Source organism: Eucyclogobius newberryi, unplaced genomic scaffold (assembly GCF_026437365.1).
Source record: "Eucyclogobius newberryi isolate DKJ021-1_F unplaced genomic scaffold, fEucNew1.0.hap1 SCAF_5, whole genome shotgun sequence".
NCBI lineage: Eukaryota > Metazoa > Chordata > Actinopteri > Gobiiformes > Gobiidae > Eucyclogobius > Eucyclogobius newberryi.
In genome coordinates, this window is record NW_027316167.1 from 37,708,842 (window position 1) to 37,851,665 (window position 142,824).

General features: G+C 42.1%; 2 protein-coding genes across 3 annotated transcripts in view; both read left to right on the forward strand.

Moving 5' to 3' along the window:
* The first annotated feature begins 33,643 nt into the window (after positions 1-33,643).
* On the forward strand, positions 33,644-120,777 carry map2k5 (mitogen-activated protein kinase kinase 5). 2 transcript variants are annotated; one of them, XM_072465880.1, is made up of 22 exons: positions 33,649-34,044; positions 34,957-35,005; positions 36,868-36,935; positions 51,704-51,773; positions 52,386-52,426; positions 56,043-56,110; positions 59,791-59,839; positions 61,265-61,329; positions 69,274-69,313; positions 69,406-69,474; positions 70,919-71,000; positions 71,346-71,407; positions 74,235-74,283; positions 74,401-74,474; positions 77,490-77,540; positions 77,612-77,683; positions 80,489-80,518; positions 86,205-86,231; positions 86,473-86,505; positions 92,879-92,940; positions 98,434-98,479; positions 117,803-120,777. In XM_072465880.1, exons 1-22 carry the CDS (start codon positions 33,949-33,951, stop codon positions 117,908-117,910), a joined length of 1,311 nt encoding a protein of 436 aa, XP_072321981.1. In that variant the 5' UTR covers positions 33,649-33,948; the 3' UTR covers positions 117,911-120,777. The 2 variants fall into 2 exon arrangements, with proteins under 2 accessions (XP_072321982.1, XP_072321981.1); XM_072465881.1 differs by lacking the exons at positions 34,957-35,005; positions 36,868-36,935 and having other exon boundaries at positions 33,644-34,044.
* Positions 120,778-139,677: 18,900 nt separating this feature from the next.
* The window catches only part of LOC140381594 (SKI family transcriptional corepressor 1 homolog-B-like), a 12,130-nt gene continuing 8,983 nt past the window's right edge, over positions 139,678-142,824 (forward strand). Inside the window, exons 1-2 of the mRNA XM_072465661.1 lie at positions 139,678-139,839; positions 141,288-142,819. Coding sequence (XP_072321762.1) covers positions 141,296-142,819 — 1,524 coding nt within the window. The 5' untranslated portion in view covers positions 139,678-139,839; positions 141,288-141,295. The remainder of the gene's footprint in view (positions 139,840-141,287; positions 142,820-142,824) is intronic.

Genomic DNA, 142,824 nt, shown 5'->3' on the forward strand with positions numbered 1-142,824 from the left:
TCTGCGCTGCTTGACTAATAAGACTAATTTCTCAATGAATATGATTCTGATTGTAATAAAACATGCAGCGTTTTGAAACTAAAAATGTAGAGAACACAACGTGTCCCCTGGACAGAAGATCTACAGTGTGTCAAACACTTGCGCTTCCTGCTTGATTGGCCCCAGTGGCCGTTTGTGGTGAATTTTATTTTCTGCGCGCCATAGATCTTATAGAGGGAACAGTGTCATATCTTGGGGAAATGTGGGCATTACAGGCGAAAGGTAAAGTGAACGGTCAGCCACAGTATCATGAGTTTGACTCAAACATTTGCTTAAATTATTATTTTTTTTTTTCAAATAATTTTTTATTATAACTTGGACAAGCTTGGCGGGCCGGATTGAAAGGCCCAGCGGGCCGGATGCGGCCCGCGGGTCGTAGTTTGGGGACCACTTAACGCTTCAACCGATTTCAACCTAGTTATACCTCATTATGATCGCTTTCACAGTAGTACGTGTGCTATTACTTTTGACATTTGAACAACGTGTACTTTTTGCAGAATTTTCAAAAATGTTCAAAAGTATTAGTACTCCATTTAGCCAGTTTCAACTCCTTAACGCCTTTAACCGATTTCAACAAGTTATACCTCATTACGATCGCTTTCGCAGTAGTAAGTGTGCTATTACTTTTGACATTTGAACAACTTTCACTTCTTGCAGAATTTTCAAAAAGTATTAGTACTTTTTCCCAGTGAAATAAATGGGGCATTAGTAATTCTTTAGGCTTTATTCTTTAGACTTTTGTGACGGAGCCAGTCGAGAGAGAGAGAGAGAGAGAGAGAGAGAGAGAGCAGGGAGAGAGGGGGGAGAGAGGGGGAGAGAGGGAGAGAGAGGGGGAGAGAGGGAGGAGGAGAGGGAGAGGGAGAGAGGGAGGGGGAATGGGGCATTATGAGTGTATGCGTAATTCTTTAGGCTTTATTCTTTAGACTTTTGTGACGGAGCCAGTCGAGAGAGAGAGAGAGAGAGAGAGAGAGAGGGAGAGGGGGAGACGCAGACACTCTAGCAATGGCTTCAGCCGTTGCAAATTATCTAGTTTTAATGTCGTAATTTTATGAGTAAAATCGAAGCCAAAAAAAGTCTTGTAAAATTACGAGAATAAAGTTGTAGTAGGGTCATATCTGCTTTCCAATGCCCGATCTTGTCAGCCCTCAGAGCCACAGTCGCAGGCCGGTGAAGGTGTCTTGGTGTGATTTTCCCCAATAATCTGGTCCTTCGACTTCAGGCCCGCTACCTTTCTAAACAATGTATTAAATCACCTTTCATAGCACTGTTTGTGGATAGGTTTTACAACATATCACTTGTTTACAGTCTTGTGGATTCACACACAGCCAGACTAGTAACAGCTCTTGTAAACACAATATGATTTTGATTAATTCAACATAGTTCAGCCATAGTGAGCAAAAACAGTCTGTCAGTGCCCCTTTGGCAGTTACATTGGTGTTAAAGCCTGCTGCGCTGACTGCAGACAGCTGTTTTGGTGTACTGTGTGAATAATAATTAAAAAATATAGAAACATACCTGGTGCATCCCCCCAAACTGAGTCATCAACCACCACTGTAGTCTATCTATGTGTTGTAGTATTAATGAATACCAACAGAGATGCCAAAAAGGCTAAAATTGGTGTGTAAAACTGAAGCTTCCCAGTGCACACGGCTCCACAAGATGAGGCGCTATGCCGTAAAAGTTATCCACAATAAGTACTTCAGTACTCACACAGTGATTGTGTGCAAAGTACACACATTTAGAATATAAGGGGCATTACTGTATAAAGGCAAATAGAATTGTTTTAGGTGAATATAGTACCATTCTAACCTATCACACTCTCCCCCACTTGTCCTGACATTTTACCAAAAAATATTTCCATGTTTACTCATTAGTCCATTACAGAAGAGAAAACCACTCTACTCACATCTGTGCACTTAAACCACTACTAAACCACAGTTAAGATCGGAAGACTTTATAGAATCCTTAAACAGACTAGACAGGAACAAACGTATTTTTGACGACAGTCTCTCGTACTAGGTCATCTATGGCAAAAAATGTCAACTCAAGTTTGTTGTAGTCCGTACATACCAAAGGGCTGCGTGTAGTATGGTACCATGGTTTCCAAAGGTCAGGCCCTTTTTGTCTGACTACTGTGTGAATAATGTCTTCTCTATACGCGTCTGAAGCAGCAGTTCTCAAACAACAACCCCACCTCTGTGTGGAGTGGGCTCCGGCTTCTCACAAACTATAAGCCCAGAGCCCCCCCCCCTCTGTTGACGACAGAAAACTGGCCCAACAACTCAACTCTTTCTACTGCAGATTTGACACCCCCTTCCCCACTGCGGCCACCTCTGCCAACCCAACCCTGGTCCCCCCCACCTCCCCCACCCCTCTCACAGTTCAGGAACAGGATGTATGCAGACTATTCCGCAAATCCAACACGGGAAAAGCTGCTGGACCAGACTGTGTCTCCCTGGCCACTTTAAGACACTGCGCAGGCGAGCTGGCCCCTGTCTTCACTGGCATTTTAAACACCTCCTGGAGTCATGCCATGTCCCAGGCTGCTTCAAGTCGTTCATCATTGTCCCTGTCCCCAAAAAGCCCCGGATCACTGGACTTAATGACTACAGACCCGTGCCGCTGACGTCTGTAGTCATGAAGTAATTTGATCGCCTGGTCCTCCCCCACCTCAAGTCCCTCACCTCCCCCCTGCTGGACCCCCTGCATTTTGCCTACAAAGCCAACAGGTCTGTGGACGACGTCATCAACCTGGCACTCCACATCACCCTTCAGCATCTGGACTCCCCGGGAACCTAAGCCAGGATCCTGTTTGTGGACTTCAACTCTGCATTCAACACCATCCTCCCTGCTCTGCTCCAGGACAAGCTCTCCCAGCTCATGTTGGCACAACTTCCTGATGAATCGGAGGCAGAGCGTGCGGCTGGGGAAAAATGTCTCGGGCACACAGACTATCAGCACAGGAGCTCCACAGGTCTGTGTACAAACTGCTGCACCTCCAGCCACGACGCCGTAAAACCAATTAAGTTTGCGGACGACACCACCCTCATCGGGCTCATCTCGGACGGAGATGAGTCTGTCTACAGGAGGGAGGTGAACCGGCTGGTGTCCTGGTGCAGCGGTAACAACCTGGAGTTCAACGCCCAGAAGACAGTGGAGATGATCGTGGACTTCAGGCAAGTCACAGCCCCCCAGCCCCCCCTCACCATCTCAGACTCCCCCATCTCCACTGTGGACTCCCTCCGCTTTCTTGGCATAACCATCACCCGGGACCTCAAATGGGGGCCCACCATCAGCTCTCTCACCGGGAAGGCCCAGCAGAGGATGTACTTCGTGCGGCAGCTGAGGAAAGCCAATTTGACAGCGGAGATGATGTTGCAGTTCTACACGGCCATCATTGAGTCCATCCTCACCTCCTCTATCACCGTGTGGTACGCTGGAGCCACGGAGCCACAGCCAGGGACAAATAGAGACTAAAGTGCATTGTGCGCTCCGCTGAGAAGGTGATCGGCCGCGACCTGCAGGACCTGTACGTTTCCAAGGCTCTGTGACGTGCAGGTTGGATCGCAGTCGACCCTTCTCACCCTGGACACGGACTATTTGAGCCACTCCCCTCAGGCAGGAGGCTATGGTCCATTCGGACCAAAACCTCCCGTCACAAAAACAGTTTCTTTCCCTCTGCCGTTGAACTCATGAACACTACCTAAGCACCTTGCACTCACTGCACTGTCACTTCCTATTGCACTACATAACTTTATACTCTAGATTTTATTATGTACATGATGCCGTTTAGTATTCAGTGTTCAATGTTTTGTTGTTTATGTTGCACCGAATCACCAGGACAAGTTCCTATGTCCGTGAATTTTGTTTACGGACAAGTGGCAATAAACCCTATTCTGATTCTAAATTTCCCTGAGCCTCCCCTTGCTGTCAGTTTTTTTCCCCAAAACCCTCTCGCCCGCTGTAATACAGAACTCCGCACTTGGTGTCATAATGTCTTTTGCTTTTATCAGCAGCTTTCTTTGCAGTTTCAATTGCTATGGAATATGCTTCTTCCATGCCTTTTCTAAATTTTTCAACATAGTCTCTGTAGTCACGAAGACTTGAATCTGAATACAGTCCAAAGAGCATATCTACTGATAATCCCGTCCAAACAGTATATAACCAGTTACTTCACAGCGTGTACAGTTATATGAGTACATCAACTTGTTGATTGATTCCTTCCAGTTGGACATTTGTGTTTCAGCATTTATAACGATGTCCTGTTCATACGCTCAACTTCACCATTCCCCATTGGGAGTGAATAACTGATTTTAAAATTCACCTCCTTGGTCATGGGGAATTAAGGGCACAGTCATTGAATACAAGGTTTGCTGCAATTTTCCCTGACTTTGAGGTAGAGGCATATGCTTGTGCAAAGCTTGAGAAGTGGTCACCTATCACTAAAATATATTCATAACCAAGATGTAACTAAGTCTATACACAAAGGTTCGAACGGCTGTGTCATTACAATATTGGATAAAGGTGCTCTCTCACAACTGGGCTTTTTGAGTTTGACACAGGAACAAATTATGGTCACATAATGCTCAATGTCTGACTGCATGTAAGTCCAAAAGAAGCAGTCACATACTAGGGACACTGTGCGGTCAATTACTTGATGACCCATGTTGTTGTTCTCTTTAAGCACTATTTTTAACTATTCTGAAAGGACTCTGTACAGGATGCCATCACTGTCTAGCGCTAGCTTGTCCCATTCTCTGAACAGACATTTGGTTTTTGGACTGAATGTTTTTAGCTCTTTGGTCAGGTACCATTTTCTTTACCTGGTTTGTACTTAATAGTGAAGTTAAAGTTAGCAAGCTCTGCAACCCATCTTGAAGTTGTTAAGTTTAGCAGTGGACAAAATGTATGTTAGCGGGCTGTTGTCATTAAACATAGTGAATGTTGGGGCATAGTATAAATAGTCTCTAAATTTGTCTGTGATAGCCCACTTCAAAGCTAAAAACTCTAGCTTGCCTGCATGAAAGTGGTAGTTCTTTTCAGCTGCTGTTAATGTGTGGGAGCCATAAGCTATTGCTTGCAGCTTCCCATTTTGTCTTTGGTACGACACTGCATCTGGTCCCTTGTGTGAGGTGTCTGTGTGTACAATAAACGGCTGTGTGAAATCCAGAAGCCGAGCACCGGTGGGTTGAGCTAACAGTCTATTAGTCCCTTGAGTGCACTTTGGTGTTGATCAGTCCACAATATCTGTTTTGTAGAGGGCACAACTAGACTTGTTTTCTTTTGTTTTGTCACTTTGTCACTTATGGGGTAGTCTGTGTCATTTTCAGCTTTCAACAGTTCTTACAGGCGGCTTGCTTTTCTGGAAAAGTCTTTTATGTACTGTCTATAGTATGATAGAAGGCCTAACATTTTTCTGAGCTGACCAAAATTTTGTGGTTTGATGTCTTTGAGTTCGATTACAGCTTCAGAATCTGCGGGATCAAATCTACTGCCCTCTGCTGTCTCTATTCTGCCTAAATAGTGTTCTTCAGCTTTAAAGATGTCACACTTACTAGGCTTCGATTTGATACCAACATTTGTCATTTGTCATTTATCAGTGTTGAAATGCTTCAGGAGTGTTCATTAGTCCAAAGGGGATGCGTATCCACTCATAGAGTCCCCAAAGGCAGTGAATGGGCGGCTTTCCGTTGGCATGAACACCTGGTGATACGCTTTTCCCAGATCCAACAGCGAAAACGTGAACAGTGAAAAAAGTCTATAATGTCCTGGACACGAGGGATTGGCTTGCGGTTGGGATGAGTTTTTCTATTCAAGTCCCTGTAATCCATGCACAGTCTTAAAGTTCCATCCTTTTTTCTAACGCACACAACTGACGAGGAATAGGATGAGTTTGACTTTTTGACCCAGCCTTGTGCTATTAGATCATGTAACTTTTCACCCCTTTATAGAGTGGGCATGGCACTGACAAATATATGCGTTTAACAGACTCATTGTCTTTGAGTAAAATAGTCATTTTTAATTTTTCAATGTAGCTTATGTCATTGTCCGTTTTAGAGAAAGACTCACATTCATCTCTGAGCATTAGTTGCACGAATACTCTGTTCTTCACTAAGATGGCTGAAATCTACAGGTGGGTCCCAACTTCCACTAGAGCAACATGGTGACTGTGTACTTGTGGGATTTACTGAAGCTACAGTAGCTTTTTCAAACACCTGAGCAGGTAAGACGGAGGTGATAGGCTGTAAAGTAGTAGGCACAGTGCAGACTAACAGGACAATATCATAATCAGTCGGATCAGCGACATCAACACTTATGATAGGTAAATTACCCTTTTGAACTTTAACGAAAGTGTCAAAGAACTCTAAATTATCTGGCCACTGAGGATTTAAATCTGGCTCAAACCGCATGGGACATGTCTTTTTTAATGGCTGTTTAGCTACACAGCACTCAACAGGGATGTGACTTAGTTTCGGTACAGTAATACAGTCTCTCTTGGTTTTAACTTTAAATTCATCTACTGTATCTGTGCTGACAGCCTGAATGAAAGCTTTCTCTCTGTACTGCATACTGTATGCCTTTTCAGTCTTATTCAGGAGGTATTCAATTACATTATAATCTATAATGGGGTTTGACAAGTAACCACCTTTCATTACCAGCATGGGAATGACTATTTTCTCAGGTGGTTCAGCCCTGGAAATGAGTTGAAAAGTCGTCTCGATCCACCCAAGGCACAGCATGCTGGTCCCACTGGTCAGTTGAGTTGAGTCCATGATCTCTGCAACATCTCTCAACTTGATTTGTGGCAAATAGTCCTCTTTCCATCTCTCATCGATGACTGACAACAGAGCCTTTAGTCTGGGGCCATCCAGGAGACACTCAACCTGACACTGTCTGCCCACAACAGAGACGTGATCTTGTGTTCATTCCAGTGTTGCTTCTGGAATGCTCTTGAACAATAAATTGTCTTTTAGCATGTCGAACATTGCTGCAGAGAATTGTTGTTTGCAGTTGGCAAATTGTTGGGACTTGGTGGGCAATGGTTAACACTTGTCCCTTGGTGGTAACCTTTGTTTGTTTAAATGTCTCACTTGTTTCTGTTTTTGTTGTTGTTGTCTCGTGCCTCTGTTTCTGCATCCAGCTTGAAAGTGTTCTCCACTTCCACAGAAGTAGCAGTGTGTGCTGCGCTCGCTGGTTCCGGTTTAATGGCAGGCATAGCATCTCCTCTTTCGACGAGTTGGGCAACTTTGGTAGTGCTGCGCTGGATACTGAGGGGGTGGAGGTCTTTGGCAGGGGTCCTGATAGCTGTAAAACTACATCTGCAGGTCTCTGTCATACTACATAAGTGGTGGAGGGGCATATGCCGGAGGACTAGACACTGGCTGCTGAGGTGTCTCTTTAATTTGTGCTATCTCTGAGACCTTTAAGGGAGACTACACCTGTATTAAGATCTGCTAGTTCAATAAACAGTTCAGAAGGAATTTTAGCTTTGACCTCTTCAACTGGATTCCTGACAGGTACTATGTCCTCTGGCTGAACTGCACTCACACTTGTAGCTGGCTGTGAGGCACCTTTTCTTGTTCTTTCTCTCGGTTTCCTTAGCACAAGCCACATGTAACCTTTCTAAAAAGAGCTCATCCAAGGTCTCAGGGTCTAACAAGAGTGGTTGCATGTCTAAAAGCCCTTAAGAATTGTGTGTAAGCACATGCGCTGAACAAGAGCTGTATCTTACTTAAGCTGACTCAAACTCTTGTGAAGCAAACAATACTGTCTGCTTTAAATCTAGGACTCTCATAAGGAATCTCTGTGCAGTCTCTTTAGTGTTATGTACCTCTGAAGCTAGTTTGTGGAGTTCAGTGGCATTGTTCTCTTGGAAATGTGAGCGGAAAATGCGGCATAGAGTGGGCAAGGTGAGCGGGACCTTTCCCTTCAGGTAGCTGCGTAATTGTAGGCCTGGCCGAATAGCTCTATTGACAGAATCTACAATGTCCAGCTCTGAGCAGCCTCTGCTCAGTCCGTTTTCAATCTGGTGAGCAAGACTGGAAAATGTCAGTTTATCCTGACCATGAATTTCCTGACGTTTGCACTTGGTGTTGCAGTTCAGTTAAAACAGAAGGTCATTAGGCCAAAACTCGCCTCCCCATGGTACAATGAAGAACTGCGTTCACATAAACAAAGAGTTAGAAAATTAGGAAGGCCTAAGGCCCAAACCAGATGTCAACAAAAATAACAGTAGATTTCTTTTCGGGAAGAACGGCTTCCCCAATCTGAACCCGAGCGGTGTTCAGTTATTGGACTTCTGTGCTAGCCACGGATTGTCCATAACGAACACCATGTTCAAGCTCAAGGGTGTCCATCAGTGCACGTGGCACCAGGACAACTTAGGCTGGAGATCAATGATCGACTTTGTGTTTGTCATCTGACCTCCGGCCGCGTGTCTTGGAAATTCGGGTGAAGAGAGGTGTCAACAGAGCTGTCAACCGATCACCACCTGGTGGTGAGTTGGATCCGCTGGCAGAGGAGGAAGCCGGACATACTTGTGAGGGTCTGTTGGGAATGTCTTGCGGAGCCCTCTGTCAGTAGGATCTTCAACTCACACCTCCGGAAGAGCTTCATCCAGATCCTGGGGGAGGCTGGGGACATTGAGTCCAAGTGGACCATGTTCTCGATCTCCATTGTCAATGTGTGTCGCAAGGTCTCCCGTGCCTGTTGCGGCGGCAAACCCCAAATCCGGTGGTGGACACTTGGAAGTAAAGGGTGTCATCAGGCCGTACGGCGCATCAGGAAGGGGAAGCAGTGCTTCACGAACACCGTTTACGGTGCGGGTGGGGACCAGTTGACCTTGACTGGGGATGTCGTCGGGCGGTGGAAGGAATACTTTGTCACGTCTTCCGAAGAGGAAGCAGAGACTGGGTACTCGGAGGCTGACTTGTCCATCACCCAAGCTGAAGTTACTGAGGTTGTTGGCAAATTCCTCAGTGGCAGGACTCTGGGGATGGATGAGAGCCGCCCTGAGTACCTGAAGTCTCTGGATGTTGTAGGACTGTCTTGGCTGACACGTCTCTGCAGGATCGCGTGGCGGTCGGGGACAGTGCCTCTGGACTGGCAGACCGGGGTGGTGGTCCCTCTGTTCAAGTAGGGGGACGGGAGGGTGTGTTCCAACTACTGAGGGATCACACTCCTCAACCTCCCCGGTAAGGTCTATTCCAGGGTACTGGAGAGGAGAATCCGACTGACAGTCGAACCTCGGATTCAGGAGGAGCAGAGTGGTTTTCGTCCTGGTCGTGGAACGCTGGACCAGCTCTATACTCTCCATCGGGTGCTCAAGGGTTCATGGGAGTTGGCCCAACCAGTCCACATGTGCTTTGTGGATCTGGGGAAGGCTTTCGACCGTGTCCCTCGGGGTGTCCTTTGGGGTGTCCTTTGGGCGGTGCTCCGGGAGTATGGGGTCCGGGGCCCTTTGCTCAGGGCTGTCCGGTCCCTGTGTGACCGGAGCAGGAGCTGTGTTTGCATTGCCGGCAGTAAGTCAGACCTGTTCCCAGTGCATGTTGGACTCCGCCAGGGCTGCCCTTTGTCACCGGTTCTGTTCATGGTTTTTATGGACAGAATTTCTAAGTGCAGTAAGGGGTTGGAGGGTGTCCGATTTGAAGACTACAGGATCTGCAAAATGAGATTGACAGGCGGATCGTAGGGAGTTGGAAGAAGTGTCTGGGGAGAAGAGAGTCTGGGAGTCCCTGATTAGACTGCTGCCCCCGCGACCCGGCCCCGGATAAGCGGAAGAAGGATATTTTTGAAGCTTCTGTAAATTAATATTGTACTGCCCTCGCCATACGTGCAATATATAACTAGACAGCCAGCTAAACTCCTTCTTGACATCAAGACTCTGAAGACAGTAGCTCTTTGTCCACAGGTTTAATGGTGCAAGATATGGTGAAACTGGAACATATACAAATATCAATCAGACACATTCATTTCAAACACATGAAATAAAATAATCATATACACATAAAGATGTTTAACTAACACATCCATACGTACCCACGATGCTAACAAAGGCATAAGATGCATGCAGATGTTGGTGGATGACTTGGATGAACAACAATGTGCTTCAGAGCCTCATTTCCTGACAAAACTTCCTGATAGTGTCACATGACCTAACTACCGCTCGCTTTCTTAAAGGGACAGAATACAGTAAGCGCCCAAGACATTAACTTACACAACAACAGCACCCTCTAGTGTACTGAAACAAAACAAAAACAGAACAAATATATATTGCAAACCTTTTAACTGTTTTTAATAATTGTCGTTTTAAGCATGAACTCCCGTTATGAATCACATCACTGTATAAAGGCAAATAGAGTTGTTTTAGGGGCATATAGTACCATTGTAACCTATCACAGAGCTAGGAGCAGCCGGGGAGCCTTTGGGGGCCCTTCATTAGGAATGGACTTCCCTCCACTTCCCTCTTCTTTTTCCCATGTTATCCTTTTATCTGTTTTGTATTGAACCCAATTAAACAATCAAAAAAGAAAGAATAGATATTATATATTTACATGAGACCCATTTGAACAGCACTGCACATCAAAACTAACAGAATTTTGTTATAAAAAATCATATTATTCAGCATACAGAGGCAAACATAAGAAAAGAGTTGCAATATTGATTTCAAACAAATAGCTTTTGAAGACAATATGAATGTAAATACAAGAAGGGCAGATATGTACTGGTTAAAGGAACCATTAATGGAAAGGTTTTTACTCTTTTGAATGTGTATGCTCCACCAGGGCATGATAACACCTTCTACACTGATTATAGACCACTCTGAGGGAACCCTAATCTGTGGAGGCAATTGGAATTTTTTCATCCAATTTACATTGGACATATCAAACTCAACAAGCACTGGAGGACCAATAAATAAGAAGTTCCATAAATTAATGGAATAATTATATAGGACTACATGGAATAATAGGACTGATTGACATCTGGAGGGAGATGAACCCTAGTGCACACCAGTATAAAAAAAAATTCTAATCCACATGCAATCTTTTCCAGACGTGACTATTGCTTTATATTCAGTAAAGACAGATCTAAAATCACAGATGAAGATATAAGCACAATAGACCTAAGTGATCATGCACCTATCTACATTACTGTAAACTTAGAGGAAATATGAAAAAAACACACTATGGAGGTTCAATGCCAGTCTGCTTAATGACCCTTTGTTTAAGAAAAAAATGTCAATCGACACTGAGACTTACCTGGAGGTAAATGATTCTGGGGAAACGTCCCCACCCATCTCTTGCATGCTAGCTCAGTGGTAATGGTGTGACCTGTGCTCTGCATGAGGCCAAAACCAGATACTATTCAAATCAAATAGAAGTCAACAAAAGTAACACTAGATTTCTTTTCAGCACTGTAGCTAGGCTAACAAACTCTCACAGCGCAGTAGAGCCCTCAATCCCAGCTTCTCTCAGCTCTGATGATTTCCTCCTATTTTTTAACAATAAAATAAAAACAATCAGAGATAAATTTGATGAAATTACTCCCACTATTAGCCCTGAACTAGCCCAAGCTGTAAAACTAATGTCCCATATAAATCCATCAGTAAATTTAGAAAGATTCACAGCTGTTGATCAAGCAGAGATCATTTCAGCCATTATGTCCTCTAAAAGCTCATCCTAGACCCGATTCCAAGCAGACTCCTCAAATACATTCTCCCCCTAATTATAGATTCTATTCTTAATATAATAAATACTTCCCTAGAAAGAGGCTATGTTCCACAGTCCTTCAAACATGCAGTCATTAAAGCCTACCCTCGATCCTGACCTATTGGTAAACTACAGACCTATTTCAAATCTTCCCTTTGTCTCTAAAATTCTTGAAAAAGTTGTAGTTAAACAGCTTTGTCGCCATCTACAGGACAATAACTTATTTGATGTTTTCCAGGATTCAGAGCCCACCACAGTGACAAGTGCCTTGACGGTAGAAAACCATTTTGAGAGGAGAAATTATAGCCTCGGAAAAAAAGAAGCAAATGACCTGCAAGAAATTGCTGTAGGTAAATCATGCCAAGAAGGGGAGTCCTAAAATACGACAAGAAATTAAAAAGATAAGAGGAGAAATTAATGATCTGACATCACAGGAAATAGTTAAGAAAATGCTCTTTACCAAACAAAGTAGAAAAAGATTCAGTTGTAGTTTTGTCTTTTTTTTTTAGGAAAGTGAGTCCAGATGACTAAAACTGAACCTTTGAATATTAAAGGAAACATATTGTGCAAAATGTGCTTTAAAAAAATCTTCTTGAAAAAAAATCTTATTATAATATCTTATCTTACATCTTTTACTCATCAAAAACATACCTGGAGTTGTTCAAAAAGTATTTAGGGGTTGCACATCAGAAAAAATTTGCTCACTCACAATTTTTTTTATATTTGGTTACAACAAACAAGTCAACATTACCGTGTTTCAGCGTGAAGCCTTCCTCAGACTGCTTGCCTTAACTGTATTTTAGTAATGAGTTATCCAACCTGTTTTATACACTTTAATCTGACATTTTTAGTGCATGCAGTTGGTTGAATAAAAAATAAAGAACCTTCATAATATCTTCATTAAAATATATACTGTGTGGCACAACACTATCTCAAAAGCACCTGACCACATGTTAAAGTCTGACGGACAGCATGCTGAGCTCACACTGGGATTATGATGCAGAATCTGACCAGCGCATTACCAAACATTTCCACTGACCCAACCTCAGATCAGGTTTGGGAATAGTCATAAACCATCAGAGGTGTTGTACTGAGTTACATTTACGTCTGACACTCGTTTTCAGACTTTTACTCATACTTGTGTAATATTTAGTTTGAATTAACAGTCTCTTACTTGAGTAAAAGTATTGGTTTCTCTTCCCACTGGGAGTAAAGTGACAAAATATTTATGTTAACAATATTACATTATTTAAACATGTGTTGCTTCAACTATGATTTAGTTTATCACATTTTTGTCCATCGTTTGAAAATATGATGATGATGTTTTGTACTTCCAATTACATTACTGAACCAACTTCAAATTATAATTCAGATACAAAATCAATTCAGTTAATCGTTTTTGGCTTCTTTGAGCTCTGTAAACTGAATATTAAACTCTTGTACCCTTACTTTCTGTCTGACTCTCAGTCAGGTGTTCCCTCATCAGGATTGGTGTTAGCACTTTGTCTACTGGCAGCAAAAGGAATTTCCATGGGGAAAAAACAAAGCTAGTTTATCCCAACATGCTAATGTAAGCATGCAGTTCTAATTAATGTGATTTGAGGCAGAAATGCTCAGAACAATCTTGAGATGATTTATGGACTTAAAAGCAGCACAGGAGACCTCTGGATCTCTACATTTGATCTCACAAATCTCGGCAATTTGGGTTTTTTGTGAGCTTCAGAGAAGGAGCAGAGAAGATTATCTTGTAAACATGAATGAATCCAAATACAACTCCAGGTATGTTTCAGATGAGGGGACAATGTTGTCGTTAAAGCTCGAAAAGTTTGCAGCACACAGTTCCAGGCATCAGTAACAGACAGGAGGACGGCCCACTCTCCCCTGCTTATTTACCTCCCTCCTGCTGAATAATTGATGGCTTGTTGTCGCTTGAAAAGACAGCCAGACTTTCCGTTGATGTGTTTGCTGAATATTTCAGCTGACAAACTGGCCACCTGACACTGTGTTACGGATCACTGTGTGATCCATGTGTGGTGAGGCAGGGGTCAGCCATAACGTGTATATACGGTTACATACTGTGAATATGGTAGAAAAAGCTTCAGTTGTAGTCATCTGGACTCAGTTTGCAAAAATAGACGTTTCGACTCTCATCCAAGAGTCATTGTCAATAACAGAATTTAGGTCGAGAACTCCGATATTAATACTGTTCTGTGGTAAGACCCGCCCATTGGGAGGAGCCTTCCTGAAGTAGAAAGAGTTGTTTGTTTCAACTAGTTGTTTGTATCATCTATCTAAGAGATCCGACCAGTGGCTACAAGAAGAAAGTGATAGACTGTTTACAAAGGCTGGAAAAAGAGGAAGCGATTGACCGGCCTCTGTATTACAGACTGTATCCTGGTGAAGCCATGCCTTGCATTTATGGCCTTCCAAAAATACACAAAAAGGAGGTTCCACTCAGACCCATAGTGTGCAGCACAGATTCCATCACTTACAATGTGGCCAAGCATTTAACAACTATATTGGCTCCGCTTGTGGGGAATTCGGAACATCATGTGGAAAACACGCACAACTTTGTGGATAAAGTGAAACATCTCCAACTGGACCCAGATGACCTCATGGTTTCATATGATGTGGTGTCCCTGTTCACCTGCATCCCGACCTCTGATGCAGTAGCAGCAGTGAGGATCAGACTGCAGGAAGACACCACCCTACAGGAAAGGACCAAACTGACACCTGAACACATATGTAAACTGTTGGACATCTGTCTGAACACCACTTACTTTCAATTCCAGGGACAATTTTACAGACAGATTCATGGCTGTGCCATGGGCTCGCCCGTCTCTCCCATAGTGGCCAACCTGTACATGGAGCACTTTGAGAAGAAGGCACTGTCCTCATTCTCAGGCATAGCCCCAAAACTGTGGCTCCGCTATGTCGATGATACTTTTGTAACAATCAAGAAACAAGAGCTGGAAACCTTCTCTGATCACATCAATGCTGTGGACACACATATTAGGTTTACAAGAGAAGACGCTAAGGAGAATCGCTTGGCCTTTCTTGATTGTTCCACGATCAGAGGAGAGGACGGGAAACTCCAAATAGAAGTATATAGGAAACCTACACACACGGACCAGTATCTGCTCTTTGGTTCCAACCACCCACTACAGCACAAGCTGGGGGTGATCAGAACCTTACAACACAGAGTTCAAGGTGTGCCCACCAGCTCAGAGGGCAAGAAGAAAGAGGAAAAACATGTCCGTAATGCCCTCTCAGCCTGTGGTTACCCCGCTTGGGCTCTCAACAGAGTGAAGAGAACCAAGAAGCAGGAGAAAAGGGAAACTGAACAGAGAAGGAAGGGTGTCTCTATCCCTTATGTGTCTGGCCTCTCGGAAAAACTGCAGAGAATTTTTAGACAACACGAAGTCCCTGTTTATTTTAAACCAGGAAACACTTTAAGACAAAAACTGGTTCACCCAAAGGACAAGTTGCCGACTCAAAAACAGAGCAATGTAGTTTATTCGATCCAATGCAGTGAAGAAAGTTGTAAAGAACGTTACATAGGTGAGACGAAACAGCCTCTACACAAGAGGCTTTATCAGCACAGAAGAAATACTAGTTCAGGACCACAGAGCGCCGTGCATCTCCACCTTGAAGCCTCTAATCACTCGTTTGAAGACGGTGATGTGAAGGTTTTAAGCAGGGAGAAAAGATGGTTTGAAAGAGGAGTTAAGGAAGCTATTTTTGTTAAAAAAGAAAGACCTTCTTTAAACAGAAATGGAGGGCTAAGGTTTAATCGTCCTGTTATTTATAATGGGATTCTGAACCCCTGGAAAGGTAGAGGACATTCAGATGCTAATCAGGTACTCAGGGTGGTTGAGCCAGGGTCTCACAAAGACAAAGAGGTTTCTAATAGCCCATTAAGATTCTGAATAGGCTAGCTCGGTAGATACAAGGGGGGAGTTTCTGTTGAAACAAACAACTCTTTCTACTTCAGGAAGGCTCCTCCCAATGGGCGGGTCTTACCACAGAACAGTATTAATATCGGAGTTCTCGACCTAAATTCTGTTATTGACAATGACTCTTGGATGAGAGTCGAAACGTCTATTTTTGCAAACTGAGTCCAGATGACTACAACTGAAGCTTTTTCTACTATGGAACACGCCTGGACGAATGAGGGATTACACCGACATACTGTGAATATGGTTACTGAGCGTGAATATGGTTACCGGCCGGTGCAGGCTGACGCTCTATAGTCACACTGTGTTTACATTTAACTACCTGTGTGTATAGAACCTTCATTCTGACTTGATATGTTTGCTAAAAGTGTTCCCATACACCTTGTTCAAAGAGTAAGACAGCAATCACACTTGTAATTGTTTGTTCCCAGTTTGAGATCAGTTTATTTCTGATGTAGACTTGTTTTGGTTTTGTTATAGGCATGGTTTAGCCCCAAAATTAGTTCAAGGTTTATTCCTAGTTTATTTTTATTTTTATGTGGTTTTGAACACACTAAAGCTCACTCAAGCTTACTGCTGCTACATTGGGGAACATATGTTTTTGTTTACACTGTGAGTTTCACCGGAAATCAGTGTTCTTTGTTTATCCTAACAGCCCTGTAATCGGCCATACCAATCCTATTGTCACCTGGCTGCAACTCCCTCAACACTGAGTACCTGACTAGCATCAGAATGGCCAAGGCTGATGCTGCCCCGCGGCTTCAAACTGCTGCTGTACACTGCCGAAAGATTAAACCTTAAACCTCCATTTCTGGTGGGATTCTCTTTTTTAACAAAAACATAAAACAGGACAGGCTATTATCAGGAAGTTCCACCTGGGCAGGACTTACTCGGAGTAGTATAGGTATCCAAGTTCTCAGACTAGATCCGCAGATTGAGAATGACTCTTGGATGAGAGTTGAAATGTAATTTTGACATTATCTGTGCGCATATGACATTTCCATGCCAGCATATTAGCTCATGCATATTGTTTACAGTACTGCTTGTGAATGTCCTCTTTGTCACAGAGGTCAGAGGTCACTTCTGATGATGTGGCCATATTTTTTTACCTTATCCACAACTGATAGGTCCTCCAGACAGGTAAAAAGCTGGAAACACAGTCATAAAATGCTCCTTTGTCATTCTGTGGACAAGCTCTTCTCTCGAACTTAAAACACTCTGTTCCCCCTTGTGATGTCATTAAGTGGAAATACAGGAAGTGCGCTGTAGTGAGACTCCATAATACACCTTCACGAGAAACATTGAACACTTGAATTGCCTAACTTTGAAGCTACAGCTATTGTTTTAGCCCCATGGAATCTTCTTTACTTCTTGGTGTGCTAGACCACATTAGACACTTTCTTTGGCAATCTTTAAAACTACCACTTAAAGGAAAAAAATTAAGCTAAATCAGTTGTAATGACCTTTATATATTTATATATATATTATATCTATATCTTATATCTATATTTGATAGATAGATAGATAGATAGATAGATGGATAGGGTGGTCCCCTTTTTCTAAGCTCAAGGCCTGGGAGTTTCTTGAGGGTTCTTTGCAGTATATTTGCTGTTCCTACCACTGTACTTTTCTGGACTGAGATGTCTGATGTTTTCCCAGGGATCTGCAGTAGCCACACCACCGGTTTGGGGGTCACTGCTCTGATTGCTCCGCTGACCACAGGCACCACTTTCGCCGTCCCCTTCCATGCCCTCTCCAGCTTCTCTCTGAGCCCTTGGTATTTCTCAATTTTCTCGTGTTCCTTTTTCCTGATGTTGCCATCACTTGGTATTGCAACGTCAACCACAACGACATTTCTCTGCTGTTTATCCACCATCACAATGTCTGGTTGGTTTGTCATTGCCATTCTGTCAGTCTGTATCTAGAAGTCCCGCAGGATCTATGCCAGCCACTTGGTTATGGCGTTTCATGTATGCTTTCCCTGACAGAATTTTACACCCTTACAGAGATACAGATCACAGATGTTAAGACATGAATACTCCTCAACATGCATGGAGGATTCCATGCCAAAACCAGCATCCTGAGATTGTACGCTAGACGTAAGGAAGGAAGGTGCTCATTGAATGTCTCATGCAATGGGGGACAGAGAAAGAGGTGATAGAGTGGGAGGATAAGCCCCTACATGGGTTGTTCCACCAGAACATAACTGAAGTGGCTGATATCAAGAAATCTTATGAATGGCTAGAGCTGGCCGGACTGAAGGACAGCACAGAGGCACTCATCATGTCTACACAGGAACAGGCCCTGAGCAACAGAACAATAGAGGCCCAGATCTACCATACCAGACAAGACCCACGGTGTAGGCTGTGCAAAGAGGCCCCTGAGACAATCCAACACATAATTGCAGGGTGTAAGATGCTGGCAGGGAAAGCATACATGTAGCGCCGTAAACAAGAGACTGGGACAGTGTACAGGGACATCTGTACGGAGTATGGACTGGAAACCCATGTCAAAAGTGTCAAAGTGGGAAACACCCCCAAAGGTGGTGGAGAATGACCGAGCCGAGATCCTGTGGGACTTCCAGATACAGACGGACAGTATGGTCAACCAACCATACATGGTGGTGGTGGATAAACAGCAGAAGAAAGCCATTGTGGTTGCATTTTGAGCTTTGGAGATGTAGAAAATCTAATATTGCAGGATTACTCAAACATGTGTGAATGACACACAACACACAATGTTTCAATGCTAAAAGCTCACAGCAATCAATTTAGCCTAATATAAGACCATGTACATACAATGGGCCCATAAGCTTTTGTCCATTATACATTCAGTAAAAAAAACTTGTCTTCCTACTACAATCTATGCAGTCCTGTGGGGCTACATTTGTGGGATTGATTGGATGTGTTCCATAAAGCTGCGTTTGCCCTTTATATTCACATATGAGCAGTCCTGTGTAAGAGAAACACTACACTGCCTTAAGGAGAGATCCCATTCACAGAGACAATGTTCTGGATCCAGGATCCAACTGGTCCTCATCTCACATGAGGAACTATTGTCCATCGTGTTTAAACCTATGATGAAAGATGATTATGATTTTATAATTATACAAAAAAAAATAACTTTTGAACTGAACAGTTTGCAACATTATTGTGATCCATGTTTGATCCCAGGTCATAATGCACGTTATGCCCTCTAGTGTAAGTGTTGAGATCTGTAGTGTAAGTGTAAGACATCGTCTCCTGCCTCTGTCTGAATGCAGCTGAAGGCCTGAGTATTGATCGGAGCAGAGCGCTGGCACAGCCCATAAACAACAGGCTACACTGCTTCAAGGCTGAGCACATGTGGCACTATTTCACACCATGCAGGACATAGGCTGTTTGTGAAGCTTGTTCAACGCAAAGAATCTGAAGGTCTGTGTCAGGCACTCACAAACTATGGCTGGTGATATCAAGCTTATTTCATTGTTTTTAATGAGTGTATTAGTGTCTGTAGAGCAATGTATCCTCTGCATTTCACCCACACTGGGGGGATGGGGTGCAGCGTTTGTCACCAAATCTACTATTATGAGCCAGGGTCTTGATTAGGATTACCTCATAGCTGAAGGAATTGCCAACTGATGCATTATAGGACAATATGGTAAACAAAGTACATGAGAAACAAACAAACAAACAAACTTATCAATGAGTCAGTTGGCTCTTTACATATTAAGGCAAGACACGACTACAGGCAAAATCCTTTTTTGTATATAGTATGTAGTATGAATGAACAAAAGCAAAAATATTTTTGTTGCAATAGCCTCAGAAAGTGGTGCCATTATTACATTTCTTATTTCGTTCAAGAAGAGTAAATGTCCCATAGAGTTAGCCTACATATGTCCTTGATACTAATTGAGAGATTCAAAATCAAATTATGAAGGCAAATTGAATGTGAGAGAATAAAAAAAAGGCAGCACGATTAGGTTTTTGAGGCACAAACCAAATTGTAACTGTTAAAAGTTAAAAAAGCATGATTTAGCAGAACACAGGAGCTTTAACTCTCGTTTGTAAGTAAATAAGACTTCAAACCACAAGCCTGTCTTTTTTTGAATAATTACCATTTAGAAGCAGAAAAGGCAACAAGCAGCAGTCAATATGGACTGGAGGAGTCGATGCTGAACTGGCAGACGGATGGTAATCTCAGAGCCCTAAATCAGCACTATAGTGAGGGTGAGGGAGCTGCTGACTGCTGCACGGTGGACAACCAGCAGTCGTACTCATGATAATAAATATTAAGCAATTAAAAACTTTCTTTTGGTTCAATTTGAACAGATTTCCTGTATGTGCTCTTTTTCACTGGCATGTGCATACGTAAAGTATAAAGATTAAAAATGCCTTAAACAAGGAAAAACTACTAATTATAAATATGGCGTAATAGACCTCTCATTTCAGTAACACCACCAAAATTGTTATTTAAGAGTTAGCTATTAAAAAAAAAAAGAAAAGTTAATTGTCTGTTTTCTTCTTGATTAGAAATGGTGAAATTACACTAAATCCCATAATAGTTACACTACTGTGTACAGCTGTACAGAAGAATCATTATTTAACAAACAGACTTTTCTAATTATACCTTCAAAGTTGAAATTTATTCCTTTTTGTCTACCATCTGATAAAAGAGAACAATAAAGCTGGTTAGACATGAAGCTATACCAGCAGGCTTAGTTTATTCTCCAATGACATAAATACAAAATAAAATTCACTCTTACATGCATTGTTCCTTTGTGCCTTGTGTTTACTTCATTACAAGTCCCTAAAACTCCTCTTTAGTGATATTGGCTTCAGCTCTGAAAAAGTTGTGGTCAAAGCCAACAAAGTCTAGTATCTGTCAGTCTATTCCTCTAACAGCAGCTTAACTCTTCCAAATATCATCCATCCATCTTCTTCTGGTTATCTGGGGCCCGGTCGCGGGAGCAGCAGGGACTCCCAGACTTCTCCCTCCCCAGACACTTCCTACAACTCCTTCGGGGATCCCGAGGCGTTCCCAGGCCAGCCGAGAGACATAGTTTCTCCAGCGTGTCCTGGGTCTTCCCCGGGCCCTCTTCCTAGTGGGACATGTCCAAAACACCTCTCCTGGGAGGCGCTCAACAAACATCCGTAACAGGTGCATGAGCCACCTCAACTGGCTTCTTTTGACGTGGAGGAGCAGCGGCTCTACTCCAAGCTCCTCCCGTGTGACTGAGCTCCTCACTCTATCTCTAAGGGAGCGCCCAGCCACCCTGCGGAGGAAACTCATTTTGACCTCTTGTATCCACAACCTTGTCCTTTCAGTCATTACCCAAACCTCATGACCGTAGGTGAGGGTAGGAACGTTGATTGACAGGTAAAACGAGAGCTTTGTCTTTCAACTCAGCTCCTTCCTCACCACAACAGTCCGATGCAGACGCTGCACCGATCTCAATTTCACGTTCCATCCTTCCCTCACTCAAGACCCCGAGATACTTGAACTCCTCCACTTGTGGCAAGGACTCCCACCCACCTGGAGAGGGCAAGCCACCTTTTTCCAGTTTACAACCATGGCATCGGATTTGGAGGTGCTGACTCTCATCCAAGCTGCTTCACACACGGCTGCAAACCATCCCAGTGCATTTTGCAGGTCCAGGTTTGATGGCGTATTCAGAACAAGATCAACTGCAAACAGCAGGGATGAACTCCTGTGGTCCCCAAACTGTCCATTAATCCTATGAACAGAACCTGTGACAAAGGGCAGCCCTGGTGGAGTCCAACACACACTGGGAACAGTTTGCCGGCAATGCGAACACAGCTCCTGCTCCGATCATACAGGGACCGGACAGCCCTGAGCAAAGAGCCCCAGACCCCATACTCCCGGAGCACCCCCCAAAGGACACCCCGAGGGACACGGTCGAAAGCCTTCTCCAGATCCACAAAGCACATGTGGACTGGTTGGGCAAACTCCTATGAACCCGGGGAGGCTGAGTATTGTGATCCCTATATAGTCAGAACACACCCTCAGGTCCTCCTTCTTGAACAGAGGAATCACCAACCCGGTCTGCCAGTCCTGAGGCACTGTCCCCAACCGCCACGCGATGTTGCAGAGACGTGTCAGCCAAGACAGTCCTGCAACATCCAGAGACTTTAGGTACTCAGGGTGGATCTCACTCACCCTTGGAGCCCTGACACTGAGGATACCGAGGAACAACCTCAGTGACTTCAACTTGGGTGATGGACGAGTCAGCCTCCGAGTCCTCAGTCTCTGCTTCCTCTTCAGAAGAGGGGACAGAGGGATTAAGGAGGTAAGTATTCCTTTCACCGTCCGACAACATTCCTAGTCGAGGTCAGCATAAACAGTGGTAGTGAAGCACTGCTTCCCCCATCCTGTGGCGCTTGGACGGCTTGGACCAGCGCCGAGTTTTTACCTGTGCGATAGCACAAGCTGCGGTACCCGCAGATACCCGCCGATACCGGCCAACTGCCTCATGAGTCCAACAAGCCAAAGACGTCAAGAACATGTGACTCAATGTCCCCAGCCTCCGCCGGAATCTGGGAGAAGCACTCCCGGAGGTGTGAGCACAGCTGTTCGGCACGTAAGCCGACACAACAGTGATAGACCTGTCCCCAACACCAAGGCGACCCTCTCTTTCAGTGGAAGGAACTCCAACATGTGGCGGCTAAGCTGTAGGGCAATAAGCAAGCCCACAGCAGCCCGCCACCCTCCCTGTGGGCCACACCAGAGAAGTGGAGCGTCCAGTCCGTCTCGAGGAGATTGGTTCCATAGACCAAACTGTGCGTGAAGGTGAGGCCGACTATATCTAGTTGGTACCGCTCAAGCCCGGGCTCTTTTCCCTCAGCGAGGTGACGTTCCATGTCCCCAGAGTCAGTTTCTGTGTCCGAAGATCGGGTCGTCCAGGCGCCTGCCATCCACTGCCACCCAGATCTCTCTGCACCGACCCCTTACGGATCCTTCTGCAGGTGGTGGGTCCGCAAGAAGATGGCCTCACGTTGCTCGTCCGGGCTATGCCCGGCCACCAGACGCACATTGTGACACGCAAGGTCCCCTGGACCTGTTAGCCTTGGTAGACCCTACTAGGGGCTTGAAGGCCCCGACAACATAGTTCCTGGGATCACTCGGGCACTCGAACCCCTCCAAGATGGCGGTTCAAGGAGTCTCCCAAAATGTTTACCAAGATTTTATTTGGTATTTTTATTAGGCAAGGCAAAGGCAAGTTTATTTGTAGATCAGTGTCAAAACTACCCCGTCTTAGCTTCACAGACATTGTTTATACTGCAAAGGCTTCAGGAACAGCTTCAGTTTGAAATTGGTAAATATTAGCCAGGAGAGTCAAAAGTGTCTTGAATCTCCCTAGATGTTTTACAACTCAGCTCTAGTTCCTGCACATTTTAACATTTCTTCACAAACCTTGACACAAGAAGAAATTAGAAAACCATAAAAATGTCTCTTATTTACTTTGATTTGCGCTGTTTCCACCTTTATGGAGAAAGTTAAATAAGTGTGCCGTGTATAATGAGTAAAACTGAGCTCACTTTGTGCTAAGCAGCCTGTCAATAGCACACAAAGATCCACCTGACGGCAGAGAAGGCCTGATAAAACACCTTTTAATTACCAGACAGTGAATGCTGGCCCCTGCATGCTCAGGCCTCCCAGCTAAGTCAGGACTTTGATTTCTGATAGTGTGGACTGCTGACGAGGCTGCATCCACTTGGCCCGCAAGCACCCGGCCTATAATGTCATGCCCTGGGAGAGAGTGTCTGACAAAAGCCATATAGATCCTTCTGGCTCCCATCAAGGTGGCTGTGCGAGCAGGCATTAATCACATTCTGAAAGGGCCACTGCTGTTATGCTTCGTTTGGCTCCTGTAACAATTAGGCCAGGTAATAATTTGGGACATTGCTTGGCGGTCAATAGTTCGTTAACCCGGCTGTACAAATGTAGATACTGTACATCACTGTTAGTCGATGGGGTGAACTTCTAACCTGTGAGAAGACAAGCTGAAGACGAGTAATTGCTGTTTAAAATAACTCATCAGGTATTTTCTGTAAAGGAGCTGACCTGAACCATGACATTTTGACTACCCAACAATTATAATCGTTACTTTCTAACATTCTTCATTTTATCCTGTTTTCATACAATACTACATTTATAGTATCCAGTAACACACATATAGAGAATAATATCAAAATTAATATAAATAGATATGAAATTGAATTGAGTCAATTATATTACATTTCTTAGAGTGATCATAGATTGCAAAATTACATGGAAAGCACATATACAAAATGTACAGAAGAAAGAAGAAAAAAATATTGCAATTCTATACAAATTACAGTATATTCTGAACAAAAATGCTTTATATTTACTTTATGATTCTCTCATAACACACCATACTTGACATATGGTATTGAAATTTGGGAAAACGCATACAAACTAGAACTAAACCAATTTTAATACTACAAAAAAAGGTTATTTGACTGATCAATTATGCACCTTATAATTTGCCTGGTAACCCATTGTACATACAATCAAAGCTTTTAAAGTTTTATGACATGATAGATTTGTATACTGCTAAGTTTATGTTTTTAGTCCAATATAATCACATCCCTAAATCATTGAAGACAAAGTTTACCCAGAAGAAAGTAAATGAGAAAGAAACAAATTGATTTGAATAAATGAAAGCAGGATAGTTGAAAGCACATTCTTCTAACAATATATTTTAAACTATAGGGATTCTGGAATCGTGTGCCTTCACACATAATTTTTTCAAAGTGTCATTTTCAGCTTGATGTTAAAGCAGTAGATATTCTAAATACAACATTTAAGTATTTTAACACTGTAAAGCAGGTAAATGATTTACCATTTACTGATGGTAAAATCACACTAGGACATGACTATTACCTGGCAATCATGGTGTGTATTGGGTTGAACTGATGATAAATTAGCAAATACAAATATATGACAATGTTTAAACTTTATGCATTAAATGGTCAGAAAAATGCTTTTGTTGTAAATTATTCCAACCTTTTGGATGAATAGACCCTATGCTCCTTCCGGTTGTAAATTCAAATTATCTTATGTTCACAACAACACACATTTCGTAAAATGATTTACAGGCCATGGGTAAAATGTTTTGTCTGCATAACTACATTGAACATTAAATTACATTTTTGGTTTGCAAAATTTCAAGACTAGAATTGTTTTTTGGTTAAAGACTTGCGAAATCTTAAAACTATCCTAAAACATAATACCGGTAGTTATTTTTTTCTAATGCTAGATATGACAAGGCAAGGCAAGGCAAGTTTATTTGTAGAGCACATTTCATTGCAAGGCAATTCAAAGTGCTTCACACAGCAGGAAAAATGAATTAAAATCACAAAGAAATTACAGATACAATAAAATTAACTAATTAAAAACAATTTTAAGTCATAAAAGAGAAGAGCGCAAAGAAAATCCTTTCAGTCATATGCACAGCTAAACAAAACTGTTTTTAGCTTAGATTTGAACATTGTCAGAGTAGAAGCCTGTCTCACATCTTCAGGAAGACTGTTCTAGATTTTAGCTGCATAAAACTGAAACGCAGATTCCCCATGTTTAGTCCTGACTCTGGGCACCTGCAGGAGGCCGGTCCCTGAGGTCCTCAGAGTCCGAGATGGTTCATATGGCACTAACATGCCCAAGATGTACTTTGGTGCTAGGCCATGGAGAGACTTGTAGACAAGCTGAGCTGCTTTAAAGTCTCTTCTCTGAGCCACTGGGAGCCAGTGCAGAGACTTGAGAACAGGACTAATGTGATCGTACTTCCTGGTTCTAGTCAGGACCCGAGCAGCAGCGTTCTGGATGCACTGCAGCTGTTTTACAGCTCGTTTGGAGAGGCCAGTGAGCAGGCTGTTACAGTCTAATCTACTGGAGACAAACGCACGGATAAGTCTCTCCAAATCTGGTTTAGAAACTATATTTTTGATTTTGGCAATGTTTTTAGATGGTAAAAAGCTGCTGATGTTATTGATTTGACGTGGCTGTTAAAATTCAAGTCTGAGTCCATTATTAACCCCAGATTTCTAACTTGGTTTGTAGGTTTTCGAGCGAGACTCTGGAGGTGACCGCTAACACTTTCTCTTTGTTTCTGTGGCCAAAAACGATTATTTCAGTCTTGTCTGAGTTCAGCTGGAGAAAGTTGTTTTGCATCCACACTCTGATTTGTTGGATGCAGTGACAGAGTGAATCTACTGGTCCATAGTCACCTGCCGACAGTGAAATATAGATCTGAGTGTCGTCTGCATAATTGTGATAGGACACATTTTCACTGCGTATCAACTGACCTAACGGCAGCATGTAGAGGTTGAACAGAAGGGGACCCAGGACTGACCCTTGGGGCACTCCACAGGTCAGGGGCATGTGGTCTGAGACACAGCTACCAATTTCAACAAAGGACTTCCTTCCTCCTGACTACCAGTTTAGGGCAGTGCCAGTGATGCCCACCCAGTCCTCAAGTCTCTGTAAGAGGATCCCATGATCGACACTGTCGAAAGCAGCACTCAGATCTAACAGAATTAAGTCTGAGGCTTTGCCCGTGTCAGTGTTTAGGCGGATGTCATTTATCACCATGACAACAGCCGTCTCAGTGCTGTGATGAGGTCTAAAACCTGACTGAAAAACATCAAATGAGTTGTTTATTAAGAGGAAATCTGTGAGCTGTTGGTAAACAACCTTTTCAAGGACTTTGCCCCATATTGGCAGATTAGAGATGGGCCGGTAATTACTCAGTACTGCGGCATCAAGACTGCTCTTCTTTAGGAGAGGCTTTATGACCGCAGTTTTCAAAGACATTGGGAATGTTCCAGATTGAAGCGACATGTTAACTATGTGAGTGAATGGTGCAAGTAAACTGTTCAGCACAAATAGAAATTAGAAATCTGGTGGGTAACGCATCGAGGCAACATGTAGATGAACTCACACTGGTGATGATCTCCTGGACAGTTTTGTCAGTTACAGGTGCAAAGTGCGTTAGCTGTAAGTGTCTAGGTGGTTTTAGGGTAATTTTTTGCATTGTGGGATTTATAGCATTTTTAATGCCCTGAACTTTGTCATTAAAGAATAATGCAAACTCATTACACTTGGATGTGGAAATGAGGTCTAACGGCAGCTGAGCTGGAGGGTTTGTTAATCTGTTTACTGTGTTGAACAGTACACGCGAGTTGTTACTGCAGCTTCCAATTATTTCAGAAAAATATCTTTCCCTAAAATGAGGTTGTACATGTTCAGCTTCTCTTTGTAAATCTCTTTTTGAACCTGGAGCTTTGACTTGCGCCATTTCCGTTCGACCCGGCGGCACTCCCTTTTCTGTGCCCTGACCGAATCATCATTTCTCCATGGCGCCTTCTTCTTATTTTTAACCATTTTAGCCTTCATAGGGGCGATGGTGTCCAGAACATTCAAAACACTAGATGTAACAGAGTTCAACAAATCATTCACATTAGAACATGAGACATTTTCAACGTTTATCATTTCCATAAACAGTGCACCTGTGCCATCATTTATGTGTCTCCTCTGAACAGATGCAGGACCAGCTGGTGGTTTGGGAAAAACAGACAGGTCAAAGAAGACACAGAAATGATCAGACAGAACAACATTGACCACATTGACATTTGAAATATTTACCCCTTTGTAATTATGAGATCTAGAGTGTGCCCTCTGCTGTGGGTGGGGCCACTCACATGCTGAGTAAGACTGAAGGTTTCAAGGACAGCATCAACTCTTTAGCGTCTCTGTCACAAATATTATCAACATGCACATTGAAATCACCTATAATGACCAAATCATCAAAGTCTGTGCATACGACCGAAAGCATCTCAGTAAAATCATCAATAAAACTTGGGCACTGCTGGGGGAGCTTGTATAAAACAATGAAGAGAATGGATGGAGACTGTTTTAGCTCCATTTTAAAGGATACATACTCAAATGATGAAAACACCCCAAAAGACAACCTGCGGGTAATCATTTCATCCCTAAAGATAGCAAAGACTCCACCCCCTTTTTTGTTTTCTCGTGTTTCAAGATCAGATAAGATAAGATATTCCTTTATTGTCCCACATGGGGAAATTTCATTGGTGCAACGCAGGTAGATACAGAGGTAGATACAGAAGAACAGATCACTTATAGGAAGTCTGAAAAACACTTTCAGTAGAAGATCTCCTATAAATAAATAAAAACTCCCATAGACAAATGAATAAATAAATACATAAATACCATTGCATGTGATCACGACAGTAATTGCACATGAATATGTGTCACGACAGCACATAGATTGCACATGAATTTCACAGTAATTGCACATGAATTGCACATGAATTCCAACAGTAATTGCACATATGACAGAATTGCACATGGTTAGGTCAGTATTGCGAGTGTTCAGTACTAACAGTTTTTGTTATAAAGTCTGACAGCAGCAGGAAGGAAAGACCTACGGAACCTTTCCCTCACACAGCGAGGGTGGATCAGTCTCTCACTGAAGCTGCTCTCCAGAGCGGAGAGAGTGTCCTGCAGGGGGTGACACTCATGGTCCAGCATAGATGTGAATCTAGCCAGGACCCTCCTGTCCCCCACCTCCTGCACCGAGTCCAGAGCACAGCCCAGGACGGAGCTGGACTTCTTGATGACTCTGTCCAGCTTCCTCCTCTCCCTCTCTGTGATGCTGCTGCTCCAGCAGGCCACACCATACAGGAGGGCTGATGCCACCACAGAGTCGTAGAAGGTCTTCAGGAGTGGCCCTGTCACTCCAAAAGACCTGAGTCTCCTCAGGAGGTAGAGCCGACTCTGGCTCTTCCTGTACAGTGCGTCTGTGTTATGAGTCCAGTCCAGTTTGTGGTTCAGATGAACACCCAGGTACTTGTATGAGTCCACTCTCTCAATGTCCCGTCCCTGGATGTTCACTGGTGAGGGGGCAGTGGGGTGGCGTCTGCGGAAATCCACCACCATCTCCTTGGTCTTCCCCGCGTTGATGAGGAGGTGGTTCCGCTGACACCAGTCCACAAAGTCCTGCGCCAGTCCTCTGTACTCCGCGTCATCGTCGTCCGTGATGAGTCCGATGATGGCAGAGTCGTCAGAGAACTTCTGCAGGACACAGCTGTCCGTGTCATGTCTGAAGTCTGCAGTGTAAAGGGTGAAGAGAAAGGGCGCGAGGACAGTGCCCTGGGGCGCCCCCACACTGCAGGTCCGAGTGTCAGACACACAGTTCCGGGCTCTCACAAACTGGGGTCGGTCTGTGAGGTAGTCCAGGATCCACTCTGCCAGGTCATACTCCACACCAGCCGTCTCCAGCTTGTCCCTCAGGAGCACCGGCTGGATGGTGTTGAAGGCGCTGGAAAGATCGAAGAACAGAATCCTCACAGAGCTGGCAGGCTTTTCCAGGTGAGAGAGAGAGCAGTGCAGCAGGGAGATGACGGCGTCCTCCACTCCGATGCCAGACCGATATGCAAACTGCAGCGGGTCCATGGCTGAGCTCACGGTGGAGCGGAGGTGGTCCAGGACTAGCCGCTCCAGTGTCTTCATCAGGTGGGACGTGAGAGCCACTGGCCTGAAGCTGTTGAGGTCTTTGGGGCGCGGTGTCTTAGGCACAGGTACCAGACAGGAGGTCTTCCAGACCTGTGGTACCACCCTCAGCTTCAGGCTCATGTTGAAGACATGCTCCATAACTCCACACAGTTCATCTGCGCAGGACTTAAGGAGCCTGGGGCTGATGCCATCAGGTCCTGCTGCCTTCCTCACTTTAATTCTCTTCAGCTCACTCCTCACCTGTGCTGCTGTGACAGTCAGTGGTTGGCAGGGGGACCGTGTGCTGGGGGGATGGGTGAGTCCAGGCGAAGTGGGGAGCTGATGGTCCGGGGCAGATAAGCAAAGAGGAACAGATGCAGGGCATTGTCCAGCTGTGGAAGAGGGAGCATGCAGCTGTGCAGGGGGAGGGGCGGGTGACCGATCAAACCTCAAGAAGTGAGCATTTAAATCATTCACCCACTGTAGATCCCCCTATGTCTGGGCAGGGGGGATTTTGAAGCCCGAGATGTTTTCAGGCTCCTCCACACTCCCTGAATGTTCTTTTGCTGCAGCTGCTCCTCCATCCTCCTCTTGTAGCCGGCCTCAGCCTGCCTGATCTTCCTCCTCAGCTCCTTCTGCACAGTCCTCAGCTCCTCCTTGTTCCCTGACCTGAAGGCTCTCTTCTTCTCCTTCAGCAGAGCCTTCAGTTCACGGTTAATCCATGGCTTGTTGTTTGGAAAACACCGCACCGTCCGGGAGGGAACAATGTTCTCAAAACAGAAGTTGATGTAGTCCGTGATGCACTCTGTGATGGTGTTGATGTCCTCCCCATGTGGGTCATAAAGCTCAGTCCAGACAGTGGTGCTGAAGCAGTCCCTCAGAGCCTCCTCGCTCTCAGCAGACCACATCCTCACCTCACGGGACACCACAGGCTACCCTAACCCTAACCCAAAAACACATTGTAATTTGACGTTGTGAAGTTTGATAATAATTTATATACTACTTCTGATTTTTTTTTTAAATCTAATATAGAAACTACTTCTTCATCATGTGTTGATTTGTTGTTGCATTCCCTTCACCACTCACATGCTGTCAGTTTTATCCCCACATCCTCGACTCTATAGTCATATAAAATCACAAAATAATACATTCATGTTAATGAATATTTTTGAAACATTTATGAATTTACAGGAACTCACTGCAGAGACCACTGAGACTTCTCTGATATGTCAGTGGAATGGTCATACCTGCTTGCCAATGCCCAATCTCATCAGGACAGGGCCTGGTTAGCACTTGGATGGGAGACCGCTGGAACACCAGGTGTCACAGTGGGGCAGCTAGAGGAAGTGTGTTTAGGCAAGCCACTTCATCCACATTGCCTATAAAGCACTTTGAGTGCCTTGAAGGTCTAGGTTGCCCTTTGCCGTAGAAATGTGTCTCTTCACATCTCGCTCCATTCATTCTCTATGGAAATTAGCCAAATCTTGTTCAAATAAATCTAAATAAAAAAGATCTGACAGCAGAGAGCAAGTTATAGATGGATAATAGTTGGCAGCGTGTGTGAATATGTCACCAGAGGAAACTTGTTTATAAAAGCAAGTGTTTTTGTCTCAAAAACTTAAATATAAAACATATAAACTGTATAAAAAGTACATGTAAAGCAAAGTTGAACAGGTTAGTTCAGTTTGTGGTGTTATTTTAACATTATTGATTGCATTTACTGTATGTTAGCGTTAGCTTAGAAACAAAACCACTTACTTTTATAAACATATAGATGTCTCCCAGGTATTTGCATGGTACATAAAGGTATTCACATGCTGCTTGGGCTACCCCAAATAAATTGTATGTTTGCTGTAACCCGACCCAACATTTTTCAAGTGATTCGGTCGGTAGGTAAATTCTTCTTTTTTTTGCCTCCAAATCGTCGCCATTTTTTGACTCGGAGTGACCGCCAGGGGTCAGGCTTCAACAGTCAATGACGTAAAACGTCTCTATCAACCCGATCGGGAGACTAAATCTCCCGATTTGAAGATATTTCATTCAACCTTTCACACGCCGTTATCCTTTATTTTGGCAGCAAAAGCGAGCGGGGGGAACATGCGGGGAACACGGGCGCCGCCATTTTTGTTACGATGACGCTGCTGGGCGTGTTTATGTCCCAGAATACAAAGCGCAGGTCAAATTAACATGAAGCCACACCATGACGTAGAACGGCATGAGCGGTGGTCAATTCAGTGGCGCTGACAGAAGCAACCTAACAGCAAAGAAGAAGAGTCAGCCGGTCGGACTCTGAAAAATTAAGTCAAAAGAATAAAGTCTGGCGGTAATGCAACACTTGGATGCCAACCGCCATAAAACAACAACGACAACAACAACAACAAGCAAACTAACAGGTAGAAGGCAACATGGGTTCTATCTTGCATGGTCTGTTTCATACTGACGCATATGGTGGACTGAATATGTAAGTCCCTCGGGATGAAAAATAAATTCACCAGCGCGATAAAATTATTCTACACGGCGCTTGGCGTCATTTTGACAAAATGCTAATATTTGTGTTTCAGTCTGCTAGTTTTATACCGGGTTGGTCAGGTTACGGCAAACAGACATGTCATTTTGCTCAGCCTTGTGATTATCCACCTGTAACTAACTCTCTACTTTAGGTCAATCAATAATTTATTTTGAAGAATGTAGCAGGAAGGAGTGCTCCACATTTTTAAGGCAACTGGAACTTGCCGGTCAGTTCCGTGAAAAGGGCCTTTACTGTAGTAAAGATGGAGCTGCTCGTCGTCTCCGTTCTCCTGGTACGGCATACCACCTCAGAACCGGACCATAACGGCAAACTTTCACCCCTGGTTCTGTCATTTTCTACGACGTAGTATAAGGGCCAACCCAAAAAATTTACGAGAAAAATCTTGTTAATTAACGAGAATAATCAAACTAATTAATGACTTTATTCTCGTTAAATACCGAGAATAATCTCATAATTTAAAGAGAATAAAGGCTGATACGCGTTTCAGTAGTTCAGTCCAGTAACAGGTGGTGATGCGGCAGCGCTCTGTTTTGTATGTACTGTGTATTAAGCTATGAAGCCGATCTGCCAAGTCAATACACTGAGTCAAATGCATCTGTCTGGAATCTTCATTATACACCCAAACATACCACCGCCAGGACGCAAATGATCTTTATAATGCAGGCCTTTTAAACATCACAAACAATCATTTCCCCCGGTGCAGTGTCCCCATGTCAGGTCCTGGACCTGTAAAATTACGTACTCCGGTGTTGGGTGCTCGCATGTGTTGGAGCTGCACTCATGCCATGTTGTATGGATGATGCCGTTTGCGTAAAACATATCGCTTTTTGGCTGTGCCAAACACGATCCAGGCGTCAGGAGGAACTGAGTGGACGCGCAGACTGCAAACAACTGTTTTGTGTTCTTTGTGTTTTACTGAGTTTGTCCAAGGGATCACAAAAAGGTTAGAATCGGTGCATAAAAGTACACACAATCAGCATGTACGAATAGTGATTGTGCGCAAAGTGCCCACGTAGAAAAACAACTTAGAGGAGCAGAACATGTGTGAATGTAACACCGAGGCTGCTCCTCCTGTCTGCGGGCGGCTGTGGCACGGAGCATGGCTGATGTTTGAGCCCATGGTGCACTACAGCTACGCCATAAAGAAAAAAGTAAAGCATTTATCCAACACTTTGTGAATGATGCGTAACAGGAAAGGTGCTGCTAAACTGCAGTGTCACGTCTTGTAATCAGTACACACGTAAGACATCGTTTTGAAGGCCAAGAAACACTTTAACATCTATTGCAGGCTGTTATGTAGTTCTAAACTGTCAACTCATCCAAGCTCTTTGCATCCTGGCCGTGGTGCTGAAAGTGAACTGCTCACGTCACTTTGAATCGGAACATTGATACCGGCCCCTAAACTACGACTTTATTCTCGTGAAATTCTGAGTTTATTCTCGTTAAATTACGACTTTATTCTCATTAAATTACTAGTTTATTCTCGTTAATTTACAACTTTATTCTGATTTCGACTTTTTTCTCATTAATTAAAGTCTTTTTTCTCATTATTTAATGACATTACAGTATTCTTGTTGTGCGGCGCATTTATTTATTTTTTTAGGCCCTTATAATCCGTCGTAATTTTCAACCGATTCACCAATCTTTTCTTGTGTAAAACTATTATATTTATAATGGCTATTATAGCACTAAACAACGAAAAAAAACTAGAAAATCATAAAAACCTGCCATACACACTTTAATACATGACATATTTGTTCAATTGCCTTGATTTTATTAAATTTAAGAAATACATTTTTCTTTAAAGAACAGCGCGCGGGCGGATGTTGTTGCGGAAGCGCTGGTCTGCTTCGAGGAAGCAGCTCCTGTTGTTAGCTTCGGTGTTAGCTCCGGTGCTAGTTCTCGCCACACTTCCCACTGACAGCCCTCTCTCACTGCACACTCATGCGCTGTGACAGCTCCACATCTCAGTTTGCACCGCTTCTCTATAAACACCGGAGTATTTTTTCACCCATGAAACGCTTTCGTATTCCACCATAATTCAGATGTATTGTGTTGAGTGAACATGATGCTAGCAGGTGGACCATCAACAACACAACAGGAAATTAGCACGTTAGCTTATGCTGTCACTTAAAACACTGCCATTCGATTGTTACTGTAGAAAGCCACTAAAGCTATGGACACGGGGATCGTGATACGGATAAAGACTCCTGCGGGAGACATGGACTCGCCTGTGGACTGTCCTTTCCTGCTGAATTTCAATGACCTGCTGGTTAGTCATGCTACATTGCTACTTAGCTCTTACTTTATCTTCTAACTTAATTCTACTTTTTGTGTGTCAAATGGATGGACAACATGAGCGTATTAAGACACTGTAGGTGAAATTTAAATATATCAATTTGAAACTTGGACTAAAGTTTACTTTATTAAGTAAACATATAATACAAGTTGCTCATCAAATAATGTTTTCATATAAATATAAGGCATTATAGCACATAATTTAATAATAACACAGGTCTTTGCAAAACAAAAGTAAATGAAAAGATTTTTTTTTATTTTGGATTATTTTTATTGCACTATTAAAGGTTGAATGGACTGGATTTTTTTGACCCAAATCTGAGTCTCATTTCCTCGTGGCGTGGACTGCCGATTAGTCCTGCCACGTATCAATCATAAAACGCACCGCTCACCTGCGAGCAGCACGTTTCTGCGTGTCTAAGCGCATTGCTCTATCATAATATAGTTCCCTCAGTGTACGGGACAAAATGAAGACGGAGAAAGTCAAGCTAACTCAGAAGAAGACGGAAATCTACGTAAGACAAGAGATGCGATGCGATCCATCGCGCTAATAAATCGCCGAAAAATCGTCCATTGCGCCTTTTATGTTGATTAGAAGAACGTTCGTCCTTCCTGTGACTGAGCTGCATAAATCAGACTCATACTTGACCTGGAGCAACAATATTCCATATAAATATGGATTCAATGAAACAATGAGACAATTGTTTCATTGAATCCATATTCTAGGTGAAAACTGTTGACAAAAAAACAAAACCATTTAGTTTTGCATGTGGTGCCTTAAATGCTTATTGTTTCCATAATATTTCACTGTTACCTTCAAGTCATGTGTTTGTGGTTGTTTTTCTTTTCTTGTCAAAGTAATCTAATATTGTGATGTAATCTGCAGGTTGCTATCAGAGATGTGATGCCTGAAGCCACTGTGACTGCCTTTGAGTGTAAGTCAGAGATTGGGAATACTTTATTATTGAAGCTTTTTTTGCTTTATAGGGTAGGGGTGGGTGATGTGGTGATACAAATCGCATTGTAATCTCATTCCTGTGATCAGTTTTTTTTCAAACTGTCATATTGTGATTAACATATTACCAAGTGAAATGAAGTGTGAACGTTTAAAGTCCTCAGATGACTTTAGTTACCTCCTTAAGGCAATATAAAGATACTACGTTTCATTAGCAAGGACCACACAACCACAAAGATAGTGTAGAATGCCTATCTTGGCTGCGGAGGTAGCGGCACCGATGCAAAAAATGTAAATGAATAGTGTCCTGATGATATGCCAGAGAAGGATCAGGTAAGTTAAGACCCTAACCCTTCTGGGTGCTACGGCCCGTTTCTGTTAGGAAGACGGAATTGTTTGCATTGAATTGAAGGCCTAAGTTTCCATTCCACTTAAGGTCTAAGTGGAATGAATAAAGGAAATTATCAGTTGCAGTCCATAGTGTGAATATGAGTGAGTGTGAGAAACAAGGGTCCTGTAACATGGGATGAATGGATGGGTCAAATTAGCTCAAAGGAGAGAATTCCAAACACTGGAGGGACCTGAAGAAGGCGAGCGAGAACATGGGCACAATTGTTAGGTTGAGCATAGGAGAGGAGGTTAGAGGTTAAAGGTTTCGGTCTTGCATAAAACCTTTCAGTAAAAATGATGCCTGTGCGTGACACGATGAAGGCACCTGTTGCCGGTTTAAAGTAGAAGTAGATTCCAGGGAATCCTCTGAATCACAGGACCCTAGAATCGCCAACGCCCGGAGGATACCGGTAAACAGGCTTTTAGATAGGATTTGAAAACACCCTGGGGGTACGGGGGCCGATTAGGCGAAATACGAGTAGCTTCAACATTCTCCGGACTAATAAAAAGTACTTAAAAAAGGTTAAGGAAAGCCAATATGCGTATCGCGGCGTATTTTCCGACGCTTTTACAAAATAAAGCGGCGCTTTTAACACTGGGCGCTCGGCATTCTCTTAATTATTACTCTCCCCCTTTCCCAAAGGATTGATTTAAAAAAAAAAAAAAAAGTTCAACTGGCTCATACAGGTTATAGGTCACATTAAAGGCATAATAGAAGATTTTTTGGCACATAATCTGAGTCTAATTTCCTCGTGGCGTGGACAGCCGAGTAGTTCATTCACATGTCAATCATAGGACGCACCTACTGTACAGCTGCAGCCTCGTTCTGCCTGTCAGTCCCTTTTTGAGGGACTGACAGTTGCTTGAGTTCTCAAATCGGCGAAAATCCTCTATTATTCCTTTAAAGATGTCAAAAGTTCTGAAATGACACTGCTTTGAACGGTGGCAAAGGCGCCCAAGAAGGAGATCCTGGGTTCGATTCCCGGTCCAGACCAACATCACATGATCTCTCTGGGTTGAGTCTGCATGTCCTCCCCGTGTTACCGTGGGTTCTCTCTGGGTTCTCCGGCTTCCTCCCACCGGCCAAAGATATGTTAGGCAAATTGGCAACTCTAAATTGACCCTAGCGAATTAATGTGAGAGTGAATGGTTGTCTGTAATGTCAATGTCTCTGTGTTGGCCCTGCGAAGAGTAGGCCACTGTCCAGAGTGTACCCTGCCTAAGGCCCAAAGTCACTGGGATAGGCTCCAGTCACCCGCGACCCCGAAAGGGAAAAAGCGGTTGAAAATGAATGAATGAACACTGCTTTGAAATCGAAATATTTCAAATGCTTCAGATATTACTATTATTGCTCAAATTACTATTTGATTATATTTTATGAGCTATTATTGACATACTTTTTCTTAATTTCTTAATTAGCAGTATATTTACGATTTGTTATGTTGATAACAGATGAAGATGAAGTTGGAGATAGGATCACTGTGAGAAGTGACGAAGAACTGAAAGCCATGCTGTCATATGTAAGTAATGAACTTAAGCCTCGTTTATATCCTTTCTTTTTATTTACTGTGATGTTTTATGGTTTGTGACTACAACATAATAAAACAAAGTAATAACATAATTGGAAATAAGGAAAATACATAAGTGGTAGTAAGTATGAGGAAGGCTTTCGCTCAATGAGTTTTCCACGGCCGTTCCAAAATATCTAGCTATTAAAAATTTCTGTACTTCTGAAAAAATCTGAAACAAAACTAAGACAATATTAAATTTGGGTAAAAATTCAACTTTTTATACTATGTACGTCTGCACTGGTTGGTACTTGACATGGAGTACATTTTTTTCACTTAAAATGACTCTAAATCATTGGTTCTCAAACTTGTCAAGTGAATGAGCGTTTTGATGCTGCTCCTCAGTGCAGCACAGGGAAGTACCCCTACTGCTAAAGTCCAGTTCCTTCACATGCACATAAAACACCTACTTATTCTCTTAATGCTGAAAGTCTTTTTTGAGTGATGAGAGGAGCCACAGCTCCAACTCCGGTGATGGTTTCCCACTGCTGATAAAAAAGCATTATCCGACTAATAATGTTGCAATGCGTTTACATTGCGTCCTTTCCACGAGCCTTTGTTAATATGGTATGTTTTTGGGGTTGGCAAAGTTAGTGACAGAATGAATGAAGTAAAACAAGAATGCTTTCTCCTGAGACTTTTCTGCAGAGTTTCTCATACAGCGTGAGCTTTTAATGCAGAGCTGTGATCAACAGACTGACCCGCAAACGGAGTGCACAGGTTGACCCGCTCTGTGGACAGCACACTGTAGCACTATGGACATGACCCACATGCAGAGCGCAGCGCTATGGACATGACCCGCACACAATGTGCAGCACTGTGAACTCAACACTCACACAGAGCATACCTCGGTGTACAAGACCCGCAGAGTGCACCGATGTGAATATGACCCGCATGCAGAGCGCAGCACAGTGGACTAGACCCGCAGAGCGCAACGCTGTGAACAGAACACGCACAGACGGCGCAGCACTGTGGACACGACCCCCACGGACAGCGCAGTGCTGTGGACACAACTTGCACGTACAGCGCAGCGCTGTCAACACGACACGACCCTTAGAGCGCTGCGCTGTGGCCACGACCCTGACTTTTGTCCGCCCTTCGTGTTATCTGTACTGCCTACATGCGACACTACGCAGATACAATGGACAAATGCAAAAGTCAAACACTTGCCTGTCATCAACAGCATAACAGTGGTTTAAATGAACACATAAAAGGCCTATAAGCTCAACATTCTATTTGTAGCCTTTACAAGCCCTTAGCGGAGGAGAGGGTGGGTGGTAGGCTATATTGCAAGAGATGAAAAACTAGAATAAGTGGGTCGCCAGAAAAAAGTTTGAGAACCACTTCTCTAAATTATATTTTACTTCTTCCAAAATTTAGCTGCACAAAAATGTATTTGATAAATTACTCTTAGTTTTAGAATAACTTTTGAAAAAAACACAAAAATGAATCTCTGTTTAAGACGTTAATAAAGATGTTCGCATAAAGTTATCATTATTGAATGCTGTCAAATCAAGTTCATTGAATGATGTAATCCACAGACGGTTACACAAAAACCAGAGGGAGCTCATCTGTCATTCACGCTCCAGGAGAAGCTCTGGGCTTCAGGGTTTAAGACACAAGTCAATCTTATCTGAAAAACTTAACATTTACCAGTTGTCTTTTGACAGCTGTATTTCTGTGTTTGACGAAAAATAAGTATAATTTCGAATGGGACAGTTGTTAAATTAACAATATGGACATATTAGGTCATTTGTGTTATTCTTTTTTTTTACATGGCAAATTGGTCACAAACATAAAGCAGTGTAGCACATATATGAAAATTAAAAGAGTTGCTTGTGATTCTTGTGAAAAGGCCTTCCTACACTAGTTGTAGAACTGATGTGTGAATATGTGTGTATTTTGCTACAAACTACACATCATGCCACAGAGAAAAAAGTTGGTACACCCACAAACATCACGTTCTTTTTTGGCTTCATGCTAAAGTAATAAGTCAAAGGTCATATCCAAAGGCTAAATAAGTAGTACAGAAGTGTTTTCCTGTAGTGTTGTTTTTCTTCATAATGTTTATGAAGAGGAAATTAGCAGTGATAGCTTTAAGCATGTGTGTTCAGCCAAAATAGAACCATTACTGTTTTTCCCAACAAAGACATAAACATCTAGTCATTCAGTTCTCTGATCCAACACAGTCAATTCTGCCATCCTCCATACTTACTGTTCATGCCACGGACAGTAAGAGTAATGATGTGTAATGGCTTCTCTATAAGGTACACTGAAAGCTAAATGAACTGTCAATTTTTATTATTTATTATTCAGTACTTAAAGTTTTGCCTCATTAAGGCGCAGGCCCCCTGGGCTGCAGTATTGTTCAAAATCTACTCTCATCTGTGGATGTCTTTTACCCCCCATCAGCTCACAACGACGCTGCTGCAGCCACAGGCAAAAATGCACACGATGTTGTGTTTCTGTCCGTTTTTCTCATGCATTCACTTGTGGATGCTTTTTAATCATTAAATAGCATGGAGGAGCGGGGTGATTAGGCGGGCACAGACATCTGTTGTGCTGATAGGCTCTGGGAAACATGCTGGAGAAGTGTTGACCTCAGCCACCGTCGGGATACAAACACGCAACTTGTGTTCTTTTTGCAAAATAGATTGAATTGAAATGTGTTACTTTTGCTTTCAAAGATGAGATAAGATAAGCCTTTATTTGTCCCACAATGGGGGAAATTCCATTGTTGCAACACAAAGTAGGTACAGAAGTAAACAACAAAGAACAGATAACTTATAAAAAACTTAAAAAAAAACACTCTTAATTGAAAAGCTCTTATAAAAACTCGTATGTTCTTAATAAAACGTAAAACACAAAAAAAAAAAAACAGTAACACTCTTATTTACAGCTGTTATATGGACAATATGATTGACATTGTGTCAAAGTATTGCACATGAATATAACTATTGCACATGGGTATGACAGTATACACGTGTTTGTTGTAAAGTCTGACAGCAGCAGGAAGGAAAGACCTGTGGAACCTCTCCTTCACACAGCGAGGGTGGATCAGTCTGTCACTGAAGCTGCTCTCCAGAGTGGACAGTGTCCTGCAGGGGGTGAGACTCATGGTCCAGCATAGACGTGAGTTTAGCCAGGACCCTTCTGCACCGAGTCCAGAGTACAGCCAAGGATGGAGCTGGACTTCTTGATGACCTTGTCCAGCTTTTTCCTCACCCTCTCTGTGATGCTGCTACTCCAGCAGACCACACCGTACATGAGGGCTGATGCCACCACAGAGTCGTAGAAGGTCTTCAAAAATGCATTCAGATCGTAAAACGGATAAAAACATAAAAGAGAGGAGTTCAAATAAAACCCCCTCAGTCACATCTACAGCTAAACAAACACTAACATTCTTTAGATGTTCTTTGGCGCTTGGCTATGGAGAGACTTGTACACAAGCTGAGCTGGTTTAAAGTCTATTCTCTGAGCCACTGGGAGCCTTTGCGGAGATCTTCCTGGTTCTAGTCAGGACCCGAGCAGCAGTGTTCTGGATGTATTCCAGTTTCGTTTGGACAGGCCAGTGAGCAGGCCGTTACAAAAGTCAAACCTACTGGAAACAAATGCATGGATTAAAGCCGCAAGCGGCATCCAACGGCCCTCGCGGGCCGCCGGCCTTCCGACTCTGCTCTCTGCATTTTACAGAGATGGCGCTAACGCAATTGTCTAAGAACTAAGACAGTGACACATTGGACATGTACAATGCTGTGCTTAACCAGTGCAAATGAACACAAATGTCGGTCAAATGTGCAGCTCCAGCGCACAGAGACCGTGACACTTGGAATAAAAATATGGATAACTTTTGATGCTCCGCTTGTGTAGATGATTCTCCCCAAATATGAACTTGATCGGATAATCGCCCTAGGAGGAGTTTGTTAAAGTGTGAAGTGTAAAAATGTGGTCATTTTAGAGATTTTGCGGTTTCCCCATAGGGATAACATGGGATGTTTCTGTCATCGCTACGGCTACGCTTTACCAAATATGACTTTGGCTCCCATACTTTTATTTTGGGGATGGCAAATGAGAATTGTGTGCAAAATGTCATGTCATTTGGAAAAACTCTTGTTTATAGGCCACTCTGAAGGCCAAATAGTCCAAATTCTGCGAAAAGTTTGCGGCTCAGCTGCACAGAGACCGTAAATGTTATCCATAAAATTTGAATAACTTTTGATGCCCCACTTGTATAGAGGACGTACACCGATTTTGAGATCGGTGGGCCAAACGCACTAGGAGGAGTTTGTTAAAGTGTGAAGCGTAAATGTGAACATTTCAAGGATTTGGCGTTTTTCCCATTTGTGACAGTATATTTGCAGCTCCACGGCACAGAGACCGTACCACTTAAAATCAAAATATGGATAACTTTTGATGCCCCGTTTGTGTAGATGATTTTCCCCAAATATGAGCTTGATCGGGCAATCGCCCTAGGAGGAGTTTGTAAAAGTGTGAAGCGTAAAAATGTGGTCATTTTAGAGATTTCGCTGTTTTCCCATTTCTGACATATATTTGCGGGTCCGCCACACAGAGACCGTAGCACTTAGAATCAAAATATGGATACGTTTTGATGCCCCGCTTGTGTAGATGATATTCTCCAAATATGAACTTGATCGGACAATCGCCCTAGGAGGAGTTTGTTAAAGTGTGAAGCGTAACAATGTGGTGATTTGAGCGATTCTACGATTTTCCCATAAGGATAACATGGGATGTTTCTGTCATCGCTACGGTTACGCCGTACAAAATATGACTTTGGCTCTCATACTTTCATGATCAGGATGGCAAATTAGAATTTTGTTCAAAATATCATGTCATTTGGAAAAACTCTATTGCTTATAGGCCACTCTGAAGGCCAAATAGTCAGAATTCTGGGAAACGTTTGCGGCTCCGTCGCACAGAGACCGTAAAAGCTATCCTTAAAATGTGGATAACTTTAGATGCCCCACTTGTCTAGAGGACGTACACCGATTTTGAGGTTGGTGGGCAAAACGCACTAGGAGGAGTTCGTTAAAGTGTGAAACAGAAAAATGTTGATATTCGAGAGATTTAGCGGTATTCCCATAGGGATAACATGGGAAGTTTATGTCATCGCTACGACTACATCGTAAAAATTAAGGCATTTGTCTGATTGGCTTTTTTGATCGGGACGCCAAAATAGAATTTTGGGTAAAGTTTAGAACATTTTGGTAAAACTAATTTTTGACCTTCAATGTTAATTTAAAGGTCACTCTGTAGGGGGCGCTATCGCGCCCATTTCAATTTTGTCATCATAAACTGGTCCAAACTAGAAAGTTGAACAACTGATTCAAATTTGGTCATAATCGGACTGGTTTTGATCAAATGGGAGCAATTTTTAGACCTGCAATATTCCAAAATAAGTTGTCCAACTTTGCAGCTGCGCCGCACACAGACCGTAAAAGGTATCTCAAAAAATTGGATAACTTTAGATGCCCCACTTGTCCAGAGGACGTACGCCAATTTTGAAGTTGGTGGGCAAAACGCCCTAGGAGGAGTTCGTCAAAGTTTGACGTGAACAAAATGGCTAACACAGCGTGTTTTCATTTTCAAAGGAAGATGGCGGCCATAGGGTAAGTCTGGGGGCGTGGTCACAATGATTTATTTTTTTTGTCCTCACGAGAGGAATGCGTGTCCCGAATTTCGTAGCTTTACGACAAAGTTGACCTCGGGGCGTCTCCCATAGGCGCAATGTATTTTGACTTTTGTCGGTGGCGCTGTCGCGCCATTTTTTGACGAAAAAAAAAATGGCCCAGAAAAAACAAAATTTTTCGCCGATTCTGAATTTTGGGCAAAGTTTGGTGAGTTTTTGAGCATGTTCAGGGGGTCAAATTAGAGATCAAAGCGCTGAAGAAGAACAAGAAAAAAAATAATAATATTTTTAGCAAAAACAATATAGCCGTTTCCACTATAACAACAAATTATACATCGTTTGAAAGCTCTAAGCCTTCCCCATGCCGCCATGGGGAGGAATCATCATTACGAGCGCTTACGCGCTCGTCACTCCCCATTCCGTCGGGATGCCCCGCCCACTCCCCATAGACTTCCATTGATTTGAGCAGATACAAGCATGGCCCATGCCTGCGGCATGGATTCTCGCGTACAGGACAATGCCAGGAGGGTTTTTGGAGGAATGCAGCGCTTCGCGCTGCTGTTGTCAACAATTTGTGAATGGGCTACGCCCATTCACAAATTGTTGACTATTTCTGTCATAGCAGGAGTAAGTATGCATGATCCATGCCTTCGGCATGGGCTAGTTCACTGTACTTGCCAGGGGCGACGGGGTACCAAACATGCGGGCTGCGCCCGCATGTTTGGTCAGACAGCGGGAGCAATAGGCCCTCCGCCCTGCTGGGGCTCGGGCCTAATAAATCTCTCCAAGTCTGTAGGTATAGACAGTATATCTTTGATTTGTAGGCTTTTGAGCGAGAGACTGGAGGTGACTGTTAACACTTTGTTTCTGTGGGCCAAAGACGATGATTTCAGTCTTGTATGAGTTTAGCTTGAGAATGTTGTTTTGCGTCCACACACTGATCTGCTGCACAGACAGAGTGAATCCACGTGTCCAATTTCACCGGCCGTTTCATCTGCGTTATTGTGATAAGACATATTTTCCATGTGCATTAACTGACCTAAGGGCAAGCATGGGGCCCCCCACAGGTCAAGTGATACACAGTTACCAATTTCAACAAAGTACTTCCTGTCTTCCTGATAGGATTTTAACCAATTTAGAGCAGTGCCAGTGATGTCTACCCAGTCCTCTAGTCCTTGTAAGAGGATACCTTGATTGATAGTGTCAAAAGCAGCACTCAGATCTAACAGAATTGAGACGGAGGCTTGTCACCTTGACAAGAGCAGTCTCAGTGCCGTGATGAGGTCTAAAACCTGACTAGAAAACATCAAATGAGTTGTTTATTAAGAGGAAGTCACTGAGCTGTTTGTAAACAGCTTTTCGAGGACTTTGCCCAATATTGGCAGATTAGAGATGGGCCGGTAATTACTCAGTACTGCAGCATCAAGACTGCTCTTTTTTAAGAGAGGATTTATGTCCGCAGTTTTCAAAACCCTTGGGAATGTTCCAGATCAAAGCAACATGGAACATGGAGCAACCACAGGAGACAATAAGGGCTAATCTAATCTAATTGTGACTATATTACACTGCATTCCTCTGTATACAAACTACTGTTGCCATAACATCATGGTTTGTCATCATGTTCTTTTTGATATGGATTAATATACATAAAATACAAATTTACTTGTAATAGTCAAATTGATTTTGAATATTTCTCTGAACCTAATATTGATTGCTAGCCAAAATGTTCACTATCTCTGGCCTATTCTTACAATATTAAACCTGCGTTACTAGAGTTTAGATTTTTCAAACCACGAGTTTGTCTAATTAATCTTATCACTCACAAATCCACATGCATGAGTTTTCAGGGAGCAGCTTTAGAACAGCTTTTTTCAAACAGAGAAGTAAAATTGGAGTGGACCACCAAAGCTCAGCCTATCGCTGCTTCTGGCTACTCTTACATGAGGGTTGCAATGAAATACTATATTGTCCAGAAAGCTGTTAAGACCCAAGTGGGGCAAACATGTACATAGAACTGAATAGTCAAACGAGTTGCAACGTTTGCAAAGTCTATGCAGAGGCAGTGCAGGGCGGGGCAGTGCAGTGCAGGGCGGAGCATGGCAGGGCGGGGCAGGGCGGGGCGGTGCTGGACGGGGCAGTGTGGTAGGGGCAGGGTGCAAAGAAAATCCTTTCATTCATATTCACAGCAAAAAAAAAACATTTTTAGCTTGGATTTGAACGTTGTCAGAGTAGAGGCCTGTCTTCAGGAAGACTGTTCCAGATTTTAGCTGCATAAAACTGAAACGCAGATTCCCCATGTTTAGTCTTGACTCTGGCAGCAGCAGGAGGCCGGTCCATGTTTAGTCTTGACTCTGGGCACCAGCAGGAGGCCGGTCCATGTTTAGTATTGACTCTGGCAGCAGCAGGAGGCCGGTCCATGTTTAGTCTTGACTCTGGCAGCAGCAGGAGGCCGGTCCATGTTTAGTCTTGACTCTGGGCACCAGCAGGAGGCCGGTCCATGTTTAGTCCTGACTCTGGCAGCAGCAGGAGGCCGGTCCATGTTTAGTCTTGACTCTGGGCACCTGCAGGAGGCCGGTCCATGTTTAGTCTTGACTCTGGCAGCAGCAGGAGGCCGGTCCATGTTTAGTCTTGACTCTGGGCACCAGCAGGAGGCCGGTCCATGTTTAGTCTTGACTCTGGCAGCAGCAGGAGGCCGGTCCATGTTTAGTCTTGACTCTGGGCACCAGCAGGAGGCCGGTCCATGTTTAGTCTTGACTCTGGCAGCAGCAGGAGGCCGGTCCATGTTTAGTCTTGACTCTGGCAGCAGCAGGAGGTGCCCAGAGTCTGGTACAAATGTCACAGTACAAATGTTTGCAAAATCTATGCATTTTATGTCCCACAAGCACAAACGGTCATACAATTTCTATCACAGGTCATTTTAAAATGAGAATTATTGCATTATATTGTTAAGAATCATTTGCATTTTTTAAAACATTTTTTTAATTAAGTCTGAATGTAATTTAATCCATTTTGCGAATGTCTAATATAATTTTAGTTCAGTTCTTGATTGTCGGTACATTTTGTGTCTTTTTTTTTTTATGCTGCCAGGAGGAGTAGAGATAGGGCGTTGATTGAATGATTATGTTTTGAGGCCCAGACACACAGTTCAGAAATCCAGTGGGACGATAACATGAATGTCATGTAACAATTTATTGATCTCCGTCCAATATTACTGAGCAACTGGACAGTCCCAGGACACATGATAATGGTTTGCTTCCTAGCTTCCACAGTGTCTCCAATTATGGCCACTTCGACACGGTGTTATGGGGGCCATCGTAAAGCACCCGAATATTTTTTATAATTAAGTTGCCTATTTTGAATTTGGTTAGCACTGGTACAATAATATTTTTTTAAGTTTGCACGCTAATAATTTAGAAATGTTCTGTCCACTTTCGTAATACTTTCTTAACTATTTCTTGTGTGGTAAGGTCATTAATTTCTCCTTATCTTTGTAATTTCCTGTAGAACTTTAGGAGTCACCTCCATGGCATGTTTTACCTACAGCAATATAGCAAGTAATGGCTATAATTTTTCCTCTCAAAACGGCTTTAGCACTATCCCTAATGAGGGGCAGGGAAGTTTCACCATTGTCATTTTCCTCCATATTGGTGCTAATGTAATTTTAAATTTCTTTCTTGAATGAAGGGTCATTAAAGGCGTAATGGACGATTTTTCGGTGATTGAGCACTCAGGCGGAAGTGCACATGCACACTCCCCCGTGCGGACTGATACAACACACACGTGCGTTTGTTTATTAGCGCGGCGGATCGCATCACATCTCTCGTCTTCCTCCGTCTTAATTTTGTCCTGTACACTGAGGGAACTATATTATGATAGATCCTTGCGCTAAGACACAGGCAAACGTGCTGCTCTCCTGGGGACGAGCCGGACACGGCTGCAGGTGAGCGGTAGGTGCATTCTATGATTGATACGTGGCAAGACTAATTGGCAGTCCACGCCACGAGGAAATGAGACTCAGATTTGGGCCAAAAAAATCGTCCATTACGCCTTTAAGCATTTCATCTTTCCTCCAAGTTTGCAGTAATGTAGATAGCAGCATGGTCATTTAAGTCTTTTGTGCCTATTTCTGCCTCAGTTTTATTGAAAATAAAGAAATAATCTGGAGTAGACTGTATGTGGATTAGAAAAATGGGCGTCCTGACTTGTACAGGGGTTCATCTCCCTCCAGATGTCAATCAGTCCTGTATTTTTAATTAATTTATGGAATTTGTTATTTATTGCACCTCCATTGCCTCTTGAATGTGATACATCCAGTGTAGGTTGATCACAAAGTTTCAAATTTTCAATGAAATATAAAGGAAAATAAGCCGTGAACTACCTAAAGTAAGAGAGTTTTTTCTGTTCTGTATCATCATAGCCACCATAAGCTTCTAAGATGTAATAAAGTCAGGTGCTCCTTGCCCTCCAGAACTCCAATGTGTCTGAGATTATATCTGCGGGACCTGGACTCCAAATCCAGGATCTTGCTTTTCACATTCTCGTTATCCATCTCTGCGATTGCTCGTCTTAGAATAACATGTATAAATTGCAGGCACTTTTTTATTGCTTTCTTCACATTGTTTCACAATGTCATGGCATTTCATAAAAATGAATGTTTTATTGTATTGGTCATTGTATACCTGTTTCTACGTTTTTCCCTATTCCTGTTGGGAATAATTTTGCCATTTCTGTTACGTTTGACTTTAGAATATTTAAAAAAATTTCAGATTTGAAAATAAACATATTTTGGAATGATCATTGTTCAAAAGATAAGAGCAAAAACAGGACAGCCAGTCTCACCAGGTCAGCAGCTGTCTGATTGTGTCACAAAGGGCTGATTTTACAGAATACTCTACAGAGGAAAACACTAATTGTACCAATTAACAAGAATAGAGTCCGATACCTTTAGTTTTACCAGCACTAACTTACTTTTGCTCACTTGCAGCTACTTAACATTTACTGCGCTACATTGCAGATTTTTACAATGAATTTTATAAAACAAATCTGGGAATGTTGTAATGGGTTTCTCCTTCTCCTGGGACGCAAGAGCGTTTCAAAAGCTGCTGATTGCTCTGAAAACATGAGCGGACTAAAATTCACTGTAGCCGAATCGGCCATGCGAGCTTTGGCGTTTCAGCAGTCATTTGCATTTGTATTTACAAGATTTATTTCCTGTTTGCTGTTGTAGCTATTTGGCCTGTGGACCCCCTGAGGATTTCTGCATTAGTATTGTCATTTTGTATTTGGAGGACAGCTATTGTGGGAAATTAATACTGTTCATGTAAGGTTAAAGGTAGGATAGTTTATTCTGTATTCTATAAATATTTTGGACGTTGCCAACAGGATATTCTCTAGTGCACTTCTTAGTGAGCTCAATTAGTGCTCATTGTCTCAAAAAAATTATAATAGCTGCAATATCATTACATGGAGATAGTGTGACTTAGATTTCACTTCATCTTGACACATTTCAACATCTCTTTGTAAAACCCCCACATGCTCAATTTGTAAAAGAAGTAGTTATTTTATTAATTTTAATATTTCAAATTAAATTAGGTAACTGTTTTGGTGAGGCGGTGCACTACCTGCTTGTCTCCACTTTGCCTTATCCATCTTGCATTGATTTAAATTGAGGTGTTTTTAAGAAATACATTAAAAGTACTATGAACAGCTCGCCTCTCCACAGATCTGACCTGGAGCTTGGCCCTTGGCCCATCACAATATTGGCAAATAATCAAAATCTAACTAAAACATATTGCAATGACCAAGCTCTTCCATCTAACCAAAATGTACAGTTTTAAATATTAAAATATTGAAAAAGGCCGATTGTTATGCATGATTTTAATTTTCCATTTTTGAATTAGCCTTGAAGTTTTTCTGGAGGATCTTAATGCGTTCCCAGGCCAGACGAGAGAGATAGTCCCTTCAGCCTGTCCTGGGTCTTCCCTGGGGCCTCTTCCTGTTTGGACATGCCCGGAACACCTCCCGAGGGAGGCGTCCAGGAGACATCCGGAACAGATGCCCGAGCCAGCTCAGCTAGCTCCTCTCGATGTGGAGGAGTAGCGGCTCTACTCTGAGCTCCTCACCCTATCTCTAAGGAAGCACCCAGCCGTCCTGCGGAGGAAACTGTCTTCCACAGCCTGTATCTACATTCTTGTCCTTTTAGTGTTTTAATATTGAATTGAAATTACTGTGTCAAGAACTATTAAAATATTACAGTAATATTGATATCACAGTACTTAACAGCCATTTCGTATATTGTAATCATTTCCATTTCCTGTTGCGTGAAATGGGGATGAGAGAGGGATGGACATCCTGCAAACTCACAACACTGGCCCGGCTGCGCATGGAGTCTGTGCACTCCACTCTGCCACCGAGCGGCACCGCAATCCTTTCCAATATTGGCAGATCCATCAGACCCACCTTTAAGCTAAATGACACGTTACTAACAAAAGCAATTAATTGAAAGGGAACATTTGGCAATGTCCATATTTGATGTAGCGTTGACGTCCCACATCAAATAATATTTGGCTCTTGACAGGCTCACACACGGAAGCTTCCTCTGCTTCAATGCGTTTTTAGCAGTAAGGCTCTTTCTGGACAGCTATGTTTACATTGAGTTTCTGACTGAGCGTTATTCCACAATTACCACGTTGTAATTTTCTGCTCATTCAAGAATTCTCATCACCTAAAAGAAATTCAATTGTTCTTATGGGTGAGCTAAATTAATGGTTAAATTCAGCACTTAATTAACATGAGTGTGCAAAGGGCATTAGCGGTGAAAAGTATCCGCCATCTGAGAGGACTGTGATTGCTGCATGCTCCTGGGAGGCCCATAGACGTCCGGGCAGTTCTAATCATTGTTCGACACCTTGAAAGACAGACAGTCGCACACAAAGTTAAAGAGCGGCCCTTGTCAGCTACTAAAAAAACATGTGACCTCATCTGTTCCTCGCGCCGCTCCCCCTGGAGGTAGGAGTCTTTAATTCCACCATTTGTACTCCCATTTCTCCTTGGTCCGCTAATGATGATGAGACCCACTCGCCGCTCTGACTTGTCCCTCAAGGCTGAGCGATGGTATTTGGGATCGCACTCCATTTAGTTATTGGCCAACAATGGAGAATGTCTTTTAATAACACTGCTACCTCAGATTAGGCGGTAATTGCAGCCTTAATCAATAAACTAGCTGAGCGGAAAATTAAAGGTTTACGTGAAAGACAGCCCCTCTTATTCCAGACGCACACAGTTTTCTTTTGGTTGAAGCAGAGCCATTGTTGGGAGGCGGCATGGTGAGAACGCTGCAGGGCGAGAGCGCGAGGCTAGGAGCGACTCAGGGATGTGACAGTGATAAATAGGCCTTTTAATAACAGCTGTGCCACATGGGTAGCCATTCTGATCATTCCTGTGGCCCCTCCCACTCCCCACACAATGAGAGAGCACATTTACGTGGTTGCATTGATGACTCGTTAGTTCAGGAGGGATTGTAAATAAATATATTTGCAAGGAGGTTTAAAATGCTGTTGATTTGGAGTCTCCAAAGACAAGGCAGTGTAAACATACAAAGCTCAAGCAAACAGTCTTCTGGTTCACACTTTAACAGATGGCGTGGGGAAGTGAAACATCTATTATGGCGGCGCCTTGGCAAGCGTTGTGCGGGCTCCGCAGAGTGTGCATGTGTTAGTCCTGTAGGATATGAGTGTTTGGTGAGTTGTTGACCTCGAGCACAAAAGGGTTAATGCTACACTGGCTCAGAACAAGCCCACAGGGCATTGGTCCTCATCTGCAACAGCTTTCAGCGCAGCATGCTCACGTTTAGGAGCACATCAGATTTATCCTGCTGTCATTTCAATAAATAACACATTCGGACATATGTGGGAAACATGTTGTCCTCTAAGCCTGTTTATTACTGCTAATGGAGCTTGCTAATAATATAAGTAAGGGTTGTTTGTTGTGAATATTTTCCAAAATGGTCATTTCATATTTAGTAGAAACGGTTAAGTTTGCCCTCTGCTAGTGCTGCAGCTAACAAATATTTTAATTAGACACATAATTATGGTATTTCTTTTGTACATTGAGCCTTTTTTTTAAACCAAATAAAGGTTAAAATATGGTGACTGAAACTGCAATAGGCATTATTTATGAATAAAGTGAATTATCTTCAGAAAACCATTATCATGATTTAAAGTTGACTATGATTATGTTCTAGTCACGATGAGTTGATTCATAGTTGCACAACCACTTACTGCTCTGTGTAAATGGGAAATAGCTATGGCTGTAAAGTCACTGTGGTCACCACCAAAAGTCTTTATTGTTAGACAAATTATTATCTCTTATCATAATAAAAAATTGTATAGTAGCAATAAAGAAATACTGTAGTTTAGGCCGCTGCAAAGTACAAACATGCATAAAATTCCCTTCTATTGTGCATGTTTGAATTACATAATTGCAAAACAGGAAATTAGAATTTCTTTCACACAATTTTTTTTTGTCTGGTCCATTTTTTTTTAAAAAAAATTGCATGCCTTATTTTATCCTAATTCATATTTTACTATTAATATTTTAGCGTTTTTGCATGTTGTTAATTTACTCTGTCAAACAAACTTCTGACTTTAAACATTATGTATCTCAAATTGTAAACAAATTGCATCACAAATTGTCAACTCATTTAGTTAATTAAAACAATTAAACTGTTATCTGGATGATACGCAGACGAAGTGTGCCATGTGCTGAGGGAAGCGGTTTTATGAAGTATGATACAGAACAGGAATTACTTCAGACACAAGAAACGGTATACTTCATAAAAAGTCTTTCATCAACAATAAAATGTTTGAACGCAACAACACAAGCTCTTTGAAGACACCAAGGCTGCAACTAAGTACCTTTTTTGAGGTAAGGTGTTGCATTCAAACATTCCATTGTTGATGAAAGACTTGTTATGAAGTATACAGTGCTTCAGTTAATATTGACAGAACCTTCTTTTCATTGTCTTAACCTGTATGTTTATACATTAAATAAATTGCCATGTTCTTCCTTTTAGTACTGCAACACCATGACTGAACAGCGGATAAACGGCCTGCTGCCAGACCCTCTGCAGATATTTCCACGAGGTACAAGACTCCGTATTTAATTACACCGCTTATTTCCTCTCTGCGTACTAATGACAAATACTTTGCTGCATTTCAAAACAGAAATCACTTTGAAAAAACCTAATCTTACTCTAATTAACACTCGGAGCAGTAAGTACTTTGTTGATAACGCAGCCTCTGGATAATCTTAATATCTGTATGCTTTATTAATTTAGAACAATCGTGTCATAGATTATTAAGTATTGCCCAACAGTTCGGGGATGTAGGGTTACGGAAAGGTCAGGTTTGAAATAACTGCGCCCTCTTCGATGCCCTCCGTAGCTTTGGTAAAACTTTAAAGATACACATTATGCCCCAGGAGCAGAGCAAAAACATATTCTTAATGTCTATCTGTCAAAGGTGTCTCTATATATAGAACACACGACTTTCCCAACTGGTCTGAACTGCAGTGTTTTTGCTGGCAGCCATCTCCAGAGCCCTGCGTCTCAATCTTCTCTTGTCTATAACTAATTTCCACCTCTTCTCATTTCATTTTTCGCTCTCCTTTTTGATATAAAAGAACTGATTCCTTTTTCGGCACATTTGTAAATGGCCCTGTGATGTGTTCTACAATCTAGTCAATTACTCTTTCAGCCGGCAAGACTCCAGGGATCCGGAACATACATGGCCTGAAGGTACCGATCTCAATAATTGTTTCAGCTGCCTTACACCAGGAACAAGATGAGGAGAGCGGGGGGTTTGAGGCAAATGGATTGGTAACGCTGTGTTCCACTTATTGAAATGTCAATTGGAGTCAAGGCTCTCCTATTCTTTCACTCATGCTCTTGTCCCCCTCGTCTTTGTTTATGTACAGCACACAACAAACCCAGGAGTACTACTTCTCTCTGTCATTATGGGAAAATGTTAATTTAAAGTCTAGTATTTATGACTTCTGTATATGCCTATAATAAAAAAACTTAAACTTCTATGCTGTTATACTTATTAATGCAAAATTTACTTTTTTGAGCTTTTAACCATGTTCTAACATCATTCCCTCATCAAAAACATAGCTGCAGTTGTATTTTGCTTCATTCATGCTTGTTTGATAAAACATGTTTTGTAAGTCCTCTCCCTCTGAGTCTCAGAAAACACTCAGTTTCACAAAACACAACAATTTCCCAGTTTTTTTGACGTCAAATGTAGAACTCGCAGATCTTCTGTGCTATTTTTAATTCAATAAATCATCACCAGACTTTATTTCATATAGAATATTTGAGGCAGACTTCTGGGTTAATATTGTTAACGTTAGCACGTTGGCACAGCATAGTTTTTTTTGGGTAAAGGACAATAGCAATACACATAATGCTTATTTCGTGTAATTTAACATTTCAAGCAACATTTACTCTGAGATTTTAACACGAGGTTGCTCCCTCACCAAAAACACAATTGTAGTTATGTTTTGCTTCATTCACGCTTGTTCCATTAATCCTGTTTAAGGGCTGGTCTTTCCTTGAACGCTTACAAATCATTCCTTTGCAATTTACCCAGATAGTTATGTAACAGATTAGAAACTCTGAAGTTTTTATGTTCATAAATCATTGCCAGAATATACTTAAATGGCATTCACAACAAACACAAAGTATATTAGCATAGCATGACAGCCCTGTTGCTAAACGGTTGCTAATAAGGTTATAATTGTGGTAGTTTGCTATTGCTTTCAGCAGAGGGAGCTCTTATGTAAATCTAATAGCTTGGAAAAGCGCTCTTGCTATGTGTTTGAAAATTAAGTTATACAACATTAAAAATAAATGTCAAGGAGGCTAAACACATGTTTACTAGCCAATAACAACAATGACATGTCAACTTTATATATGCCATAGTAATATGTGACAGTATATATGTATTTTATTCAAAGACACATTCTGCCAAAGGGACTTTTTTGAGCTTTTAACCAGGTTATGTATTGTCCCCTCATCAAAACATAGCTGGAGTTTGGACTTATTTCATTAATCCTGTTTATGAGCTTATCTTCTTTTAGTCTCACAAATTGTTGCGTCAGAGGTAAAAATCCAGACTTCTCAGTTTTTGTGTCAATAAATCATAACCGGATGCTTTCTGCAGTCACATTGTGTTCACAACAAACTCATGGTTCTATTAGCATAGTATTCACATTGCCTAAGGGCTTCATTTATTTATTCAGTCTTATTGAACCTTAGCCTTGCTGACAGCATTACCTCAAATACTTCATTGGAAAGAAAGTGTAGATTTTAAAGGCCCTTTTTCATATAATATAGTAAAATCTGTTCCGCTCCAGTACAGATATATTGTAAAAGCAGCTCTTAGGGTGAAAATGAGACCGCTGTGTACTGCCTGCATTTAGAACATTTACTCTCAGAGTAGCAGGCATGTTAGCTTACTAGTTTTTGTTAGCTTTACTGTAACTGCAAAACTTGCTTGCTCCAGCTGAAAATCGCTCATAAACTCATCATGATGAATAATTACGATGCTGTAAATGTTTAGGTAAGTGAGCATTTAAAAGAGTTTAAAATTAACTACAGTACTTTCATCTGTTTAAGGCTGTAGAGATCTATATAGCTCATCTAATTATCAGATGACTGTCAGAAATTACATAGCAAATATTCACAAGCAGAAAACTGTGACTTGGACCAAACATTTAACTGTATTTGTATAACACAATGTAGCTTTGGCATCTCAATACCTTTAAAGAAATCACCACATCTTCAAATTAGTGCATGTATGCTGCTGCCTTTGGGAATGAGGAGGTACTTTGATATCCTTTAAGAAACAGGTGTTGTGTGGAGCGCTCTGATCCTCTTACCATCGAGCGCCGCACTTAGACAGGACTATTGCTGACAATTTCATGGCTGAGCGACGCTCCTCCTTCATTTACAAATGGCCCTCTCGATACCATCTCATGTCACTCATATGTCACTGTTGAAACCCGCTGCTAATTACAACAGCTTAAGTGACTCAACACTTTTTTATATTCATAGATGGTTTATGTCAATTGAGTTAATAGTGTCTCACCAAGGACGCACAGTTAACTATTTGTATTCTCAAAGCTATAAATCTGGACTGTTAAACTAAATTAGCCTGAAGGCCAGATTTTTTTAGGTTAGTCTCGTGTCAGGTTATGACATTTTAATGTCACACTTATTGTGTGAAGAAACATCACAACTTTACGATGATTCACAATTATTGGTACTGAGACCAAACAACTGTAAAATAATTTACAATTATGGAATACATTTTTCGAAATGAAAAGTAAATTATATCAGCACATAAACAACCTGATGAAAAAAAGTATATACATAGTTTAGCTTCTTAGTTTTTAGTTCTTACAATTATAATGTGAGCTAACTAATCATGCCAATTAAACAAATCTAGACATCCCTAATCCCCAACTCTAGATCGGGTTAAAAAATAAAATAATGACAACTGCTATATCAGATGTTTGTGTAAAATAGAATACAAACTGTAAAACTGCCAATCTAGTAGTGAACCAGAATTAAACTAAGACTAGACGTATGTTACACCAACTGGGTCTGAACCAAGTCTTACCTAGATTTAAACCAGGATCAAACCAGGAAACTAAAGAGAATATATTTTTGAATATTTGGAAGATTGGCCTGTGGCCAATTCAGATCATTTGGAGGGCCCGATCTGGCCCGCGGTCCTTAAATTGAATAGGCCTGCTGTAAATGCTAGCCTTTCCTCTAGTTTTAATATCAACGTAATTGGCACATTAAGTGTTATGTGCCATGTAAATTAGGTCTTCCTGGGCACTAATTAAACAGAGAATCCCTGTGCTTTTGTGGACCCAACACAGCGACTTTTTGACCTCAATTAAACAAGTTATTTTTAGTATGGCATTTAGAAGCTCCTGGCTGCTCTTTTGTGTTCAATATCTGGGTTGAGTATAGAGGTCTATAGAGTAAACATACATTTTAATAGATGTAAATGGTCCCCTGTGAAATGGCTTTATCCTCTCATAATTTTCTGTAGCCAATTTATTGTCAATTCCCTTTTAATGGTTCCTCCCCATGGCCATAGGCTGCTCGTCCATATGGGCTTCTCCTTCTCCTCTTCCGCTCCCCTCTCTCCCACAAAAAGCCAATTAACCTCTGGGCTGAACCGAGAGCCAGTGTTTTGTTCTTGTTCATTAGGTGGTCCGCTCATACGTCTATCTGCCTGTTAGTCTGCCCGCCCGCCGCACGCTTAGCCCTGTCCACTTAGCTTGTCCGGAAGGGTGTCACAGAGCTATTAAATGTGTGTTTTGTGGACCTCTAGGTTAATACGCGGCCCAACCCAGCCAACGACTGCACGCACACCGTTCCGGACTCCATGGCCAACAACAGGTGAGGTGCAAAGGTCATGATGCGTATTTTGGGTGTAGGGTAGAGTTTGCTGTTAAAAACAAAAAAAAAGCGGGAAAGAACGCGATTGGTACTATGTTAAGAGCTGAAAAATCAGAATTTTTATTTCCGTATTTTATATTTCGCACCTTTTTTCATAGTTTTGGCCGGGGTGCGACTTATACTCCAGAGCGACTTACAGTATATGTGATATTATTTGTTATTTTCACACTGGCAACAGCATGTCACATGTTGATTATTTTCACACGGACAACCACAAGAGGGCGCTTTAGGCTCTAAGTGACGCAGAAGAAGAATCTGCACTTCCTCTACTTCTGGAGTTTGCAGAGTTGTTTAGAAGTGACACAGAGGAAGAAGAATTCAATGGATTTAGTGATTTGGGGTAATACTGATGCTTTGGTAAACTTGTTAGCATGTTCTTGTTAATATGTTACGTTAACATACCAGACACTTACCACAGTTCGTTGTCTGTGCGTCATGTAGCTGAAGGTGTTACGTTAGCATACTTTCACCTATTCACCATCATGTCCTTTAATCTGGTATTATTTTAAATTGCATTTCAAGATTAAATGTCTGTTCTTGGTCTTGGATTTTATCAAATAAATTTCCCCGAAAATGCGATTTATACTCGAAAAGACATTATTTTCATTATATTCATTTAATCCACTTCATCGGTATTTCATTTAATCCACTTCATCCACAAGATCTTGACCGATCCAACACAAGGATTTGTTCATATCTAATTCCAAGCCTGAATTTTTTTAAGTTTGAACTCAGAAATTGGTAAAAATTAAAATGTTTACAAAGAAATTCTGTTAGAATATGAAATCCCAAGCCTCGAAATAACGGGCCGGACACGGTCAATGACCGGCGCAAAAATCAGTTTTGACCGACTCCAAAATCAAGGCTCTGGACACAATGACCGACGCAAATTTTTCGCCGTAATATATATTATTAATAGGCAAAAACAGCGCGGTGAACATGCCCAAAGTGATTCCTCTGCACAAACTCGGGCGCGCTATACTACAGGCCACGATTATTGCAGCAGTTATACAGCGGAGGAAGGCAGCGGAGTGCATGTGCGCGGGCATTTCCATCGCTTAAGTTTCGTTTTGTCAGACATGCCACTTCGCAGTCTTCTCGCTTCTCATTGGCCGAGCGGTGTCTGTGATCTAATGTCGATGAAAGCAGGCATCTGATTGGCCGCTGCGTTCGGTTGCGTTCAGTTGTACTCGGAAATGCCCGGTCTAATTTTGCGTCACAAGTGATATCGAGGTTGGCGGGCGTCAATCTCCTCAGTTCGCAATTCAGTCTTTTTAAAGTTGTTTGCAACAAAAGCTGTAATTTTGCATATTAGGGACAATGTCAATGTGGAGGTATCCAAGGGCCCCAAGGGCCCCGCCCCCTTTGGAGTTGTTAGCATGGGGAAATGTATATATGTTAGTAGTTTATTTTGTAGGCTGTGATTTTATATATTCCACAATATCTCCTTGTGTCAAATGCTGTAAACAGTATTTATTTTGTATCTAAGAAACATTATTATATTAAATTAAACGGTATTAAAGATCATGATCTCTGGTTTATAGGAATTCAGTATTTGTGCTGAATTCCTTAAAATGACCGGAGCAGGGGCTGTGTTCGCATTGCCGGCAGTAAGTCAGACCTGTTCCCAGTGCATGTTGGACTCCGCCAGGGCTGCCCTTTGTCACTGGTTCTGTTCATAATTTTTATGGACAGAATTTCTAGGCGCAGTCGGGGGTCGGAGGGTGTCCGGTTTGGGGACCACAGGATCTCATCTCTGCTGTTTGCAGACGATGTTGTCCTGATGGCTCCATCAAACCCGGACCTGCAACATGCACTGGGACGGTTTGCAGCCGAGTGTGAAGCGGCTGGGATGAGAATCAGCTCCTCCAAATCCGAGGCCATGGTTCTCGACCGGAAAAAGGTGGCTTGCCCTCTCCAGGTGGGTGGGGAGTCCTTGCCCCAAGTGGAGGAGTTCAAGTATCTCTGGGTCTTGTTCACGAGTGAGCGAAGGATGGAGCGTGAGATCGACAGGCGGATCGGTGCAGCGGCTGCAGTGATGCAGTCGCTGCATCGGACCGTTGTGGTGAAGAGGGAGCTGAGCCGAAAGGCAAAGCTCTCTATTTACCGGTCGGTCTACGTTCCTACCCTCACCTATGGTCATGAGCTTTGGGTAGTGACCGAAAGAACAAGATCGCGGATGCAAGCGGTCGAAATGAGTTTCCTCCGCCGTGTGGCTGGACGCTCCCTTAGAGATAAGGTGAGGAGCTCGGCCACACGGGGGGAGCTCGGAGTAGAGCCGCTGCTCCTCCACGTCGAGAGGAGCCAGCTGAGGTGGCTCGGGCATCTGTTCCGGATGCCTCCTGGGCGCCTCCCTCGGGAGGTGTTTCAGGCATGTCCCACCGGGAAGAGGCCCCGGGGAAGACCCAGGACACGCTGGAGAGACTATGTCTCTCGGCTGGCCTGGGAACGCCTCGGGATCCCCCCGGAGGAGTTAGAGGAAGTGTCTGGGGAGAAGGAAGTCTGGGAGTCCCTGCTCAGACTGCTGCCCCCGCGACCCGGCCCCGGATAAAGCGGCAGAAGATGGATGGATGGATATTTGTGCTCTTCATATCAAATAACAGATAAAAGTACTTTAAATTGTTTTACATGCTAATAACCAGGTTTAAAACAACGCATTTATCTTGTTCTTATGACGCTGCGATGCCGCACGTGCTTGTGGGCCCCTGAAATTGCTGGGGGGCCCCTAACCTTTTTAGGTAGGGGGCCCCCCTGGCCCCTAACTTTGAAAATCTATTTCTCAGCCTGTAAATGATAAAGAGACATGTTAATAAAAGTTCATTTTTCATTAATTATGTTATTCTGTTTTCCTTTCCTTGTGACCGATTCAGAATTAGCCATGACAGGTACCAAATGATCGGTACCTGTCATGTTGACAGGGATGTAAACATAATTATTTCAAGGCTTGAAATCCCCACTGTAAGTGTGTAAATGTCTAAACCTGTCGTTGTCCATTTTTCTGATATATACTGTATGTCCCAAATATGTGCAATATTGGCAATTTTTAGACATAAAATGCCTTATTTTTTTATATAAATCATTATTGTTATTCATACATTTATACTACAGAATAAGTTTCAAATCTCTAAATTTAAGATGTAGCATTGTTTTTTGGAACTACAGCTTTTCAAGCCACCAGCATTAACCCTTTTTGTCCAATCCAAAAGTAAATGTGTGAGAAAAAAAACCTCACAAGATAATTTTCCATGTGTGTCTTTACGAGATCTTGTGGCACCTTGTCCCATCCGCACAAATTCAGGCACACCAGAAAACACCAGAAAACTGTCCTTGCTGTTAATCCTGTAGTTTTGGCCTTTGTTTCTGAAACTCATGGTTGGTGCATCAGTTTATTTGTTCAGATTTCAGTGTTGATGTTTCAAAATGTTTCCAGTTTGGTTTTTAAGTTCACTGTGAACTGATTTAAAATATATTATAATTCTACTTGCAATTTTCAACCCTAAATGATAAACTGGTAAATGCTAATATGGACTAATTGATAAAGAAAAATAAATAAATGATCAGCTTGTGTCATCGACAAAATGTTAAATGTTAAAATAAGTGTTTGTATTTTTTTGTTGTAGTTTAAAGAAATCATCGGCTGAATTGAAGAGGATCCTCTCAAATGGACAGGTGACTTTTCAACAGCTCATGTCTGTAGAGTTTAGGATGGGATTCTGAAAGAGCCTGGACAAAATAATGTAATGCTGTGGTGAGGTGCACGGTGGCAGAGCGGTTAAAGCTCTCGCCTCCCAATCAGGAGATCATGGGTACACAATATATTTGGTAAATTGGCAACTGTAAACTGGAACAGGCGGTAGAAAATGACTTAATGAACTTGCTGTGGTGAAAGAAGTGTCCGTACACTGTTGCTTACATGTCATCCTCAAGTTCCTTTTTCAACTTAAACTAAAGTCAAGTTTTGACAGGTTCATTTTGGAGCATATAGGTAAAGTCCGAAAGTGTTTCCACTATCTTAAGTGAACCATACTATTTGAACGATCCATACCGAATCTTGCTAGGGAGTGGCTTTCAAAGTGGTCGCTTTTGGCTTCCGGAACGCTTCATAGAGCGAGATGTTTGGACACGAGAGAATGGAGACACAGGTGAAAACAAGGGTAAAAAGCAGATACGAACAAAAAATAATAACTTAATTCCTGACTTGATCTCATGATAAACTGTCGTAGAAGGGAAAAAGCTGTGGACAAACTAGAAATAGTTTCCTGTTTATTCTAGCTTTAGCCACATCTCACAGCAACACAAACTTGGAATTACTAAAATTTTGTGAAAGGCTGAAACTGGACTCACGATTCAAATTTATAATTCAGGTATTATAAATTTGATTTATAAGCAAACGTGTGTTATGTTTGGGTGATGTCAGTAGCTTATGTAGCAGAGCGCTGCCCTTTATGATGCAGAGGCCCTGAGCATGGAGACACATTTCGCCTGTTCAAAAGTGGTCGAAAGTGAAGTAGTTTGGGGGATCAGGGTCGGTCAAAACGAGGTTCAAGACTGTATTGCATTAAAAGTAAAAACATAAATAAAATGGTGTATGTTCATTTAGAAATGAGGTACATGCAGTCCTCTAGCCCATACGGATGAGTCTCTGTATTTGCTGGCCGCTGAAGCAGATGGCCAATGGGACCTGGTACTGCACTGGCACAGTTCTGTTCTGTCAGTTTTACTCAGTAGTTAACACATCCTGGAGACAATTACGGCCGCAGCCTCTGAGTTTACACTCTGTGCTCTCACTCTGTCCGCCCTCACAGTCACTCAGCTAAATATCAGAAAGCGTTTGAGCTGTTAGATGCCTGAATGTCCCGGTGAAGGCTTCATTTTATCACAGGTTTTATGAGTGACTGCATCAACTCCCTGTCGTTACATTATTTTCCTCTCACTCAGAGATGGTGTGATTTTATAAGCTCTTCAGCCTGTGTGGTATCGATCTCCTCTGCTCATCTGTCCAGTGTTGAAAACATGACAACTGACAAAAATAAAACATGAAAGTGGCTTCAAGTGTCCTTAAAAAGCCTAAGTGTGAACCTTTGTTGCTTGCAGATAAATGCACAAGAAATCCAGTATCAAGAGCAACTGGGCCATGGAAATGGAGGCACAGTTTACAAGTAAGTGTGATCTGGTTCATCTACTTTTTTGAGTCCAAGGTTATACCACAGACTGTAAGTTGTAATTCTACAACAGTAACTCTTACCATGACATTGTGAGAGCATGGGTTTCTTTTTTCTGTTAAATGATTATTTTTTTGGAATAATCATTTAAAGGTGGTATGGACGATTTTTTTCAGCAAATTTGTTATCATATTTCCTCGTGGCGTGGATAAATCATTTGTCCTGCCACGTATCAATCATAAAACGCACCTACCGCTCACCTGCAGCCGCGTCAGGCTCGTCCCCACGTTTCCGCGTGCCTAAGCGCATGGATCTATCATAATATAGTTCCCTCAGTGTACGGGGCAAAATGAAGACGGAGAAAGACAGTTCGAGCTGACGCAGAAGTGGATGGAAATCTACGGGAGACGAGCGATGCGATGCGCTCCGTTGCGCTAATAAACAAACGCACGTGTGTGTTGTATCAGTCCGCACGGCCAGCGCTCTCAAATCGCCGAAAAATCGTCCATACCGCCTTTAACAGTCAATAGCAGCAGCATAGTTTAAAACAAAATGCTGTTAATAAAAATAATAGAAATGCATGATTCTTATATGATTTAAACCAGGGGAGCAAAGCAAGAATTCCATCAAAAGGACATGTACATTTAGTGTTATTTAAAAAAAAAAAGGTTGGCCTCCAGTGGCTCTCACTTTAGCTTCATTTGGGACAAACATGGTAAAAATCTCACATTCACTGACTTAACCCAAGCACCAAACACTTACATTTAAGTAATTCCTACTTAAATTAATGTTTGGGTTATAATGTAACTTTTTATAATTTTTGTAATAATAATTGGATTATGTTTCCAGCAGCATAGAAAGTAGTGCCTTGCATATCATTATCAGCCTTAATTGATGCTACATTCACTGTAGGTGCTCCACGACACAATTTGCATATAGACAATGAGGCCTTTTCTCACCCCACAATTATGTATCATTATTTCAAATTTGTCAAACAAAATATCAGCATTTACTCAATTCCTTTGAGTTTATTGCGCACATTGTATCACTCTTGATTTCTTTCCATATTTCACTCTTCTCTTCAATCCCCACGCATGTTTATCGCTCAGTGTTGGGACATTTTTCAGGCCACTTCGGCTCGTCATTTATTTATTCTGCTTTGAAGGTTGCCGACATATATGATATTGATTTCTGGTTGTGAGAAGTGACAGCAGCAGACTTTATCGGCGGCTCGCTCCGCAGTAGCCGCCGCCTTCGTTAGTCTTCCCTCCTTCCCCTTTGGAGGTAGATGTATTATCATCCCTGCGCCGTTATGACAAGGTTGGCATTTGTGTCACCGCCTCCTCTGCTCATTTTTTTCCCACTCTGCGCTTTCCCCTCTCCATCTATCAGCCGCTATCGAGCTTCTTTATTGAGATTGAAGTATTGATCACTGCTCAGGCTAACCTTGACTGGACGTCGTGGTTTGTTTCTTATAGGCCAAACCAGTACATTTCTATCCAGCAAAACAAGGCGGCTCCTTTATTTTCACCCTTCTCCGCAGTTATGGGAGGGTTTCATTAAAAGCCAGTTTCTCGTAGTGGTAGGTGAAAGGGATGGCTGATCCGTTTGGCACTGGAAATGGTTACGCAGCAATGAGGAAAGCCAATTCTGCAAGACCAACAACTTCTCAGTCAATTTAAGCCCTGCAAAAAATCCATAGAGTTTGGTGTTTTTTATGGTTGGTAGAAGAACAACGCAGATTAAGTATTGTAACAGGCCGCAGATGTTTGTGCCTTTGCCTGGTCGATACAGAGGCAAGTATTTTTTTCATAGGCTTTTTGTGAACTATGACCTGTATGCATACAAAATTCTGCTGTAAAGCTGATCCCTGTAGTTTTTCAGGATGGTTAGATTTTTCTTCTGGGCTGTATTGTTCCTGACTGTTCCTGTATGGTGCAAAACTTGTAATCTCCACGGAGACAAGTCAATGACGCCTGGCAAAGTTACAGGTCTGCGTTCTAATTTATAAAGCGTGTTCATTTCCTTAACTTTGAGATCTATGAAAAGAGTGCGGACATGAGCGTTCCAATCCACAAACTTAACGTGATTGGGCTTTCAGAGATGACGCAGTAGATGTATGCTCAGGAAGGCGAGAGGTGAGCCATTTTGAAGAGGATTGTTTTGTTGACTTTGCTTGTTGTTGTTTTTTTCTTTCTAGTTTACTTTTAATGTTTATTTGCAGCAGTTTGAGATTTTTCAAATGTAAAGTGCATTACAAATAAAAAGTATAATCATTAATATCTTCATTGGGATAATAATAATCCAAGCTATTAGTTATTATCAATATGACCCACCCATGCTTGGTTATGTAAACAACCAAAACAACCATGATTTTCTAAACTCTATGTATTCTTGGAATCTTATTTCCAGGTAGCGGTCCTCTGGTCCTCAGCCGTCGCCTTTACCCCCGCTTATATAATAAGCCCATCACAGGAGAAAAGCTGCTCTATTGGTTTCCCACCCTTTAACCTTTTAGCCCATTTATGACCCAGAGCCATTTGGACTCAATTGGATGTTACCAACACCTCAGCTCTCCATAGCCACGCAGTGACCTGGCCATCCATCACTGTCGGCCTTTGTTTTTTTATTACACTCTCTCTGAGGTCCATCTTGCCCACACATCCACTGCCCCGATGGCTTATAAAGCAACAACAAGGACACTTGGGCTGTTTCCGTGACTCATGGCTCCCCTTTGCGCACTTAAAACTAGCATATGGCACACACACACCGCTGGCATGGCATGTACTTAAACACTACATCGTGTCATCTAATGCTTCAGTGGTGCTCTTAATATTTTATGTTTTAGTGTGTTTCAACTCTATAATGGCATTTTTTACCCAATATAAAACATAAATAAATAAACTTAAATTACTTTTTGAGAGCATCAGTCCAAATAAGGACTTCTCACATTGATGCTATATTTTAAAATAGAATGAATGACAAGCACAAATGAGAGAATACAATGTTTTTTTTTAAACGTAAAAATGTACACTGCGCAACCTTTCTTATTGTCTTGATTGTTCCACAATATGTCATCAAACTGGTCTATCTTGCTTTGTTGAGTTACAGATGATATATTGCAACAATTTACTTACTGTGAGTGCGCTCGCCTCACCACAGATCTGACCTGTAAGTGGGCCTGGTGGCATCATCTCCATTTCTCCATGGAATAATTTAATGCCATTCTGTGGAACATATTAGCAAAACAATAAAATCTTCATAGAAACAAGCAGGGGTGTGGTGTCCACCAGAAAAAGCACAGTGCTCCTTTAAGAATACTTGGCTACATTGTTACTCTCCAATGTTAGATTTAACTCTTATCTAATTTTACTAACTTAAACGCATTGCAAATTGTTTGCAGAGGTCTAAAGTTATTACTTACGTACCAAATGCATTCTGAACATACTAATTATTCCCCACAACAAGTTTAATTATTTTCAGTTTCAGAGGCCGGAGCAGCAGGCTAGCAACACACCTCCTGCTTAGCAGTCTCGTTTTCATTAGCTGCTATATTTTTCACGAGCTGCATTATTTTACAATACATCTATACTAGTGCAAAACAGCGGCTGAGGCTAACGCTTGCTCTCTTCGGCGCCAATATATGGAACAGTACTAGCCTTTATAAACACTGAAATAGTAGCATAATTCATAATCCTGTGAATATTCCTTTAACATTATACATGCCGTTTGTATAATAAGAGCAATAACATAGTAAAGTAAAACACTGCTCAGCCTTTCATTAGGGGAGAAAGGCCATGGATGTCGACGTGGCCAGGTAAATGTCCTGCGTCTAGTGTTTTTAGCCGCAGCAGCCCCAAGTGGAGAGTCATACAGAGAGCCCTATGAATACTGCATGATGGAGCTTTTATTACCCAGGGCCTGGAGTGTAAATAAGATCCAGGGAATGGCTTACGTTTACTGGGGTCAGCTGAGGGGGAAGTGTCGGGGGTGAGGCTGTAACCTTGTCCCAGAGTCTGCCGCTGTCACCAGCCAGTCACTGTAACTCATACAGCCCCGAGCGGCCCAAGGACAGGCTGCTGCTGGACTAACCTAACCGCACTAGTCTAGCTGTGTATCTGTGGACTTAACGTGCAGACGCATAATACTGGATTTCTGTGTCAAAGCAAGGAGATCAAATTACAAAAAGAATACGAAGAGATAGGGCTTAGTTACATTATGCTCAAGTACATTTACTTCAGTAACCTTTCAAAGACATTTACTTTACTGAGTAGTTTTCAGACACCATTGTATTACTTCTATATACTTCACTAATATATGTTTACAGTTTAACAGAATTCTTAAAAAAAGAATTTTTTAGTCCAGTCAAGTTTACTTGTAGAGAACCTCAAGGAATTCAACCCAAGCATTTTGAAATAAAAAGCTCACAGAGTATACACATATCAAATATCAAATAAACACAAAGGAGTAAACAACCATGACAGTTGCATCATATTAACCATTGCCTATTTACCTGCAACCACAAAGAGTTGCAGTGATAGTCTTGGAAGAACACTCACCCCCATGTATAATGATACTATATAAGCTAATACATACGATAGACCCACAGCAGACATCTGTACCATAAGAATAGTTGTATTATATTCTAAAGTTTGTTAGTTCAGTAAGTAAATGGTATACTCCTTGACCATTAGACATGTATGAGCAGCGCCTGCATGTGCAAAAGGCTGTCTCTGAGCTAAATGAGACGTCGATTCACATAGCCACAGGCTGCTACGTCCATTAGCACGCCTAAACGACTCGCACTGAACTACATGTTGTTTAGCATGGTGATGGCTTGCTCTGATCTATTTTCTTACACAGCCAACCTGCCCACTTGGTATTTAACATGTCTACCCCTGCTACATTGCCTCATCTTCCACTTAATTAAGAGGTTGCAGTCATGCTTAACTGAAATTGATTGTAGCTTAGAGGAAGAGTGAGACATCAAATTAAAACAAGCCTATCAGACCTGCTTGCCAACAGCGCATTCTGCAATCAAATGCAGTATACATTAAGACTTCTCAATATATATTTTAAAAAGAAACATTTGTGATACATTTACATTAAATTGTCTATAGATTCTGCAATATTTATTTTTTTATAATACTGAAACCCATGTTTACTCAACATCTGTGGTGCGGTGTGGTGTACATATAACAAACAAAAAATGATGTTTTTCCATTATATTGATCGATCATGATTTTTGATTGGGTTTTATTTTGACTTATTAACTTATTGACTTATTATTTTTGACTTATTTAGATATTGGAATTTAGATATAATTTTTACTGAAAATACACAATACAGACTTTAATCATTGCCATTAATAGCAAAGTATACTTAGAAATAAACCAGGACTAGACGAGAACAAAGACAAAGCCAGGACAAGAACAGAACCAAACCAAGTCTATATTGAGACTAAACGGGGCGTGTTTAACTGACCCTTCTGACATGCTCACATCATTCCCTGTGGTCAAGAATTAAACCTGTATCATATTCATCTTATTCCAGATCTTATCTTATTCCTGAGTGCCCAGGTCACTGGACCCAAACCTATGACACAAAACTTTGGCATGAAGAGCATAAGCCCCTCACGGAGAACAAGCAGTGCAGCCTCCCCGTGTGTTAGAAATGAGCAGTTTTAAGAAACTGTATCAAATTAACTTCTTCTTTCCTTCACGTCCCTTCTCTCTCCCTCTCGCTCCAAACACACAGGAGCCCAACCCACACCAGGAGCCCGCTGCCGAGCGTCACCGTGTGTCAGATCACAGCGTGGCATGAGAAAAGCTTTTACCGTACATTGTATGAAATCAGTCTGATGTTTTTTTTTTCAGACTATGATAAATAAGAAAGAAGCACAGTGCAGACTGATGAGAGAGTTTTGCAACTTTGCAACACAATTTTTCTGCTCTTTACAGCAACAAGAGGAATGTAAAGGTTTCTGCATGTAAAGCCAATCATCCAATCACGTCACTGCATTGTTCTGTGTAGAGAAAAGTCTGTCAGAGTCCAGTGTGTGATGTGCTGATCAGAGCAAATGCAGAAATTTGCTCCACATCTCATGTCAGCTTTATATTCTGCCTAAAACAACTTTTAAAAGGGCAATAAAACATCGTTAGACAATTTTATATGAAATATAATTTATTGGTAAATAGGCCTATTATGACACGCTACGATAGTATATATTATAATATAAATAAGCAGAAAGGTTTTTTTCTTTTTTTACTGAAAACAATGGACTGGACATTACTTAGCACAAAGCTGTTTAGCCACTGTTGTGCCTTTGAAACTCGTAATATTTTTTTTTTTCTTAAAGTCTGTGGCAAAAATAAATGAGAAATTTACATCCAGAACCAATTCCTTTCCTTTGCCATGTTCTCCTTATACTGTATTTCCCACCTCTACATATGACAATAGTAGTGTTATTTTAACATTTTACAAAAAATGTTATACTGACAACTCCAGAACATATACAAACCAGGCAATAAAACATTCAAATTGCTTTGCTGTACAGCCCTTTGAGCTGTTGTAAGTTGTAAGAGTGCTTTATAAATAAACCTTGATATTGATATTGATCATTTTAAAAGTAACTGAGAAACCTGCTTTCTTCCTCATTGAAGATCCCATTCTCCATTGTAAACCACCTGACATGGCTCTAATGGGTGTTGTTAATTAAAGGACTGCTCTGGTTTGGAGGTGTCTGGCCGCACAGTAAAACGATATGCCAATCTAAGACGCATTAATCACACCTGGTAGCGTGCCTGTCCGCTCCAGCAGCCCGGCGGACAGCGCACAGCCACGGATCACATTCACCCCCACTGGTCTGCTGGCCCCTGAGTGTACGGCCAAACCTGACAGCTGCTGGCCACTCTGCGCCCTTCACACTGAGGTCCAGGGCTTGTGTAACTAGTGCTGTAAGCTAACCTTTGACTGCTGTAACTAAAGAAGAGGCCTGGCATTAAGGAGTTTGATAATTAAATCATTACGGGAGCAGATGCAACTCAAGACTCTGTCTGGAACTACTGGCCCGCACACGTCTAGCTCGGTCAACTCTGACCTTAAGGAGAAATGACTAAGGTTTTGGTAATGCCAGTTTAGATGACACTGCAGACTGCACCGTTACTTTGAGGCAATGGGCTGTGATCCAGTGTCACTTTACGTGCCTAATGTCTTTTTAAGGGAGACTTACTGTGTTGTGCTTTTTTCCCTTTAGTTTTATCACAATTTAGCATTTTGTTCTTTGTAAAATGCAATATTGATCTAAAACGGCTTATTCATAAAAATTTAACAATTGACTTACTGATAACTCTTACTCTTACTGCCTCTTCCTTTTACTGTTGCAAGCAGCGGATTGTCCTTTACATGTTTTTACTTGGCCACTGAACATTTTTTGACCCTATGTGCATGACTCGGGTTATTTTATTCATTTTTTGAATTTTTTTAATGATCACAACTAAGTACAGGGATGTGGGTGGGGATAGAGGGTAGGGGAAAACTGGAATTTTCTGAGCTCTCAAACCTGAAATTCTGTCTTTAATTTATGTTTTGTGTGTAATGTGTGATTTTAATATGTTTTAAAATATTGTATCTCATTGATTCTCATTGTGCTTACGTCATGTTCATGGAGTGTTTTGTGCCTGTTACATGTCCTGTTTTTCATCTCCATCAACTTGCCAATGGGACTACAGATAAAAATGAGCATTGTGCTCAATCAGGTTGATTCTCATCAGATAATGATGAGGGAACACCATTATCACAAGGTTAAAATCTCATAAAGGTTTAGTTCCTGTTTGAGAAAAAGTCAAATCCGTAACAAATGGTGTTCTCTTTATGCATTTTCTGTTCAGAACTTTTGTGTCCAACTGCTTCTTTAATCTCTGTTTTTCATTTTTCTTGTAGAGCATATCATCTTTCATATAAGCGGATATTAGCTGTCAAGGTAATTGTTAGATGCCTATTTAATTTTTAATTTAGAACATGAATCATTTTTTAAATTGAAATTGCTTTAAATTGTATTTTGTGTGTTTGCAGGTCATTCCATTGGACATCACAGTGGAGTTACAGAAGCAGATCATGTCCGAGTTAGAAATTCTCTATAAGGTTAGACGTTTTTTAAAGAAAGAAATGTTGAAAGAGAGATAGTTTTCAAAATACTACTATGTGGTATGTGGAATATTGCTTGTAGTTTTTTTGAACTTTTTTTCTTCTTCCCTTTACATTTTATTTATATCGTGTGCATTGCAGTTAGTTGAAAGACGACCATGACTTGGGTTTATTACACCACTAACCTCAAAACCATTCTGGTGGACTACCATCCATTAAGACCTCGACATTCATCCGAACAGACTTCATACAGTTCCCAGAAAACACTCTAAATCTGCTGATGGTGCGTTCAGTCACTGTGGGACCAAACTATAGCACTCTCTACCACTTGAACTACAACTACACCCACTATTGATAATAATAATTAAAATAAACTTTAAACGTTTTTAACATCTTCAAATGTAGCACGTTATCTCCGCCTCCTGCAGTGCCTGTGTATTTCTTCTTGTTGCTTCTAAGCACATTGAGTCTGTGTTCATGGAATGTGCTTTATCTGTAAATAAACTTAACCAGTTTGTCTGTAAGGACACAGGAGTGGAATTCAGGAGGAGCATTCTTTAGTGCCGTAGTGCAGGGGTGTCCAAACTGTACAAACAACCAACACTCGGATGTCAACCGCCATAAAACAACAACAACAACAACAACAACAACAACAACCCGACAATGTCGAATTTGAGTGAATCATTAGAAATGTTGTTTTTGACATAGTTTCGATGAGCCTCCACACCTTTAGTAAGACTAGGAACATTAATATTAGTTTGGTATAACATCAAAATGCTGGAATCTTTACAATCTTACAGTAAAAAGTACCGTACTACTTTTTGTTGTTTGATCCAACTCCAAGGAAGGTCTGAGGGCCGCATTTGGCCCCTGGCCGTAGTTTGGACATGCCTGCCGTAGTGAAAGGCTTCAGTCTTTGTGTAGGCTTTGATTATTTCTCTTGTGCGAGTCATAGCATAGAGAATGTTTACCATTCAGTTATTAAGTTTTGTGAACTGAGTCAGGTCAGAAGGGGAGCAATCTGTCATCAAAAGCAACAACAACAACATGTTAGAAGGGTAGAATTTTCAGTTTTGGATTAAGATAGCAGATTGGTTGTTTTCTGTCAGATGGGGGCAAGAGCCAGGTTTCCTAGAGATTACATTGTGTTCTGCCCTGGCATAACCTAAAGGTAAATTCACAAATGTTAAACCTGATCATTTATATAAGTAATCCCCATATTACAACACAAATCTGCATTTTAACATGATTAATTTTAGTTGCCACCTATCTGTATTGAATATTATTGGCCCATAGAATTTTGTGATGTCATCTGAAGCTCCGCAATTTATTCTTTGGAGACAGATCTCAAATGAGCCAATTGTATGAATACTTTACCATTTAATTTAATTTATTTCACATTTTACTGTGACTGGACTGAAACAAAACGTTTTCTCTGCAGTGTGATTCATCGTACATCATCACTTTCTTTGGGGCCTTCTTTGTGGAGAACAGAATATCTATATGCACAGAGTTTATGGATGGTGAGTTTCTGGAGGTCAAAGTTTTGGATGACTGTCCACACCTACTTTTTTTCCATTTACACTTGTGCAGTTTAAAAGACTGTTAGCGACGTTGCATGAGTGTGTGCTAAAAGCTACAAGGGCGTGATGGTGCAGACTTAAGTGCACTTGTTTGCATGTGTGTTTAGATTGGTGTGAACTGGAAGCCTGTGTTTTTGACCCTGTGCTTGTTCAACTGCGGCTTAATGCACTGACTCACATGTTTCACACATCTCCCAAGTTGTCAGCAAAGTCTATCCAACCTCTGCACACTTGACACCCCATAAAAGTTTTCGGGAAAACTTCATATTCTTGTGGATGTTGCAGGAGGGTCACTGGACGTGTACAAAAAGATCCCTGAACATGTTTTGGGAAGGATCGCTGTGGCAGTAAGTACATGGCACTCGATTCATTTCCAAATTATTTCAACAAATTCTGAGCTTCTGAAGAGTATTTGTGTATTTGTATGTATTATGGTATTTATGTATTTCATAAATACCACATAGTTGGACATTGTTACATTTTATTTGTATTTCTCTCTAATACAAGCGGCAAAGATGTGAGCTGCCAGTACTGTTCCCAAAAGTATTAACAATCAGAGACACCTGTAAAACTATCAAAAGTAGATTCTGAGTTTTGCAAGTGTCAATGCAACTTCCCTAGACAATTTTAGACGGAGGTAGAGCTTCATCAGAAGTAGTATTCACCTTATTCTGGAAGTTGCCCTGTACGCCAACTTCTGACGTAATCCTCCTTCCCGTTGTATTAGTTAACAGAGCTGCCGACCTCGAAAGAAATAAGTTCTACACAGAGTAAAGTCCTTTTCAGGCATGAACATTGGACATTTTACATTTTCAAGCCAATCTACTACAGAATTCCCTCTCGACCGAACGTAACAACAGAAGTGCTGAACTGTGGTAAAAAGAGGCAAAAGTGGGCGGGGCGGAATAAGGTAAATAAGATCACATGGGTACATGAAGAAAGTAGTTATTCTGTGTTGAAAATGTCAGTTTTGTGACATGTCATGTTTTTTTTTCTTTTCATTGTGGTATAAAAAAAATGCCATTAATAATCAATTATATTCCTTATAGATCAAAATCTAATTTGAAATAGTATTGTGATAACATAGTTGCCACAAAAACCTAAATGATGGTTCACAGACCCTTTAATTTACAATGTCTGCACATAACATTTTAGCCATAAAATAGACTAAAATAAATAAAAGCAGGATTTTAATTTTGGATGTATTAAACTTTATTGTACTGAGAAACAGAAAAACTTGTCCTTTGAGTGGGCTTGTATCTCCTGCTTGTTTCCATGGAAGTGTTCCTTTGGCTATAATATTCCACAGTATGACATAAAATGTGTCTATCTGCATGGAGCATGTTCTATAGTATGGTTTTAACTTAGTTAAATTCACATACTGTGCCTTTAGATTAAAGCAGTTTAGCCAGTACAATGGTACTTCAGAATATTGTTGAGATGATCACCTTTATTACAATGCGACTGTATCACATCCCTGAAACATTTATTGGAAATCTAAAATTATTAAATTAACATTGTTTTTCCACCCCGTCAACAATGACAACTTTTCCGTAAAGGATTGTTTATGCTGTGACTGTGGCCTCCCACCTCTGTCCTGCAACTCTGAAGGGAAACGGCTAATTTTATTAATGATTTGGGCTGGTGAAAATTGGTGTGAGCCATTCAATTAGCCTCTGTTTTGTGAAGCTATGGGCAAAGTCAAAGTCATTCTGATCATTTAGACAGCGAACACATTGCTTCAAAAGACATTTTCTGCACACCTATTAGCCTCTCTATCAGCACCTCCGGATTTCTTTTCCCCTTTTTAACTTTGTCCATAATCAAACCATGACAGCAATTTAGTCAGTGTTAATTCTAATTCGCAGTTCCCCTCCTCTCCACCGTCACAGTTGTTAATTATCAGGGAAACAAAAGCCCCCACGAGGACTGGAGGGGCGCTGCATTTGGCCACTGTTGTCCTTGCACCAGCACTTTTAATAAGGCAGCAGGACTTCAGAGCCAATGCTGCTCCGCTCTCACTTCTGAGCTTGTTGTGCTCGAGATAAACGGCACAAACTACAGCATTTAAGTGGTTTCGCACTGCCTCTAGTTTTGTGGATGTAAAAGAGCTTTCCATACAAGAGCGGTGAAAGTAAAAGCACTTTGAATTGGATCAAAAAATACTTGGATCACATATGTATTAATTGGGCAACCCTCTTCTGATGAGGGAAATTGGATCAACTCTCATATATCAGTGAGACACTACTCCACATCACATCCCCCTGGGACATCAGCATTGAGCCAGGGGCTTCACATTAACTGCCCGCTATCGTGGGTGATGTGTTTGAATGTCACTGAAGAATGGTAGTGTTTGGGGACCAGTGTTGCTGCTGTACACAGAGGCAGACACAGTTCCAGTGCTTGGCCCGCTGCGCACAGCCGGATCCTAGGCCTGGCTGTGCCATGAAATGGCTGTGTCTGGCTATACGTAATACTGTATTGCTGGTCCCCACATACCACCACATTTCAATCACCCAAGCAAGCGGGCAGATAGAGAGAAGCCCCTGGGTCGATGTCTACTGTCCTGGAGTGTGGAGAGTTTATCTATAAGACATTACATGCAGCTTTCCTTTGTTTCGCTGTGTAAATCCAATGTTACGTGACAACACTCTTCTTGTATTAAATATGGTTTGATTCTTCTAGTGGTTTGGATCAAACAAACTGATCACAGACTGAGCCTCCTATATGTTTATGATCCGTAGTGAGTCAGTATTTATTCTAAAATGTTTGCCATTTCACTCTGCCCTGAATGCATCAGGGGGTGCTAAATGTTAGCCGAAAATTGTGAATCATTGCCATATATGTCATTTCCAATATAGATACACAATATCAACTGCAAACTTATTATAAATACTGATAAATGGTTTTAAAATAATTGATTTCAACGACGCATGCACAGTTGAGCTAAAGGTACAAAGATTGTTTTATTTTATTTGTCAACCTAACTGTTGAAGTACGGTAAGTTAAAATTGTTTTTAGTTTAAACAATTATTTTTATGATGTCAAATATAACCTGTATATAACCTGTAAGCTTCTTTGCTGTATTAGTAATGAAAAGCCCTATGTCCAAACAGGTCTAAATACATCTAAACATTTAGACATTGCCAATTTGACCTCTCTGTGTATTTGTAGGTAATAAAAGGCCTGACATATCTGTGGAGCCTAAAGATACTTCACAGAGGTGAGTAAAGCATCATGCCCGTCTGTTATCAAGGAAAAAAAAAAACAGCAGGGAGTTTGTACAAACAAGCTCCAAAGTGCTGACGCTGTGGTTCCATAAAGCAGTTTGTCTCCGCAGATGTCAAGCCGTCCAATATGCTGGTGAACACCCGAGGACAAGTCAAGCTCTGCGACTTTGGTGTCAGCACACAGGTACACACACTCATTCGTCGCACAATATGGAGTAAGATGCATAATTTCAGATGGAGGACAGGAGCCTAAAGAACTATGTGAGAAAGATTCACTTTATCCAAAACAGAAAATAATTAATTTAATTTAATCTAAATTGCTTAGTGATTTAACAAACTTAACATTTCAAAACTTAATGTCTTGTGTGTGAGGAATGTTAAATAACATAATGTAAAAAAGATTAAAAAATGTGCCATGTAACTTTTCTAGTAGGGTGATATGCTATTGTTTAGCCTGAAATAGTCCTCAATATGACATTAAACTGCGCCTATCTTGCATTTATTCAATAGGTTGCATTTACCTTCTAGAATTTGAGGTCATGATCTCTGATTGAGGGCGGTGAGCATATAACTCGGTTTTGAAAGAAAATTATGATCCTCAAACTTGAACCTTTAGCATTATCTGTTTGGAACTGGCTCCACAAACGTGTCACATCAATCTTATTGAGTAAAGTCCTTTAACTGACCGCAATCACGTCTTTGGAGTTGAATAATGGCACCACGTTATGAATGTATTATTTATACTGACAGAAAAACCAAAGACCATTGACTTTGTGCATGTTTTTGTTTCATGAGGACAGGCCCAATAATTACAGAAATAAGAACCCTAAACCAGGGTGACAAATTTGCAATGTGACACTTAAACAGTGAATTCTAAATCGCTTCTAGCCTTGTTGGCATTGCAATCCCTTTTTAACACATGATAGGTCATCGCTAAATGAGGAAATTGTAGTCAGCTGGAGGATTTGTCTTGGAAATGAGAAATAGACTCTGCCTAACATATCACTGAACAATCTCATTGTTTTTATTGCTGAAAACAACTGTTATTTTTATCAATATCCAATACCTCCCCCACCTCCATGTGCTGACAGAGAAGACTGTGAACTTAATTTTCATGGATAGGCTCAGTGATTACAGAGATATGAACCATAAACCCAGACATGCATATGCAGTTTGACAGTTTAGAGACACATGCTACTATCTTTGACCTGCCCTCCACCTATTTTAAAATATGGGCCATTGTTTGGGCTAGAGCGTCACATGAACCCAACCAACGTGCACTGCCCATGTGGAGTGCAGTTTAGCATGTAGATCTGCGCACATACGGTCAAACCTGTCAATCAGCGCTTTCATTTTCACCTCCGAACACAGGGGCACTCCCACGGGTGCTCTCTCCTCACGCTACCCTCTCTCCCCCCGCTCCTCCTCACTCCTCCTATTGTTCCTCTGCGTCCCCCCCTAAAAAAATCACTTGTTATAATTACGGCCCACACACAAGCAAGCATGCAGCCTCATTGATATGTATGCGGTCCGAAAAGCGAGTGGCGAGCAGACAATGGCCGTCTATGGCGTTGGGGCTATTTGTAATGTTAACCATCAGGGGACAGACCTCCAGCGTTTCCCCACTGGACTCTCTGCCTTGCCCCACAAATACGCCGCGCCCGTATGGTAAACAGTTATTCATTTTTAACCTCGACTATTCTTCTCTCCAAGGTGATCTTTTTTTTTTTTTTTTTTTTATACTGCCAGTGCGAGACGTGTAACCAAATGTGAAGACTTGTCCTCATTTTTATTTTGTGTTCAGTGTGTCTTTCTTTCCATCACACATCCGCTCTGGGCATGCAGAAAATACATACAAAAGTCATAAGGGAACGGAGACTCATTATCGTAGGCCTGTCATTGATGGGATATGTTTTTTTAGCCACACATACAGACAATGTTAATGTCTCCTTGTATGGTGCAGATCTAAATAGGGCAAACTGATGTGTTTTGGCTTTCATAACACATTTAAAGGCGACATATCATGCTTTTTGTTCTAAAACAGCTTGGTAATTATGTTTTTTGCACCCAATGTGTATGTGTATTCAAACAATCAACAATTAATTCAAGGTCGGGGATAGGGGGTACGTGAAAATCGGAATTTTCCGAGCACTCAAGCCTTGAATGCAGGATAAAACAGGATTACTCAAACATGCATGAATCAATAAAAATATAACTCTGAATGAATATGATGAAGGAACACCATTATAACAAGGTTAAAAGCTTTTGCGTATGTTTCCATCAAAGGAGACATGTTATGTAAAATCGCCTTTTATGTTTTTTTTTTTATAATAATGGTGTTCCTCCCTAATTATTAGTTTACTTGGTTGTATTTTGATTTATTAATTTATCAGCTACTCCCTATCCCCGCCCACATTTCCTTACTTTGTTGTGATTATATAAAATATTCAAAAATATTACGTAACCATTTCTAAATTAAAAATGCCATCATGAAAATCCGCTTTTTGCTATAGTAAACTGTCTCGAATAAAGAGGGGGGCCAGTACCAGTAATTAAATTGTTTTTTTATTCTCTGCGAAGCGTGAAGTGTACTGTTAGCATTGCTAACTTTTGTTAACTTTATTGTGACTGTAAACTGATCTGTAATCTGAATGAAGTGAAAAGCGCTCATGAACTCATTGCAGTTTATAATCAGATGCTCAGAAGGCATTAGGAAAATTTGCGATAACTTTGGAGCACTGCAAACTAGTTCTGGCTTCACCGTTTTAAGACACAAAAATCAGTTACAGCACCTTTAACATTTCTATACTTGTAATCTTGAAAATCTGAGGCACAGACTAGGCCTAGATTAATTGCAAAGCTAAATTACATGACAACATGATATACTTTTAGTTTTGTGTCCGTGACGTCAAGAGTAATCAGGAAATGTGACAAAATCATCATGATCAAGACATGTCAAAAGATAAAAGTGAAGATTTTCAAACAAAAAATGTGTTACCATTTAATCAATTCAACAATTTAAACTAAAGTGTAATAAGGATTTCATTTTTATTTGATCATAGTGTCAATAATTGTAAAATTGTGATTTCTTATCTCCTAATCAAATGTGAAATTGTAACATCCTTTTAAAAGCTTTGTGTTTCCTCATCACTGCTAATATTTTTTTTTTGTCATGTGTTGTCATGTGTTTCATTTTCAGTTGGTGAATTCTATTGCCAAAACATATGTTGGAACAAATGCATACATGGCTGTAAGTAACCTTAAACAAAGTGATGTATTGTGTAGAGTTCCTCAATGACACTATGGTTGTTTCTCTTTCAGCCTGAGAGAATATCAGGCGAGCAGTATGGCATCCACGCAGATGTATGGAGCGTGGGCATCTCGTTTATGGAGGTAAACTCAATGGCATCTCTGTTTTCTTCTATCTTAATTCAAACCGAAAACAGACACACCATAGAACATAGTTAAACACTGACCCTAAAGAGGAGTGGGATGTTTAGAACTGATGTGAGACCTGACACAGTAAAATACTTTCAAGATTAACTATCTTCAGCTTCAATAGTGTTAATGGGATTAATGGGACTAGTGGAATGGAGCACTTATTGTATTAATTGTATGAGTGGATTTGGGGCTTGTATGACTAACAAACATGTTTAAAGTAAGACATGGTTCTATAGCAGGTCTGTGACTGCATTTTAGCAAAACAATATGTCTTTCTTACATTGTTTTTATTTTTGAAAATTGCCACATTTCAGAATCCAGGTGATTTACTAGCACTAGCAGCTAGGGTTATCAACCAAATAAATACCCAGATAATAATCAACACTAATAATAATAACAACTAATTTGAACAAGTATTGTTGATGGAAACTCATAGTACATAAATAGTTGGACCTATTTTGGAATGATCTTAATCAGAATATAATCCCACATGTAAAATCAAATGGACTACAATCATTTATATAGATGATTGTAGTCCATTTGATTTGATCTAATATTATTAGAATGTTTAAAAACATATTTAACTTGTGGTATCGAAACTTGGTCTGAGTATACTGCATTCTCTTTAGCACAGAAACTGAGCTTGAAATGTTTGTCTTGAAAACATTCAAGACTAACATTGTTTTTATTGTACTGTTTTAAGACAAATTTTGTCTTAAAACAGTACAATAAAAACAGTACACATACTGTTTGAATTTAAAGCAATAAATCCAAACATATTTTCCCATACTTGGTGTCTTCTAATACTGAGATTGTTCCTGGTTCCCACATTATATTCACTGAATTAAAATAAAGGGTAAATGATATGCCAACACATTTCTAGAATGTTAACACATGCTAATTTAATATCACCTCTTTGTTCAAAGCTTTTATTTTGAAGTAAAGTAAAGTAAAATTAGAAAACATGAACACTAATTGTTTGCCTGCCATGTTCCGTGTTACTGTGGCGATATTATTATATGTTGATAGAGCCTTCACTCATTGATGGCTGGGCAGGATATAGTTGGTTGGCTGGGCAGAATTAATGATGGTAGATAAACACGTGTCTTTGTCGGTACCCCCCGGAGACCTGACTGACACAGTGTTTTCAAATCACATTTTCATTTGTGCTGCTCTCTTGTCCTCCCACTGACTCCATTGATTCCCCATCTGTAACTGTCGGCGCCGCTCCTTTCACCTGATAACAGATGATTCACAGCCCTTCCTCGTCGATACCGCCTAATATGTGCACAATTCTAACCATAATGGATGAGAACAGGGGAAAGATAGCATGTCAGAATTATTGACATCATTTCTGCATGATAGAGATTGACTTTTATAACGGCACGGGCCAGTATCAAGTGAGGTTAAGCTAAATGAAACTGCCGACGGAGACCCTCTCCATCAGGCACGATCTTTAGCCAGTTTAAATCTATTTATGTTCAAGGGAAAGATTTCAAGTGTTTTTTTTTTTTTTTTGACGTTTTAATAAGGTGATGTTGCCAATAAGCCGCCCTTGACCAAGATGAAAAATGCCCACCTCAAATGTCAGGGAGAAGTGTCACCCAACCCCCAGCCAAAATCACAAGCACTACATTACATTTAGCCCTGAGACGGGTCTGTCAGGCTGCTCCTTATCCCCTCTTTTTGTTCTCAGCAGGCGCTTAACTCAGGAGGTTATTAACTAATAGCTAGTGTTGTTTGATGAGGGACTGTTTTAGATTAAAATGTGCACTAAGCTTCAATCAAAAGACGAGCACGATTTTATTTGTAACAGCGGTTCTAACCCCCTCTTTCTGGCGTATTCCCCGACCACACCACAATTCCACTCTCGTTTTTTTAACATCACGATAGACCAATCTACTAATGAAACCTGAAATCCACAGCTTCCTTTTAAGAGTGAAAAAAAAATGGTTGTGTTTGATTTTGGGTTGGACTGCCGTAAACAGCCAATAGCTATTTCTAAATGTAAATAAGTATTAGAAGTCCTCATTCTAATACTAGTGGTTGGTTAAATTAATGTAGTCTATCTCTTCTCAATGTCACAATTTCAAAGTTGCTTGATACTCAATGCTGAATTAAATACCACATCTCTTTTTGTCAGAGTTCTAGTTCTATAGGTTAAGATTGGTAAAAAAAATTCAGGAAAAGCTCATTTGATCATTTTTTTGTGTTTAATAAGTGTCTAGTTTTGATATAGGTAGTTTTAGTATATATTTTTACAACCCTATACACAAAATACAGGCAATGCTAAACATAGTAAATATAGATTTCTTAACCGCTTTTAGATGAGCCAATGTTTCCTTTATTTCTTGACGATACTCATGCAACCAAAAACGTTTCCAAAAAATTACAAATACTTCATTCATAAGTATGTTTAATATCAGATCAATTGAGATCTCAGACATTTTTATACTGCGGTCGCTCAGGGTCCAAACTGAATCAGAATAAAATGCTTTGTTTATATTTGATAATCTCATACCTTTTAATGAATTCAAAGCACTTGATAACGATAACCCACAAAGACAGTGCTCTTGCTTTGCATGATTGTATTCAATATTGTGTGCGTAAGTGTGTGTTTATGTATTTGTTAACTTACTGAATGTTTTATTGATAGTTCATTTGAGTTTCTCTCATTGATTTTCCCCTGTATAAATAAATAAATTACTTTGTGGTACTGATGTTCATTTTCTCTCTCTTTTTGCCTTTACTCCACAGTTGTCTCTAGGCATGTTTCCATATCCACAGGTAAGTCTTTAAGTCCCACATGCTTTTTGGTCCTGTTTTTTTTTTCTTTAGAAATTACAGTCACCCCTTTTTACTCAGCTGTGCTTGACAACTTTAAACATGGTTGGCAGCTGTCTTCTTGACATATTGCATTAAGTTAAAATCCAGCTCAAATGTAATTGCCGACCACAGAAGTTGCTTACCAATCCTATCAAGTCTTAATTAGGCCTTTAAGATGGTTTTATCTCTCTAATCCCTGTTGAACAATCTGCATCTAGTTACCTCGTTTTACCCTGATCCTCCTAATTTAACCCAACGCAATGAGGCATATTGTAGTTAACACAAGTTTTGTATCTAAAAGTTTACAATACATTAAAGCAACAGTATATTTTTTTTATTAAGTTTTAACAAAGAAACAGACTTATAACCATAAATATAAAAATGTTTGGATGTTTGTCAGCAAAAAAATATTGCTATTGTGTATTACATGTTTTGTGTATTACATGGCTATGATAATAGTAGCTGGGTTTTAAATGATATCACAACATTTTGCGTTAGTGTTAAAGTTATAGTATATATTTAGATGGAAGATTGTAAAATTAAAATTAGCAGTTCTTTTGGATAATAGATATTGTCACTCATACAAATGATTAGGTTCAACTTCTGTGCATGTTGTTTTTGAATACTTCTTGCGAGAATATAATTAAATCGACATGGAGTGAGTTCTCATCATTCTAGAATCTGGAAACACACAAACATGAGCAGCCCTAGTTTACATTCACGGGTTCACTTCAAAAGTGTAACTTTGCTCATATGAAATGGGACACCTCTTTGTGTTTGAGTGGTGTCGTGGTATCTGGCAGCGCTCCCTCCTCAACTCAGTGTTAATTTTCCCCCTGGTCCATATGGCGCTGCAGACAGTTCACCTGCAGGCTGTAGCAGCACAGAGCGAGCACATCCAGCTCGTCAGGCACAGCCAGCCAACGTCCTGAGGCTGGAGCTGTCATCTCTCCACAGCTGTCTGAGCCTGCAACACCACGCCGCGCAACTACACCCGACATGCGCCACTACTGCCAACATCCGTCACTACACCAACACGCGCCACTACACCCGACACGCCACGACACCCGGCAGACGCCACTACAACCAGCAGACGCCACTACACCCGGCAGACGCTACTACACCCAACACACGCTACTACACCCGACACACGCCACCACTGACAACACACGCCACTACTGCCAACACACGCCATTACACCCAACACACGCTGCTACACGCTACACCCAACACACGCCGCTACACCCAACACACGCCTCTACACCCTGCACACGCCACTACACCCAACAGACGCCACTACCCCCAACACACACCACTACACACCATCACACCCAACACATGCCACTACACACCATTACACCCAACACACGCCACTACACGCCATTACACCTAACACACGCCACTACACGCCATTACACCCAACACACACCACTACACCCTACACACACCACTACACCCTACACACGCCACTACACCCTACACACGCCACTACACCCTACACACGCCACTTCAGCCAACACCCAAACCACAAACAGGTCGGGCTTACTGCCGGCAATGCGAACACAGCTCCTGCTCCAATCAATCAAGGACCGGACATGGAGCACCCCCTCAAGGACACCACGAAGGAAACAGTCCAAAGTCTTCCCCAGATTCACAAAGCACTCTGGACTGGTTGAGCAAACTCCCATGAACCCTCGAGCACCTGACGGAGAGTATAGATCCAGTGCTCCACGACCGGGACAAAAACCACACTGCTCCTCCTGAATCTCACTATCGGTCTGATTCTCCTCTCCAGAACCCTGGAATAGACCTTTCCAGGGAAGCTGAGGAGTGTGTTCAACGTGTATATCTAACAAGAAAAGTGTTTTATTGCTCACAAATACCGTAAATAACAGGCATTCTTAAGTAACGAGTCAACTGATGATTTTGGCCATCTCCGTGGAAATATTACTGATCGTGGGGAAAATCTTGGTTGTGGGTCTCACAGTGAGAAAAGACAAAGATTAAATTTAGAACTGTTGAATGACCAAAGATGGGCAGTGATTGATATAAAGTAGTTTGGGACAAGAGAAGACTAAAATATGAACTGCTAACGTAACACAAGAATAGCTTGTAGAATAATTTTTGTAGTCCAGTTTCTTGCAGACTCGAGTGCAAAATGTAGCTAAAATTATTGCAGTCTTTGCAAATAGTGATTTCAATTTGATGATGATTAATCCTGCAGCCCTCTCAAAACTCTTTTTAAGTAGTACTTTCTTAAAAAAAAAAAACTGTTTGCCTGTAAACTATTTCACAAGCTTGTCTTCAAGTGTGTATTTACTTGATTCTCCGCTGTGATGGGTGCGTGACAGATACGGCAATGTAGTTTTTGAGTGTGTGCGCTGTGCTGCCGTCCCCTCGCGTTTGCCATGATTAGAGCTGGTGTCTTTAATTCCCCCTCACCACATGCTCCATTCATTTGCATACTTTGTCAAGAGTTAATGGTGTTTCTGCGCGGCTCGCTCTAAAAGTCTTTGAAGACTTCAGAGCCGTATGATGTGTATACAGCCGCCAGCACTCTTCTCTCTGATTGATTTGTTGCCGTTTGTTTTCTCCATGTTTTTGTGGCTCCTCGTTTTGTCACACTTTCGTAAATTCACTGACATATCTTCTTAAAACACTGTAAGGTTCATCAACCCCCATTACATTTTAATTTATTCACCAGATCATAATGTTGATCATTATTTTTTGCTTCGTAAAAGAGCTCTAAAGTAAAGTTTACCACCACAGTACTTTTCATATGCATTTGCTGAACTTGCAGCTTGGGTAGCCAGATTTAAGAGTAGAAAAGTTTGCTGGTTCAAACCTTGACTCAGAAGGGCAGATTGGCAGCTACAGTTCAGTCAATCTTTTCCAGAGTAACAGTGGCTACATTTTGTAATTTGCTTTGATGCTGATGGTACTTCAGTGTACTTGCAGTGTAAATATTGCCCATGGGTGGGCAATATTTACAAAAATCTTGACTTTGTACTTTAATTTTTCTTTCCCACAGTAATGATATTTTTTCAATATTTCAATATCATTTCAATCAAACAGAAATATGCTAAAACATGTTTTTAAGTGTAAAAATTAAAGGGGCTGTACTTGTTTGCTTTATAGGTCAAAATGAGACCATTGTGTGCTGTGCTGCATCCATGTTTGCATGCCAGATGTTGTTTTTGTCTGTGAACGCTGTGAAAAGTGCTTATAAACTAATTGTGGGGAATAAATATGATGGTCAGTATACATGAGAATGTGATGAATAACTCTGGACTGCTGTAAACATTTAAAATTTTACATTAAACCAGTTTTTAAACCACAATTCACATTCGTCTCATACCTAAATGTGAATGATGTGATTTATTTTCATTTTTTTAATTAGCTTTTTTGCTGCATATTTTTAAGTTAATAATGTACTTAAAATATTGAATGTTTTCAGCATTTACAATGATATATGAATTTTGATGATCTGCCTACCTCTAACTTGAACAGGAACAAAATCAATCAATTGTGAAGCAGAAGTTCCCATACACCATTCCTATTTGTTTTGTTTGTTGTTAACTGTAACAATACCTCCTCAAATGATCATCTTTTGTCACTGATTAGATTTAAAACCTTAAAGAGTTTTAATGGCACTTGTTCATGTATGTGCCAGTGTGATGGACAGACAGCCCTGTGCCTCGTGTGCGTACAAGTGTATTATATTACACACATAATAGAGTGGGGAACAGGGTGCAGATGTATTAAAGCTCTAATGTCTATCCAAGCCACCTACAAGAAGAAAAACTACTCAATTATGCTTGAATAACTTGTTCCTCCACTATCCAATTTCAACTTGAACAGCTTGCAATTTGCTCCTAGTAATTATTTCTGAGCAAATGACTTTTCTATAGTTGCCTGTAATGCATCTGAATCAGGCAAACTGGATGTGGAGCACTCGAAGTGTCTCCTGGTATTTACAGAGTATGCAAACCTGTATTTAATTGAGTGAATCAATAAGTGCTTTAATGCACTGTCAAACCAATGGGCGAAATGTGAAATTTCTTTCCAGACAAAGCCAAGTCAGAACTGAAGTTTGTGGCTTGCACTTACTGTAGTTTTGCCTACCTTTATAATGGTAACTTCAGTAAGAGCTCATGATGCAGGTTTATTGTATTTACGTGTCAAAAAGACGTCAAAATAGACAGGCATTTTGATACATAAGTGGTGATACAAGACTAGTTACGTTTTTTCCTGGTACTACAACAGAAGTAGATCACCATACATTAAACGTATACATTTAACCTGCAATAACTAGTAATAGAAACTTCCTGTTCAAAATTGCAAAACTGTGACATTTCACCGCAAGAAGCAGCAGATTTTCATTTGTTTTTTTTAAGTAGCTATTAAATATTTTTAGAGCACCTACACCTCAAATGATGGGTTAAAAATGTCACAAAGCCATTTTTCAACAATAAAGCACATGCTACGGGAAAAGCCACGATGAAGATGCAGGGTTTTGCAGTTCAGAATTAGAAGTCAAGAGTCCCATATTTATTGGTATTTAGATCAGTATTGCAGTTTAGAATGAACAAATGGTAAAATAATAACCTGTGTTATGTTATTTGTTATAATTTAATACTAAATACCAAAACAAAAAAAATAACATATTACTGTGCCTTTAATATGATCTTTAAAGGCATAGTATGTAACTTTTTAGCCAAGAAAAAAACTAAAGCAAAATCATATTTTTTTGTTGTAATTTTAAATGTTTTCCTTGCACTACAAATCTCCTTACTCTGAGCGAGCTTGCATCTTGCTTGTTGTTCCTTTGGCTATAATATTCCATTGTATAGCATAAAGCGAATCCCTCTCCATATTTTGTCGCCAACTGTTAAAAAAATGTTATAAATATGTATCCCAACAAATGCAAAGAAAATGCACGCACGAAAAATATTCAGACCCTAAATTTTGTTCCAGCTATTTATTGAGCGGTGAAAGTGAGAGCGTGAGATATACAGAGTTTATCGTGAGTTATCATATATGTTGTTGAAAGTATTCACTTGTATTGTAGTACGTGTCAAAAATATGCAAATGTTGTTGAGTAAAAAAAACTAGAAAGAATCTAAGTGTTTAGCAATTGCTATTATTTTACATTTGCATTTCACAAAATGGGAAGAATTAAAAAGATAGAATGTTTTTTTAAACTTACACTTTGGTCTAGTTCATTTGCACTTGTGTACTTATTGTTTAAGGGTTGCCATTCTAATCAAATTATCCCAATGTGCCTTGTAGCTGTGTAATTAGCTTGTCTTGCTCCATTCTCTAATGATTGTCTCAGCCTTGTACCTGTGAAACCAACATGGCTGCACGATGTCGAGCTCACATCTCCACTCATCGACAAAACCTGGAGGGCAGCTATAAAGCACTGCACGGAAATTAGCATGAGCGCCTCTTTTACCCCCATCTTCTCAAATGAGAGCAAGTCCATTAACATTTGTGTGTTTTCATTATGTAAATGGCGTTAATGCAGAGCCACAGATTGCCACAGGGAAACTATCATTTTCCTCCTAGTGATCATCATGTGTCCACGTTTATCGCCTTGATTATGACACGCTAATTACATATCGTCGCTTTCTTTGCCTTACAGATTCAGAAAAACCAAGGATCTTTAATGGTGAGTGTTATTGGATCTGCATCTATGTAATCCTGGCTGTTCCACTCCAATGGCATTTTCACTGGCAAATATTAGATTGGTCCTAAACAGCTGCCATTACACGAGGTGGCATAATAAAATAACATATCAGATCTGTTATGGCTTGGCTCGGCCTCACTGCATTTGATTAACGTAATAGATCCGCTTTCATCACATCATGTAACGTTTTTTTTTTTTAACATCTCTGTGTGTGTGTTTTCAGCCTCTCCAGTTACTCCAATGCATCGTTGATGAGGTGAGTCGCCGTCTTATGTGCTTTTGCATCTAAAGTCAGCCCTAATGGCCCGGAAAGCTTATATTTTGTTTCCTAATGAAGCAGAGCACTCAGGCGGCTTTGCTCCCTACTCGTGCAAGACCTGGTCTTATGCACCCGCCTGAGGCTCTACATACACCACACATGCACTGTGCTGCAGAGGTGCTCTGCTAACACCACACAGCCCCCACTTAGAGAGCTACCCTCTCTGCTAGGCTAGGCTAACCAAAACAAACCCAGGGACAGGTAGTTGGACAGTTTCCCAAGTTGTCTAGCTCATAGAATGCAAATGTGTTTGGCTTAAGCGAAAAGAGAGGTAGAGGTAGGAAATTAGGACTGTTCTGATATGGATTTTTTTGAGCCAATAGCCAACATTTGGCTTGCTGCTTTGGCAATTAACTGATATTTGCAGATATCTAGAATTCAAAATCCATAGCAAGGCCCACAAATATGTAAAAACCTCAGATTAAATTTTGTAAAATAATAACAAAATGTATTCATCTGGAATATATAACGGTTTGTTGCATGATTGTATACAGCTGTTTTATAGCCTTTTTGTTGTTCTTTGTTGACAAAACTGAAGACAGACGGGGAATGCTGCCGGAAAAATATATGTGCCAAATATTGGCAATTTTTTAAATATGAGCCAATATTACCTACTGTATATCGGTTAAACATGTTCTGATATTGGCGATACCGACACCATAATATCTACAGGCATGTTTTAGCACATTTCTGTGTTATTGGCCGTGATATCATTCAGAAACTATATATATATATATATATATATATATATATATATATATATATATATATATATATATATATAATTTTTTCATATCGCCCACTCCTACAAATAATGTTGGTCTTCAGTTTCTGCTTATTGAAAAAAAGCTTCACAAGTGCTTACTCAATCTATCAAACACAAGGGGGTCCATAAAACAATTAAAAGCAATTAAAAGTACATGTAAAAGACAGACAACACCATGTGTGCAGATGTCCACTCGTAGTAGTCTGTCTTTGCTAATCGTTTTTATTATTGTAAGTGCTTTTTGTGACATTACCCACAGTCCTGTAAAATATGACCCCAAACTAAATGTGGAGTTTGTATTTCCTACATATAATTGCAGAGGCAGACCACTGTGTGTGCATGTTTTATGAAAGTGTATGCTAACGTTTTTCTGCCCCAGTCTCATTCCAGCACCCTCTCTGTTGAGCTCTTTGCTGACATACACAAATGACAAAAAAAATGCCTCTCCGCGACTGCAGCTAGCCCCCTCCTCCTCATCTGTGTCGCGCATTAAACATACTATGTCACTTGTCCTTAACTGCCTATAGATTGGCCGTAATTAATAATTAAATGCTTTTGGTTGTAATGGATTGACCCCAGCTGAACTGTTCATTAGTCAAGCAGACAGAGGCATCACTCAAACTATTTTTCCTGCGCCCTTTGCCGTCTCCCCCCCGGGCGAGCGAGCCGTGTGCCGGTCGTGGTAATCCCCCGCTGCACCGCTACCGAGAGGCAACAGGATAAGCCCTGTGTAATCACGTAAAGTTTGTTAGGAGAGACGAGCTGCAGTTAAAGAGGGACAGGTTAGCTCAGGTTAGCGGACAGTATCTATTGTATTTATCTGGCTACTTTGCTCATACAACCGCATTGGTACAAACGCAGGAGACTACAATACATGGGACTTCACAATTCAAAATTATTTTTTTCTTTCTAAATAATGTTTTTCCTCCTCCAAACTTGAAGTGAACAAAATGTCTTTCATAAATTATACATTTAGAATTAAGTTGTGTTTCATTTCATTGAATTTTTCACAAATGTATTTTCAAAATGTGTGACTGTAACACTTTACTTGAAAAAAGAAAGATACGTAAAACTACACGTGTATCTCTACTTTGAAGTTAAAAAGATATAATACGTTTAATGCTGTAATCTAAAGTGTCCTGTGGCGTGACATGGAAAATCACATATTTAAAGCTCATTTGGCATTTATGCTGCAGGACCAGCTCTGGGCTTCAAGGTTTAAGACACAATTAGTCCAACCACTCTAATTAAATATCAACATGCACCAGTTTGATAACTTTAATTTCTAATTGTAAAAAAGAAAAAAGGAAAAGCGGCTACAGAATAATTATTTTTTTTGTCACATTTTTTAAGTGAATGTGCTATGGTGTGATAGGTGAGGTCACAGCGCTCAAAAGTATGTAATGCTGGAAAATATTTTTTGATTTAACAACAGAGGACAGAAAAAACACTTTACATCCTCAAACATCAAGTACCCACATCTACTAACTATTTTGATTTACATAACAGAATGTATTTCATTATTTTCTTTGAATGAATGTATTTATGTATATAGTACAATACTATTTTTTTTTCTTCTTTTGAAATTTAGCCTTATCTTTGAGTCTCAAGTCAAAGAACCCCAATTTCTTATCCAACCTAAGAATTATTCTAAATATTTATATCATAAACCTTTAAAAAAAATATATATATATATATATATATTTTTTTTTTTACCAGAAAAACGTATTGCAGCTTTATTTCAAAAAATGTAACCTGTTTTACTCTATAAATGCTTGAGACTATAGAGACAAATTTAAACTTGTCTGTTTACAGTGTAAAGTCTAGAAGCATCAACAATGATGAAGGAAAGATGAGTTAAAATAGGAGACATGTTTGTAGAGTTCTAAACTACAAGGTTAGAATTTAGCAGATAATAAATACAAGGCTTCATGGACAAACCCAGAGGATTAGTTCTCTGCAAAGGACTGTATCAGGATTACATTACCTATGTTTAAACTGTGGTGTTGTGATTTACTAATTACAACCATTCAAATTTCCTGTTTGATTCGATTAGGATAAATCTTAAAGCCTTAGCAGAGACTACTGTGAGAGCCCCTTAAAAACACGTCATCCGTTTATACAAAACAAAAAAACACATTGGGCTTATCATAGTTTTGGATGCAAATGTGACGGTGTACAGCCACAAAATCAATCATATAGGACACCAAAGTATTGCCAAAAATATATCCTGAGTGCTTTTGTCCATGGAAAGTATATTTGCTGGAAACAGACAGCTCTACATTAATCGTTCAGACTCCATCTTGGAACTCCTGTGCATCCTGCCATCTGCTTGCTGCCCACTCTCATTAATGCACCTCTCCGCCGTGCTGGTGAATAGCAAGCGGCTCCACTAATAAAGAACTCCTACTTTATTTTCAAGCCTGTAATTACTGATCTAATTTCCCCCTAATAATCGCTCCATGGCAATCACATGTATATTTACTTGTAGCCGTTCGCGTTTGGTGCAGCAGGGATAAAGCAAGCAGCCCGGGGTACTTTCATCATAGGGTTTGTCTTTGTCCTGTCGCCGCTGCCACATCAAAGCGCTGGCAGCACAGAGCGAATACATGCATAAATATGTGTGTTTGCAATCGGTGCATGCAAATATAGACCGCTTCGTACGGACAGAAACAAATACCGCAAAGGTGATCTGAATCCTGTAAGAATAGATATTTAACTTTTCCTAAGGCTGCATTCACACTAGGGCTGCAACAATTAATCAACTAATAGTGAGTCGACATGAAAAAATATTTGTAGTCCTATATTGATAACGGTAATCCTTATCTGGACTAATCGGACTTGAAAACATACATACAATAAAAAGACAGTGGGATTATTAAATTAAAATGTAAAAAATAACTTTATTTGCAGAAATAACTTTATTTGTAAATACCTATAATCTTTGTTGAAGAATTCATTCTCCATATTTAAATTTATTTGGTTTGTAATCTATTTAATAAGTCTCAGTGTACTTAATAAATCATATTTTGACTAGTCAACTAATCCAAAAAATATTTATCATTAATTACAGCCTTGATTTACATTTGCCCTGGTTTGATCTTGGTTTGGTCTTGGTTTTGTCCTGGTTTGGTCCTGGTTTGGTCCAGTGGTCCAGATGTAGACTTGGTTTGGTCCTGTCCTAGACCAAGTTTAGTTCCATTAACAACAAAATGTTGTTAGTGCAAGTGTGAATGCAACCCAAAACATTAAAGTAAGTAATGTCATATTTTTTTAGCTTAGATTCTATAATACTACACTAATATAAATTGTATATGCTTTGATTTACATGGCCAGAAAAAAATAAGTCAGATAATTAGAATAATCAGATCAGAGAAATTAGATAATTAATAATAATAATGATCCGATTTTTGGTGTGCATATAAACACAGCCAATCCTTCCTATTCCTCTATGTTTGCATTAGTTATCATCACTAGCCATAGACACTACGGTCTCCCGTTGTACAGTATGCTGCTGCTTTTTATTGCGTTAACGTGTGTTGGCCTGAATCCGCTCGCTCTCAGAAAGCTGAAGCTGAGGTGGACATTTCTTTTGGTCCATTCTGTCTCGTATTGCTTGATCAATTTTACATTTGTGTAAGCCCAAAGGAAGTTTGTTTTGTAACGTTTTAGCATTGCCCCGGAATCCTGATGTTGTATCAAATTCCATTTCACAGTGGTTGAGTTTACCTATACCTCCAAAGATGTAACTTGAATAGACAAGGACCAGACTAATTCTTTGTATAAGAGAGAATACTAAAATGGACTACGAGTCTGCTGTGTTGGCCTGGGCCTCTCTGTGCGTGTGAACATGTTTGCTGATGATTCGGTCCTTCCCTCCCAAATGGAGTACACTGCTCTGTGTACGGTGCTCAAGGGCATTTGTTTGTCTGCACATGCAGCCACTCTATGATATATTGCTCATCCGGACGGCGGCAGCACACTCAAGTGCAGTGAGATTAGAAGGGCCTATTTCTTTGTTAATTTAAATGGCGTCATGCATCATGCTTTGCAGGAGGCTGCCGATCAGAGCATTAAGGAATGGAGAATACTGCCCAGAGGTGTTTTTAATGGCACAGCAGGGCTCCACATATAAAGAGGCCTCATTTCCCCTGCATTTGAATAAAGCTCTGGCTAGGGACCGCAGCTCAGGGTTTTCTGCTTGGTAGGCGAGGGTTTTGTCCAAGGAATTGTTTGCATATAAAGGTGGAAAACTGTACTGTTGGAGGTTTTTGTTTTTATGTCTAGTAGAGACACAAACGCAGCTATTCGCCCTCATTTATCAAACTTCCATACGGTGAAACGGCGTGTTTTATTGGTGTATGACCAAAAGGAGGGGCATTTTGTTATTTATCAATACATGACGTGACAGTACAGTGCACACAAGTAGTACGGCAAGAGGTGTACAATGTACGCAACTTTGAACAATCGTCAAACTGTTGCTTGTTTTTGTTAAAATAACTCTAATTTGTTCTTCAGAAAGTTTGATTTCATAAAGCTGGTCACAAACATGAGGAATAGTTATAGTGGTCTCGTTAATCGCACATTTGTGATTTTTCTGGTGACTATGTTTCTGGTGAAAACATCACTAAGAGTTTTCAACATGTCCTGAAAAATACTCGTGGATCATGTGCATCTATGTTATATCTGTAGAAGTTTTTTTATTTATGTTTTTATTTGTTCTAAATCAGTTCTACATTTATATCATATTGTGTGTGCTCAATATTTCTAGTTCACCTAGAAATATAGACCTTTTACTTCAGTGTTGACCAGCCATGTAAGTGATTCAACCTTATTGAAAATTGTATTCAAATTCATCATCACCCTAATATCTTGTTTTCCAATAATCACTCCCATTACAGAATGTGATTGTACGTTGTTTAAAAAAAAAAAAAAATCTGAAAAAGGCTTGTTTTTCCAATAACATTGTGGACAAAAGAGGGTCAATGTGCCGCATCTGTTAACAGGACACGCTTAATTGACTTTTTATTGATCTGAACAGAAACAGCTCCACTCTGCACTACGGCCTTTGTATATTTATGAGGACATTTAGTGCATTTTCTCTAATCTCTACCAACACTGCTCAATGCACAGCTAACGTTCTTTATTACACAACCGTTTGTTTGTGTGTATGTATGTTTGTAGTATGTATGTGTGTATGTATGTTTGTGTGTGTGTGTATATAAGTTATATATAATATATAAGTTTCCTCTCTGGATCTTGTGCAATGGTTGTACAGCTTCAAATGAAAACACATTATGGTGAATGTTGCATTGTTAAATGTGTTTTCCTCTCAGCCTTTACCGTGTAAGGACAAGGGCATTTGATTTGGGCGTGTGATAAAGGATTTTATTTTATATGCACATTATTGGATATTGATGTTTGCTACAGTCCTTGATGAGAAACAGCATCACAAAAGTGTTATTTCTTTTTTTCTTTTTTAACATTTAAAAGCATATTTTCCAATCTTGTGTATTTTGTCATCTGCGTCCCATGTTTTCACAGGACCCTCCGGTTCTCCCTGTGGGCCAGTTCAGTGAGAAGTGTGTTCACTTCGTCACTCAATGGTAAGAACTTTAGTTAGTTATAATGATCAACTCATTGTTTGTGTTTGGAAAGAGTACTGTATATTGTAATGCTCCAAAAATAAGTATAAAAAAATACATTGTTTTTATACCTTTCATGATTTTTAAGTGTTTACTTGTCAAAATAGATTTGTTAGTAATAGATTGTTGCTTAGGGCTAAGCCTCTGTCCATGCACTACCCTTCAGTCTAGTACCCTACACTTCTTGATTTTAGGTCTGTACTTGACAAAACCGATTAGGTTAAATAGATCAAATTGTTGACAGTAGTGATGATAATGTTGTGTGGACATTGCTAATGGCCTGGCTGCTGTGCGTGCCGTATACTGTACATAACATCCGCGCTGTTATTTATTCTGTGGAAAGACTTTTGAGAACGGCCTCTTGGCTCCATATTCAGACTAAATAATTGATACATAATGATAGGGTTACATGAGATGAATCTATTATGGCACAATATAATGGGCAGCAGCACTAAGAGTCAAGCACACGTGCCTTTGTGTGTTAATGCATTGTGGTTACTCTGCTTTTTATAGCATTATAAAAAAGCTGCTCCTTTTTCACTCCTAATTTATCAGCGTATTAGGCTGTGTTTGCCCTGCATTAGGCCTTGATTCATTTGCCTCACATTACCTTCACAATTACATAAAGTTGTGTACTGTAAACATGAGTGAGTTAAGCCACAGCCCTAATCCCTGTGTAGTCCTGTTTACTCGAAGACAATCCACTGGCCACTAACTGCACCAAAGCACAGGTTTGGGAAAGAATGGCTTTAAATGGAACATGAGCTACTACTGGTCATGAGTGTCATTATTTGTAATGTGTGGTGTCCACTGCACATTTATTTTCAATTTATAAGTTTTATGGATGTTGCACTAGAAGACATCCATCCATCCATCTTCTTCCGCTTATCCGGGGCCGGGTTGCGGGGGCAGCAGTCTAAGCAGGGACTCCCAGACTTCCTCCTCCCCAGACACTTCACCTAACTCCTCCGGGGGGATCCCGAGGCGTTCCCAGGCCAGCAGAGTCCTCCAGCGTGTCCTGGGTCTTCCACGGGGCCTCTTCCCGGTGGGACATGCCTGAAACACCTCCCTAGGGAGGTGCCAGGAGGCATCCGGAACAGATGCCTGAGCCACCTCAGCTGGCTCCTCTCGACGTGGAGGAGCAGCTGCTCTACTCAGAGCTCCCCTCGTGTGACTGAGCTCCTCACCCTATCTCTAAGGGAGCGCCCAGCCACACGGCGGAGGAAACTCATTTCGACCGCTTGTATCCGCGATCTTGTCCTTTTGGTCATTATCCATAGCCCATGACCATAGGTGAGGGTAGGAACAAAGATTGACCGGTAAATTGAGAACTTTGCCTTTCGACTCAGCTCCTTCTTTACCACAACAGTCCGGTGCAGCGAATGCATCACTGCAGCCGCTGCACCGATCTGCCTGTCAATCTCACTTTCCATCCTTCCCTCCCTTGTGAACAAGACCCCGAGATACTTGAACTCCTCCACTTGGGGTAAGGACTCCCCACCCACCTGAAGGGAGTAAGCCACCTTTTTTCGGTTGAGAACCATGGCCTCGGAATTGGAGGTGTTGATTCTCATCCCAGCCACTTCACACTCAGCTGCAAACCGTCCCAGTGCATGTTGCAGGTCCGGGTTTGATGGAGCCATCAGGACTACATCGTCTGCAAACAGCAGAGATGAGATCCTGTGGTCCCCAAACCGGACACCCTCCAACCCTTGACTGCGCCTAGAAATTCTGTCTATAAAAACTATGAACAGAACCGGTGACAAAGGGCAGCCCTGGCGGAGTCCAACATGCACTGGGAACAGGTCTGAACACAGTCCCTGTCATACAGGGACCGGACCGCCCTGAGCAAAGGGCCCCGGACCCTGTACTCCCGGAGCACCCCCCAAAGGACACCCCGAGTGTCACGATCGAAAGCCTTCACCAGATCCACAAAGCACAAAGTGGACTGGTTGGGCAAACTCCCATGAGCCCTCAAGCACCCGTAAATGGTGTTGGTGAAGCACTGCTTCCACCTCCTGAGGCGCCAGACGGTTTGCCAGAATTTCTTTGGGGCCGACCAATAATCCTCCTCCATGGCTCCCCGAACTCCTCCCAGCACCGTTTTTTTGCCTCTGCGACAGCACAAGCTGCGGCCCGCTTGGCCTGCCGATACCTGTCAATGATCTCAGGAGACCTACAGGCCAGAGTGGCCTGATAGGCCTCCTTCTTCAGCCTGACGACATCCCTTACTTCTTATGTCCACCACCAGGTTCGGGGGTTGCCGCCGCGACAGGCACTGCCGGAGACCCTGCAACCACAGCTCCGAGCAGCGGCAATGGAGGTGGAGAACATGGTCTCGTACTCAATGCCCCCAGCCTCTCCCGGGATATGGGAGAAGCTCCCCCGGAGGTGTGAGTTGAATACCCTGCTGACAGAGGGCTCTACAAGACGTTCCCAACAGACTCTCACAATGCGCTTGGGTCTGCCAAGTCTGTCCGGCTTCCCAACTCACCACCAGGTGGTGATCGGCTGACAACTCCGCCCCTCTCTTCAGCCGAGTGTCCAAGACACGCGGCCGGAGGTCAGATGACACAACAACAAAGTCGATCATTGATCTCCGGCCTAGGGTGTCCTGGTGCCAGGTGCACTGATGGACACCCTTGTGCTTGGATATGGTGTTTGTTATGGACAATCCGTGGCTAGCACAGAAGTCCAATAACTGAACACCGCTCAGGTTCAGATTGGGGTAACTGTTCTTCCCGATCATCCCCTCCAGGTGTCACTGTCATTGCCCATGTGGGCGTTGAGGTCCCCCAGTAGAACAACGGAGTCCCCGGTCGGCGCACTGTCCAGTACCCCTCCCAAGGACTCCAAGAAGGCCGGGGACTCTGCACTGCTGTTCGGCCCATAGGCCAACACAATAGTGAGAGACCTGTCCCTGACCCAAAGGCGTAGGGACCCTCTCGTCCACCGGGGTGAACTCCAACACGTGGCGGCTGAGATGAGGGGCTATAAGCAAGCCCACACCAGCCCGCCGCCTCTCCCCGCGGGCAACTCCAGAGAAGTGGAGCGTCCAGCCCCTCTCGAGGAGATGGGTTCCAGAGCCCAATCTGTGGAATGGGGCCCCGGTAACGCCAATTCAGGCAACGTAACCGGCCTTGTTTTTGTTGTCATCATAAGGGGCTTCTGAACCTTGGTCAGACCCATCACCTAGGACCTATTTGCCTTGGGACCCTACCAGGGGCTTAAAGCCCCCGACAACATAGCTCCTGGGATCATTCGGTCGCTCAAACCCTCCACCACGTTAAGGTGTTGGTTCAAGGAGGGGGCACTAGAAGACATGAATAATGTAAAAGATGTGGGACAGCACACATGCACACTGCGTGATTGGACACCCTGATCTAAGAAAATATCTGGCTCTAGGCTCCATGTGGTGACACTGTAGTTGTACTAGTTAGCTGAGGCTAGAGCTACATGCTAGCAGTCCATAATTAAATTCTTCATGTTGTCTTTTTTAGTAGTTTGGTTAGGTTGTTTTATTAAGGCAAAAGTGGGTTGTTTTTACCTTGACATGTTTGAGTGAGCAGCTTTCACCTTACTCAGAAGCATAATTCTACTGTTGCGACGTGTCACTTTTATCAGCTGATCTTCCCGGATGTACCCTAATGTTCTAACATAAGAACATGAGTTCAAATGCTGGATACGGGAGGCTATTGAGATCATGAAACGAGGCACAATAACTATGAACAAAGAGCTTTAATGCTCCCACACGTCTGGGACTTGAGGGACCACCAGGGAGCTGGAGGTGTGGCCAGATGTGACCAGTCCGTCAGTTTCACCCCCTCAGTGAAGATCAGCTGATAAAAGTGAAACGTCACAGCAGTTGGGTGACTGGGAGATAAGGGCTGAGCTTTTCTGCTTTTACTTTAAGGATGCTTATGTTTACTACGTGTTTACTGCGTGTTTAACTTTACTGTTTGTCACATGTTTGTGTTCACCGTTGGTGTTGGTCTCGTGTGTGTTTACTGCTGGTCACATGTTTAACACGCATTGATTGTGGACATAATATATTAGTATAGAGTTTAGGTGCATTTTGCCATAGAGCTGCTTCAAATGAGTAACATGAAGCAGTCTGCACAGAACTCCCATAGAGTTTTGAAATAAGCTAACGCGGGGTCAGGGCTCACGCTGTTGTGTGTAGCACATTTTCCTGGAACTCATTTGTGAATAAAAGCCTCAGATAAAACCTGGATGGATAAATATTCCCATGAGTCAATGATGTGGGTTAGGGTCTCAATTAAAGCTCTTTAAATGGCAATAATGACAATGTGATACGATAAACCTTTATTGTGGATGGAGAAATGTGTCTCTGACATCAGTCGTGCAATGGAAATAGACAACATTCAAACCTACTACATACCTATAAATGAATCCACTCCTCTGGCTGAGAGCTACACAATCCACAGAAAAAAACGTACTAGGCATAATTCACAACTGCACTGGGTACAGACAATTACACAAGCCCCACATGGCCTTAAAGTACAGGTTCTAGATAAATACGCTTATACTGCCTTTCCACCTGGCCAACTATTGATTGCACAGACAATAAACCTTGGACCAAATAAAGTATTATTAAAATACAAATTATGTTATTAAATTAGACAGCTTAATATATAGCCAATGAACTTGCAATGCTCATTTTTCCCCTTTATTTGTGCTGCAATATGATTATTCATATGGTTCACTTTTGGGTATGTTTGAAGGCGTAATGGACGATTTTTTTTAGCCCAAATCTGAGTCTCATTTCCTCGTGGCGTGGACTGCCGATTAGTCCTGCCAGGTATCAATCATAGGATGCATCTACTGCTCACCTGCAGCCTCGTCGGCTCGTCCCCAGGAGAGTAGCACGTTTCCCCGTGTCTAAGCGCATGGATCTATAATATAGCACACGTGCTATATATAGTTTCCTCAGTGTACAGGACAAAATTAAGACAGAGAAAGACAGTTCGAGCTGGCTCAGAAGAGACGGAGATCTACGAAAGACAAGAGATGCGATGCGATCCGTCGCGCTAATAAACAAGGCCGTGGCTACAGAGCCGCGGCGCGGTCAAATAGCCCAGCAGTTTCAGGAGCCGTGGCACGAAATAGCCTAGCAGTTTCGGCCGCGCGCCGCGGCTCTGTAGACACTCCCAATAAACAAACGCACGTCTAGCCACGAGGTTATTGTGCCCATTACGCCTTTAAAGTCAAGTTTTGATTATCTTTGGTCCTTTTGTATGTTAAAAGTTTGAAAAAGTTCAATTGAAGCATGAAGTTTTAATTTTTGTCCACATATTTAATAATATTGTGGAAGGATGCATTCAAATTGTATTAATCTGGCGTCAAAGACAAATGAAAATATGTTTTCTGAATTAACGTCATGAAACAAAACACAAGCTCATGTGAATAGTGACTACTTGTCTTTTCTTTCAGTATGAGACGCCAACCCAAAGAGCGGCCTGCCCCCAATAACCTCATGGTAAGTCAATCCAAGTTGTCTATTAAAACTTAGTAAAGCCACATATTGTCCTCTTTGTCCCACTGCACAAAGACTGTAATCAAGTACTTTTATTTCAACTGCGACGAGTTGGCCGCTGCCCAGGGTGTACCCCGCCTAAGGCCCAAAGTCACTGGGATAGGCTCCAGTCACCCGCGACCCCGAAAGGGAACAAGCGGTAGAAAATGGATGGATGGATGGATGGAACATTTGTAAACCCATTGCCTTTGTGATAAGTTAGTGTGTTGCATTATCGTTTGAGGTTTTTGGGTGAAGGATTCCTTAATTGTTTTAAAGTTGAAGCTTGAATTAAAATGCGACATAAAGGAGTCAGTGCAGAGACCTTGGCTACGTTTTGAGAACTACTTCTGGAACTGTTCATAAAATTCCCTGCTTGAAGTGCAGACCTGTGTGAACCGGTCTTTGTGTCGCTGCTATACTCGTGCCATTATGTCGTCTGCATTCACGCTTCACACAGGGTGTGAACAATGTTATCTTTATATTTATCAATATATACTTAAAAATTTATTAAATTTAAGATGTGTGTGTGTGTGCGTGCATGCGTGCGTGTTTTATTGTAAAAAATGCAACAAAAGCTTTTATTTATGTTAAATGCCTTCATGTTTAAAGACTTTTTTATCACATTTCTTTTGGATGAACATAATATGGATGCTCCAACAAATATTGACCAAATAAACACCATCATTTCCAAAGTGCTGCACATAATAACACTCCAAAACAAATATTTAGCTCTAAAACGCAGCAGAAATAGTAAGTAAGATTTCAAAACACCACAATGGCCCAAAGTGCTGTACAAAGGCAATAAAAAAATTTAATTAAAGCCGCAGCAGCGCCGATGATGGCTCTCGCCTCCCGCGCGACCGCCTTCCCGCGCAACCGCCTTCCCGCCTGTCCAGAGGCAGGAAAATAAAGAGGAGGAACTACAGAAATGGAGTGAGACTACAAAATGACCCGGGCTACAGGGTGGAAACGCGTCAACAATCCTACAATCTCCCTCCCTATCTCTCTCTCACTCTCCCTCCCTCTCTCCATCTCCCTCTCTCCCCCTCTCTCTCCCCCTCTTCCTCTCTCCCTCTCCCTCTCGAGTTGTGGCAGAAAGAATAAAGTCTAAAGAATAAAGTCAAAAGAATTAAGTCTAAAGAGTAAAGCCTAAAGAATAAAGTCTAAAGAATAATAATGCGGTACGAGAGGAAATGTCTCATCAAAATAAAAGCGGAAGGGGAAGTGAAGGCATTCATTGCGCCTCTGCTGGCCAATTGTGAAAATACACAATATCTGCTATGCACTTTTTTCATGGCGTCTCGAGGAGAATATAATCCATGAGTTTCAAACAAATCAGACAATGTTGAGTTTTTCACACAATGGGTAGGGGGCGCATCTAGAGTAAATTTGTTACATGGGTATTTATTTCCACTCAGACCATAAAAACGCATTAGTGAGTGAAATATGAGCTCCGCAGATCAATTCCAATAGGCGTGACTTGTCCTTGAAAACACTGAAAATTAAGCCTTTTTTGAGGGCGTGTTACGCGGAGACCGTAAAGAATATCAACATTCTTTTGGATATTTATTACATTTCAATGTCTTTAGATGCAAAAGGTGTTGTTTTGAGCTCGATCGGACAAAAAAACCTAGGACAAGTACGATTTTGAAAAAAGTCAAGCGTGGCGGTGCCACTTTGATTCGACATGGCTGACTTCCTGTTTATCATAGAGCGATGCTGCCAGGTGCGTTTTACTCCTCAAAGGTAGCTCTATCACTGTCCCAAGTCTCATGTTCCTAGGCCAAAGATTAACCTGTTACCACCCACCTATTTTCGCCCTGTGCACAATGGTTGGACATACCCAAATGGCATTGCTTATTAAAAGAGGATCTTATGTTCCACATGCAAGTGTGATGCATCATTAGAAAGCTTAGGCCTTCTAGTTTCTGCAGATGTGCACATGTCACACTGTCAGGGCTTCAGAACTTACACTACAGAGGCCCAAACATAAACAAAACATCCTTTTTAGTCTTGCCTGAATATTGTCAATTTGTAATGGTCCTGAGCATGACATATTTCATTGTGTGCATATGCTGTTCACTGTACATGATGTTTATCTTGTTGACAACAACTGTGTAAAGTTTCAGATCTCTAGGAACAGGCATTTTGGTGCTGTTGACCTTTTTGTATCAAAAAGTATATTCGGAACAAGTGATCCAAATATGTGCCAACTGTGCCAAACTGTTTTATTACAATTTTAGCTCCTCTATGATCATAAAACATACATTTTGATGTTTTGTAGGCCACTAATAGCAATTATAACCGCTAAAAAAAAAAATATGTGAAAATGTGTAAATATGAGTTTACCCATGAATTTCCCATATAGAGGTTAAAATATATATATATATATATATAATATTTTTATTTTATTTTTGTATTGGTATAATAATACATATATCTAACAAAATGCACGTCCAAAAGGCTAATAAACTCAGAAAACGTTATGCGCAAAATCCTGCCGAGAAATCTGGCTCTTTACAGCCTTCCCGGAGCCTTACGCACGAGAATACAGAAGATTCTGTGTCAATAAGCCCTTTGTCCCGCCTACCAGGAAAAATGTCTCCTCATTGGCTAGAATAATATGTCACTCAAAGTCTCCTGCGTGCCTGTTAGCAGAAGCTAAGGGCTAAAAACAAAGATGGACGCGCTCTTCGGAAGCGCCGAATTTTTTTCCTCCGGAGGCTGTAGCAAACAAACCCGGTGACAGAAAAATTCGTGGATGGTCTCATTCTGTAGGTACCAGTCTAAGGAAGAGATTGATGTCAAACACTATCGTATAAGTCAAACAGGTCATTTGTTATGGACGGAGAAATACGCCGGACAAGCGCATTCTCGTCCGGCGAGAAACGAAGAAAAGTTTGTTTACTTGACAATATCTCGAAATCGGATAACTTCAGGAAAAATACAAGTGGATATTGTTTTTCAATGATTCCTTACGGACAGACTGAGTACAAGGATGTACAGAATTAAAGCCGAAAATGTTCGCCGGCGGACAGGTGGGTGGTAACAGGTTAAACGTTTCATGTTTTTTTTTTTTTTGAACTAGTCGGCACTGTTGCGACGGGCGTTCTCGCAACCTTCATTTTATTGGAGTTCGGGCCGAGCCGATTGCGTCTATGTGTGACATTCATCAATGTTAGGGGGTCAAAAATGCCTGAGTTGTGGCAAAATTTTACCATGAAAAACTATAATAATAATAATAATAATAATAATAAGAACCTAAAAAAACATACAATAAAACATACAAGACATGTAAAAACAAGATAAAATAACTCAAATACTGCTCATCTTGTGCTAAAAGCCTTTGCAAACAAAAAGGTTTTTTAACAAAGATTTTAAAAATATTCAGGGATTGGGCTGACTAAAGACTATTCCAGAGTCTGGGACCCGCCACAGCAAAAGCACGGTCCCCTCTGGCTTTAAACCGTGACCTCGGAACATCCAAGGTCATTAGATTTGCTGATCTCTATGCTCTGCTAGGAACATGGACGGACAAAAATCTAAGGCTACATTTTCAACAAATTGAACCCAATAATCAATCAGAGTAGTAAGACATATGGCATAACGGCAATCAATTAGATAAATAAAATCGAATTAATTGAAACAGTACAAAAAAATAATTAAATGTATCAAATCAATCAATAATTAAATCAAATCAAATGAATAAAATACACAGAGGAGCACATGACTCCCGGAAATATTTTGAGTAGACGTAAACATCTGATATAAATGCCCACAAATACTGAGTTTAATTGAAGTACAGTGTAAAACCCCCCCTGTTCAGACGTGTTGGTATGTTGCTGTCAGGACCTTGGACAGCGCCGCAGCGTCACTCGCTCGAGAAGAGCTTATTGACTGATGGTGTGAAGGCTGGGAACATGTTCTCAGTCTATGGTCCTGAGTAGGGCTGCAGCTATCGATTATTTTAGTAATCTAATGATTTTTATCCCTTCAATTAATTGAATAAACGGTTAATTTTGTGGACATTTAAAAGCATATTGAATGATTTTTTTATATAAACGTCATAGTTCATAGTAATAAACCAATGACAAAGAAGGAGTTTCTGCTTAAAATAACACATTTTTGGACAAGAGGATAGTGCACTCCAAATTTCCCATAATGCACCTTGACAAGTAGTATCCAGTGATGGTCACTAGACCGGTCAATATATGCAATACAAGAGTCGGAAAAACAACCGCGACAGGTCTTTAACTGGGACACAACACGACTGAATGAAGCAGAAGAGCTGTTTAAATGCACTAATGACTCTTTTGTTGAGGAAACAAACGACAAACGAAATTTATTTATTTCGAAAATTTTAAAATAATTTATACTTTGGGGTTGTTTAACAGTTCAGTTCAATATCATCTTTTAAACAATGATAAGAAATTATATTGTTTACATTAATATTTTTCCGGCCTGTTGCCATATTTCCTTGAATTATAGTATTAATGTTTTATGAAGAAAGAAATTCTTTTGAAATTGAAGATATTTTTATATTTATATTTCGTTCGCCTGTTCAATATATTTCACTTAAAATCCGTAAACCAAGTAATCAAATAACGGCGGCCTTACGCCGCAAAGTTGCTAGCATTAGCCGCTTAACTTGAGTCACTATTATGGGCAAAAATTTGAATAATCCAGACCATTTGTTGTTGAATGTGAGATCCATTCATTTGTCCATAAATATGTCAGCACAAGATGGATTTGACCGTCCGTCTGAGGGAGTCAGATCGCTCCTTCACTCTGAACCTCCTCCAGGTTCAAACTTTTTGTAGTTTTTCATGGCCGAGAAGGAGGGTCTAAGGACAGGGGACTCTGGAACATCGTCCCTCTTCCCCACGGACATTGTTTAATCCGTTTTTCACTGTCGCCCTCAGAGGCAACTGTTGCTTTGATTTTGGGCGTTACAAAAATAACTTGAATTGAAATTGAACTGAACCACTATTTATTACATAAATCTTTACTTGCAGCATTAGCTCTGTGTGCCATTCACTTTAGCCCCGTGTCATTGTACACTTTCTGTTTCATAATCTCGGCCCTCTTTCATACATCAAAACTATGTTTCTTAGTCACACTCATAAGTTTAAAACACTCTCCTCTGTTGTGCTTTAATTACCGCAGGTCCTTGCGGAACAAGCTCCATGTGAAACAAAAGTTGTTCCGTGGACTCCACGCGCCACAGATTAATGTGTTTTTGAAATGTAAAATTAACGAATCATTGAGGCAATAAAATAATAATCAAAGCTTTTTTGTAATTACTCGATTGACTTGGTTAATCGTTACAGCCCTATTCCTGAGGTTCCAGCAGCGGCATGTATGTCTCCTGTCTGCGTACGGACGTAGGTACAATACTTCATTAAATGTACTTTATTTATTCAAGTTCGATATTTTTTCATAAAGACAAAGACAAAAATCATATATTGTATTGTATATTGTTAAAAATATTAATACTTATTAATTAATTAATAATGAATGGTCTTAATAAGACCGATGTATTTACAGACACATTTAAGTGCATTTCTAATTGTTTTCAAAATACTACAAAATAATACAAAAAATACAAAAAAGTCCACATCAAGCTGGGGGGGGGGATAATTTTATGAGCCTTTAGGCAGACTATAATTGTGTTCCCTTCTCATTAAACCACTGGAAATTGTATTTAGAGTGATTCATGTTTGAGTAATCTTTATTCTCCATTGCCTCGACAGTTTCACCGCTCCCCAGATTTCTCCCTGTGTCACACCCACTACTCTTATGCTCTTCCTTCTGCAATTTTATGTCCTTAAATGTGACACATGTAAGATTCTGCAGCCTTACGTAGCCATTTTGGCACAAAAATGGAAAGGCACCTCTTCAAGAGCGATGTAGCGCCGCGGCGTTCAGCCCGGAAAAAAACGGACTGTCTCTGTCAGTAAAAGCATGTAGTTAACGCAGTCTTCAGACTTTGGAAGAATATTTTTTTGTGTCATTGTGATTGCTCCGTTAGAAAGGGAAAATTTTGATTCATGTTTTTCCCATATTGCCCCATTCTAAGCTAAAAAAAAAGTGCCTCATTGAGATCATTAACATTATCTCTTATGTATAGTTAGACCTATATCAGCTGGCTGATATTTAGAGTATTGGCCTTAAATCTCCTGCACAGGCCAATATTTAGTTTTGTCCATTCACCTGCTTAGCGTAGAGACATAAAGCTTCATTTGAACGTTTTGATGTGAAGAGGGTGCTGCACAAAATGTGACTACACTGTTCACACATCTAGTTTGCTGTTTAACAGGCTCTCAAAGAGTTTTTTTCTGGATTCTAAACAATCGGTTTCGGCATAGTTCATGAGAAACCCATATTGGCGCTGGTGCCACACTTTCCCTCCAAGCAACTAATTGTTTGAATGATTGTGATAATAAGTATCTAAATAAGCATGATTCTTATGGTTTTTACTTACTCCATAATTGAGCAGCCTTAAATGCTTCAGAACTAAGACAATAAGCGACTTTTTTCTCCTCTTGTGTTCTCTACTCTGAGAGACTCCATCTTGTTTGTCTCCTCGCTCAAGTGTACTGCTGATCCTCCGGAGTACATTAAGACCCTTTACCTATTCCATCTGTATGCAAATGTACTTCCTGATAGATGCCTGCGCTGCTCTCCTGCTGAAAACTCTACAGTCACCTGAGTGCAGACACGCAGTGAATAGTCTGCTTCAGAGCTGTGTGCACGCTCTGTGGGCCAGGCTTATTCTCAAATGTATTTGCTCCATGTTGCCTTGAAGTAGACAGAAAAGTGTTCTTTTTAGAGCTTTTAATGTCTTGATTATGTTCCCTTTTTTAAAGTTGTATTCAGAGTAGGGGTGTTTTGTCACATGGGTTATGATTTTTATATTATTTTTGTTTACTTGGTTCTCAGAAGAACAGAAACTTGTACTACTCTTTCTGTTGCTAGAGAAAATGGGAATTTTCAATAAGTTACAATATTACTGCTTTAATGCAGTCCATATGTAATAAATTAGAAGTTTATTGTTAATTAGTTTAAATGAATTGGGAGATAATATCTAAAAACAATATTGTTTTTTTATCGCGGGTGGTGGCGCAAGACGATTATGAATGCATTTTTTTAATAACACGCTTAGTCAAATGTAGTTTGGTAAAATAAAATAAAAAGACACCTGTGTTGGAATAAATCTCTTTGAACCTCCTGATTTTGGGAAAGATTTGTTACGTGCAGAGGAGAATGCAAGTATCACGTGATGGACCAGGCTGTGTAATGAAAGCAAATATGTAAGGATACGGGGCAAGACTGAGCTGAAAGGCAGCTCAGGAACGCAGCTCAGGAACTCTTATTAGGCTGAGCTAAAAAATATGTCCGTTTGCCTTTGCATTCTGGGACATAAACACGCCCAGCAGCATAATCACAAAAAACATGGCGGCGCCTGTGTCCCCTGCATGTTCCCCCTGCTTGCCTTCGCTACCAAAATGAAGGATAACGGCGTACAAAAGGTCGATTGAAATATCTTAAAATCGGGTTGACCGAGACGTTTTCCGTCATTGACTGTTGAAGCCTGACCCCCTGGCGGTCACTGCAAGTCAAAAAATGTCGACGATTTGGATCTTTTTTTTTTTGCCTTCAAAGTAAAAAAAATAAGAATTTACCTACCGACCGACCCACTTGAAAAATGTTGGGTCGTGTTACAGCAAACATACAATTTATTTGGGGCAGCCTTATGAACTCTTATTTAGAGCCAAAACAAAACAAAATAATAAATGTGTGTGTACTAAACCCTGCTTATAAAGGACACATGAACGCTATATTCATTGGAGGTATGGTTCCTGTTCTCTCTCGCTCTGATAAAGAATGAAAAATTTTGCACAAACTCTTGGTTTGTGACCCAACATTATAGTGTTCAAAATCACACTGACCCCACAAACATGTGGAGTATCACAACAAAAAATTGTTCACGAGAATCACTGCTTGGGACTTCAAATCAGGCTTAAAATCCGTGCAGAAGGCTTAAGACACGCCCACTGCTCTTAGTTCTCCGATTTTTACCCCCCTTAAACTATGACACATGTCGCGATCAGCAACGTCCTATTGAGATTTTAGCACAAATGTCCTCATCTATCAGCGCTTCAATTTTCAAGCGCTCAAATTTGGGAAATATCCTCTTGAGGAGTGGGGCATCAAAAGTTATCAACATTTTTATGATACGATTCATGCTGTCTGTGCTGCGCAGACATTGTACCATTACCAAAATTGCTCCCATTTGCTCATTTCAAGTAAAATGTTGCCCAAATTTGTTGTCAGTTGTTAAACTTTCAAGCCTGGACCTACTCATTGTGGGGGGGAAATGGACGCGATTGCGTCCATTTTGTACAGTGTGGCCGTATTAATGACGTAAACCTTTCCCGATAGGAAAATGACAAAATCTCATCTCAAATTACCAAATTTTTACACTTGACAATTTTACAAAGTTCTCCGTGGGCGATAGCTTAGACTTAAGAAATGTCATCTTCAGGAGTGGGGCATCAAAAGTGCAACAGTCTTTGTGTTGACTGAGAATTGTGTGAAGTTGCACTGGTTATACACAGCATTGGCCATGGCCCATGTCCAATGTCTTGCTTTCTGTTTAGTTCTTAGAACACTTCAGTGCCATCTTTATCAAGTCAAAAGTGCGGATAATGAAGCCCTGTGGCCCGCGAGGGCCATTGGATGCCGCTTGCAGCTTTAATTATGATTTTGTTTTTCTCATTTTGGACTTGTGCGATATCGTTTGACCAATGTTCCTAACAGCAAAATCTCCAAAGCAGCATCCGTCTTCCACCTTTGAATGCCATCTTTTCTTTCGTCCTGTTAAAGAAAGTGAGTATTTGTGCTGCTCCTCCTGCATGATTGATGGACACTCTACCCTGTCATCTGTCTGCCTGACGTCTTTGGACTGTGTCGATTTTCCACTGGCCTGGCTCCAGAGCATTACAGAAGGACTTTGCTCCTGACCTGTGCTATCTGAGGTTTCTTGCGTTTGCTCCTGCTTATCTTGTCCTTTCTTTGTAAACCTAGTGTGTGGTTAGAGCCCGCTGTGTGCTACTCAACCCTGCGTCCAAATGATGAGGGACATTTCAGGACTGCTTGACACCAAATACCAATGGTCTTGTGCTCCTCATGTATTTATATAGGGACGTTTCTATTAGAGCGGTACAGGCGGAGTTGTGTGCAATAGTGATACATATCACCCTATTTGAGGGGACATGAGAATTACTAGCTCCCAGAGGGTGCTTGCTCGCTTTAGACTGGCTGTGCAGTTTACCTCAAAATGATAAGACAAAAGCGAACAAAAGAGAACGCAGAGGTTGGTATTGGTTCAGTGACAAGGTTCTCGTGGAAAGTAAACCTTTAAAGAGAAATGGGAGACAAACGGATTCCATTACCATGAGAAAGCTGAGCCAAATGCTCGGCAAAATAAATTCTTGTAATACTTTTGACTTCATAAACTCTTGAGAATCCATTCGGCCCGGCTTGGGCAGTTGTGGGTGAACCACCACTGGTGTGGAGACCAGACCAATCACAGCGCGGCATTGTGGTTTGAGAAGAATTTAAAGGTGGAGCCATGGATCTATTAAATTATCTGGATCAGACTCTCCCCCTCTGTCGGCGAGCTAGATTGATTAGTGTGGGGTGTTAGATGGTGGAAAGATGAAGCATATTTATTTGTCGATGAAGGAACCGTCTCTTTTCTGTAGTTTTTTCTTTTCTGTAGTTATTAAGATTTGATGGAGGTTGAGTTTGTCCCTCCCCCCTTGGACTCCCTAGACAGTAGCCTTCACTTAGCCTTTTAGCACCCTTGTCAATGCGCACTATTCAGTTTGTCTATTCACACAGGCCATTTTGTCTCCCCCTCAGACCAGATGAGCCCCTGCCTGGGACAATAGGCTGTCCCTTCTATGGCAGTCCCTCAACCCTGCACCTCCGCTCTTAAGGCAAATTATCCTTCGGCCTATGAGAATACCAGATATGCAAGGTGATGAAAAACTCATTTACACAGAAAGTTTAGAAGGACAAGGAAGAACACTGTAAAAAATACTTTTGGTTCTGTAGTATGTATAAGCCCTCTCTTTGACTGTAAACAGTACAGCCCTGGGGCAGTGGCTGCAGTCATTCTATGTATATAATTAAAAGTAGGAGAGGAGCTCAGACAGCACGTTGTGCAGTGTGGAGGGGCCGCGGCTCCCCGGATTCTTTTCGTTTTGTTGGATTGTATTCTCGCTGGAAGCCTGAGCCCAGCCTTTTCCCTATATTAATGATCGGTGCACGGTCAAAGAGAAAGAACACTGCTCCAACACAGCAGCCGGAGCTACGCCAGATGCAGTCTTAGCAAGGCGTATAGTCCTGTGACACATTAGACACATTACACTTTTCAGGGGAAAAAACAAAAGGAATATGATAATATTTAAGATTTTACCAAGCTTTTTGCATTTTGGCCATTTTGGTGATGTTTATAATCTCACTTCCTGGCCAACAAATATGACATAGGTAGCACATCACAACCACAATTGTTACTTAGCAACCAGAGGGCAACAAGGGCCAAAATCTATTGCATTTTTGATGAGAGAGGTGGAGGCATTCTGTTGAAGACCTCTACACTACTTCCTGTAATTTTCAACTTTTAATTGAAAACTGCAAGTTTGACTGATTTAAAACTATGAAAAAACCTCAAGGGACTATCTCTCCAAACAACGTCCAAATTAGAAAAACATGAGAACCTGTCATATGGGGTTTAAAACCATCTTATTGGTTGCTATCAGAATGTGATGATGTCATATGGCCAAATGGGGGGGCAAGAGACATATCTTTATATTGATTACATTGTACTTTGTCTTGAAATAACCAAGTGACTAAACCCCTAGAATGCTACTACTACAAGAATCTGCATTTGAACTATATTTATTTCAGCTGCCTGAACCTTGACTTTTAGAATGTTGTCGGGTTGTCCACCACTTATTTGGCCATTGTTTATATGTTTTTACAACCTGTAAAACTCTGCCTTCTCTCTGTGTCACAAGTACGACTGACTGGGTACCATTTGTTTATCCCAAATACTCCCTTTACTCACACTGCACTCTCCTTGATAAGTGCCCTCATGACTGACTTCTATATGATTTATAGCCTAATATTTTAGCCACTAAGGCCTGTCATGTGTGCAACCGGTGTGGTGTGAGAAAGTTTAAAAGTTATAAAAGTAAAAACCATTGCATGTGGTGCTTCTGTGCTCATCGAATCTGATGCGCTTTGCGGCGAGGGCGACTTTTTCATTGTTTATAGCTTGGGTAAACCCAAGTAGTAAGGAATACTTCTTAATATTTTGTGTTCACGTTTTAGAATTTGATAATGCCATAAATTCAGACGGAGGGAAGGCGCCTATGATTTACTGTTTTTGAGACAACAAAAACAAATCTAAAAACTAATGTTTTGTATTTTACTTACTATTTTACTTTATTTATAAAGCGCTATGCCTACAAAAAATGTAACACAACATGCTTCACTCTGCATTAAAAACATTACATTACACACCGCGACCAACCACCCCACACAACCAACCAAACAACCCACCCAGAGAAACATCTACATGCAGAAACAAACACACGCTCATACACTCGATGATATGAGGTTGTTTACCATAAAACAGTTAAGGAAGCGCCATCAGGGGAGCTGTTTGCACCAGAAGCAGTCGCCTGCAGCCTCAGAACCCAGACACGGGGCCCAAAACAGAGATCCACCACTCCTGCTACAGAGGCCCCACAGAAGACACACTGGAGATCCTACAAGTGATAAGGATTGAACATAGGCTAAAACTAAAGCTATAAGTAGAAGCTAAGAACTATAATATATCCCCAATAAAAATGTGTGTGGAAATAAAATTAAACTTGGACATAAATGAAGATGAGATAATTAGCCTAAAATAATAATAAGTAATAAAATGGCTTGAGAAAGTATTCATACTCGTGGTTAAACATCAAATTCTACCTGAGAATTCTCACCTGACTTAGCTCAGTTTAAGTCTGGAATATAATAATAAGTATGTTTTAGAACAGTGTGAAGTTGCCTGTGCTTATCTGTGCTGTCCGGGTTTAATGGTCAGTGAAGCAGCTCTTTATTTAACTCACGTCCCACTGAGAGAACGAGGCCTGGGTCCTTAAGGGACACGTACCTGTTTTTACTGGGAAAATCAGAGCACTCCTATAACAGCCTGGAGCGGACTTCTAAGCTCCTGCAAACCACTCTGCCACTTGACAGATGCCATGAACACGTACCACTGGATTTCTAGCATTGTAAAGCATACAAAAGCAGAATAGAAAGTTTGCCTTTATTTCATTGAAAAGACACACCTCGAGGTCAATTCCACTGAAAGATTTTCTAACTGACTTCTTCTTGGACTCCTTACATGTCATGGTGGCTGAGTAGCACTCGCTTCTCACAGCAAAAAGAATCCAGGGTTCAGAGCTTAGTTCTGCATTTCTGATCTCCCCGTGTCTGGGAGGTTTTCTCCATACACTCTGATTTCCAGCTATTTTGGACCAAGATCTAGTGTTGTTACAATACAGAAATGACTGTAGATTTGATACTAATGAATAGTATTTAGTATATGAATAATATTTCGATACCACAGTGATAATAAAAAAATATATATGATTTTAGACAAAACTCTTTTTTATGAATGTTTTTTGGCTTGTGGATGAGAGAGAAGGGAGGACATGCAGTAAATTGTCGGGATTTGATAGTTCAAATCCCGACAATTTACTGCATGTCCTCCCTTCTCTCTCATCTCATGTGGTGCTGCCACATGCCTGGCATGTGGCAGCACCAAATCACTTTAAATTAATTTATTTCGATCTTGGTTTTCATGGTCAGTTTTCATAAATGATCTCTTATGGTAGTCAACATAACACCATGGGAAATAAAACTTTCTTTGCATTTGTACACTTATAATATATATTTATATAATGAATAATGAAAAAACAGGGAGTGGGAAAAAGTCAGACATTTTTACTCCCATCCCCAGTTTGCTAATGTATCCATTAATTATATGAATTTTGTATGTTGATGCAAATACAATAAATGTATTCAAACCAATATTATTACTATTATAAATGTATGTAATTAGACGTATTACTATTGATAATATCTTTGATGCACATTATTATTATGGAAGTACGACATCGTCCTGGACGAGCCTCATGTCAAGTGCTTCTTAACTCTGCCACTTTCCTCACTTGATAGGAAGAGTCTCACAGACTAGTTTCACTCGTTTTATTTTTCAATCAGACAAAAAAACCTTTAACATTAAAATTAAGAACAGGATTTTCCCCATATAAAGAAAAATGCAAATACAATTAACTTCCTATGAATAATCAATGCCGCTGATTCTGCCTTAATACAGCAGTCACAGGTTAATACGTGAGGAATTAATGTTGTTTACAAGTATCACAATACACATATTTGTATTACAAACGTTATTTGCAAAAAACTTTAGTTACAATATATTGCTGTATTGATATTTTATACAGTCTTACTACCAAGATCCTTGCTTAAAAATGCAGTCTCCTGCTGCTTTTAACTGGTTGCCCACGCTTGCAGTCTCTGCAGCAGAGAAGAAAATCCAAATCCCCAAATAAACTTTGCATACATGATGGACTCGGCTGATTAGAAATCGATGCAAAATAATTAGTCCATTTTCATCATTGAAATAAAACCAATACATGAAAAACAAACAATATCACCACTGGACCGTCTGCTGTACTTTTTTTTTCTTTTTTAAACTGTGCATGGAGAACTTTGACAATACATGTGATAAAAGCACTGCGGTGGACATTGTTTTAGTGCCTGACAGCAGCAAGTGCAGGCTCCACATCTGAGGCTGTTTCCTTTCTACTATTATCCATCTGAGTGGACAACGTTTAGTGTTGTGGCTCATTACATGGTGAATATCCCACAAAGCCTTTGCACAAACCGCAGCAGAGAGCTTTTCAAAGTGGGATTAGACTTGTGGGTCATTAAGTTTAAAGGGAAAAGTGCAGTCCCTGGAGGTAACGGACATGTTGACGTGCCTCTGTGGTGTTCAGCACTGTTCGCTCAGACCCGAGTTTAGCGGTGTCCAGCGGGATCGTCCGATTAGCATGTAAATCTGTAAAGACCTGTCCCTGTCTCACTCCTACAACGCTATTCTAATGAGCTGACGGCCACTTTCTTGTTATAATTGCCTCTAACTCCTTTTAATTTCTTCTGAGCATATTAATCATACATAAAGTTATTTAAAATGGCATAAATTAATCTTAGATTAAATAGAGCCTTCAAACAATTAAAGACTGAGGTAGAATTTCCCCTGGGCTCGAGCTATTTCTATGAGCGCTGCACTCAGGTGATTATCCCGTTTTGATGTGTCTACGCTGTGATTAATGTAACTTTAAAATGAGCCGGCCCCATTTGGCCCTGTCGCCCTGCTCCTGCCCCGCTCCTGTCCAGCTCCTGCCCCGCACCAGGGCACCTTCAACGGCCCAGCTAAGAAGGACTCAGCCACAACTTTAATAAGAGCCATGTCAGGTAATTATAGGCCCTGCACACTGATGTGTGGCGAGGAACTATAGCGCAGACAAATGAAACCCATTTAAGGCTGGCCTTGAAGGGCCCGACACCAGTTTTAATGTACTGATGTCATTTAAAAGGACAATGGTATGGTTTATTTTTGTAACACATTGTTGTACTTATTTACTTAAATAACTTACATAATGCGTTCCCAGCATCCTAAATATTAACCGTGATGTGTTTATAGGCACTTTTTGCGATTCTCTGATCCAAGTGCAAGTTTTGGTAAAGCTAACAAATATTAGCATGGTAACAGCACTCCTCCTGATTCCATGAGAATAAAACGCTCTATAAATAAATGCAGAGAAAGCGCTGTGGTCTCATTTTCACTCGAATAGAATATTATTTAAAGAAAGTTGTTCAATATGGGCTTTTCATCATTAACAATTTTATATTATAGTCAAATTAATTTGTAGATGCCAGTACTGGCATCTTTTAGACCTGATGCTCCTCTTTTATTGAAGATTGCAAAATACCATGAAATGTCAGTAGCATTTCACTTTTAGCAGAATTACTTCATATAAACTTGCATGTCTGATCGTATATGTGGTGCTTCTGTCCTCCTGGAGCTCTTCGGTGGCTGAGACCTGCCATGTGCGTGTGTCAGAGGGCCTTCTGTGGCCAGGTTAATGTCTGTGTGTCCTTAAGGTTGAACGCGTGGCTTCGGCCTTCTTCTTTCCTCCTGTATCCGTGTCTGCAGAGGAAACGACACATGATGGATGAGAGCCGCATGCAGCCCGTCGGCCCAGGAGCGCGCTGTCCACTCCGTCGCAGTGAAACGCAGAGTAATTAACCTTAGACTAGCTAACCCCCACTGCCCATTAGAAGGACAACACGATTGATGGGCCACCCTCTGGACTCGCACGGTATCTACGGGATTAGTAAGATACCTCGACCAATCCTTTAGTAAATTAAAAGTTCACAAAATAAATACAATGGTTCCAATGCTTGCGTTCTTTTGTTTTTTTCATGATCTTATCCTAAAATAGAGGCTGAAGTTTCCCAGGAGGTAGAATCTGGTGCATCTCTTCCATGTTCTACTTTTTTGGTATTAATTTGTCGTTGTCTGCACAAGTTTGAGCCCCGCGGCAGTTTCGATGTCAGTACGGTTGACAACAATAGTCTGCTGCGCCTTCCATTAAGTTAAAAGGTTCATTGTCACCAGGACAGCACATCATCAGGTAATTAATAAGGACGTATGTGGACGTCGCTGTTTTTAGCCTTCTGTGTTTAGAGTCATAGATTACAAGTTTGAAAGTTTGGTGTCTGGGTGAACAAAGCTGGTTGTAAGTGAGATGGAGGGCAGGTAAAATATCTGTGGAGTTGGATGAATTTAACCAGATTGTGGATCTTGGCACAAATGATGTGGTTCAACATTTGCAGATTTTCATTCTGGAGCTTCCAGCATCATATTTCTGTATCTTTATTTCACACATCATAAGGAATGTACATCTTATATAATATACACTACAGTATTTACTATGTGAAGTATTTTCCCTCCTATTCCCTTTCAGAACAAATTAAAATACAATTACATGAAGAAAAATAATAGTACAAAGTAAGATAAAAAGGTCAAAATAAAAAAGAAGAAACATTCCTGTTTTGTATTTTTAAGTGCATATTTTAGCTGTTAGTCCTTAGTTTACCCGATAGTCCGTGTGAGTGTGATTATTATAGTATTATTGTTATTTTGTTATCAGTTTGTTTGTTGTCACTCTATACTAAATTAAATTTGGGTGGCAAATTTGTTGTGTTACTGGCCAAAGAAAAGGTTACACTGGGAAGTCAGTTTTATATATCAATATAGATCAATGTGCTTGGGTTTATCAGTATTCAACTAGAATGTTAAATTGAATATCTACTTTTTTGTTTTGTTTTTTGTTTTTTAATGACTAATAATGAGAATCTATTTTTACAATGATTTTTGCGATGATATAAATCTCCCACCTCTACATAATGAAATACACTCACAAATTCTTAAGTTTTCTTTTTGACTATTTGCAGTCATACTCTTTCAAAATAGTCTTGATTTATGGCATATCAAAATATTGTACTTTTTCAAGTAGCAGACCTTGTGTGTTAGTAGCTTGTGCCCCACTTGACTCACTTCCTGCCCATAATTGTCCTCTGCAGCTGTAGGTTAACGTGTTAGTTAGAGGAGACGCTGACAGCCTCTTGTTGTGGATACGTCACGCTCAAATCACTGTTGACAAGTCCATTTAGTACGGCCGGTCTTCACTCTTGTCCCTCTAATGAACAGCGAGACCAGACAAATCAAAGTCCTCCTCGCCTCCTCTGCGCTCGCCCGTTCAGCAGATCCGCCCCCACGACCTCTGACCTTTGTGGGGTTCATGACCCTGGCCCTGATTGGACGAGGGTCCATGAAATATCAGATGTGACGTCTCTTTTGGACAAATTTGAGCATTTAATTGCAAAGAACGCTTTTTGGGTTGATGTTGATGGAAGTGGCTAAATATTTCTCGCTTTCCCAACTTGAAGACCAAGCTCATCTGAAAGGCCTTGCCTTTTTTGGAGCGTGAGTTTGGCAGTTGTATTGGTGCATCACTGCAGTTGCTGCATCGGACTGTTTTGGTGAAGAAGGAGCTGAGTCAAAAAGACAAACCTACGTTTAGTGCAGTTTAGAATGTTGCCATGTGAACCCAGCCTGCCAGTAGAAATACACAAAATGTCACCACATTCACGTCTCTCTGCTGTTTGGCAATCTGTAGAACCACGTCTGATTTAAAATAGACATCACATTGAAATGACTGTATTGTTTTCTCCAAAGGCAGGTCCAGATTGACGCTGTCTGAGGCGTTTGTTTGCGGCTGTGCTCATATCTGCTGCTGTTAACTTTTATGACAACTTTTATTACAAAGCCTACTTTACAACCTGTTATGATCCATCTACCTGCACATCTCCTTCAGATCAACTAGTTCGCCATTTGCCAAACCGCTTTGTGCCTTTAAAACTAAATCTGTTGGACGTAAATATTTAGAAGGCTTTCATAGAAGTCCATTTTAATTTATTAGTGTTTAATGATTATTTCTTGAGTAATGTTGTATATTAACTGCACATGTGGAGGAGCGGTACTTTGTTCACTGAATGTTGCATTTGGTTTTGTAGCGTCAGTCTGGTGCCCATAAAATCCAAGTACAAACTCTTAACGACTGTGTGGTTAATAGCACTTTTATGAGGAGGTCATGTCAGTTTGAGCTCTGTGTGATGGCTGCTTTTTCCTTCATATTTAAACTCCAAAGACTGTAGACACTTCAATATTAAAGGCCTGTGTGAGTCATCCAAAACGATCCCTCTGAGGTAGTAGCTTCCAAAGTGGTCTGGCTCACTTTGGGTCCAGGTCCGCTTTATCTAAGGCGTGACTAAGAACAGAGGGAGATGATTGGATAAGAGAGAACGAAGATCCAGCTTGAAAACAAGATGGTAAAAAGCAGAAAGAAACAGGAGATCATTCCTCACCAAACGCGGACTCCATACAGAATCTGCAGCTGGACACCCTTGACATGCTTAGCAAAGTAAAGCAAAGCTAGCGCGCATTAGCATCAGCTGTTTCTAATGTTGTATTTCCAGTGCATAATGTGCAGTCCAGTGCTAAGCTACCACATGCAAATAATGACTTTTAAAGGTCCCATAACATGCAAAATCGACTTTGCAGAGCTTTTAACCTTCTTACATTGCTATTTGTGCTTCATAGTGTTTTTTTTTTTATTGATTCCCACAGTGTTTAGCTATATTACAGACTCCTTTCCTCGAATCTCCAAACTGACGGGGGGTGTCCACAGGACCGCATCATACCCACAGGCACGCGTCATCATCGCGGGTTGTGCGGGGGAGCCAGATCGCTCTTCACAAGGGTGGGGGCGAATATCAAACCAAGCCGTCTGCATTTCCGGGTTGGTGAGGGGGTCCAAGGTCTGGGTGATATTTCTTAACTATTATGTTAAGGGTGTTGCACAACCCTTATTATTATCAATTATACACTTAGGATAGACTACAAAACGTGAAAAAAGCATGTTATGGCACCTTTAAATGCAGTTTATTACTGTTATTATTACCTTCATGAACCTGTGCGATTGTGTTGTGTTGACGGTCTGAAGGGTGAGAGTGGGGAGCAGGAAAACTAATTTCACACGTTGTTTTCGGCAAATACAGCGTTATAACAAAAGGTAACAAGGTGATCTTTATATGCAATGTGTTAAAATGAATACTCATAGAAGTGTAAGCATTCTTTCCCTCTGAGTTTGTGGACACTTCTTTGCCTCTGTGTTGAAACGTTCTGATCAGCTTGTGCTGTAGTGGATGGTTAGAATCAAAGTACAGTATTGACCTGTGTGTGTTTCCTGTAGGCTTCTGTCTGGAGCTTCCCATCCTCTCTTGTAGTTGCAGCACAATCTAACCTTTGGTGTCCTCACAAGTGAACTTGTTATTAGTCCACAGTATTATTGCTGGAGGGTGGCCTGTCCTCATGAATCAAAAATTAAATAAACGGCAGCGATATTATTTGCTCTTAAAAGCATCAAAGTGGTGCCATTAATCTTCCACAAAGACGTGATTCTTGTGAGTTGAAATAGCTTTTGAACTATTTTGTGTGTGTTGCAGGAGCACCCTTTCATAGTCCAGCACAACGACGGCAGCTTGGAGGTGGTCTCCCTGTGGGTGAGGTGCAGTCTGGAGGAGCGCAGGCAGCAGCAGCAGGCCCAAGTGTGAGGTCCCACAAGAACCAGACCAGGACTAAGACTCAGAGCCTGAACCAGAACCCAGACCAGGACCAGAGGACCCCACCTTCAATGGCCTGGACACAGACAAGTCTGTGTCAGTGTTCTGTGCAGAGGAGGTGGTCTGGTACTCCTTTTTCTAAATGTGCTTTGAAGGCCGGACTAAGGAGCAGAGTAATCCAATCAGGGCAACTACCAATGCGATGTGTAACCTTTACATTCTCTTTACTCTGAACAGGGACAGCTGTACATGGACTCTTTCAAATGCAATTCAAATAGAACATTCAAAACAAGATTTGGGGCATGGATCATTGTGGGCAATGATACACAGACCAGCTGATGACGTCTGTCATTTCCCACCTTTTTGATGATTGGTCCAAAAGAATAACAGGAAAATAGGAAATCCCACTTTTATGGAGCAGTACCAGACTCTCTCACTTTACAGATGGAGATGACGGTAGAACTGGCCAAACTGTGTCTTCATTACAGTCTCATGGAACTGCCCAGACCCCATGGAGTCTGGTTCTCATAAAGGCCCAGAGGAACTGCTGAGGTTACAGATGACAGTCTGTTTAGAGCTGCCCTCGCTGGATGTTCAGAGGTTTCAAACATATTTCATCCCATGACATCGCACAACTCTTAAGACGCTAAGATTAAGTTCATTTGCAAGATTCTACAGATAGAAACAGAAAAGAATAATTTCTCACCAAATACTGACTTGATATTATATTTCTGGTGCACAAAGTATCTAACATTATCCAAACCAAATGCATTACATAAAGACTGGTTAAAAGAGGAGCAGAGAAGTGAAATATGCAGAAAAAGCTAATGAGAAAGCAGAAGTAGTTTCCTGTTTACCTGTATACTTTGGTGCCTGCAGAAGTTTAATGAAGTCTTGGGATGACGGTATGTTTGCATGATTAATGTGTGTACCTCTTTTACTGCTTACCTCAGCTCACATGGAGACAGTGACAGTAACACCTGTGACAGTTTCCGTTTGCCTTTGGAGTAGCCTCTGTCATCAGCGAGGAGCAGCTGAATGCAGCCACAGTCTCTAGTTCAGTCGCACACCACATGCGTCTGGGGCAGATATTGTTACTTAAGTGACTAAATTAATCGCTTGCTGAGCTTTTTATGCTCTGCTGATGGAGTGAACTGTGCAGCGCTCAAGTGCAATTAAATGTGGTCTTTGACAAAGGTGTTTGAGGCTCTGAAGAAGTGACAAACCAGAGGAACAGAATGTAAGCTCAGTGTTGCACCTGCGCCGAGCCAAATTCTTTAGTTTCGTGTCAAATATTTCACCAGCTTATGTTCATTTCAATGTGTTCACACTTTAAAACGTTACCCGCTCTTCTCTTTCAATGACTGTGTTAAACATTTACTCTAAAGTTATAGATCTTTACTGTGTTTGTTACCAGAACGCACCCATTCTAAAGACTGGGACCATTCCACGATTTGGGTCGAATGCATTTTCATTGGTAGACATAAACATAAACTATGATAACCCTGGTCTGTTTTGGCCACGACCACCCACGAGTAACACGACCACGCTTAGTTTATGAACAGAGCAATTGGCATCGTTATTTTGGAACTAATGTAAAAATGTATAAGATATGACACTTTAGTTTTGTTTCATGAAGATCGAGAAGTCCTGTGAACATTAGTGAGCTTTAGAAAGTGGAGCTGGAAGTTAGATATGGACTGATAAGACTCGTTGCCAAATATAATTAACAATAACAGTTTGTTTGCACCGCCTACAAACGTCCAAATGATTAAATTGATTGTGATAGAATGTTTCTATCAGTACCAGGCTGTGTGCACACTTCTGGAAGGGTCCGCAGTATTATTTTTGAATAGTTGTCGTTCACTCCAAATATTGTCATAGTTTTCATGAAGAATTGTGCTGCCATAGTTAAAGTGAACTACTAAAATACCAAATATATTTTAGACAGTAGGTCTATTTCAAATTATATGAATAATACGTGTTGTTCATAACACCATAACTCATTTTCAGTGTGTGGGGTTTCAAACATACTTTACGTTTAGAAATTAAATGCCAGCGCTGATCAAAGTACAACACAAAGGCCTTAGTTTAAAGTCATGAACAGTAACCATGATAACCAAACTGTACTGTTGGACCTACATATGCTGAATGTAGGATGGAAACATTCATACACTTTTGTCATTCCCCAAATTGAGTCCTTTACAGAATCAAACATGCAAGTCATTAGCTTCTCTATGTTTCATTATATAAATAGCCAGAAATGTTCAAATGTTTTCAATTTTTGTTGCATAAAGTTTATTTTTTTATAGTCGTGCAAAATATAGTGCCTGTTATAATCATCATACACATGAATTATTACACTAAAATCAGTTGTCGTAGTAAGAGACCAAAGTTTTTGCACCTGCACAGATTGAAATGTAACACAAATTCTGCGCTGACTGAAATTGGGGAATGGCAGTGTTACTTTACAGTGTTAAACATCGCCTGCATTCCGTTCACTCGGCAGTGACTTTTTATTACAATCCTCTTTATTGCCAGTTTGCGTTTGAGTTTGGATGTCCTTTGTGCCTGTAGCATCTGCCGCGCAAAATGAGCCTGTAACATTCAAACTGAGCTAAAATGTCTTTGTGTAAAATATAATAACTACACTCTACAGGACAGTAAGTTCTGACCAATACCTTATGGCCATATTCTCTTTCATTTCCAAGAGCTTTATTTTGCTTGTATGTTTTGTTTTTTATTGATATGTATTTGTCATATTTATTATTTTTACTATGTGTTTCTCTGTATAATTCTGCCTTTATTGTAAACTGGCACATACTCCAACCAGAATGCACAATAAATGTATCTAACCACCGTGACTCCAGCTCTGCAGTGACCCGGGCCTGTGGAGTGTCACTCATTTTAAGCATCAATTTACATTTCATAATTAATCCGAGACAACCTTTTAATTAAGAGCAGCGCCTTTGCAGAATATTAATGCAGAAGATTCATAAGTGGACTGATTAAAAAGAGTGAATCCTAATGTGACCTTTTCATCATATGGGCTCATGGTTATATCCATAGTTTGGTGAATAAACTTTCAGGTCTTTGATGGCCCATTTACATTGACCAGAACTGTAATACATATCCAGTATAATAAACAAAAATAAATATATCACAGAAATGTGATGAACATTTGAACATTATAAAATACAATATTCAAAACTTTAGATTTGATGCTAGTTCTAAACTGACTCATTCTTGTCTGTTCTGTAGATGAAGAGAAAAGTGAAGTGAATGAGGCTTCTAAACACTCCTCACAATGACACCTTTTCCACCAAACGGGTTCTGGTTCCACTGCTGCTTCTGTTGGTGTCCGGTTCAGAACTGGTTCTGATCCTTTTCTGCTCTGCTGGCTTCTGGCTCCTAAAACCAGTTATGACTCAGCACAGTTAACAGCTGGGCCAGAAAGGAGAACTGGATCTATTGGAATACTAAGTATAAAATACATATTACATATTGAATAATCTTTAGTTATTTGTCAGCACTTACATATTAATGCATATTAATGTATGTGCTGACAAATGTCATATAGTCAGCACTTCAAGAACCAGATTTGAACTCACCAGGCTGCAGGTTGCTCACATGGTTGCTCCATCGAGCTCCAATGAAGTTGTTGTTTGTTTTCACGAAATATGATCACAACCTGAAATCATACAATAAATGCTGTTTGAATAGTGAAAACACTGCAAAACCCAATAGTGTTTCCTCACTAGACAAATGTTAGTTTAGGTGGTTTTGAATAAAGAGTATCGTTACTTATAACGATTTTGCCTTCTCCTGCTATTCTACTCTACTTAAAGGTTGAATGGACGATTTTTTTTGGCACAAATCTGAGTCTTATTTCCTCGTGGCGTGGACTGCCGATTAGTTCTGCCACGTATCAATCATAAAACACACCTACCGCTCACCTGCAGCCGCGTGTGGCTCGTCCCCACATTTCCGCGTGTCTAAGCGCATTGATCTATCATAATATAGTTCCCTCAGTGTACGGGACAAAATGAAGACGGAGAAAGACAGTTCGAGCTGACGCAGAAGTGGACGGAAATCTACGGGAGACGAGAGATGCGATGCGCTCCGTCGCGCTAATAAACAAACGCACGTGTGTGTTGTATCAGTCCGTACGGGGGAGTGCGCATGCGCACTTCCGCCTGCGTTCTTAAATCGCCGAAAAATCGTCCATTGCGCCTTTAAGATATTCTCGGTCGATTATACCCTATGCATCAATTAGTCACCTAAAGGGGGCCAAGGTGGTGCTGCTGTGATGTATCTTTATGATATGACCAACAATCTGAACTGCTCTCACAAGATCACAGGATTTCATGCAAAGTTTTACATTCACAAACATGTAAAAAAAAAAAGACAGAATAAACTCCCAATTTACACCCAAATCCTTATAATCCCAGTAAAATCACTAGTGGACTAATACAAATTGTGATGGACTAAGTGACAGCAGTCTTCAGCCCTGTGTCGTGCTGGCCTCTGCACGCACTTCTCCATCGCTAGATACATTTTTGTTTGTTCTCTCTGTGTTTGGATCTGCGGTGGCTGGCTGCACATTGGGATCCAGAATACACACACCAATACTTACGACTCAGAGTCGTGCCTCGAGTCAAACTCAAACAGAACCGTGCAATCAGATTTGTTTATGTCAATGACGCATACAAAACAAAGAAGCTCATTGGTCAATTTTTTTTTTTTAATACGACTCAATCTCTTATTTTTCCTCATTTTCCACATTTCCTCATTGATTTTGCGATGTTTTTAATTCCCTGTGATGTTTTTTCCCCCCATATTTTTTTCTGATACAAATGGACCATGCATGTCCCAGAATGGCTCATTCACATGTCAATCACAACTGCTTCCATTTACTCCATGTTCAAAATCATAATGGCTAATAATTCTGAATAATTGAGTGTTTGCTTATGATGTCATAAAGCAGACACTATGTTATTGTTTTTTAGGATTGTAGGATTTTTGACGCGTTTCCACTCCTTAACACTTTCACCGATTTCAACCGATTTCAACAAGTTATACCTCTTTACAATCGCTTTCACCATCTTATTGCTGCTGTTGCTTTTGACATTTGTACATCTTGTACTTTTTTCAGTATTTGCTTATATTTTTTCAACTCCTTAACACTTTCACCGATTTCAACAAGTTATACCTCTTTACGATCGCTTTCACCGTCTTAGGGGGGCTATTGCTTTTGACGTTTTTACACATCGTAATTTTTTTCAGTATTTGCAAAAGTAAATTGCTAATGCTAATGCTAAGCATCTTAGCGTCTCTCCAGGGAGGAGGGGGTGCAGCCGGGTCACCGAGGCTCTCTCTCCCTTTTTCCCTGCTCAGGTCTGCGTTCAGCACGATCTTGCAATTGAGTTGCAAACTACGCAATCATCAACTGTGAATTACTGAGCGTCATTGGTATGCCGCAAAACGCAGCAGAAAACATGGCCGCGCGGGAAGGCTGAATATTTTTCAACAAATATTGAACATTTTCAACAACACATGTAGTACTCTGACACACATGTGTTACACACATGCAGTGCTTTCACACAAATCCAGTACCTTTTCCACAAATTTTAGCACATTACACTTCTTTACACAACTAAACTAGTTGTTTACCCTGAGCATCAATGAAAGTCACATGGGGACATAGACGCGATCGGCTCGGCCCAAACTCGAATAAAATGGAGCTTGCCGCGTGGATCCACACGGCCCGGTGCCGCGCCCCCAGGGGAAGAACAATAGACTCGAGCATTCCATGGAAGCCTAACAAGAATAAAGTCTTTACTACACACATGTAGTACTTTTACGCAAGAATACAGACACTCACAATGGCTTCAGCCATTGCACATATACTAGTTAGCAATGTTTTTGAGGGGCTTTATACATGACGCGCTGCCTGGCGGGTCAACAGCAGCTCAGTCACAACCAAAATGCATATAATGCCGTTAACCAGGGATTGAACCACCAATTTGTGGGCCAGGTTTTCATCTGCTTTCATGCTTGCTTTGTCAAATGTATCTGAATAAATATATTTTTACCTTTGTTCACCCATAATACACTACTAGCACTTCAAAGTCTTTCCGACAACTTGAAGGTCTCTTTTTCACACACAACTTTTATCACATGCTCTCACATTGTTAAATTATACAATATTCCACTGTGGAGATAAAATTAGAAACTTGACAGATATGCACCTGCCCTGTGCTCCATTGTTGGCTCATCTGTACGTCTTTGTGTTTCAGCCTTCAGCCTCATTGTGTTATTTACTGTTGCTGGTTCTGTGGCGGCGCCTGCAGACCTTGTGTCGTGAATAAAGTCTGTGTGCGTGCGTGCGTGTGTGTGTGCGTGTGCGTGTGTGTGCGGAGAAGCAGCGGTAATAAGAGCACCGCGGGGTCGACCACAGCACACACTTGCTCTGCTTTGAACAGTTTTATTATTACAGACTTCAGAAGGAGAAGGACAGTGTGAATTAAACAGTCTATGGTGTGAGATAATGTGAAAATACGGCTTTGACTTTTCCTGGGAGTTTAATCGAAACATTTTTCAACAGTCCATTCTTCTGCTGCTTTTCAAGGTAGTTTTCAAACAGGAGGAAAAGTGTTTACAATATTATTGTACAGTGTGCGTAGTAAAGTCTTTTACTGAAGTTAAAGTGCTGGTTGTTGTTGTCGTTGTTGTCGTTGTCGTTGTTGTTGTTGTTGTTGTTGTTGTTGTTGTTGTTGTTGTTGTTGTTGTTGTTGTTGTTGTTGTTGTTGTTGGGTTGTTAGGTTGTTAGGTTGTTGGTAGTGGTGGTGGTGGTTGTTGCTGTTGTTCTGGTTCTTGTTCTTGTTCCTTTGCCAATGTGTACGTTTGTCCCGTCCTTCAATGCCACGAGGCAAGCCATAAACAGGTCTGAGTGAACAGATTATTGCACATGGGATCCACCTCTAGATCTTTAGCGAGCCTCCTGGAGAACATTATTCATAACTTGTTTTCATCCATAGTTTGATACATGTAATACAGGTCAAATGAGTAATAATAAACAGTAAGGGATCATCTCAAAATGGGTTGAAGCTGAAAAGACTTAATCTGGCTTCACATAAAATTTTACGCGTTGATAAAATGATAGTACCTTGATAGACCCTGCTCACCTCTAGTGAACATCCCTGAACATCCTTTGGTAAGTTTATATTTAGAAGTTATGAACTGTCCAAATAATGTCACCTGTCGCGCATGTTTGTTTACTTAATCCACATGGTCCACGGGCCCTAGGGGCCCTACGGCACATCCCATTCAACCCAAACTGTGAGATAAAGACGAAAAATATTAAGTCTTTTCAGCTTCAACCTATTTTGAGATGATCCCTAAATCCACCCACAGTCGATCAGATAGAAAAGCCACATGTGCCTTGTTATCTCAGAGACTCATCAACATGTTGAGCTTGACCCTTTGGAGTGTATCAGTTTCAGGTCCCTGAGCTGTCAGCCGGGGCCGCCTCCTAATGTGCTGTGATCCATGTGGGACGTCCTGTATCGACCTGCTGGGCTCAGTCCTCCTCTCCCACAACACTGAGCTCTCTCTGCAGCAGCCTTTTACTCTGCTCACGACACCGAGCTCTGCCTGGTACTCTGCCCACGACACCGAGCTCTGCCTGGTACTCTGCTCACGACACCGAGCTCTGCCTGGTACTCTGCTCACGACACCGAGCTCTGCCTGGTACTCTGCTCACGACACCGAGCTCTGCCTGGTTCTCTGCTCACGACACAGAGCTCTGCCTGGTACTCTGCTCACGACACCGACCTCTGCCTGGTACTCTGCTCACGACACCGAGCTCTGCCTGGTTCTCTGCTCACGACACCGAGCTCTGCCTGGTACTCTGCTCACGACACCGACCTCTGCCTGGTACTCTGCTCACGACACCGAGCTCTGCCTGGTTCTCTGCTCACGACACCGAGCTCTGCCTGGTACTCTGCTCACGACACCGAGCTCTGCCTGGTACTCTGCTCACGACACTGAGCTCTGCCTGGTACTCTGCTCACGACACCGACCTCTGCCTGGTACTCTGCTCACGACACCGACCTCTGCCTGGTACTCTGCTCACGACACCGAGCTCTGCCTGGTACTCTGCTCACGACACCGACCTCTGCCTGGTACTCTGCACCTTCAACTCACTCCTCACATTCTTTCCACTCTCCCTATTCCCTCTTCATGCTCCCTTCCACTCCTCGCTCACTACTTTCCCTCCAGTTTTGTGATTTTATCTGCACTCTTTGAACCGCAGCTCATTGGCTAGCTAACTGTTTCTCACATGCAATGCTAACTTTTATTAAAACATAAAATATAAATAACCAATTAAAATGTTAGTATGAACTGCCTGATTGTTTTTATTAAAATGTGTTACGCCTCAGAATTAGCATTAGCGTTAGCACTGATCCACAAAGTGTCCGCCGGGGAAGTTTTCACCTCATCTGCAAATCTTTAACATGTTGTCAGGGACATTCACCCGCAGCTCGTTGTTCACTGCCTGATCCTTAAGTATTTATACATTTTACAAGACTCTGCAAAAACATCATTGGACCGGAAGTAGCGACATTACGGAGCTAGCTATTGTACTGCGATTGTATTTTGATTCTAATGTATTTTGATGATTGTAAAGCACTTTGTATTGTATTGAATTGTACTATACAAATAAATCTTACTTGTTTGCACTCTCTTCCTTCTCTCTCCATCCTTTTCTAACTCTCCTTCCCTCATGCTCTCTCAGCTTTACCTCCTCTTCCCTACTCTCTCTTCACTCCCTCCGCGCTCTCTTAACTCTCCTTCCGCTCTCCCCTCTGCATCTCCCCGCGCTCTCATCGGCCTGACCTTTCCCCAGCCGTCCGACTAGATTAGCGCGTGATGCCGGGGCCTGCTTAGTGCCATTAGCTTGCTCCCTTTATCAATGTCCTGTAATTAAAATGTCACCGTTTCATTTGGGGATGCTCCGTTGCGGTAAAAAGTGCAATCGAAGCACTCTTTTGGGTGAAACAAATGCGGGCTGGTAGGCTAAGTGCGGGGCAGGGCGGATCGATAGGCTTTGGGTCCTGGAGGAGTATTGATCCCGCGCTAAAATGGGATTTATGGGGGTCGTGCTTTTATGGGCTGCTCATGTCACTGTTAATGATCCATACGACGTTATGAAAAGTGTCCAGGCAGAGACGGAGAGGTTTAAGCATGCGGATGATGGCACACGCACAGTGGGATGTGAACAGGAGCACCATGGAAATCAATGAGGAGGAAAGGAGTGGATAGAGCCAGGGTTGTTATACAGTAGAGTAATGATGAAAACATGTGTTGTCTTTGGTGGGGTTTTTGGTCAGTTTGATCTCTCACACTTTTATCTGGAAACAACATTGTTCAATCTGCACACACAAAAATCATTGAATCCACTTCATCCATAGATTTATCTGAGACATTGTAAACTCCAAATATATTTTTCTCCCACAGAAACACAAAGATCAGCCCATAAAGTAGCACCTAAACACACCAAACTTCACAATCTTCTAGCTTTTCATTTTTTGAACCAATTATACTTTCTGTAAAGTTAAACCACATTTGGAAAGCTTGATGTATTTTAGTAAGTAAGCATTTTTCCATCCTTTCTTATAGAAAATCAAACTAACTGAAACGTCTACCCTGAAAATTAAAAACTGTTCCTGTTTTTGGTTGTAAAACATTAGTATTTAGATCTACAGTACGTAAGTATGTCAGTTACTCAGTTAATCATTGAAAATGTTTTGTGGTCTTTCTCTATTCTCTACCTGTAGGCTTTTAAAGGGTATATGTAAACGAGAGACCAACAAATCTTTTTGTCACACCAGATCAGCATGACGCAAAGTGAATTGGAGATGATAGCGTTGTCATTGTTTCATGTTGCACCATGTTGCAGAAGCAAGTTCCTAGTTTGTGAATTGTGTTCACTGCAGCCAGGAACTATGTTTTGTGCAGTTAATAAAAGTTTGATAAATGGTGGCCATTTTGCGGATGAACAGACTGCCAACTTCACTGTCATTTTTAACATCTCTGGGACAAGTCACGCCATGTCCCAGTCTGCTTCAAATTGTCCACCACAATTTCTGTCCCCAAGAAGCCCCGGATCACTGGACTTAATGACTATAGGCCTTTAGTGCTGACGTCTGCATTGATGAAGTTGTTTGAGCACCTGGTCTTGCCCCTGCTCAAGTCCTCCACCTCCTGGATCCCTGCAGTTTGCCTACAGAGCCATCAACCTGGCCCTCCACATCATCCTGCAGCATCTGGACTCCCAGGGATACGCCTGTTTGTGGACTTCAGCTCTGCATACAACACCATCCTTCTAATCTTCTCCAGGAAAAGGTCTCTCAGCTACACGTGCCTGACTCCACCTGCAGGTGGATCACTAACTTCCTGACGGACCAGGGACATGCGCCTGGGGAACAACTTGGACCATCAGCACAGGGCTGTTTGCTTTCTCCTATACTCTTCTCCCTGTACACCAACTGTTGCCACTACCAAGTTGCTGATGGCACCACCTTCATCAGGCTCATCTCAGCCTGCGAGGAGTCTTCTACAGGAGGAGGTGTCCTGGGGCAATGGCAACTACCTGAAGTTCCATGTTCAGAAGACAGTGGCGACTCCCTCATCACCACTGTGTCCATCCTCACCTCCTCCATCACCGTCTGCTACAGGAGCCACAGCCAGGGACAGAGTGCAGCACTGCATTGTGCGCTCTGCTGAGAAGGGGATCAGGTGCTGCCTTCCATCGCTCCAGGACCTGTACGTCTCAGGATTCAGGGACGAGCAGGTCAGATCACAGCTGACCCTTCTCACCCTGAACAGAGACTATTTGATCTACTCCCCTGTAGGAGGCTCCAGTTCATTCGGACCAGAACTTCTCACCACAAGAACAGTTTCTTTCCTTTGGCCGTTTGACCCATCAACACCCGCCACTTATGCTAACTCATATCAACAACACTATATATTTGCACTGCCAGTTTTGTACTGTTACTCTGTTCTTGCTGTACATACATATATATATATATTTATTTTTTTAATTCAGTTATTTATGTATTGAAGTCTTTACTTCCTCCAGGTCACCCTTGAAAAGAGGTCTCAATCTCAGTGTGTTTTTACCTGGTCAAATCAAAGTTAATAAAATGTATACTTGGATATTTTATTATGCATTCATATACCGCCAAAGCAAGTTCCTAGTTTGTGAATTCTGAAAATGGCAACACTGACAATAGCGGAGTCTGACAATCAAGACTGTTCCATGTTTTTGCTGTTTTTTTATAATCTCAATAAATCTTGGATCTAGTTATAATTATTATTGTTATTACCATATATTTTGTAATTCAACTCAAGGGGTCATACAAGATATCAATATATGGTGTAAACATAACATCAAATGCAAACATCAAATAAAAATGCATTAAATTCAAAATTCAGTGATCATGTTGAGCGTCTTGGCCCAGAGACTTCTTGAGGAGGCCGAGGTTGTTTGGTGTCAGTTCTAAAATACTGATCACTTTTTACAATGCCGTGTTAGGGAGCAAAGCAAAACTTCTTAAGCTCCTTAATGTAGGCAGGACTAACTCAGAGTAGGATAAATATCAGAGTTTTATGACAAGGTCAGCAGACTGAGAAATGTCTTGTGTCCAGATGATACAACTGAATCATTTTCAACAATGGAACACTCCTGGACAAATAAGGTATTACACTGACTATGCATGAATAGTTTAAAAACTAATAGCAGGGCACTGTAAATATTTAACTGCTAAATCAATGGCTTCAATGGCTTTACTGTTTGTCAGATAGATGTTTTGTCAGATAGATGTTTTGTCAGATAGATGTTTTGTTGGATACTTAATTGATCTCGAAGTTCTGCAGCAGCAAGTGCTCTCATGTCCGGTGAAGGTGCTGGGGGTTGTCCACGATGGTCAGGAGTTTGTTTAGAGCTTTCTTCACTGCCACACATGTGAATGACTAAAGTTCTGCACCGACTACAGAGCCTGCTTTCCTCACCAGCTTATCCAGCTGTAGGATATCCTTCTTTCTTGAGGACTGCCTTCTCCTTGGGGACAGGGACAATGCATGATGTTTTCCACTAAGTAGGGACCATCCACTGGCACAGGCTCAAATGAAAGATATACTACACAGAGCTCATCCGCACAAGGCTTCAGGGCATATTCAGTTTGGCCCTGCTACTTTACTGGCACATGTTTGTTGTTGTGGAAACAACCACATACATATGTACTTAAGTACTTACATACAATCCCCTCATTGTACCCCTCATTGATGATTGTGGGAAAAGCAGGGTGAAAAACTCCAATGTTACATCATAGCCCCAAGTTATAAAGGCGTTATTCAGGGTGCTGCGATTGTAGTCTTGCAACAGTGGTGGGATGTGACCAATAACAGCGACAACATGTGAAAATTCCTTGGGGATGTAGTAAGGACAGAAGTTCAGTGCAAGCAGTTACATGTCCTTGCTGCAAGAAGTTATTTTAACAGTGACATGTCCAGGGCTGCCCCATCTGTTGCTAACAGTACAAGTAAAAGTACAAGGCCTCCTCCTTTCTGCTACTCAGTCACCTTTGTGTTTCTGGCCACTCTGATGGTGGTGAAACCTGTAACATCCTCATTATTGGGTATGTTAACTGTAAGCTATGTTTCACTGAAACACAGCACGCTCTCCCTAGTGATTTGTTGGTTCTTCACAAGCGCTGCCAGCTCATCTGTTGTGTTGGCAAGTGAATTTACATTCCCCGTCACAACAGAAGGAATAAACAGCTTATACCGCCACCGTCTCGCTCATCGTTTAGCTTTCACCTTAGCTCCTGCTTCACAGCCACAGAGCTCCACACTTCTCAGAGCAAAAGAGCCACAAAACCAACATGTCCCATTGGTCAAGTGTGAGAAGCGGATATTTTGTGTATAATGTCTAAATCCTTGCATTCTTTATGGTTTATAATGCTGCATTCATGTGGTTCGTGCAAACTCGGGTTAAAAAACGCATTGTCTAGTGGAGCCTGGGGTTGGTTGTCTCATGGATGCGTGGGGTTGGTTGTGGAGCCTGGGGTTGTTTGTCTCATGGATGCGTGGGATTGGTTGTGGAGCCTGGGGTTGGTTGTTTCATGGAGGCTGGGTTTGGTTGTGGAGCCTAGGGTTGTTTGTGGAGCCTGGGGTTGGTTGTCTCATGGATGCGTGGGGTTGGTTGTGGAGCCTGGGGTTGGTTGTTTCATGGAGGCTGGGTTTGGTTGTGGAGCCTAGGGTTGTTTGTGGAGCCTGGGGTTGGTTGTCTCATGGATGCGTGGGGTTGGTTGTGGAGTCTGGGGTTGGTTGTCTCATGGATGCGTGGGGTTGGTTGTGGAGTCTATGGTTGGTTGTCTCATGGATGCGTGGGGTTGGTTGTGGAGCCTGGGGTTGGTTGTCTCATGGATGCGTGGGGTTGGTTGTGGAGTCTATGGTTGGTTGTCTCATGGATGCGTGGGGTTGGTTGTGGAGTCTGGGGTTGGTTGTCTCATGGATGCGTGGGGTTGGTAGTGGAGCCTGGGGTTGGTTGTCTCATGTATGCGTGGGGTTGGTAGTGGAGCCTGGGGTTGGTTGTCTCATGTATGCGTGGGGTTGGTTGTGGAGCCTGGGGTTGGTTGTCTCATGTATGCGTGGGGTTGGTAGTTGTCCCCGTGATGGAGATCTATTAACTAAAGTTATTCAGTTCTGCATTACTCATTTAAAATAAAACAAAGCTTACTTTTAAGATTAATTTAACGTATCTGGGATGATGAGCGACCCCAATCTGACCAGCCATTCCCAACACGTTTTGGCAAACTACTTATCAAAACTGTGTGTGGGTCTGGGGCTCGACCGCTGCGTTTCAATTTCTTTAGAGTTTAGAGAGCAGAGACAGAACAAATCACATAAACCTAAAGAGAGCGGACTTTCCTGATCGTTCAAACCGAAGCGAGAGCAGAAGTAAACACTCGGTCACGAGCCGGGTCACGAGCCACGTCACAAGCCGGGTCACGAGCCGGGTCACGAGCTGGGTCACGAGCCGGGTCCGGCATCTTGAATGTTTTGGAACGGGCGGTGAAGAGCTACTTCCGTATCGTCAGTGTGACGCGTTAAAACCTCCGACTGGGATTGGACAGGTAAATGGATTACCGACGACTTCATTGGTTCCAGACCCTCACGCATTCTGACAGAATGTGGGCGGGGTTGGCGGGTCAGGCAACCCAATCTGACCAGCAGACCCTCCTCTCAAATTAAGTAAAAGTTAAATTGATCCACTGAAAAATGTACATGAAGTCTCAGTAAGTACCTTTTAGCTAAAAATAGACTATAATGAAAGTATGTTTTTCCCTTTGCGGTGGTTTGCACTGAAAACCTTGCATCCTTACTGTGAGCAGGCTCTCCACAAACCTGACTCGTACTTGGCCTGGAGGAGGAACCTACCACTTATTTCCATAGACATTGTATTCCTATCCCACAGTATGGCATGGAACGTCCAGTATTGTTTTAACTTCTTATTTCCATGGAATCAGTGAGGAGCCACCACCAGAAAGTAACTGTTGCTTTAAGAATGTGCAGATACCTAAAACATTCACTTAATTACAGTACGTTTACTTTAGTACTTTATTACTTTCCACCACTGTCCAAAGCTGAACTCTTCGTGAACGTGTTTAACGCACGGATCAGTCCCGTGCCGTGCGTAATGTCTCCCGTGGACGCACGGAGAGTCGTCCGGGCCCCTAAAGACACAACCTGGTCTATGAGTCCATCAATATTTCATCCCTGTGCTTTGTCCGGACAATCACGCGCTCATCCCCGAGCCCGTGGACCCGCCCGTGCGTAACGGCAACGAAAGCGCGCACAACGACCGCCTTAATTAAAAACTCCGCTCGTGTTTCCGTGCGTACAAGTTGCGACAAAAGACTGCACCGAGGTCCGCGCGGTAAATAATTCAAGGAGAGGAATAATTACAGTATAAAATTGTAATTATTGCTGCGCGCTGGGTGCACGGATAGGGGGATTGTAAGAGGAGAGGGCGCGCGCGGATCAGGTTTAGCGCATTCAGAGAGTGGCCCTAAACGCGCAGCTCCGTTTACCGCAGCGGAGAAGCGCGGGGTAAACGGGAGGGCGCAGATCAGGTGACGTTAATTGCAGAGCAGGGTTCTCTTCTCCGTGCGTAAACGGGAACAAAGGCCTGAAGATATTGGTCGTGAAGATTGAGTTGGACGTGACAGACATTGCTCTGCCATAAAAGTATTTTTTGTTTCTGTTTTTTATTTTTTTCAAAATTACTGTGCTGAGCCTATCAGAGCTGAGCCATTACCGTGCTGAGCCTATCAGAGCTGAGCCAGTACCGTGCTGAGCCTATTAGAGCTGAGCCAGTACCGTGCTGAGCCTATCAGAGCTGAGCCAGTACCGTGCTGAGCCTATCAGAGCTGAGCCAGTACCGTGCTGAGCCTATCAGGGCTGAGCCATTACCGTGCTGAGCCTATCAGAGCTGAGCCAGTACCGTGCTGAGCCTATCAGGGCTGAGCCAGTACCGTGCTGAGCCTATTAGAGCTGAGCTATTACCGTGCTGAGCCTATCAGGGCTGAGCCAGTACCGTGCTGAGCCTATTAGAGCTTAGCCAGTACCGTGCTGAGCCTATTAGAGCTGAGCTATTACCGTGCTGAGCCTATCAGAGCTGAGCCAGTACCGTGCTGAGCCTATTAGAGCTGAGCCATTACCGTGCTGAGCCTATCAGAGCTGAGCCAGTACCGTGCTGAGCCTATTAGAGCTGAGCTATTACCGTGCTGAGCCTATCAGAGCTGAGCGAGTACCGTGCTGAGCCTATCAGAGCTGAGCGTGGTGGAGGTAGGTTGCAGGTGAGGCAGCAGGGTTAGGCTTTTAGGTCAAAACTCCACTCCACCTTCTCTTTAAAGAAAACTAAAGGCCTAAAAGGCATCAGTACAATTGGAACAGATTATGAATAGTTCAGATAACATTTGAAAGAATTATCTGACAGTTCTATGTCCATTTCCACTGTAGAACCAAGCATTGAAGAGTCAGTAAACAAAAGAAACTTGCTCAATATTTTATAGAATTTAAGACTGTGTTTACACTTGCCCATTCACCACATCAAAATGGGAAATAAACCAGGATTTAACCTGAATAAACCTGGACTATTTCAGGACTAGGACCAAACCTATGGGTCACAACAGGACTAAGCTAACCAGCCACTTCCTTTAATACTTTGATGATGATTTATGTGTTAATTGATGTATAATGTTTTATTGTTATATGTTTGTTTGTTTATATCCTCTCCTTGAACCGACACCTTAACGTGCTGGAGGGGTTTGAGTGCCCGAATGATCCCGGGAGCTATGATGTCGGGGGCTTCATGCCCCTGGTAGGGTCTCCCAAGGCGAACAGGTCCTAGGTGACGGGTCAGACAAAGATCGGTTCAGAAGCCCCCTATGATGACAACACAAACAAGGCAGTTTACGTCGCCCGGATCGGCGTCACCGGGGCCCCATCCTGGAGCCAGGCCTGGGATGGGTGCTCCATGGCGAGCGCCTGGTGGTCGGGTCTTACCCCACAGGGCCCGGCCGGGCACAGCCCGAAAGAGCGACGTGGGGCCGCCCTCCCGTGGGCCCACCACCCGCAGGAGGATCCATAAGGGGTCGGTGCAGAAAGATCTGGGCGGCAGTCGACGGCAGGGGCCTCGGCGACCAGATCTCCAGACACAGAGACTAACTCTGGGGACATGGAATGTCACCTCGCTGGGGGGGAAAGAGCCTGAGCTTGTGCGGGAGGTTGAACGATACCGACTAGATATAGTCGGCCTCACCTCCACGCACAGTTTGGGCTCTGGAACCCATCTCCTCGAGAGGGGCTGGACGCTCCACTTCTCTGGTGTTGCCCGCGGGGAGAGGCGGCGGGCTGGTGTGGGCTTATAGCCCCTCATCTCAGCCGCCACGTGTTGGAGTTTACCCCGGTGAACGAGAGGGTCGCGTCCCTCCGCCTTCGGGTGGGGGACAGGTCTCTCACTGTTGTGGCGGCCTACGGGCCGAACAGCAGTGCAGAGTACCCGGCCTTCTTGGAATCCTTGGGAGGGGTACTGGACAGTGCACCGACCGGGGACTCCGTTGTTCTACTGGGGGACTTCAACGCCCACGTGGGCGTTGAAGTCCCCCATTCACAGTGACACCTGGAGAGGGGTGATCGGGAAGAACGGCTTCCCCGATCTGAACCCGAGCGGTGTTCAGTTATTGGACTTCTGTGCTAGCCACGGATTGTCCATAACAAACACCATGTTCAAGCACAAGGGTGTCCATCAGTGCACGTGGCACCAGGACACCCTAGGCCAGAGGTCAATGATCGACTTTGTTGTCGTGTCATCAGACCTCCGGCCGCGTGTCTTGGACACTCGGGTGAAGAGAGGGGCAGAGTTGTCAACCGATCACCACCTGGTGGTGAGTTGGATCCGCTGGCGGAGGAGGAAGCCGGACAGACTTGGCAGACCCAAGCGCATTGTGAGGGTCTGTTGGGAACGTCTAGTGGAGCCCTCTGTCAGTAGGGTATTCAACTCGCACCTCCGGGAGAGCTTCTCCCATGTCCCGGGGGAGGCTGGGGACATTGAGTCCGAGTGGACCATGTTCTCCGCCTCCATTGTTGATGCGGCTGCTCGGAGCTGTGGTCGCAAGGTCTCCGGTGCCTGTCGTGGCGGTAACCCCCGAACCCGGTGGTGGACACCGGAAGTAAGGGATGCCGTCAGACGGAAGAAGGAGGCCTATCAGGCCACTCTGGCTTGTAGGTCTCCGGAGGTCATCGACAGGTATCGGCAGGCCAAGCGAGCCGCGGCTCGTGCTGTCGCAGAGGCAAAAACCCGGGCCTGGGAGGAGTTCGGGAAGGCCATGGAGGAGGACTATCGGTCGGCACCAAAGAAATTCTGGCAAACCGTCCGGCGCCTCAGGAGGGGGAAGCAGTGTCTCACCAACACCGTTTACGGTGCGGGTGGAGGCCTGCTGACCTCGACTGGGGATGTCGTCGGACGGTGGAAGGAATACTTTGAGGATCTCCTTAATCCCTCAGTCACGTCTTCCGAAGAGGAAGTAGAGACCGGGGACTCGGAGGCTGGCTCATCCATCACCCAAGCTGAAGTCACTGAGGTTGTTCGCAAATTCCTCAATGGCAGGGCTCTGGGGGTGGATAAGATAAGAGTACCTAAAGTATCTGGATGTTGTAGGACTGTCTTGGTTGACACGTCTCTGCAACATCGCGTGCCTGTCGGGGACCGTGCCTCTGGACTGGCAGACCGGGGTGGTGGTCCCTCTGTTCAAGAAGGGGGACCGGAGGGTGTGTTCCAACTACAGAGGGATCACACTCCTCAGCCTCCCGGGTAAGGTCTATTCCAAGGTACTGGAGAGGAGAATCCGACCGATAGTCGGAACTCGGATTCAGGAGGAGCAGAGTGGTTTTCGTCCCGGTCGTGGAACACTGGACCAGCTCTATACCCTCCATCGGGTGCTCGAGGGTTCATGGGAGTTTTCCCAACCAGTCCACATGTGCTTTGTGGATCTGGAGAAGGCTTTCGACCGTGTCCCTCGGGGTGTCCTTTGGGGGGTGCTCCGGGAGTACGGGGTCCGGGGCCCTTTGCTCAGGGCTGTCCGGTCCCTGTATGACCGGAGCAGGAGCTGTGTTCGCATTGCCGGCAGTAAGTCAGACCTGTTCCCAGTGCATGTTGGACTCCGCCAGGGCTGCCCTTTGTCACCGGTTCTGTTCATAATTTTTAAAGACAGAATTTCTAGGCGCAGTCAGGGGTCGGAGGGTGTCCGGTTTGGGGACCACAGGATTCCATCCCTGCTGTTTGCAGACGATATTGTCCTGATGGCTCCATCAAACCCGGACCTGCAACATGCACTGGGACGGTTTGCAGCCGAGTGTGAAGCGGCTGTGATGAGAATCGGCACCTTCAAATCCGAGGCCATGGTTCTCGACCGGAAAAAGGTGGCTTGCCCTCTCCAGGTGGGTGGGGTGTCCTTGCCCCAAGTGGAGGAGTTCAAGTATCTCGGGGTCTTGTTCACGAGTGAGGGAAGGATGGAGCGTGAGATCGACAGGCGGATCGGTGCAGCGGCTGCAGTGATGCAGTCGCTGCATCGGACCGTTGTGGTGAAGAGGGAGCTGAGCCGAAAGGCAAAGCTCTCGATTTACCGGTCGGTCTACGTTCCTACCCTCACCTATGGTCATGAGCTTTGGGTAGTGACCGAAAGAACAAGATCGCAGATACAAGCGGTCGAAATGAGTTTCCTCCGCCGTGTGGCTGGACGCTCCCTTAGAGATAAGGTGAGGAGCTCGGCCACACGGGGGGAGCTCGGAGTAGAGCCGCTGCTCCTCCACGTCGAGAGGAGCCAGCTGAGGTGGCTCGGGCATCTGTTCCGGATGCCTCCTGGGCACTAATTTGGTCTTCCAAGTTGTTTATCAGATAGCTGTTCCTGTGTGACCAGTGTGGTGTTTTCTCAGATCATGACATGTTTTACTGATTCTTCCTCAGAAGAGTTAAAAAATTCAAACATGCTTAATGCGTGACATATTTGTTTTGCCATTCATCCACAATTATCACCTAATGTTGCAGCATGATAATGCAAGGTCCCATGTGCAAGGATCTGTATACAATTCCTGGAAGCTGAAAACATCCCAGCATGCATGGCATGGCCAGATCACTCTCCAGACATGTCCCACACTGAGCGTTTGGGACGCTCTGGATCCTTGTTTCCAACAGTGCGTTTCAGTTCCTGCCAATATCCGTCAACTTTGGCAGCCATTTTGGAGGTCACATCAGATATTTACTGGTTTTCTGACCACAGACCCTCCTAATGAAGCAAAACGGGACATTTTAGAGTGGCCTTTTATTGTGATCAGCCTATGGCTGATATGCCACACCTGAAGTGGGACAGATTATTAATATGAATCGCTTGGGGAAACAGATTTTGACAGATTTGTGAACAATATTTGAGAGATATGGGTCTTTTATGTATATATAAAAAAGTTACATATCTTTAAGTTCAGCTAATGAAAAATGGGAGCAAAAACAAGAGTTGCGTGTATTTTAGGCCTTTTTACTTTTACCGTGCTGCTGTATCTGTGTGTACGTGTACGTATACGTGTACGTATACGTGTACGCGTGTGTCTCTGCTCTACGAGCTCGAACGAGCAGCTATTGATCCCCTTATTAATAATGCACACGCACCACAGCAGCCAATCAGCGTGGCCCAAACCGCCGCATCACGCGCCTTCTCTGGTTCTTCTCTTTTTGTACATGTAATTACGGGGCTCATCAGCTCAGCGTGTGTGTGTCTGCGCATACGTTTGTTTGTGCGGGTGTGCGTGTGCGTGACTGTGTGGCCTCGGGCGACAGCAGCAGCAGTTCCTCTTCACGTTCATTTCCACGGCTTCACACAAAACAGTTTAAAGCCTCTTAATTACGCCAACACCGTTTTGTCCTAGAAATAACGCGCCACTTTACGTATTTTTACGTAAGCCAAATGCTCGTGTAACGTGATAAACGTGATTAATGTGTGCACCAAGACCTAGAGTTTGATTTGTTGAAAAGCCTAATATTCATACATAGCCTTCTTCCTTCTTCTTTCCGTCTATCCAGACAAGATATTTCAATACTTCAACTACAAATACTTCAAATAAAAATAATTTTCTAATAATAATAATAATTTCAGATTTTAGGCCCACGGGGATTTAAATTACTCTTTATCACAAATGTTGAGGTGGACTAATTTCACAAGTTCACTGTATTTGGCTTTACGTTGTCATTTTAGTCATTTTAGCAATCAACATGACATTTCTAGTGCAAAAAACAAATGTTTTCAAAAAGTCTCAATATGCAATAATTGTTGAGTGAGTCGACTAATAAAAAATAAATGCTGACCGGACTAAAATAATCGTTACACTGACTATATGATTTTTTTCTGGAGCGTAACGATGCTGGTAAACGAGGGGTGCCCCGGGACTTTTATAAAAGTGTATATATATATATCATATATTATATATCATTAGTAACTATGCTCTATATACGAGTCGGTAAAATGTTATTAAGGCCGCAACGATGTATTTTTCTTTTTTTGAGATTTTGGTTTAACAATGCCATTGCTTTTGTTATCAAATGGAATGTGTTTTAGAGTCTGTTTAGTCCAGACAAACAACGAAATATTTTTTTTAATTGTTTTATTGTCGACTAGTCATGGTTGGTCAATTGCAGCGAACCATTATCGTCCACCCTTTTTGTCACGATTAAACGATATTATTGTTTCTTGCTAATGTTGAGCTAAAGTGTGCGTGCGTGTGAGAGAGAGAGAGAGAGAGAGAGAGAGAGAGAGAGAGAGAGAGAGAGAAAGAGAAAGAGAAAGAGAAAGAGAAAGAGAGAGAGAGAGATAGAGAGAGAGAGAGAGAGAGAGAGAGAGAGAGAGAGAGAGAGAGAGAGAGAGAGAGAGAGAGAGAGAGAAAGAGAAAGAGAAAGAGAAAGAGAAAGAGAAAGAGAAAGAGAAAGAGAAAGAGAGAGAGAGAGATAGAGAGAGAGAGAGAGAGAGAGAGAGAGAGAGAGAGAGAGAGAGAGAGAGAGAGAGAGAGAGAGAGAGAGAGAGAGAGAGAGAGTCCCACGTGCCTCCTGGGCGCGCGCCGCATTCCACTCCGCGAGCCTCGGCAGGATGGAGGTCCGGCTCCGGCTCCGGTTCCACTGACTCAGGCTCCGGTGCTTTTGACGCACGGTCTTGGATTTAACGCTTTGGAAGAGTTTTGTGAAGCGCTTTTACAGTGACTTGTCTGCGGGCCCAGACTGTGCCGTGGAGCGCGTGGACCAGGGACAGGTGCGTGTGATTCTGTGCGTGTGTGAGTTTCAGATAAATATGTGTGTTATTAATGTGCTGTAAAATAACGGTGAAATGATTGTGTTTGACTAGAAGACGCGCAGTGATCCTCGTGCGTAAAAAAACTATCTCGTTACGAATACAATACAGAGTAATTTATTTGGTCTTTAAGAAATGAATAAAAAAAATGTATTAGAGTAAATGTGTTTTTAGCAATGTAGTAATGTCTTAGTATTTCAACCAAAAGGAAGCGAATATGTGATTTTTAATCTAAACTGCATTAACAAACGCTCTCTCTCTCTCTCTCTCCTCACACACACGCACACACACATTTTGTTTTTTTATTGAATTATTATATTATTATAATTTGTTCAGTGTGTATATCAAACAAAATAACAAAAGAATACAGAACAACGCAAAACAAGACACACACATTTACACATTTAGTCTAAATATAAGTCTGTGAAATTACAGTCACACATATTTTAAATACTTTTTTTAAATGACTGTGTCCTGAAATACAGGCATTACAGGTAATTATAATTAAACAATTGAATATTATATTTAACATTAAGACTAATTTGAAACTGGCGTTACGTGTAAAAGCACAGCACAGTGTCCCATATTTAAAAGCTCATAAAGCGACACTGACTCACTCCCTCTGACACAGATGCTTCAGTCTATGTCCCACTTTTTTCTGTTAGTTATATCCGAGTTATTTTCATAAGAAATAACCAAATAAAAATAGATCAACTAAAGAGTAGATTTGTTCCATTACGCACACATTGCGCACACTCATGTTTAATGTTGGACTTAAGTATCTGTTGTAAAGGCGCTGTGAACCTGAGCCAGGCCCGATCACCTCGTTTTGCCGCAGCCCGGGCTCATGTGGTCATCTGCTTTCATTATAAATAGGCTCCTCTTTTATTAACTCTGAGGAGACGCGCTCAGACCTGTGTAATTACCCAGAAAGCTGCTTACCGGGCTCCTCGTGCGCACCGTTAAGCGCATTGGTGCAGCTCATCCGCTATTTCCTCCTGTGCTCATCCTTCTCCAGCATCTTACGTTCTGTAAGCAGTGGCTTCTGCCCTGAGCCGATTTAACGCACAGGAGATCCACTCGGCTCACCTGACGAACGGGACGTGCCGTTTACCGGGGCTGAGGACGTGAGAAAAAACGTGTGTTAATATCAGACCGTCAGAGAGCCAAAGTGTAAATCACACTCAGGACGAGTGTCTGAGGGGACAAAGGAGTGCAAAAAAATAGTCCAATTTTTATCCTGTATAAATGATGTTTTTAGCTGATATTTGGAGTGTTTAACCGCGCAGTGATCGCTTTCTCTCGGGCATGTGTGTCCATCCTTCTCCGTGTCAAATGTAACTCCTGAGGCTTTGAGGGGCCACCGCGGGGCCACAGCTCTGTCTGATTGACACGTGTGCTCTTTGTAGGTCTGAGGATGGAGCCCATGGCCCGGCCGCCGATGCGGGACTCGTCACCACCGCTAAAGGACTCGGGCCCGCCTCTGAAGCCTAACCAGGTGAGTGAGACGTCCCTGTACGGAGTGCCCATCGTGTCGCTGGTGATCGACGGGAAAGAGCGCCTGTGCCTGGCGCAGATCTCCAACACTTTGCTCAAGAACTACAGCTACAACGAGATCCACAATCGGCGCGTGGCCTTGGGCATCACGTGTGTGCAGTGCACGCCAGTGCAGCTGGAGCTGCTGCGGCGCGCGGGGGCCATGCCCATCTCGTCCCGCCGCTGCGGTATGATCACGAAGCGCGAGGCTGAGCGCCTGTGCAAGTCGTTCCTGGGGGAGCACAGCCCCCCGAAGCTGCCCGAGAACTTCGCCTTTGACGTGTCTCACGACTGCGCGTGGGGCTGCAGAGGAAACTTCATCCCCGCGCGCTACAACAGCTCGCGGGCAAAGTGCATCAAGTGCAGCCTGTGTAGCATGTACTTTTCCCCAAACAAGTTCATCTTCCACTCGCACCGCACTCCCGAGGCGCGCTACCTGCAGCCCGACGCTGCCAACTTCAACTCCTGGCGCCGCCATCTGCGTCTCACGGAGAAGAAGGCCGCGGATGACGTGAGCCACGCGTGGGAGGACGTCAAAGCCATGTTTAACGGAGGCAGCCGTAAGAGGACTCTACCGCCGTCCTCGTTCAAAGGCCACTCTTCCTCCGGTGCTGAGACTCGAGCCGAAGTGCCCCACAAGAGCTTGCGCTGTGAGGACGAGCCGGGCCCCGGGGCAGGCCTTGGGGGTGTGCGTAGCTACCCCGTCATCCCCGTGCCCAGTAAGAGCTTCATGCAGCTGCAGAAGTTGCCGCCACCACTTTTCCCGCCGCCTTACCCCTTCCCAAGCTACGGCCTGTGCCCCAAGAAGAGCGACGAGCCCAAAACCGTGTCCGGACTGCTGTGGCCCACGGCCAAAGAGCTGTACCCGGCCTTCCCGATGTTTTGGCCCGGGGCTGGGGGCCTGCCCATGCCTCCGTACCTAGCCTCTCCGCACAAACCCGGGCCCGTGGAATTGGGCGCGCGTCAGGAGCTGGAGGACAGAGACCGGAGCCCACCGCTGAGCCTGGGTCCCGCGCACGAGGAGCGCTGCTCCAGCTCGCACTCCTCGTGCACGCGCACCGACGACGACCGTTCCGGGGACGAGAGCGCGCACAGAAAGATGAGCTACGTATCCGCGTTCAGGCCAGTGGTGCGCGACGCCGAGAGCATCGCCAAACTGTACGGCGCGCGCTCCGGGCATGTGTCCCCGGACTTCATCAGCGAGGGTTCAAGCCTCAGGTCTGCGTCCCCGGAGCGGGACACGGAGGACGAGGACCCGGATGTGGACGTGGACGAGCCTATGAGCGCGTCTCCGGACAGACTGTCCCCGGGAGTGGAGCGCGTGCCTGAGTGTATGCGCAGCCCTGCAGCCCAGTGTGTGGAAGAGGAGGACAGACTAACGCGCACCGGCTCCCCACAGCAAGAGGTAGG

Bases quoted from the DNA above. Each gene is read 5' to 3' on its own strand.
- map2k5 (XM_072465880.1), top strand. From the start codon at position 33,949: ATGGACACGGGGATCGTGATACGGATAAAGACTCCTGCGGGAGACATG. The intron at 35,006-36,867 runs GTAAGTCAGAGA...TGTTGATAACAG, and splicing joins CACTGTGACTGCCTTTGAGT to ATGAAGATGAAGTTGGAGAT. The intron at 80,519-86,204 runs GTAAGTCTTTAA...TTTGCCTTACAG, and splicing joins GCATGTTTCCATATCCACAG to ATTCAGAAAAACCAAGGATC.